Source organism: Pseudorasbora parva, chromosome 15, assembly GCF_024679245.1.
Source record: "Pseudorasbora parva isolate DD20220531a chromosome 15, ASM2467924v1, whole genome shotgun sequence".
In the NCBI taxonomy this organism is placed as follows: domain Eukaryota; kingdom Metazoa; phylum Chordata; class Actinopteri; order Cypriniformes; family Gobionidae; genus Pseudorasbora; species Pseudorasbora parva.
Window position 1 is genome coordinate 8,041,557 of NC_090186.1, and position 144,179 is coordinate 8,185,735.

The 144,179-nt window shown below is 36.6% G+C and overlaps 2 protein-coding genes across 7 annotated transcripts; both read right to left on the minus strand.

Annotated features, from left to right (window-relative positions):
- Positions 1–5,659: 5,659 nt before the first annotated feature.
- clocka (clock circadian regulator a) lies at positions 5,660–98,420 on the minus strand. 4 transcript variants are annotated; one of them, XM_067416994.1, is made up of 24 exons: positions 98,263–98,420; positions 81,027–81,123; positions 44,841–44,902; positions 43,882–44,113; positions 40,836–40,928; positions 31,439–31,498; positions 30,817–30,965; positions 28,294–28,385; positions 28,113–28,202; positions 27,623–27,743; positions 27,317–27,430; positions 25,049–25,167; positions 24,636–24,718; positions 20,345–20,451; positions 19,531–19,678; positions 19,358–19,433; positions 17,953–18,097; positions 17,744–17,844; positions 17,469–17,558; positions 14,944–15,078; positions 14,630–14,869; positions 13,173–13,357; positions 11,484–11,757; positions 5,660–9,974 (listed from the first exon to the last, which is right to left on the minus strand). In XM_067416994.1, exons 5-24 carry the CDS (start codon positions 40,853–40,855, stop codon positions 9,654–9,656), a joined length of 2,670 nt encoding a protein of 889 aa, XP_067273095.1. In that variant the 5' UTR covers positions 40,856–40,928; positions 43,882–44,113; positions 44,841–44,902; positions 81,027–81,123; positions 98,263–98,420; the 3' UTR covers positions 5,660–9,653. The 4 variants fall into 4 exon arrangements, with proteins under 4 accessions (XP_067273095.1, XP_067273094.1, XP_067273092.1 ...); XM_067416993.1 differs by having other exon boundaries at positions 13,173–13,354; positions 14,944–15,102; XM_067416991.1 differs by having other exon boundaries at positions 14,944–15,102.
- A 6,069-nt stretch (positions 98,421–104,489) lies between these two features.
- On the minus strand, positions 104,490–120,653 carry nmu (neuromedin U). Of its 3 annotated transcripts, XM_067418472.1 has the most exons (10): positions 120,444–120,653; positions 114,742–114,797; positions 114,301–114,348; positions 114,068–114,127; positions 112,266–112,295; positions 111,986–112,036; positions 108,603–108,677; positions 107,228–107,281; positions 106,571–106,630; positions 104,490–104,707 (listed from the first exon to the last, which is right to left on the minus strand). In XM_067418472.1, the coding sequence occupies exons 1-9, from the start codon at positions 120,556–120,558 to the stop codon at positions 106,595–106,597; spliced, it is 525 nt and encodes a 174-aa protein (XP_067274573.1). In that variant the 5' UTR covers positions 120,559–120,653; the 3' UTR covers positions 104,490–104,707; positions 106,571–106,594. The 3 variants fall into 3 exon arrangements, with proteins under 3 accessions (XP_067274573.1, XP_067274574.1, XP_067274575.1); XM_067418473.1 differs by lacking the exon at positions 108,603–108,677; XM_067418474.1 differs by lacking the exons at positions 108,603–108,677; positions 111,986–112,036.
- Positions 120,654–144,179: the final 23,526 nt, after the last annotated feature.

A 144,179-nucleotide genomic window follows, 5' to 3' on the forward strand; every position in this document is an offset into this window, starting at 1 on the left:
TAACTAATGGAGCCTTAAAGCAAGTGTATGTAATATTGTGGCCAAAACTGGTACTGCAAGCGGTGCATCCCCTCTCCCCCTCCCCTCTGACTCGAGGTTGCCAGAAACTAGAGCAGGGGCCTGTACCATGATGGTAGTTTAACAAACTCAGGGTTAAAGGATTAGTTTCGAGTTGACAAAACCAAACCATTGTATTAAGGCTTTGTTGGTCCCATGATGCTGATCATCAGCTTTCTTTGTCAACTCAGGCTTTGATCCTGACTTCAGGAGTTTAGCTGTGACATCAGCAGTGAACAGCCAATCACACGCTGTGGAACTGAGATTCACTTCTCGCGAGACAATCAGTGAGATTAATTTCTCTCTTCTGCAGAATATTGCATGATTGAAAAATATTAAGAATAAAAAATAAAAAAATACACAGCAAGAAGAAAAGCTGTTTATGAAAGAGGACAACTTTAAGAAAAATTTGTATACGTCAATGCAAGTAAAAGTTATGAAGTTAGTTTAGTTGATATAGAGAAAATAAAACATTTAAGCTCAGTGAGCATCTTTTTTTTATAGGCTATTTTTATTTATTGATTTTAAAACTTTGTCCATATGACTTTATGCAGGTGATGTTATTTATATGACTTATGTATTAATTTTAACAAAGTGCCTATTAATGATTGATTAACTAAAATGATAAATGTGTAATTGATTTAAGGTATAATAATTACATAAATTATAAGTAAATCATTCAAAATTAATATTATTATAAATAAGCATTGTTAAAAGCAAGACGCTTTAGTCTTTAAAACCATTTGCTATGTAATGACCTTTAATTTGGAGCAGAAACAGGGGGAGTGGCTTTACTGCATCAGAGGTGTGTCACTTTACTCACAGCTGATTGGCCCAATTTCAGTTTGAGATCTCTAATCCAGAACATAACCTGCCCTGGAGCAGGTTAGCCGTAGAGCATAAGTTACTATGGCGATGAACACAGCTAAAAGCCAAACCCCTTTAATGGTACCTAAAACCCAGGATTGGCACAAACTAAGCTTAAACAAATCAGGCTAGCCAGCTAAACCAGCTTCATGGTACAGGCCCCGGATCTGGATGCCCAAACCCTACTGACTTCATGATTGGTCGATAGGTGGAGGGCGGAGCTTCAGGCCAAAACACAACATTGCCTACATTTACGTTGGACAGCAGTAATCTAATTATTGACCTTATTCTAAATAAGACAATATTCTGATTAGGGTGTTTACATGATTTGCTTTTAGAGTACTCCGTTCATGTTCCCCTTTTACATGTTCTCTAGAACATAGATCGATTATGGCACGTCATTACGTCCCACGCTATGTTCTCCAACATCCAATCATAGCGTGACTTTGGCAGGTCTGTTAATTTTATGGGCTCAGGAAACTCGCTGTAACTTCACCTGCGGGTGTCGCTGTTGGACAGTGTTACTTTACATTAAGAAGTATAAAAATCACTTTTTAATTATAAAAAAGCAATTTTTATAATGCTTTATATACATTTACGTTAATTTATTTTTTGTAACATTATGTATTGTCTCTTTCTGTTTTTTTGAAGAGATACTGCCCCTCTTTCCTCCTTATTGACAGCCTGCATTTATAATAATAGCTTTGATTAATTATGAAAAAGGTTTAAAAATCGTGACTGTTCGGATTGTTTTTCCTGCTGTCGAGCCACAGGCGTTCACTGAATGACCCATCTGGTTCGCGATTACAGATACAAAATTATTGTATTTTACTTTTACAATGAGCATAATAATTACAACAAAAATAAAAAAAATATTGAGGACGCAGTGTTGTTCAGAATGAACAGTGAAGTAAAACACACACCGCCCATAGTACCACGTTATGGCAACGACATTTCAGACTGAAAGATACGTAAAAGATAAGCGGGACTTTTCCGCCATTTGTTACTGTTTTGTAGACGTTGTTATATTAATTATAATTCCAATTCTGTTTTATTGGCCACAATATTATCGATGATTCTTGAAAGAGGCACTTTTGATTAATTTTCAAAAAGGGCAGAGGCCGCTCGAACCCACAAAGCCTTCCCTCTGCACTTCCCTATTGTGCGTAACGTTGCGTGTCCTGTCACAAAATGCTGCGAAATCTCCGACACGACATTAATAGTTAGATTAAGGTGTGTACATGTCTGTAATGCTCTCCGATAATGCGACTAAAATAGGCATACTCCACATGTCTTAATCCGATTTATGTTTAGTTAGATTATGACTTTAACCAGATTAAGGTAATTAGAAATCGCTGTCTACATGGTAGCCTCTTAATCAGAGTATTGTCTTAATTATATTAATATCGGAGTATTGTTGTCCATGTAAATGTAGTCATTGTCAACATCAGTTGAGGGCTGCAACAACAACTTTTAAATGACAATATCCTGGCCGGACTACTGTTGTCAGTGATATAAGTATTTGAAATGAACATGATTTTTTAATGTCTAGTGACATGCAGGGCCATTTTATGATTCATTGAATTTGAAATACATTTTCTTACATAGTTCCTTTAATACAAAGTGACTAAACAATACAAAACATTACAATGCATGTTGTCGATTCAAATGTAAAAAAATTTTTTATAATAAGTTCAAAAATAGCCTATTAAGTTTATGTATTTAAGTTCGGTGCTGCAATGCACATATCAGTGAATACAAAAATCTGAATGGCTTTTAAAATACTGTTCAGAAACAGAAATTAGCACAGCTACTTTGTTTACGCCCTTATGAAAATGAACCATGGTTTATAAAACCAAAAAAACATGGTTATTGTAGTAAAACCATGGTAACCACAAACACAAATGAACCAAAGTTGAACCATGGTATTTGTGGTAAAACTGGTTATATAAATATATGGTAAGCAATTAGCCAAAAAAACCAAAACATGTTTAGGCTACTACACTTTTACTATAATACAACCACGGTTACTTTTCGTAAGGGCGGGTTTGTAATAAATAATTATTCATGGTATTATATTTAAGTGGCCACATTATATCGTACATATTACCGTAAGTTATACCGGCACATACTGCGGTGTAACAGAAACTTTCGAGAACGGTTACAATTGTGTCCACAACAGTACACATAGATTCATACCCAAAATTAAGTAACTTGTTCCAGGAACGAACGTACGAAACTCGGCTCAATTTGACCACTTATTCGGGGGTAACGTTAGGACCGAGACGAGAAGGGTATTCCTGCACAACCGGAGGCTGCAGTTTCAGGACCCCAGTTCTAAGACCGCAGTTCTAGGACCCTAGTTTTTTGTGACAGGACCACCTACCGAATTGAATCACCAAAACACTAATTTCAGATGGACTATGGACCGATCAGACTGTGAGTACTGATATTCAATCAAATTTTATTTTATAACTTTTACATGAAACAAAATGTACGTAAGTGAGCTGCTATGAATTAAGAATTAATTCACACGAATTAAGATTTTGTGTGCTAGTTTTATTAATTAGGCTAGGATGTTCTTGATCGTGGTGTGGCTGAGATTTATTAAATCCTTTTTGATTTTTAATGACTATAATGCATCTAGCCAGCTGCCAGCACATTAATTAAACTTAAAAAGATGACAAAAGCTTGTTATTAAGGGTGTGTACGATTACCTGTAGCTTACTGTATTAGAGGGCAGACTTGCTGAATACTCATTGTTTTACCATAGTTTAGAATAAAATATTCTTACATAACTGCGCTGACTGCCTGGTTGCACTACAATATTAGCCTGTCTAAATGATGCATAATGTTTGACAAGTTCAGCCATTTATACTTTGGCTACGTTCTTATAGCCTGTACTGATATATTTTTGCTGTGAAGGATTAAAAAGTTGAAAATTAATCCTTTAATTTTTTTAAAATAATTTTTCTGTATGAATCTTGCACAAATGTTTTTTTGTTATCCTTGGAGCTAGACTGAAAAGACTGGGCATAACATTGCAGTGATTAATAAATGCATATTTAGCCTCTCCAAATAAATATTATTATATTCCATTCTGCATATCATGTAAATTTCATAATGTAACCGAGATGGCAATGGCTTTTGACGTGTTACCTTTTTTTTTTTTTTGCTTTTAGGGATTGCCACGCCATCACTGTAGAAATGACTGCGGGATAAAGTCTCATCAGTGTTTTTTTGTTGTTTTTGTTTTGCCAAGCATATGCTAATATAGTATCTGTCAATGTTACACATCTTTCAGATGGACATGCCTTTCATTAGATGGTGTCTAGAAGGTGGTGTCTTCTTCTGATGGAGCGCTTCAAAATAGGATGGTTATAACAATATATATTTGTATATTCATCTCTGTAACACTTGCTGGTTTTTATAACTTGTGCAGTGTTTTATTAATTTTATCTACAGTTCATTTTGTGCCTTGGCTCATTTATCAAAATTACCATGTTCACCAGATTAGTATAAGGACTGTCAGTCATCATCCAGCTTAGTAAAATGTATAGGAAATGTTTACAGTTGTGAGTTGCCTCACATTGTATGCAGCTTCAACTGTATAGCACCAAGGTCTCAATTGGTGGATATAGCTCTTATATACTTACACATTTGGAATTAGACATGAGTAACATTATTATTCTGTTTGGCTTTCTCTCTCTACAACTCCAACAGTGCAGTGCAAAAGTGTTAACTTAACTATATATCATTCTGTCTGTGCAGCAACTGATGAAAAAGGGGTCTTTTTGGTGCTGTTGTTATTGCAAAAATGACAAATATATATTCTTCAATCATTCTTAAGTCTTGCCTTGCCTCTCTACAAACTTTAAAATATCTGACTGTAATTTAGTGACTGCATATACTGATTCCATCTTTATTTTCCCTGATAATGAACTAATTAGTTAAACTTAAGGAGGTTAATCAATACAGAGTATAATTCAAGAAATTAAGATTTAAGGTACTCAACTTTTTTTTAAAGATTGATATACATTTTTTATTTATATTTTGTGTTAATTAATTTGTTTAAATTTAAAATTGTGCATCAAAGCAGGTATTACACACTTTGTAATTAACCTCTGATGCATTTTGAATTTAAAAAATAACATGAAATATACACCTGAGATTAAATATCTTGATACTATGTAGGCTACTAACTAAACCACCTGGGTCGTAGAACTGAGGTCCTGAAACTGCAGCACACCGCTATATCATCCAGTTCTGTAGGTGGCGATGTCACAAAAAACGAGGGTCCTAGAATTGCGGTCCTGAAACTGTTGTGCAGGTTGTGCAGGAATATACTACTGACTGCAAGTAGGCTTTATCACAATTGAGGATATGATTTTTGCTTTTATAAAAGTTCAATAAAAAAATAAGTTAATATTGAGTGACTTACATTTTAAATACGGTGTTACCTACTTCTGTTTTCCCAAAACCAAGCCAAAGCAGAATCAACCGTCCGTCGTCGTCTCCGATTAACACGACGGATGCGCTGTGAAGTAATTTCGTAATGAATCAACTTTTTTTTTTTACGAATCGGTTGAGTTGATTCATTAACAAGTGAATCACTCGTCGCCACCTTCTGGTGTTACGATGTGACCTGCAAAAAAAAGTCACTGGAAAAATTGGACACTTATTTAATAACAGACCGCAAAAAAAGAATAAAAACAGTTGACAATGCATATTTTTTTAAATAGTTTTATTTTCAAAATTGAATAAGGGGAGTAAACGGCACTGTTCGTTTAAAAAGGTTCCATTATTTCTTTGTTAAATGTAAGAATGGCCTGGCTCACAAAATGAACCCAATACAGCACACTGTTTTCAGATATTTCTTTGTTTAAAAATTGAGTTTAGGAAAACCGAGCTATGCTCTGGTAGCCCCTGACGAAGCTCTGAAATTTGATGAAACCTAACAAATAGTGAAAGTTTAAACCTATTTATAGGTATATTTAAATAATTTCCTATATATCCTCTGTATTAACGTGTACTGACCAGATAGATTTCATGAGCCAAACACAAGTGCTCTGCAAAGAACATCACACGTACAAAGATTAAATGATAGCAAGAGAACACTGATAGACATTCAGAACTTCTAGTGCGTACATCAGAACTACAGAACATTTAACATGGTTCACCACCTCCTTTTCCCCTGGGCGCTTTATAACATTTCAAAAGCAAATTCAACAAGATGGCAAGTTTTCTCGTTTTTCCTCACAGCTCTTTGGGTTAATTACTAAACGCCAGTTGCATTGAGCACCACAGACAATCCAGAGGTACAATGAGGGCAACCATTATGACAGATCCTGTTTTTTGTGGCTCTTTATGGTAAATGCAGAATAATGTGTTGTTGAATAGGTCACTATCACAAGATCAAGTGAGAAAGAGAAAGAAGGGGCAAGAATGATGTCGGTGTTTGATTATTCTGAACCAACCTGAGGAAGCCGTAGTATTTCTGTTACCTTAGGGCTGACATAATACAAATCAGTGCAGAAAACAGAAAAACAACCCCTTGTACTCCGAACCATCATCGCCTGTGTCAACAGCTGACATCTGATGCCAGTGCGAGAGGATGCACTATGCATCAGAAGGCCATTTGTGACCCAGACTGGATGTCTTACTTTTTAAGCAAGACTTAACTTTTTTTCTTTCTTTTTTTAAAATGTATTACCTTCAAATACTCCAAAACATAAGCAGGAGTCTGTAGCATAAATCAATGACATGTCTAACTCAGACGGAGACCTTAAAATAACCACTTCCTGAATCCAACTGCATTGTGGGGAGAAAGTTCAACTGGTCCTCCAGTGTGTCACAGTTTGTTTAAATCCTTCATTTGAGGTTACAATGTGGAGTAAGCTTGATATTCTGTTCCCTTTCCTAGCAAAAGGTGTATAACAGGCGTTTTACACATCAACTATAGCCTATCTGCATAAATTCTCTTTTCTGACCTTGCTGTAGAAAAATAAGAACATCTAATTTTTTCTTCAATATATTCCTCTTTAAAAGTTACTATAAAGCTAAGTGACAGTTACATTCAATCAAATAATCTCGCCATGCTGTTCGGTCATAAAATGACTTCTACATGACCACAGAAGCCACAACCAGCACATTTATGACCGTCACTGTAGGAGAGACTCGATGGGGAAAAGAACAAAAGGATGAGTTAGATTACACACTGCATTATCATAGACCACTTGGCATATCTTACTATCGGGTGGATACTGCAACATGAACTGTGATTGGACCAGCACTCCTGGTGGGAGGCGTCAAAATCCCGCATAAACCGAACGTTCAGACTGGCACTTTCATATATGGTGAGGTCTGATGTGGAAAATATTGGAATGAACCTGTCTATTTGTACTAACCTGAAAAGGCAATATTGCTCATTAGTGCAGTAAAATGTGATGATTAATATAATAATTGAAAGTATAACATGGTCACAAGACCAATACAGCTTTCAAAACTGCTATTTTCAGCTTTTATAATATAAAATGTTCACACTTTATATCAGATGCATTTAACTGTGTGTACACATAAAAAATGTTAAAATGTACTTATTGTGTTCATGCATATTTTTTCTGCTATTGAGGTGAGATAGGGGTAAGTACGGTAGAATGGTTAGGATTAAGCGGGAAAGGAAAGATCAACAGTGTAATCACACATAATTACAGAAATTGTAATTACATGCAGGAATTTTTAAATATAAAACAAAACACGTAGTATGTACACAAAAAAGTGCATTTTTTAACATTTAAATTAAATATTAGTAAAAAGTAGAGAGTTCATTTAAAGTGGGACCAAAACATATTTTAATGTTTAAGGTATCTTAAAAAAAAAATATAAATTACTTTTTTGTGTTTGAGATCATTCAAATGTACTATAATTGATATAATTTATATAATTTTAGTAGTTTAACTACCGAAAAACATTCATGATTGCTAACTGCTAACAACGTCTGATCGACTGCAATTCTAGCAACGACTGTCTTGTCAAACAAGCGCAAGTATAAATCTCAAGATCATGAAGACCCAGTCAAACAGTTTAAACGTCAAATTAATCTACAATCTGGCATTTTTTTTATTGGAATATTATAGGGGCCAATAAACAGAATCTGATTGTCAACACTAGGCTTGTGTTCTGTGCTTTGGGCTTTTGAGCTAGACGTTGCTATAGTGACTGTGTCAGCGTTACAGAGGTAAGTGAACATATACATTCCTGCTTATCAAGACTGTCTATCAGAGTGGAAGAAGTTTGCAAAGTCAAGTCGCTATCATTTAAATGCCATCGTTTGACGATGAGCGGGAACCCGTGCAAGGGAAAGTACTCCTGGCTTAAAGCTGTGCAAATATATGATAATCTCTAAATGATAAACATGTTTGGTTGTTTATATTTCTGGTTATTCAAACCATCTTAGTGAACCATATCGAAAACACTGTATAACAGTGTAATCAACCATGTAAACCATTGTAAAACTAGAGGAAGCTATGGCATAGCTTTAAGCTAATTTACCTGTATTGGTTAAGCTCAAACACTATGTGAATATATTTGTCCTCATCATAACCCTGCTGTTTTAAGAATACCGTAACTATCATCGGTACATAATCCAGCTGTAATGATTCTGCGCTAAACAGTCTAAGCACCATTTCTATATTTTTGCCTAACTGTAAATCTGATATAGTAAATCTGTAGCCTTCTCTTTAAAGTATTTACACATGTAAAACATCTCTAAAATATTCATTATCTATAGTTTTGCGATTACTAAGGTGTCACTGCATAAAAGATTGACTGTTCCTTTAACAGTTTTACTAAAATACGAAGGGCGTTTTTAAACCAACTGTGACACAGTCTGTGGATCCAGCATTGCCTGCTTGGCAGACACACATACATACGAACACGTGCGCAAGCACACACACACACACACACAAACACACTCACCCCCATCCCACTGGAAAAAGGAAGTCTGTGAAGAGATCAGCCATTATGTGTATTAAGTTTAGCTTTTTTCCTTTGAATATTAGAAAAAAAAGTATATTCAAAGCTACAAATAACAGACTACGCTTTTCATCTCATGCATCATATAAAATATTAGTTTCTCTTTCCTTTTGTCCATATATTTACACATTATTTTACAGGTGCACTGTACAATAAAAGTGGAATCCACGCGACATTCTTAAAAATATTTTCTGACCCATAATTACTTCGACGAGTAAAATGAGGAGGAAAGACGAAGAGAGGCAGAGAGAAAGAGAGAGGCGCTTGTTGTCTTGCGGGACTTCTTTGAAGTCTTGAAGCACTCTTTCTGCATAAATTAAACCTGTGAAAGAGGGATGACGGCACACACTGGGCATACGAGACAAAGGGGATGTGATGGTGACAGTTTTGCGGAAAATCGGCGCCGCTGCTCCCTCGCCAGCCAGCAGAAAGTTCGGCGTTCGTAGTCGGACGTCTCCCAGAATTCAGTGCAAGCAGCCGTCGATCAACTACCTATAGGTCGAAGAGGGCATGGGGTGAAAAACGACACCCGCTTAGGTCTGGCCCTTCACCTATAAGCAGTGGAAGGGTCTCTGAGAGGGTAGAGTACAAATACTGATCTTCTTTTTTTTTAGCTCCGAACATCCCCCTCAGAAGCCCCCCAGCCTGCAAGACTGCTCAGTGGAGATTTGGTTGTGTCCCTGACGTGGCGTCGGCTACTGAGGCGGCGCATTGGAGCGGTCCGTCATGCTGTCTGAACGATGAGCTGCCAGTTGCTGCTGTAGCTGTTGCTGCTGCTGCTGTTGCTGCTGAAGCTGCTGCTGCTGTTGTTGCTGCAGCTGCTGCTGCTGCTGTTGATGTTGCTGCTGCAGCTGTTGCTGTTGTTGTTGATGCTGTTGCTGCAGCTGCTGCTGCTGCTGTTGCAGTTGCTGCTGTTGCTGTTGGGTCGCAGCTGCAAAAGTGCCTTGCTGCTGCAGAGGAAACGCTGCCTGAAGGATCAGCTGGGTAGACTGGTTTCCGTGTAAAAGCCGAGGGGCCTGCAGGAGGAAATGCGCAACATAAATATGCATGTGGTTAGGATGTAGCAATATTGAAATCCTGCTGATAACACAAAAATTATTTTCATATTATGCTGATAATCTATATGTCTTACATCTAATCTACTACTACTAAGAAAAAAACTATTGAATTGAGGCATCACCATATGTATTATGTAAAGTACCATATGAATTATGAATAAATATTCAGTTTGAAAATAATAGAGGAAGAACCTCTGGGATGCTAATTATATTTGGGTTGAACATGGGCGGCCAAGGCTCATTGATGCACATGGGGAGCGAAGGCTTGCCCGTGTGGTCTGATCAAACAGATGAGCAACTGTAGCTCAAATTGCTCAAGGTAATGCTGGTTCTCATAGAAAGGTGTCAGAATACACAGTGTTTTGCGTATGGGGCTGCATACCCGCAGACCAGTCAGGGTGCCCATGCTGACCCCTGTCTACCGCCGAAAGCACCAAGAGTGGGCGCGTGAGCATCAGAACTGGACTACTGAGCAATGGAAGAAGGTGACCTGGTCTGATGAATCACGTTTTCTTTTACATCATGTGGATAGCCGGGTGTGTGTGCGTTTACCTGGGGAACACATGGCACAGGATGCACTATGGGAAGAAGGCAAGCTGGCCGAGGCAGTGTGATGCTTTGGGCAACGTTCTGCTGGGAAACTTTGGATCCTGCCATTCATGCGGATGTTACTTTGACATGTGCCACCTACCTAATCAATTTTACAGAACATATACACCCTTTCATGGAAACGGTATTGCCTGGTGGCTGTGGCCTCTATTAGCAGGATAATGGGCCCAGCCATGAAGCAAAAATGGTTCAGGAATGATTTGAGGAGCACAACAATGAATTTGAGGAGTTGCATTGGCCTCCAAATTCCCCAGATCTCAATCCAATCAAGCATCTATGGGATGTGTGGAACAGAAAAATCTGATCCATGGAGGCCCCACCTCGCAACTTACAGGACTTAAAGGATCTGCTGCTAACATCTTGGTGCCAGATACCACAGCACGCCTTCAGGGGTCCAGTGGAGTCTGTTTTGTCAGCAAAAGGGGGACCGACAGAGTATATGGTCATAATATTATGCCTGATTGGTGTATACTACAGGAGAAACTGGCTTGTTCTTAAAAGCTGAATAATTCCAAATTAACTCTGTTAATGTGACAGGAAAATACAACACAGGATATTTACTCGCATTGAAGAGGGTTAGATCATGTGACATTGCACACTGGAGTAGTGATTGTTTTTAAGATGCTTTTTCATCCATTTCGAAGCATGAAAGCTTCAGTCCTCATTCATCACAACTGTCTGGAAAAAACAACCAGCACATTCTTCCAGATTTCACTTTTTGTAAAGTGAGGGTGAGTAACTGATGACAATAAATTATTTACATGTATTAACTATATCCCTTTATTTAGTAAACTGGCAAAAAATGCTAAAGTCAAGAAGCCATAAATGCTAAGATGTTGACAGTTCTCTGTGTGGTACCTGTAGGAATTGTGTTTGCTGCTGGGCGAGCTGAGCCTGGGCCTGTCCTTGCTGTTGGGCTGTTCCTGTAGCTGTCTGTGACTGCGTCTGAGCCTGCTGCTCTGGCGTCTGTGCCGACGGCTGCTGGGTAATGCTGATGGTTTGAGCCTGGCCCTGCTGCGGGGCAAACGCAGTCACCACCTGCCCCATGAACATAGTGGTAGGCACCATAACTGCACCACACGCCATTGGGCCGGTTACTAGCTTAGTGAGGAGCTGTGGGGCAGCAGGGAACCTGTGTGAGGCAGGAGGACAGGTTATTAGTTAGTTATGAGTTTGTTCAAATGCTGAGATTGGTTGTACTGTGAGTGTTTGAAGAATGTTTTATTGTTTATTAGAAATGACCCAATAGGCTTCCATAGCCTTTAAATGAGCAAAATATACAGTGGTGTTTGAACATTTGTAAGCCCCTTGCAGAATCTCTTAAAATGGGAATAATTTGATCAAAATAAGAAGGATTATACAAACGGCATGTTGTTTTTTATTTAGCAATGTCCTAAATAAGATATTTTACAAAAAAGATGTTTACAGTCCACAAGACAAAAAAATGAATTTCAAACAATGACCCTGTTCAAAAGTTGATGTACCCTTGATTCTTAATACTGTGTCGTTCCCTGGATGATCCACGACTTTTTTGTTTTTGTTTTGTTTTGTTTTGTGATGGTTGTTCTTGAGTCCCTTGTTTGTCCTGAACAGTTAAACTGTACAATATGTCCCAAAAATTCTTCAGTTTTTAGGCATATTTGAACCCTCTCCAGCACTTACTGTATAATATTAAGATCCATCTTTTCACACTGAGGACCATTGATAAAGCTCAAACACAACTATTAAAAAAAAGGTTAAAACATTCACTGATGCTCCAGAAGGAAACACAATGAGCGCAGATGATGTGAGCCGGGGGGTGAAAACTTTTGAACAGGATGAAAATGTCAAAAATGTTCTTATGTTGTTTAAATGCCAATTTTCTCATTTAGTACTGCCCTTCGGAAGCAAAAGAAGATACATGTTTCCCGAAATTCAAATTAAGTACAATTTACCTTGATCTTCAAATTCGGCTTTGAATGCATCGTGTTTCCTTCAGGAGAATCATTGAATGTTTGAACCTTTTATAACAGTTGTGTTTGAGTTCCTCAATTGTCCTCAGTGTGAAAAGACGGATCTCAAAACCATACGGTCGCTGCTGGAGAGGGTTCAAATATGCTGGACAACTGAAGAATTTTCGGGACCTGGAAGTTTTTTCTTAAGAAAATTGGGCAGTTTAACTGCTCAGAACAAACAAGGGACTCATGATCAACCATCACAAAACCAAAAAACAACCGTGGATCCTCCAGGTAACGACACAGGATTAAGAATCAATGGTTCATAAACGTTTGAACTGGGTCATTTTTTTATAAATTCAGCAATTTTGTGTGTGGAGCTTATGTAAACTTTTTTTTTAATGTAAAACATGTGATTCAGGACAGTGCTAAATAAAAAATAACATGCATTTAGTATGATTCGTCTTATTTTTGTTTAAATTATTCATATTTTCACAGATTCTGCAAGGGGTTCACAAACTTTCAAGCACCACTGTTTAGTCTAGTGTATTCTAATGTGCGCTTCATGTTTATGATGTGTCTCAGTGTGTGTTTGTAATAGTGCTACATCTACCGTATCTGCCGGTCTTGTGAGAAGGTGGCAACTGCGGCGCCGCTCGAGCTGCTGTTCTGGGCCAGGCTTGTGGCAATCTGTACAACATTGGCCTGTGCCGGCTGAGAGATCATCATGGTATTATACAAAGATGCAGGCAGTGCTCCCTGGGGAGACTGCAATGTGTGAGACGACCTCTGAGACTGCTAAGAAACAGAGATAGAAAAACTTGATATTAGATTATACTAGGATAATTACACACAATCTAATATTATATATGCATTTACTTTGATAGAAGGATGCTTTATCCGAAGATACCACAGACTTTGTTTACAGATCAGTCTTTGATATTTTTGGATTTTTAACGTTAATTTAGCAAAAATGCACATTTTCACTTCTTTGAACATAGTAATGCAGCAGTGTTATTTTAGTATTCTTTATATACTATTATAGTTTTTATTAATATGTTGAATTAGCTTTTATTTCTAAACTTCCAGTTTTTATTTTAACACTGGTGCTGTAATAATTTTTTACTTTTTTTTGTTGTTGGAATTTTTTACATCAGAATGGTACGAAACTTGGTGTGTGAAGTGTGAACTGCGAACACTCACACAGAAACAAATCAAGGACATTATTCAAAAAGGTTATATGGTCCTGAAAAAAATAGTCACTTGTTTATTTTTTATTTTGTATATTTTTTAGGGTTTAAAATGATAGCATTTGAAATGAATGGTAGACTAATTTCATCTAGGGGAAACTTTCGGAACTGTACTCAAACAAAATTGTACTGAAAGCTCATTTTTTGAGACATCAAGCTCAAATTTGTAACAACTTGTGTGATTTTCTCACAATTTTGGAGTACATCTTTTGAAAATTATGTATTCCATATAAAAAACTGAAAATACAATTTTTGTGCATTTTTTATAACAATAAACGTAAAATTGTATAACTTTTTTGTAAAAAGTTCCCTTACCAAGTGTCTTTAAAAAGAGACCAAATTTCAGTTAACATCAGCTCATAGTGCTCATAGGCATGAATACTCAAAAAGTTAATACATAGATAATAACTACTGCATAAATATTATTTTGTACATATTTTTGACTGACGTACGACGAACAGTACCAGAGGGTTAACTTTAGTTTAATTTGTAATAAATTGGTTATGTGCTTTTCTTTTCTTTTTTATTAAGTTTAAAAGTTATCTATTGAAACTTCATATGTGCATTTAAATATGCTGAATATAGAATTTACCAAACTTGTACATATAAAAATGTGTGTTACCCAAAGGATTTCAATTATGGTAAAATTAAAACTTACATCTTATGTTGAAAATCATATTGTTTTCATAAATTAATGTGCATGATCTTAAGTTTAACAACAAAATATGAATGTCTAGTACACTTTTTTTACTATGTCTCTGTCCATGTTTCATAGAAAAGTGAAGCAGTCAAAGCATGCAGCCCTAGTTTTCTCAGTCACCTGAGTTAGGGTGGAGCTCTGATCTCTGAGAAGGTTCTGTTGCTGTGGCGGAGCTTGCTGAGGATGCTGTGTGACAGTGTGTTGTGTCCCTGTATGTGTGGATTGCAGGGCGCTTTGCAGACTCCCCGCCTGCACCACCGCCCCCTGCATGGACAGAGCGCCCCCTTGCTGCACGGACGATCCCTGCGTCAGCTGTACTGAGCCGAGGTTGAGAGCACCGCCTCCTGGCTGCAGGAACATCTACATACCCGAACACAAGAGTGTCAATTTGAGGCAGAGTGTACATTTAATCAAAAGCTAGGGGACACTCTCACCTGCAACCCTTGCCCTTGAACCCTCTGCAGCTCATCCTGGATTTGCCGCAGTTCCTCTTGCTGTCTCTGGATGTTGGCCTCAATCATGCGTGTTCGCTGTTCCAGCTGCTCCTTAAGATGCTGCATTGCATCCATCTGTGTAGAAAACTGGATCACTGGCTACAAAACAATGGACAGCACCAGGTATAAATTTTCAGTATATAAAATATATACATATTACAATTTTTAAAAAAAATCTTCTTTCAGATTCTCTGTTTTGATAGCAATATAGTATGGTAAAAAATGTTTTTACATGTTGTACCATGAACAAAAATGTCCACTGCACTGACATATGTGTATAAACAATATATTTTTATACTGTTAGTCTTCTGTGATTATTTATCATTGTTTATTGTAAAATGTGGTTGAAAAGTGGTTTGAGTAGCCATTTCATTCATTCAAATGACAACAGTTTAGCAGTCCCTTTTTCTCTGGTAGCCTAGAAATCTAGACACACCCTAGCGGCAGAAAATCTAATTTGCAGCCAGGGTAGTCTAGCTACTCTCCTTTGGATTGTGAGTTGGAAAAATCTAACTCTGGTCAGGCCAATCACATGATGTATAGAGTTGGTGGGCAGGCTTAACATAATGACGGCAGAGTTGTGACGGTTCTGCGTGCTTCTTGAAAACAAAGAAGCTGGAAAACATTGGTCTTTTAAATCGGCTTTGGCCGCGACTCTGGAAAAATTGATAATATTTTCTTTGAGAAAAGGACAAAGACTGAAATCATTCTTAAGAAAGGAAGAAGTGTTTGGAGTTTTGCCGACCGCATACTGCAAAAGTTAAATCTATCAACTAGCGCCGCTTCACCTTCGTTGCTCTGGTTGATTGAAGCGCTATCCTATTGCGTGCAGAGGGAGTTTGAAAGACAACCGTTTATCCCGTCCCTCAGATTGAGCCCTGCCAATGGTGAGTTCCTAGACCTAACATCTTGATGTGGGTTTGGCTTGTCAGGCTATTTCTCTGGGTCAGTTGACAAGCAAAGAATAACGTACAAACCCGATTCCAAAAAAGTTGGGACACTGAACAAATTGTGAATAAAAAAGGAATGCAATAATTTACAAATCTCATCAATGTATATTTTATTCACAATAGAATATAAATAACATATCAAATGTTGAAAGTGAGACATTTTGAAATGTCATGCCAAATATTGTCTCATTTTGGATTTCATGAGAGCTACACATTCCAAAAAAGTTGGGACAAGTAGCAATAAGAGACCAGAAAAGTTAAATGTACATATAAGGAACAGATGGAGGACCCATTTGCAACTTATTAGGTCAAGAGCCTCTCAGAGTGGCAGTGTCTCTCAGAAGTCAAGATAGGCAGAGGATCACCAATTCCCCCAATACTGCTGCGAAAAATAGTGGAGCAGTATCAAAAAGAAGTTTCTCAGAGAAAAATTGCAAAGAGTTTAAAGTTTCTTCGGGCCCTTAGATGGCACTGCATCACATACAGGAATGCTACTGTAACACAAATCACAATATGGGCTCAGAAATACTTCCAGAAAACATTTTCGGTTAACACAATCCACTGTGCCATTCGACGTTGCCGGCTAAAGCTCTATAGGTCAAAAAAGAAACCATATCTAAACATGATCCAGAAGCGCAGGTGTTTTCTCTGGGCCAAGGCACCTTTAAAATAAACTGTGGCAAAGTGGAAAACTGTTTTGTGGTCAGAAGAATCAAAAAGTGAAGTTCTTTTTGGAAAACTGGTGCGCCTTGTCATCCGGACTATAGATGACAAGGACAACCCAAGTTGTTATTAGCACTCAGTTCAGAAGCCTGCATTTCTGATGGTATGGGGTTGCATGAGCATGTGTGGCATGGGCAGCTTACACACCTGGAAAGGCACCATCAATGCTGAAAGGTATATCCAAGTTCTAGAACAACATATGCTCCTATCCAGACGTCGTCTCTTTCACAGAAGACCTTGCATTTTCCAGCATGACAATGCCATACCACATACTGCATCAATTACAGCATTATGGCTGCGTAGAAGAAGGATATGGCTACTGAAATGGCCATCCTGCAGTCTAGATCTTTCACCCATAGAAAACATTTGCACCTCATAAAGAGGAAGATGCGACAAAGAAGACCTAAGACAGTTGAGCAACTAGAAGCCAGTATTAGCCAAGAATGGGACAACATTCCTATTCCTAAACTTGAGCAACTTGTCTTCTCAGTCCCCAGACGTTTGCAGACTGTTATAAAAAGAAGAGGCGATGACACACAGTGGTAAACATGGCCTTGTCCCAACTTTTTTAAGATGTGTTGATGCCATGAAATTTAACATCAACTTATTTTGCCCTTAAAATGATACATTTTCTCAGTTTAAACATTTGATATGTCATCTATGATGTATTTTGAATAAAATATTAAAATTTGAAACTTCCACACAGTGTTCATACTAGTGGCATCCATATCAGTCGAACATTAATTTGCAAGAGGGCTACTAGTGAATGCAGTAATATAGATGTTGAATTACCTGCACAGTGGGCTGAAGTGGTTGAGGCTGCTGAGGCTGAGACACAAGAGATGTTGCCATTGTCTGTCCTGTGTTCTGTGAACTCATCGACTGAAGAGGGACGAGACACAAGGTCAAAACCCACACATATACAAGAATGGACAATTTTATGTCATGCTTTGCTTTTTGCTTTTTTATCCTAAATTTGAGCTTATTTCAATGTTAAAATGGGATTTGTGTGTTGACTCCAGTGCTTTTAATTCAGTTAACTGATGATGATGACTACATGTACCAACCTGACTGCTAATGGAGGACCGCCGCTGTGACGTCATCTCAATGGCTGACACTGATTGGCGTGGTGGTGTGCTATGGTCTGTCTGCAGCTTTGTCTGTGTGGCTACAGACACAAACATACATGGGTCAGTTTAAAATATGTGAAAACATTTTAACATGCAGTGGCTGTGTTGCTAACCACCACTGACTGTCTTTGGTATGGAATACGTACATGTGGGGTCCGAGACGGCGGTGTGTGAGGAGGACTTGCGGGAGCTCCGTGATGAGGCAGAGGGTGTGCGGCTGCGATCGAATCGCTCTAGTGCCTCCTTCAGGCTGGAGGTGTTCAATTGGGACTCGGAGCCGGAGTCTTGAGACTGAGCGGAGTGAAATAGAGTGAGGTTAAAGGATTGTTCTGGGTTCAACACAAGTTAATAGGTTAGTTTACCTAAAAATTTGAATTCTGTCATTAATTAATTATTCACCCTCATGTCATTCAAAGTATTCGGAACAAAAATAAAGATATTTTTTTAAAGTCTGAGAGCTTTCTGACACCTCTATAGACAAAAATTGAATTACCACTTTCAAGGTCCAGATAATAGTTCATGTGACTCCAGTGGTTCAACCTTAATTTTATGAAGCGATAAGTATACTTTTTGTACGCAAAAAAACAACAAGAAAAAAACAACTTCATATTAAAAAAAAAATCTTGTGTGTCAGACTCTGACACTGTTGACGTTGTAACCACAGTGCAGCACTTCCTGGTTCAGAACGGCAGCTCTGTATTGGCTGCGTGTAACACAGGAGCTGGCCAATATGTGGCTTAAATTGTTGTCTATGGCGGAGTCAGAAAACTCTTGGATTTCATCCAAAATATCGTAATTTTTGTTCCGAAGATGAACGAAGGTCTGACGGGTTTGGAATGACATGAGGGCGAGTAATTAATTACATAATTTACATTGTTAGGTGACCTATGCCTTTAAGTTCAATCAGCAACATGAATTATAGGAAATAAACTTGCTATTTTACCTATAATATATATTTATATATAAAGGTAAAATAGCAAGTTTATTTACAGTATATAGAAAACAACTAAAGAAAGTAACTATGGGGAAAACATAATCCTCAATTAAAAGGGCAATGGAAATGTTTATTAATCTAATATATATGCACACACATACTGTATGTGTAAATAAACTTGCTATTTTAATTAAAAACAAATTGTATTTATACATCTTAAATGATGTCAGTGACATTATTTTGTCTCAAGATGCACAACAGTAATGTTTTTTTCTAAGGCGTGTTTATAAAAGCGACTTAAATGTTGTAACTGAGCTAAGGCCTAATCTTGGCTTAATCCCTGTCTGTGAAACCAGGCCTAAATTAAATATATAAATGTAAATTTGTATAAATATATTGAATTCATATTATTTTACATATTTGTCTGCTATATTTGGTGGATGAATGGGAATTTACATTTGAATATATAATTAACAAAAGAGGAGCAAAATAAATGTATTACATCAATTCAAATGAAATTAAAATTACATTAAATATTTTTTTTATATTTTACATATTTGCCTGTTATATATGATGGCTGAATGGGGATTCAGAACTGAATTCAGTAAATGCCTCACCTTGTCTGCTGAGATCTCAGGAGGCGATTCCTCAATGCCCAGCTCCCTGCGCTGTTCAGCCCTCACTTCAGCATAACTGAGACAAAAAAACAATTGTGTTGAGTCTGGGTTAGGATTCAGTGCAAAACTACTACATTGATCCAATCAAACTTTACATGTTCTGACAGCCTCACCTGACCACAGTGTGTGTGCAGACGATGAACTCTGGCCGTGAGTTCCACTGGTGGTAGGTGATATAGTAGTGAGTCTGAAGCCAGATCCACTGCTGGCCTTTAGTCAGAAAACGGTAGTAGCAAGACTTGCCCTTACCATACTGCATCACTAGAGAGAGAGAGGGAGAGAGAGAGAGAGAGAGAGAGAGAGAGAGAGAGAGAGAGAGAGAGAGAGAGAGAGAGAGAGAGGGAGAGAGGGAGAGAGAGAGAGAGAGATTTATTAGCCCCTTTCAAAGCTGCAATACCGGTAATTTACCGTAAAATTACCAGAATGACTTTACAGGACTTTAAGCCTGAGTCTCGAGTGCGACACATTAAAAAAGCTGCGAGACATGGCGCAGCAGTCACAGATGATCATTTAGCACATATTTAAACACTATTAAAAACCTTACTGTAAACAGCAAATTTAGGTCAGTAGTAATTATTTTCTTTATGAGTCTTTATGATTGGCCCAAAGCAGATCTCTTACATCAGCATGTTCTGATTTCATATGTGAATATACCGTTAACCTTCATTCCATGTTCACACAGCGAACATTAACAGTAATTTACTGCTAATGTTACAATATCCCTTACTTGGAAATTGCAAGAACCAATTTACCGTTTTTTTTTTTTTTTTTAAAGGTCCAGTACATGATCTGTTACTGGTAATTTACAGGTAATTTACCAGTGAAGACTGCATGTGTGAAAGAGGCTATAGATAATAAATACATTTTAAAATTTAGAAGTGGGGAGACAGCCAGGTACACGCAAATACAAATAGTAGTTCCACTCACAGTGTTCATGGCACTTGGCCAGAGTCTCCAGGTCATCCACGTGATAGTAGTCGTACCCTGAAGTACCCAGAACCTCAAAGGGTAGGTAACCTATGATGGGGGGAGCCCTGCAAAACATAACACATGCAACTTCACATCATCTGCGTGCATGCATTCAGTAAGGTCATTCTCAAAATATGACAACAAATAGTCAAGAAACTCTGTATTAAAGACAGTAAACTCTATTACCTAACAGCTTGGGAAATAATTTTGCACATTTCAGCAACACAGAAAAATCATTCAAAATTATTTGATTTTGTCAAGGACCTAAAACACCCTTGTGTGCTTCATCTGGTATACAGCACCACTTCAAATGACATTTAATTATTTATTAACTTTCAGGTTAAACATTAGTGGAAAGTCTAACAAGACTAACAAAGTTGAATTAATACCCTTGCTAATTAAACCCTTGACGCTTTGTCCATTGATATCTTGTCACTGGTGATATCTGTTAAAAACATGTTGAATTAAATATAAAATTATTATTGTAAAATTGTTTTCAAGGTCAAAGATCATACCTCAAAGGAGCACATGGTGCACATGGTGATTTTCCCAATTTTCCCTTAAGTTATTAATTAATTTACATTGAAATGTATTTGTGTTCGTATAGTTCATGTAAATGTGTCATTGTGAAAGATTTACATTTGAAATATCCATACATTATAAATATTATACTTTATTATAATTTATGCAGCGATATGTTTTGTGATGATACTGACACCCTATCTTTAAAAAAAACTTAAATCTTAAAACCCCATCTCATCTTTTATGAATTAAAGGGGAACAATAAAAAAGCACTAATGCCAAGTTGTGCTTTTTGAGTAGAAATGTCAAGATGTTTTATAGAAGAAAAACTAAACTGAACTAAAATCAGAAAACTTGGAACAGTCATATGCAAATGTTTTAGTATAAAAAGTTCAGAAGCGCCACTAGCTTCTGCTAAACAACTGATAATGTGGAAAATCTTATTCAACCGCTTTAATATCTAGCATCTGTGCCGATTACACTGAATCCTGGATTTGAACTATATATAGAGTATAAGCAGCGCCACCAGCTATTTTTCCAAAACAACTTGTCTAGGTTCAGTATAAACCTTTCCAAGCACAACAGTATTGGATTTTATAGAGAAAATGATATTCATGATATTCCAGATGTACAAGCCTTTAAGCCTGTGGGATGAATGTGAGCTACTGATAACTCTGAGACATACTGTACGCAACAACAAATTGCAACCATGTACAATAAACACACCCTCAAAAACTGAGAAGAATCTCAAGGGGAGCATCAAGGCCCGGGTATACTTGATCCTCAGTGTTTCTCTCCGCCTCAACTGTGTGTGAGCCTTTCAAAGTATACTCACTTGGCCGTGAGCATGGAAAGATACACTCGGCTAGCGGACTTTGTTTACAAGCGCTCAAGTCACTCGCATTTGCACTGTCCGCGAGGACACAAAAATTGGGCTGCATGCGGACAGTGATTTATTCATAAAGATTTATTCATAAAAAATATTGTGTACTCACTATTTCTATTATTTTAGAGTGTGGCATTACTAGAAAAAATTATATTCATTATAAAAATGTCAATGGAGTTTTATGATTTTGTTAATTTATGTGATGTTTCCAGGTTTAAAAATCTAAATTAGGCAACATAAAATGGCCTACCTCATATTCAAAGGTTTTCCAAAATGGAGTGAAACCTGGTTCTTCAAAGGTAACAAACAGTTGCCGAGAGGATAAATTAAAAATATAATATATGGTCTGCCTGAACACTTGATTTTAATTGGCTGGTAGGTGTGCAATGCACGGGTGGTTCTATGTCAGTTTAATAACATTCTATATTAACGTATGTCACTCATGCTGTTTTCATTGAAGCACATACACTTGCAAACATCACTTTGAGATCACTCTGCGTACATACACAAACACACACACACACACACACACACACACACACACACACACACACACACACACACACACACACACACACACACACACACACACACACACACACACACACACACACACATTGTGTTTTTGTGAATTGTGGGGACATTCCATGAACGTAATGGATTTTATACTGTACAAACTGTACATTCTATCCCCCTACACTGCCCCTGCCCCTAAACCTACTCATCACAGGAATCCAACCACTGCTGGCTGGTCTCCAAAATGTAGGTGATCTCAGGTTTATATTACATTGTGGGGACACAATGTAATATAAACCCGTACACACACACACACACAAACTTCTTATCAGCACATCCCCATGACTTTTATCAATAAAATAGCTTTGCTGGTTTTGAAGTAAATAAACTCACAGCTTCATTGTTACCAAGCAAACAAATTTGCGTTTGAAAGACGTCTGATACCAGTCAAAACACAACCCTGACATCTAAGTTAAAACAAGGCAAAAATCTGATTTAGTTATAGATCAGTCTAATTATAGCCCAAGAATAGGCAAGTCATCTAGAACATGAAACCAGACATCTTGTAATCACTGTTGACTTTGCTTACATGATGGAATATACACAAGATATTTTGGCAAAAAACGACATGTAACCAAAGTCATGGTTATTTTGGCTAGAAGTGGGTTACTCAAGACTATACCGGGTCTATAGTTAACCGAGACGGTGAAATGACCCTATTGCTTAGTAATTCGCACAAACATCCCTCATCTCGCTCTCTCCTTCTCTCATATAATTAAAATAAATGCTATAATTTATTCATTCAAATAAATGTAATCTTACGCACTACATTATCTGTGCAAATTCAAAATGCAGTATAAAAAAAAAGACATATAACATGGTGTTGTTTGGTAATCGCTGGTGTTTCTGACATCACAAACTGTAACCATTCACGTCAGCATATCATCATTACTATGCTGTGAAGCAGGGGAGTCTCAAGAGAAGCAGGTTATCCTGGTATATTTTTCTGTTGATATGAAAAAGCGGGTACATTTAGCAATATAGCGGGTGAATTATGTATATGATGTATATTAAGATGTTATTATGAATGTATATATGCCTTTCTCCATTGACTTTCTATGATGTTCAAAGCGTTTCTAAAAAGCTGATTTTTAGAAGGCAGACTGAGATGGCAAATGGGAACATGGTTTGTGTAACATTAGCAACACATTATTATTATGTGTCCGACATTGTAAAGTGCAATACCTTTGTGCAGCGTTTACTACAGTAACTTGAGTAAAAGTTTACCAGACTGAGTGAGTCTCTGAGCTAGTGTGAGAGCGGGCTAATTTGCATATTAAAGGTTCCACGTATACTAAATGAAGCAAGGGTGTAGAGTTACATTCAAGCTATTTTAAGAAATAAAGATGTTTTTTTAAAAATATATATATATATTTTAATCAAAGATTAGTTTAAGGGAGAAAATTACTGACTACAGGGGGACTTTAAAGAGTTAGTTCACCCAAAAAAGGAAAATTCAGTCATTGATGACTTACTTTGATTGAAGACCTCCGTTCATCTTCGGAACACAAAGCTCAGAAAGGCCTTCATTGACACCAATGTCATTTCCTCTCTCCAGACCCATAAAGGCACTAAAGACGTCGTTACAAAGCCCATCTCACTACAGTGGCTCTACAATCATTTTATGAAGCGACGAGAATAGTTTTTGTGCGCAAAAAAATAAATAACGGTTTATATAGTGATGGGCCAATTTTTAAAAGAAAGTTAAGAACGGTTATGAATCAGCGGATTGATTCATGATTCGGATCGCATGTCAAACTGCTGAAATCATGTGACTTTGGCGATCCGAATCATGAATCGATACACTAATTCATAACGTTCAAAACTTTGTTTTGAAATCGTCCCATCACTATATAAGTTGCTATTTAGTTTTTAGTTGCTTCATAAAATTATTGTAGAGCCGCTGTAGTGAGATGGGCTTTGTAACGACGTCTTTAGAGCCTTTATGGGTCTTGAGAGAGGAAATGACATTGTATCAATGAAGGCCTTTCTGAGCCATCGGATTTCAACAAAAATATCTTGATTTGTGTTCTGAAGGTGAACGGAGGTCTTACGGGTGTCGAGCGACATTATGGTAAGTAATTATTGATAGAATTTTCATTTTTGGGTGAACTTACCCTATAACATCCGGAGTAAACAAGTCCTAAGTGGAACAAAGTAGCAGAGGTACTCTTTAGTTTTACAGGAGAGGGAAGGTGATGCATGCTCTTGACAATGAGCTCATAGCAACACAAACCCAGTCGTGAGAACAGATGAGGTTTGTACCTGTGGTCCAAGAAGAGGAATTTCCACTCTAAACTGTGTCTGGAGGTGAATTCCTCATTGGGCTCCTCTACAGTACACATTTCCTGAGAACAGAGATTACAAACAGGACCATTCAAACTTATGAGCATGTCTAGCAGACACACACACACACACAAAAACAAGAACAGAAACCAAGTGACCTACTTCTCACTGAAAGTTTTGTATGCTGGTCATTTATCAGTGTCTTCAAAAACAAAGCTAATTCTTGCACAAACATGTACAGTCTCTATCAACACACCCACACACACATTCATCCTTTGTCATGATGAACATGTACACAGCAGATCTCACTGAGGTTGTCACTGTCTGTCAGGCAAACATTATATGTCACAGGACCAATGAGAAGGTGCCAAGATGGCTTTGGCTCAACCTACCTTGATAAACTGAGGTTTGGCTAACCTCACAGTTGCTATGAAACACACTCTGTCTTCAAAAGCAGGCCTCAGCGATCGCTGGATCACTCCCTCAAAGCCATTACGTGTTGAGTTAGGAACTAAAGACAAAAAGACAAGCCAATCTTCATAAATAGAAGGATTTTTTTTTTTTAAATGAGCAATTATGAACAATCAGTTTATTTTCTACTACCACTAGGGGGCAGCCCCTGCGAGGAAACATCTAAAACAATTTTGTGTTTAAAACTGCAAGGTCCTGCAGTGTTTATTTTAACAGGTCGTTTCTGGGGGTTTTGGTTAAAAAATTCTGTTCAATCTCTATTTCATTCTCATATTCATTCATTTAACACTCACTAAATTGAAATTGACTAAATGTATCTTAGAGAAGTTACCATTCAAATGTTTGGGGCAGTACGATATTGTTAAGACATTTTGAAGCAATTAATACTTTAACAATTACTTTCTTTCAGCAAGACATTCATAATGTTATAAAAATGTTAATTTAAATAAAAGTTAAATAAAAAAGTATCAGACTTTTTCAACATTGATAATAAATGTGTCTTGAACAGCAAATCAGAAAATTATAACCATTTCTGAAGGATCATAATTCACAAAAATTATATTTTAGAAAAAAATCTGACACACTGAAAAATCTGAAACTTTTAAATTTTTCTTAAACATTTATTAATTAGTCAAACAATAAGCATATAAAGTTTTTTATTTTTATTTTTTTACATAAAATATTATATGAAAATCTTCTTTATGAAAACCTGACCTGAAATTATTTATTTATTTATTATATGTATTAGCATTTATTAGTATCCTTATATACACTATATTGGCAAAAGTTTTGGGACGTCTGCCTTTACATGCACATGAACAATTTAATGACATCTCATTCTTAATCTGTAGGGTTTAATATGGAGTTGGCCCACCCTTTGCAGCTTTAACAGCTTCAACTCTTCTGAGATGGCTTTCCGCAAGGTTTAGGAGTGTGTTTATGGGAATTTTTGACCATTCTTCTAGAAGCGCATTTGTGAAGTCAGGCACTGATGTTGGACGAGAAGGCCTGGCATCAGTCTCCGCTCTAATTCATCCCAAAGGTCAGGACATCCATGTCTTTATGCACCTTGCTTTGCGCACTGGTGCACAGTCATGTTGGAACAGGACGGGGCCGACCCTAAACTGTTCCCACAAAGTTGGGAGCAAGAACTTTGTCCAAAATGTCCCATTTGTCCCCAATGCAGTCAGGCCAGTACCGTTCTCCTGCCAGAGAACGGAAAGAGAAACCCAGACTTGTCCATTGGATTTCCAGACAGAGAAGCGTGATTCATCACTCCAGAGAACCCGTCTCCACTGCTCTAGAGTCCAGTGGCGGCGTGCTTGACTCCACATCTGACACTCTGCATTGCACTTGGTGATGTAATGCAGCTGCTCGCCCATGATAACCTATTCCATGAAGCTCTTCCCAATTTCTTCCACTTTGCTATAACACCACTAACAGCTGACCGTGGAATATTTAGTAGTCAGGAAATGTTTTATTATTATTTATACATTTATTTTGAACCTATTGCACAGGTGGCAACCTATTACGGCACCATGCTTTTATACACCTGTGGCCATGGAAGTGATTGCAACACCTGAATTGTCCCAATACTTGTGTCAATATTGTGTGGGTAAGATATACTTTTAAAATGTAATTAAAATGTTTTAATTGTTATTGTGAATTATATTGTTGCTGAAAAAAAAAATGTCATCAATAAACACATTATTTATCAGTAATTTAATCTACAAAATTGCTTAATTGTTTATAAAGTACATCCTAAAGGTGATGCAATTTTAAAATATTTAAATACCTCTAAAAACTATAATTAAGTCTATGTGAACCCATGTTTGATCACCCCAATCAATATTGGCTCCGCGAATGTTGAGCGTTTGGGGCAAGGCTATCTGTTTTCAAGAACAACAACAACAACAATAACATGAATTATTTTTGTAATTATGTTTGCTGACACCAGTCACATTACACACACTTCACCTCTAGTCACAAACGGTCAACTATATGTCTTAAAATCGGGGTCAGAAGCCTGTTTCTCTGGCAAAAAAGCTTCATAACACTTCCTATTGAAATAATGATCTTTGCTCCGTCTACTTTCATAAGAAGTAATCAAGCACTTGGCTGGGTAATTCAATAAATGGATCGATATGAAAGACTCGGCTGATGCCGCGGGTGCTCGTTCTGACACTCACCAGTATTGAGGGACTTAAAGTTTCCGATGAATTTGACATACTCATAAACGGGTGGCTCTTTTGGGTCGATCGTGCCCCGGAGCATGTGGCAACAGAACTCTAACTGGTTCTTTGCTGCAGGGAAGCAAACAAAACAGCACAAAACAAAAACAAGAAAACAGCATTAATGAGCTTTAGTCTAGTGATCCGTTTTCACAGAAATCAGACAATAACAGAGAGCGAGAGACACCAGAGGAAACAGAATGAGAATGAAACAAATGATTTGGTCATGAGGAGATGGATAATATGTATGAGAGGGATTCTTACTCTTTAGGTAGTCTGGGGTGAGGGTCTCTCCTTCCAGCATGTGTGTGGACAGGGCTTTATACACCTCTGAATGTTCACCAAGTGGAAGGAAATTCAACAGATTCTGATCCACAAGATCAGACTGAAAACACAACAACAGACTGTGTCAGTATCTCTCATATTAACACAGTAAAGCTGCGTTCACACAGACAGTGTGACAGTGAGTTATTTTTTGTAGTAAACATTCTGTATCAACCATTGTATTCATAACTGTATCAAGGTGATGGACAGTCATTGCATTGTGCCACTGCTAAATTTCCATTTACATGTTGATAAATAAATAACCAAATGACAATAAATGTCCTCATATAAAAGACACTGAAGACTGGGTAATGATGCTGAAAATTCAGCTTTGACATCACAGGAATAAATTACATTTGATATAGTTAATAAGATAACAGTTAAATTATAATAACATTTTTACAGTGTTTTTGATCAAATAAATACTCACAGGTAGATGTTCTAATAAAGACGTAACACTTTCTGAGACATAGATTATGTTGCCGTCCGTCATGATGGCCAGAAAGAAGCCATCTAGTGCCTAAAAGAATAAAGCATAATTCTCTAGTATTAGCATTTACTGAATGAATACACATGAATATGTTCCAGTGCCAGTGAGAGTTTGTCCTCACCTCCAGCATTAGCTGTGTGAACTCCTCATTGCTAAGGAAGGGCGGCTTCCAGTCCTGACGGATTTCACTTGACTCCGACTGCGCAGCAATTTCTGATGGTAAGACAATATAAAAACAATTAGGGTTCGAGGATGAACTGCACAATATAAACTTTTTTTCATCAGTTTAATGAACTAAATGTCTGATTAATTATCAAATGCTAACTTTATATAACAGAATAAACTCACAGATCGTAATAATTATGTACTTATATCAATATTAGCGCCCTTTGAAAATTGATTAGTTATTTTAATGTTGATTTTGCTTCATATTTAAAAATATGAGTTCAGTCAGTTTTAAGGGTGCACACAGTGTCCTCCACTAACATTGGCACTCTTGGTGAATATGAGCAAAGGCAGCTGTGAAAATAAATCTGCACTGTTTATCCTTTTGAGCTTTTATTTAAAAAAAAAATCACAAGATTACCTTTCATACAAGTAAAACAATTGAAAGTGTGGGGGAAATCTCATTATGAAGTCAGTGTTTTTTTATACACTGTAAAAAATATTAAAAAAATAAGTTAGCTGGTTGCCTTAAAATTTTAAGTTCACTGAAATTAAAACTTTGAGTTAATACAATGCAAATTTTTGAGAATTGGCATCATCATTTATTTAAATAGTATTGCAATATTTAGTAAGCATATTGCATAAAAATGTGTTTTATTTGTAGCAGTTTTGCAGTGAAACATGCCAAATTGTGCTATTTTCATGATTTATCACCAAAAAAAAAAAATATATTATTTACGTGGTATTTTACGAGTTTCTATTTATTAAACCAATTTCCTTCATTGTATTAACTCAATTTTTTATTTCAATTAACTCAACATTTTAGGGTAACCAGGTAACTTACTTTTTTAAAAAGTTAAACCAACAATATTTGTTTACAGTGTAGTTCACATTGGCACCCAACTATTGCAGCATCCTTTTCCCAAGATAACAGCTCTGAGTCTTCTTCTGTAATGTCTGATGAGTTTGGAGATCAGACATCATTCCTTCATCCAGAATATCACCAGATCCTTCAGATCCAGCTCTTCTCTTCAGCTCATCACTCTGGGACGGCCATGGCAGAAGCTTCATTTTGTGCTCAGGGACACGTTTTTAGTGTTGATTTTGGATCATTGTTCTGATGGAGGATCCAACCACGGACCATTATATAAGATTTCTAGCAGAAGCCGACAGGTTTTGAATTTTTATCTGTTGGTATTTACTAGAATAAGATGTCCAGGACCTTCAACAAAAAAATATGCCTACAACATTAAAGATCCAGTGGTATATTTAGCCAGTATATTTTTTGTTGTAGTTTGATCTGACCACAGAACCAGGTCCCTTATGAAGATCCAGTTGTGTCTGACAGCTGAATATGCTGGAGTTTATTTTTGGATGAGCGAGGATGATTTTTCTTGAAACCCTCCCAAAACAACATGTGGTGATATAGATGCTGTTTGATATATTTTTGACTTTCTGACCCCAAGACTCATGTTGTTTATACTCCTGAAACAGGAAGTTATGGCTGGACAATTTCATGCTCCTAGTCACCCAAATGCTAAAATAGGTAAATATGAATGGGAATATACTTGAATTTCTAGGGTTGCCAATAATTGTGGGCAACATGCATTGAAGAAAAACATTTATTTCATAATGAGTTTTCCCCCACTTTCAATTGTTTTACTCCAATGAAAGGTTACAATTGTGATTTTTTTTTATTTTTTTTTATTTTTTTATGAAAGCGCAAAGTGATAAAGAATGGAGATTTATTTTCATAGACGCCTTTGCTCATATTTACCATAGGCGCCAATATTAGTAGTGGAGGGCACTGTATCATTTTCATTTGTATCTTATTAATCACTTTGATATTTTTAAATATATTTGATAATTCATATTAGAATAATTGTATTGATTTATTTAGTATTAGGTTTAGTTTTCTAAAAGATTTTAAAATTGCACCGAACTATTCAATCTCTGACACACACACCTCTTTCAAAAATGGCATCATCCCCAAAATAATACCAAAAGCAATCCTTTCATATGAGGAAGGACTGGAATAGCTAAAAGATGTCCTAATTTCTTTGGTGGCGTCTCTTCAACCTTTTGCTTTTACTGCTGCACTAATATTTCAATTTGTCATATGCAGACTATTGTCTATCAATAAAACTATATCAGAAATATCTACTCCTACATGTTGAGTGAGAAAAGCAAACTGTGGTGGAGGTTTTACATCTCATCAGACGGCTCCTTCCTGTCTAAGTGGGCGCTTCTTAGCCAGAATACATGGATAGTAACTAGTCTGGCTTGTGAGGTCAACTTAAATCAACTAAACAATTACAGAGAAAAAGTTGGATGTTAAAAATCTTGGATACATTATTGATTGAAAATAGTAAATTAAGTTGACTTTCATTTTTTAAAATGATAACTGGTTTAAAACACATGATTAATTGAGATCTAAAAATATCTGGTTACTAATAATTGATTATGGCGCTACACTAACCTTTGTGCTTGCGCAGGAAGTCGATGCTCTTTTGTAGGATGGTAGACTTGTCCATCTTGCGGGTGTTGCCCGGCAACATAGTGCCCAGTTCCTTGATGAGCACATTGAACTGGTCTCGCCTCTTCTTCTCCGACTTGTTCCTAGATACTCTGTTGTTGGAAAAACAAGAGGTGGGAAATTCCACAGTGGAAACCATTCGTTGACTTTAAGATTATGAGATGATAATTTCATTGGTATTTCAGAAGTGTTCAAAGTCACAGTTGAGCTCTAAACTACATGTCACGTAACTATTAATTGTCTTAAATTCTAAAAGTGATAATGGGACACTCTCTGATCTGAGAAAAATCTTGCATTGCTGGGTTTTACGGTTCTGTGACTATATACAGAAGGTGAGGGTGAATCTGTGCACTCAGGTTTATAACTAGGTCACACTTCAGTTTCTAGATATTACCATTAAAAAGGACTTGTCTATACAATACTCCAGTGCAATGAATCATGTTTAAGCCACTCTTGCATGAGATAATGGAATGAAGGGTTGACTCATTATAGAAGTTTTTCTTGGGTAAGAGAAAGAAATTTCCGTTGAGCAATCATGATCATAATGTTTTGTTTGTCTAATCACCTTTTTGCTTTGTCCTTCTCATCTTCTTCCATCAACCCATCAAAGATACTGCTGTCATCCCTGAAAAAAAGACCAATAGTCAAAACGGTTAGATCAACGTGTGCTCTACCTTGCTGTGTGCCCGGTCAATCAAAGACAGGTTCCTTCCCCACCCATCCTAGTGTTTGAGGGATTGATACCCAAATATTAATAACGAGGAACTGAATCTTTCAAGCTTTCAAACAGCGCACAGTAAGTCTTCTGAAGTCATACGATAGCTTTGTGTGAGGAACAGAAAATCTTGAAAATCTTTAAAAAGTTGAAATCATTATTCAGTTGAGTGTTCAACCAAAAATGTATATTCTGTCATCAATTGCTCATGTTTTCTTGATATAAAACATTGTAAAATGAATCCATATGAAATGAGTGGTTTAATCAAAGTCTTCTGAAGAGACATGGGGCCAATACCACAAAGCCAGTTTGAGTTTAGTTTGAGCCAACCCTGGCTTTTAGGCACCATGAAAGTGGTTTGGCTTTTATCTGTGTTCATCACCATAGTAACTTACGCTCTACGGCTAACCTCTAGAGCTCAAACCTAAATTTTACCAATCAACTCACTGACATGTCTGATGACATTGAAGACACACCCCCTGTTTCTGTTTCAAAGTAAAGGTCACTATTTAGCAATTTTAATTTATCAATTATTATTAAGCACTAAGTTTAAATGCATATACATATATAAAGGTAATAAATATGCTTTAGAATCAATAAAGCTATAAAACAAATACAAATGTGAGCTTAAATGTAAAAAAAAATATATACATATCAACTATTTAAAGCTGTCCTCTTTTATAGACTGCTCTTTTTTTCTTGCTGCGTAAATATCGATAGGGCAATATCTCATATTCCTTCTCCGTGCAATGCGAGAAACGATATGCTGGCACCAAATATCGATATTTTAATAAATAAAATGAGGCGCTCTAAATAGATTCCCCTGCTCCCAGCGTTGCTTATTCATGGCTCTTCACGCTCAACACATGAATGAGGGAAACGTGCACATAAGTTAACTAACCTAAGAAAAATATGTTTTTGACAGGATGGCAGACAGAAGTGTGAGTAAAATAATGATGCCCCAGCCACGTTTAAGTACTAAGTCTGGAAAACCTGCACTTAACCTTTTCACAGGCATTTTGTTTTCATAGTTAGACAGATATCGTGATGTATAAAGGATTGTCTAGCAATATCGATCATTCAGGAATTGCTGTATTATGCGATATTATCAGTATCGTGAGCCATGTATCGTGTAACGTATCGTATCATATCGTGAGGTACCCTGTGATTCCCCCCCTGCCCTATGAGAGAAGTGAATATCAGTTTGTGATTGGCTGTATGGACCCTACCATACACCCGGCGCGGCACAAGTGTTTTTGCTAGTTTCAGCCCAACGCAGTTATCATTTTAACGCCACGTTGTTTAAATAGCAAATGCATTTATGCCCATTTGTTTGCTCATGGGCTGGTCTGAAAACAAGGTGTTTTCAGACACATTATTGGCACGTTGCTATTTTGAGGAAAATTAAACCGACTGTGCCTGACCAACTGAAACCTAGTCTAAAGTCAAAAGAGCAGTATGCACATTAGAAATATGTGGCTACAGACAGGTGCACAATGCTTGTACACTCTGCTTAACACACACACACACACACACACACACACACACACACACACACACACACACACACACACACACACACACACACATCAGAACACAAAATTATTATTTTGATTTTCAAATCAAAAACTCAGTGTCATGGTACCAACAAAGCCTGAATGAACTGGTTTGGTTTTGTCAACTCGAACCTAATCCTAATACCCTGAGTTTGTTCAACTACCATCATGGCCCATGATCGCTTTATATGATGAACAGATTTAATTTAGGTTTTTATTCACATAAACACTGATCAACGCTAATTCACAGGGCACATCAGATGTGGTATCAGAAGCTCAAACATGTCTGGATTCGTTTTACAAATCTATCATATTTTATTAAAACACATCTTCATTTGTGTTTCCAAGATCAACGAAAGTCTTATGGGTTTGGAACGACATAAGGGAAAGTAAATGATTGAGCGAGTTAATGAGGAAATGTAAAAAGACTAAACCAAGAAAATGTTTAAGCCATTTCATCTGATGTCCCACAATATTTCATCATAATCAGATCAGGCAATAAATCATTAATTAAACAGGCAGTAGGTCAGCAGTGGAGGTGGCATTGAGAGGCGGATAGAAAGGTCTGTAGGGGCGCTGTCTGTGTGTGTGTGTGTGTGTTAGGATATATTTAGATACCCAGTGTTCTCTGACTCAGCTGCTTTGTGAGCACTGGACAGAAAGCAAGACCAGCTGGTCATGGCAGAGGATCTGAGAACAGTTTGTAATGGTTGTGATTTCATGACTGATGTCATGGCAGCTTCTCTGGTCCAAAGAAAGTAGTATGGCTTTGGGAAGATGTAAATGAGAGTTTCTGAATGATCATTTTAAGGTCATCTTGACATCTTAGCCTTGAGATAATTGGTCTTTTGCACAGGGTGTTCAAATGTGTCTGTCTCTGGAACCGCAGAGATCACAATGACCTTCCATTTATTGTGTGTAGTTAGAGTGATGCGCGTACATAAGTGATTTATTGTTTTTTTTTTGTCTGCGAGATGATATGCAAGTCAACCATGCGAGTGTGTATTTGCAAAGTTACGAGATTAATGAGTGCAAACAACAGGCTGGGTAAATGTGCATTTTGCTTTGCCACTGGGTGTCCATTACCAACATTTTTACATAAACAATCCAGCGTTTGCCCCAGTCCATTTGCATCAATGGATGTGGGTGTGTGACTGTGTGTTTGAGTAAGGAAGCACCCACTACTCTAATAATGCCACATTATATGTTCGATATTATTGCTGCATGTGAAAACTGGATTTTTTAATTTAGAACAGATACAATACACAGTTTTGCAGGAAACAGAAAAAGAAAATAAAGGGAAAATAAAAATAATGTCTGACATCTACTAGAGTCTAAAAATACACTGACGTCAACTGATTTGGCTGCAAAACAAAGATATTTATTTTTGTTCTGTGAATAAAAATCAGCTCAAAATGGTGGCCGCATACAATATGAAGAGATTTGACTAAGAACATTTAAACAGGACAATTAGGGAGAAAAGAGTCAGAAATAGCAAATATTTTCACCTAATTTCAGTTTATATTGTGACCAAAAAAAAAAAAAACACTAAACACATAATTACTGTAAAAAAAGACTATAAAATAGACAATTTCCTGTGTTGATTTATTTCCTAATTTGTCATTTAAAAAAGGCGTGTCCTTTATTTAAAAAAAATCCACTATATGTCGTGCAGTCTAAGGTCGGTAAGATTATTTTTACATGTTTTTGAAAAAAGCTCACTAAAGCAGCATTTATGTTATAAAAAATATATAGTAATTATATCAATTGAAAATAAATGCTTTCTATTTAAATATATTTAAAAATGTAATTTATTCCTGTGATGGCAAAGCTTTCAGCATCATCATTTCATTTCAGTATCACATTTCAGGATCACATGACCCTTGAGAAATCATTCTAACATTAGGATTTGCTCAAGGAAAATGTAATGCCAGACCCTATTATCTAATTTTAAACCCTAACCCTAATCCTAACCCTATTATTAATGTTAAAAACAGTTGTATTTTTAGGATTCTTTAATAGATCTGTAGAAATAATAAGCTTTATAAAATTGTCACTTTCGATCAATTTGTGTCCATGCTGAATGAAAGTCTAAAAAAATTCCCCAAAAAAACAAAACAAAACATCCTTACTGACCCCAAACTATTGAATACTAGAGCACATCTTAGTGAACAACCATAACTGGCTACTTTCTACAGCTGATTGGAAATAGATGGTTTTATGAGGTGCAAACATTCATTGTGTGAGCTTTATATTGGGGGGAAAAACGAGACATGCCCATGAGAGCAAGATGAGTACATCTTTTAGAAGTACACATCTATCTATCTATCTACCCATCCATGCATGCATCCATCCATCCACCGATGATTACATTATAACTTCTGACAGGTGAAATGAATAACAATGATTATCTCTTCATCACAGCAGCTGTTAGTGGGTGGGATATATTAGGCAGCAAGTCAACATTTTGTCCTCAAAGTTGATGTGTTATGGAGGCCCCACCTAGCAACTTACAGGACTTAAAAAATCTGCCTCGACGGGTCAGGGCTGTTTTGGCAGCGAAAGCGGGACCAACAAAATATTAGGAAGGTGGTCATAATGTTATGCCTGATCGGTATTGCGACCGTTCCGTGAGTTTGGATATCCCTGAGTTACATGTGATTGGCTGATGGAGGGCGTGTGATCAGGTCACTTTAAGAGGGACTGGATTAACTGAGATGGGAATGAGTGAGTGAAGAGCGAGTTTGGGCCTGGCAGCGAATGCTAGCGTGTGGGTTATTGTTTGCCGTTCGCTCATGAGAGTGCCTGAGATCTGACGTTATGTGGGAGCTGGAGGGAGACCGCAGACGCATCAGAGTTCACGTTGATTCATCTTCCTTGTGTTGTTCCAGACTTTCTGTTGGTTATGTTTGGTTGGACTGATTACATTTGCATTTCCCACTTACATTCACACGCTTACACGCTGACTAACATGTACACTGAATACTTGGCATTTCATGTTTTATTACCCAAGTTAAATAAATCGCATTATTTATGCAGTGATTGTGTGGCGTCTCCTTTTGTTTGTTGCGATTTAAGAACGGAAATCATAACAGTATGCATTCATTTATTCATCACAAACAGAAAAGAGAACACGTATTCGTTGAACATAACATGCATTTAGTACATTTTCCAGCCTTGGAGCCGTAAGACCATCACATTATGTATGAATTGCAATTGAATGCTTCGTTGTATTTTAAGCCACACACTCAACTTTCATCATTCACTTCCAAATGCGTCACTGTGTCTGCCACTACACAGCTCGTGCGTGACACATTAGAGATTGTGTATCAGCTCACGACTGAATGACCCCATTCCACACCTGTCTTTAGGCTTAAAGTTGCTGCATCTAAAAGACCCTCCACACAGCGACAGGACACACACTCACACACATTACAGTGAGAGGAGAGCTGTAATTGTTTTGAAGGCACAATTAGTCACTGCACGCTCATAGTGTGGCATTTTCTCTCTCACACTGCTTTATGATCCAGTTGTTTTGAAAATGCGCCTCATTTAAGTATACTAAAATTGAGCTAATTTGAAGCAATAGAAGTAGAAAAATGCGATGACCTACATTTGTACTACAAAAACAATGCAGGGTTTGTGTATGAACATTTCACCGTTCTCTCTCGGACACACGCACATAGAGGATGTGGATGGCTGATCATTAACTTTAATAGTGTTTGTGTCGTGAGAGAGACAGAGTCTGCTATCTTCTTGACTTCTGTAAAGGAAACACACCAACAGTTGACCACAACAATGCAATAAAGATGGCAACTAATGCCAGAGATCTAGTTTCAAAGCACACTATTGATCACAATGCATACACTGAGGCGAATAAACCCTTCGCTCAGGAGTTTGACTGATAGGCGATTGGACCAATCATTAAGCTGAATCCGCCATTTTGTCCAACAAACAAATCAGAGTTAATAGATTATTAATATCAGTGGACTTGGAACTTGAAAAATGGTGTATATGAACGTCTTTCTGCAGGTGAAACAACATACCTTCTGATGTTCATTCATTTTTATTTTGTGCTATAACCAGTAAGAAGGGATGATCATTTCACGTGCCACTTTAACTGAGGCGCTGATGTGTTACGACCGAAAAAAAGAGCCACAAAACGGCATTCATTTTTTACTTTCTTTAAAAAAATGACAACATTTGAAAGTTGAGACTTTGTTTCATATCAAATGTAACTTTTGTTTTGTCTGTCGGTGCATTGCCTTAAACACCACACATGATGTTCTCACACAGTAAATAATGGCTTGTCGGACGTAGCAACAGTAACTAAGGGAGGAGGGATCATTTAAAGTTGATTAGTACATTTTACAAAGGATTGGGAAAAGAGGAGTATACTATGTTATAGTAACATGTTTACCAAAAAGGCAACAATTACTGGCTCTGGCAAATATTAAGCCAATATTTGAGCTAGAAACTAAAAGGACACCATAATTTAACATTGTTGGCCACATAAATTAGACTTCCTCACTGGCCATTGTTTTTCAAATAAGATCCAAATGGCAATGGCAATGCCCCATGCTCATTTAATATCAATTCTGTCAGTATATACACTACTGTTTATAAGTTTGGGGTTCAAATAAATAAATTGAGTAAAATTACACAAGCCAAAACGGTTTAACACACATTTGACCTAGATTTACTCAATGAAATGTTTATCAGAATTTAAATATCATCAGAGATGTGGACTTGAGACTCCTGAGTCCTGACATGAACTCAAATCGCAATGTTGAAGTCTTATTGCTTGACCTGGCAAACATTACAATACTTAAACATTTGCCAGTTTTGACAATCGCAAGAAGTTGCTGAATTTCAACCAAGTTTGTGTCAGATGGTGTTTGGAAAGTGTCAAATATGTGTATGGGAGAAAAAAATCAGGAATGACATTTCAAAACATCATTAACTACATCAGACATCCCAAAGAATAATGTCTGAACAAATTTGGTTGTATCAACAACAAAAAAAGACGTGTGATAACTTCATAATGATGGAATGTACAGCAAATCAAGCCTGCTGGAGGTTTAACAAGTAATGCTGTTAGAAAAGTAAGTTTACATGTGGTGCTTTTCTGATATAGTTTTACTGGCCCCACTTAAGTACATATTCATATTTTAAAATTTAAGCTTAAAATAAACTCTATAACATAAGATGGCTTGAGAAGTAATGAGAACTAAAAACCAGAGAACCTTGACTAACAAACTGTGGCGTGTCCTAAAGTCATAGAGGTTCAAATGTGTAGATATTAACAAAGGTAATCATGATAGAAGTCATTGCGTGGTGAAGTCTAAATGTATCCGTTTGCACTTCAAGGGCCAGGTGGTTTCACTTTAGCTGTAACTGTAAAGCAGGAAAGACCAGTCCCATCACTTCAGGAAGGGCGAACGTGAGTGCATAACAGCTAAGCACATTATAAAAGGTTAATTACAAACTCAGATAGAATTTTAACAAAAAGCGCTATTATGAAAATTAATGATTTACCATAATTAAAAAAAAAACTGTTCCAGTTGGGTATTTTTTTTAATGAAATAATATGAATGTTAAATGCTGTAGTGCATATTAAATAGCATCATGCAATAATGCAATAATTCAACTTTTTTGATGGTGCAGATTCTTATATTAAATATACAATACCACAATATTAGACATCTGGATTTGAAAATGCATAACATCTGATATAAAAGTCCATTTCTCACGTTTTTCTAACTATCTACAACTTTTGTCTCAATAATCTCCTTATTACTGCATATTAATAATTAGTAAGGTAGTTTTTAAGTTTAGGAATTGGGTAGGATTATGGGATGTAGAATATGGTCATGCAGAATAAAGCATTAATATGATCTTATTAATAAACAGCCAATATCCTAGCATGCTAATAAACAACTAGTTAATAGGGAGAATTTGACCCAAAACTAAAGTGTTAACATTTTTTTTTTCACCAGCGTTACAAAATAAAAAGCAAAGGGCATTAGATAAAATATTAGCTAATTAATAATGTGTATAATACATTTGTAATTATTTCTACATTATGATAAACTAAAGCTACTGCATAAATATTTAATATGTAATTATTTCCTTAAGCAACTTATACATTGTTATTAATACACACAAAACATGTAATATAGACTGCTAATATAAAATGCAACTGGGCATCCTGAACATCGAATATTCAAGATTGTTAAATTACAAGAATAACAAATATAGCTGGAAGCACAAAAAAAGGCACGATAAGTCATGACTGCGTGGCTGGGATCATCAGACCAACTGCAACAATGAGCGATTAAACGCACATTAAGATTAAGATGATTTTAGGCAAAATGTCTGAACAAAAAATCTTTAATAAAGTCACTAGTAATGCGATTTAATGGTTTATCACTTTCGACCAATAGGTGGCATTGTTACGAAACTGATGTGGTGTGGAATGTTTGATGGACAGGCGACCTGACCAATCATAATGCTGACTCTGCTATGGTTCATAAGGTTTGGGTCCATATTTGTTCTTTTTTTTGTGCTTATATTCAGAATATCTGAGATTTGGACAGTTGGTGGCGCTAGAAAGGTTAAGTTAGACTCCAAATTTGCTGTGGTGACAGTTCAGTGTCCTTGATTTGTGTGCCAACTTTCATAACTTTCCCGCAAAAGGGCTGCCATAGACTTCCAGAGCGGAAGAAGAAGAAACGGAAGAATAATAAGAACGGCAACGAATACAATAGGAGCTAAAAAAATAAAAAATACACATAAAATAGAAAACAAAGTATTTCTCATTCCATGTCAGAGGTGTGGAGCTTCATTCTCACATCATTCTGACTTTTTTCACTCAAATAAATCGACACAAACCATGAGTAAAATTTGTACAAGTTAAAATGGCTGTGTAAAATGCAGCTGAAACCCTCCTGTATTCTGTCTAGATGTGTTTAAAGTCAAAAACATGTACTGTGTGAAGGGCCACTTAGAGCTCCCGAGGGTCTGAGGGATGAGAGGATTTACGACGCCTCAAAAGAATACGGTAAGAAAATACAGATTGTGCAAGCACCATATGGTGATGGTTTTAAGTCCCTGTTTTCGAACATAGGTGCCATCTCCAGTTACTTTACCTGGAAACCTTTGAGAGAGGAAAATGGAGCTGCCGCTTCATTCAGCATGACGGTAATCCAGAGATTAGCCTGAAAAATCACACACCGCTGCCACACAATGGCCCAGCTCACTGTCACTCAACAGGCCCAACCAGTTAGAAAAAAGCCGGGCGCATCGAGGCTGGCCAGAGTGGGCATGTTTAATGTCATTCCATTCACTGTTGTCACTATAGCAACCGCCTATGGGTGTGTTACATTTGCATGTTAGAGGAATGGAAAGCTGTTTATGAACATAGATATTAAGATTGTTTAATAGGAGCGCTTCATCTCTGCTGCACCGTTAATGTAAGCATGGTTATGGTGTTGGGAACATGATGCTGTTATAAGGGTGCTGGACAGGAACTGACATGGTTTCAAATTAGCTCTGACTATCATTTAACAAACAAGCTAACTGAAAATAATAAATGAAGATGTTTATCACTGGGCTAATACATGAGATTTAGGTTATTGTTAAGAGTCTCAATTCTTCAAAGGATGGTTTGGGGTCGACCAAGGACTTACCGGTCTATGCTGGAGGTCATTTTTGTAGTGTGTTCAGGGTCGCAGTTGTAGAGAGAGGATCTTTAAGCGTGAGGTAGACATTTGTACATTAACCTGGGTAACAAAATGACAAGAACAACAACAAAAAAACAGCAACATTTATTTAATGCAATTTAAATGTGTTTATTTAACAGGCACTGATTAAAATACATGTAAAAAATATTCTCTACTTTTACACTTCTACTGTTGTATTAAGGCTGTCATGATACCAAACATTCAGCAGTCAATACAAATACCAGTTAAACAAAAATGTAGATGAAGTAGTACAGTTGTGGTCAGAATTATTGGCACCCCTGGTAAATATGATCAAATATGGCTGTAAAAATAAATCTGCAACGATTATCCTTTTGATTTTTTTTATAAAAAAGCTGATTGTATGAAATAAATGTTTTTCTCTAAAATACGTTGGCCACAATTATTGGCATCCCTAGAATTTTATTTATCAGTAAAATATCTCTGAAGTATATTAACAATCATATTAAAAAAAAAAATTGTAAGCACACCAGGGTGATAGGAGCATGACATTGTTCAGCCATAACTTCCTGTTCCACAGAAGTATAAATATGAGGAATCGCAAAGGCCAAATTCTCTTAATCATTCATCACAATGAGTAAAAACAAAGAATATAGTTGTGATGTGCAGCAAAAGATTGTTGAGCTTTAGTTTGGGTCAGAAAGCCTAAAAAAATGTTTCAAACAGCATCTATATCACCACATGTTGTTTGGGAGGGTTTCAAGAAAAATCCCCCTCTCTCATCCAAAAACAAACTCCAGCATATTCAGCTGTCAGACACGACTGGATCTTCACAAGGGACCTGGTTCTGTGCTCAGATCAAACAAAAAAAAAAGAGCTTTTTGGCAGCAAACACAACAGATGGATTTGGTGCAAATAGGGATAAAAGTACCCCATGCCCATGGTTAAAAATACCACTGGATCTTTCATGTTGTAGCCATATTTTTTGGCTGGATGTTTTGGACATCTTGTTCAGATTCATGGTATAATTGAGTCTAGCAAAAACCAACAGATACAAATTCAAACCCTGACGCTTCTGTTAGAAATCTGATAATGGGCTGTGGTTGGATCTTCCATCAGGACAACGATCCAAAACGAACATCAAAATCAACATAAAAATGTGTGACTGAACACAAAATGAAGCTTCTGCCATTGCCATCCCAGTTCCTGACCTGAACCCTACAGAAAATGAGTGATGAGCTGAAGAGAAGAGCTGGATCTGAAGGATCTGGAGAGATTCTGGATGAAGGAATGGGCTCTGATCTCTTGTCAGTTAAGTCAGAGGTAAATATTATTTCTAAAGCACATTTAAAAGCAACATAGTTGCACCATATTGCTATATAATATGACAATGAGCATATAAAAAGAAATAATGAAAAGAAACAAGGCAGGATACAAAATATAAACACATTAGACCCAATACAACAACAACAACAACAGCAAGTCAGTCAGGTGTTGTCCAACCTCATCAGTCATTATGGAAGAAGACTCAGAGCTGTTATCTTGGGAAAAGGATGTTGCAAAAAGTATTTAATAGTGGAATTTAATAATTGCTATGTGTTTTGGAGAAAAACATTTATTTCATAATGCCCCCCCCCCCACACACACACACACACTCTCAAGTGTTTTACTTTGATGAAAGGTCAGATTTTAGCAAATTTTTTGAATGAAAGATCAAAAAGATTATCAATGCAGTTTTGTTTTTACCGCAATCTTTGATCATAGTACCAGGGCTGCCAATAATTCCGACCACATATTGTAAATGCTTCCAAAATAGAATAAAGACATAAATAAAGTAGATAATACTTGACATTTTTTCAGGTATCTAACAGCATAATCTTCAGAATTAATTAGAAAAAGAAAAAAAAAGAAAAAAAACATAAGATTTGTTTAGTTGCATTTAGACAGCAAAGTCTAAACGTAAAGATCTGTTCCATCTGTTTACATTGAAGTCACTGTGAAGTCATCAGTATAACTTCCCCTCCCTCTTGCTGTGACATCCCTTCTCTGATTACATGTTTACTGGTGCGAGGACGGGACGACCCGTCACTCACATGACATCACAGTAACAGCAAATCACAACCACCCAATGATCCAATCAATTCCCAAAGGACAAAATCAAGTCCCAACATTTTTCCTCGTTCAAGATGCCATTTCTCTTGAATATATACATCACAATAGCGAAGCAAAGATGATGACAGCTTCCTTTCTATGCTGACTTCATCATAAGACAAAAATAGGCCCTATTTTAACGATCTGACCACATGGTCTGATGCGCATGGCTAAAGAGCCCTTAGGGTGTGTCTGGCATGTACACAATAATAATCTTTTACATTTTAATCCTTTAATTTTTCATATTTAAAAATGTTTGTGTCCGCTGCGCATCCCTGTGTGTGTAATAAGCAGAGTGTACGTGCGTTGTGGACCCGCCTAAAGGCGCATATTACAAGCCTGCCCTTTAAATAACACAAAAAACACTGCGGCCCAGGGTCTCGTTGGTCAGGTGCAGTCATTTTCAGTTGCCTCAAAATTGCAACGCACCAACAATGCACCTGAACACACCTCGTTTTCAGACCAGCACACCCATGGGAAAACAGAGGGGTGCGAGTAAATTTGCTATTTAAACAACGTGACGCTAGATGTTTAAATAATAACTGCGTCAGGCTGAGCAAAAACACTTGCGTCGTGCCAAGTGTCAGATTGCGCTGGGTATATAATAGGGCCCTTTGACTGTTAATATACTGTTTACAGCAGAAAGAATGACAGTATTTTGCTTTACAATGCCATACTTTTTAACTAATACACTACCTCGTAGAGAAGTATTTTGCACTACTGTGGTTAGAATATTGCCATCTCTTGTAAGATGAATTGCATTTTTCCTCATTTGTAAGTCTTTTTAAATAAAAGCACAGACTAAATTATTCAATTCAAATGCAACAATGACCCATGTGAAATAAACACAACAATTCAATAATTCATTCAAAAGCAAACTTACCTCCAGGCCTGCTTGCTCTGAGGAAGGAAGAGAAGCTTGCCACAGGATGTAGGATGAGGACAGTCGGTGGGCAAGACAGAAGGTGCGTGTGAATATGAATGTTTTGGTGTGCAGGGTCAATCAGAGGATTCAGAGGTCAAGATAGAAAAGCCTGCTGTGGGTCCCTGTGGGGTTTATGAGCTTTCAGTCGGGTGTGAGACAGGAGGCACCACATGTTAGCACTAGCCCCCTCCTAAGAAAAAACAGAAAGCATTTGCATTATATTATGATTACACATTGTATATGTAAGTGAAATTAGCATGTTCAAATGTACAATCAAATCAAAATTATTCCTACACCAGATATTATTTTTTACTAGTCAGTGCAGGAAACTATAGTTCATTTATGTAAGTAAAATAAAGTAAACCGTGACATATTCTTCAATACAAATTTGTCTCACCATGTTTTGCTCAAGTGTTTTTCTTTTTTTTTTTTTTTATTGCTAATGTGACCTTTTACACCACAGACTGAACAAAAGGAAGCATTGCTTGGTCATTGGCTGACCTAAATTTGGTATCTTGTGTAAATGTAACAGCTGATTTGTTGATTGTAATTCAATACCTACCTATCTTTCAAAGTTATCTGACATAATCAAGATGATTTTGTTTAACCCTGGAGTTCTTGTCATATTTTAAAACCATTTTCTAAAGCGAATAATCTGTGATAAAGTGAGAAAATGTTGAAGGTGTCTGAATTTAAGTTTGACTGTATATTCATTAAATAATTTTAGCTTTAGAAGAAGTAATGCTTAATTTAAGAAAATGTATATCATGAAAGAACTGTCAAGACTTGAAATAAAAATGTAATTGTAAATCGTTATTGTAAAAAATATAGTTTTTTGAAAAAGTATAGCTGGCAAGGAATAAATGATTACAACTGAATTGTAATTTATTAAATAATTTGTGAAGAAATAAACTCACTCATGTCATTATTTCTGTAACAGTAGCAACGCTCCTGAACCACTGTAAATCTGCTCTTGAATCTGAAACACAAACACAAACTCAAATTAGTCAAAAAACATTTGAATTCATAAAACTTGACCTTCAGGTTGTTCTAAGATAAAAGCATCACTTTGACCCAGTAAGCCTGGGAAGAATCATGACCTTAAAGTTAACCTATCATCATGATAAACATTCTGCAATGCAAAGAAGAAGAAGAAAAAAAGCATAATTACTGCCATACACAAAATGATGGCTTAACTGACATTTAACATTTCACATCACAAACCCAACTGTTCATCCTAATACTGCAGGATATTGTACAAGGCCACAGATGTAGTGATGTACTGCCAAGCCTACTAGACGACTTGGCAAGACTTTCTCACCAAAGATAAACATTTGATACTGTAAAACCAGGGCCAAAGTTCACACATTAGAACATAGAGAATTCACTGTCATTACCAGTCCACTGAAGGGGAGGAATATCTTATTTTTGTAATGTTGTTTTCTTTTAAATTTGTTTATCCATTTTGGCATTTACATGAAAATAAAATAATAAAAACAACAAATAAAAAATAAAATAAGATAAAATACAAAAAATATATATAAAAAGAAGATAAAAATAAAACTACATATAAATATGAAAGCATATAAAAATGAATTTAAAACAAAACAAAATTAAATAAATCCAATGTATGAGTGCATATCTCCATGTGCACATAACTCGTTGTACTCCTACATACAACTCTGGTAAAATGAGAACAGGCATTGGTTCTCTATGGAAATCACCCAGCAGGACAGAAGCCGTGAGAGACATGATGAAGCTGTCGTACCCTGACAAGCTTTGCGAGACGTGTCCAGGGAAGTGCATGTGTCATTAAGGTACACACCCCTGAGGGCAGTCTATATATAGCAGCGATGGTGCGGTATTGCCTTCACATCATTCATATTAGGTTACCATGTGTTGAACAGGCAGACTACAATGATCAACTTCTGAATAGAGGCAACAGCATCCTGATCCTTTCATTTATATCATTTTCACCAAGCTAAAAAAAAAAAAAAAAAAAACATGCAATAGTCATATAAGAATTTACACAACTTCACAAACCAAAGTACCCACTCTGACCCAGTTCAGTCCTTTAATTTGGATCTAGATAAAAGTTGGATCTATTCAAAGTTTAATTTGGATCTAGATCTAAAAATCTAGTAATCTATTGGCTAGCGCTCTAATACTTAACATTTAAGTTTGATTCCATCCCATTTCCCATGCAAGTCTCTCTTCACACTGAATTATTCGGGTCCAAATTATCATATGTCTATAAATAAGTTGTTATTATTATAAATAAGTCATAGTTAATATAGTTATTATTATAAATAAGTCATATGTTTGTCTCATCACAAAGGACAACTGCAACAGCTGATAACCACTATAACAACTCTGCATAATTATCATTATTATTAGCTTTTAAAATATGTTTTTTATAAGAATGTCCTGGTGAAGATGGTTACTGTAGATAAAACGAAATAAAAATACAACTAAAAATACAACTAATTAGAATACAAATAAAATGTAATATAAAGCATAATAACAAACTAATAAAATAAAGTAAAACAATAAAAGTAAAATAAATAAATAAAATAATAACAAAGTAGGCCAACACTTGTACAATAAACAAAATAAGTTAAATAAATCAAGTAAAAATACAATAAAATAAAATGAATAATTAAATAAAATGCAATAAATTAATTCAGTTAAATAAATACATTTCCCAAGCCAGTTTGCTCATCTAACTTGAGAAAACCACTTTCACACGATCCAAATGAAGCAAGCTCTGACGTCAAACAGACACCGGGTCCTCTCTAGTGTGAAAGTAACCCTAGTACTAAAAATCCCATAAAGATATTTGTTTTTTGCACACTGCAGAGAAAAGCCTTCTGTTAGTCACACAACACCTCATCTCATTAGCACTCATAAAATACAGCCTAATGATAGAACACATTGCTCTCTTTGTCCTCCAGCCAGAAACAGTCAGTTGTTCTTGTTTACAAGCTTGTACTTTACGGGCATTTCAATGGTCTATAAAAAGGATAAAGCAAAGAGATTGGCGTAATGCTAGAAGTTAGCGTGACTTATCAGCTGCCACGTGGTCTGAGCAACAGTTCTGGCGCTGGTTCATTTTCGTATGACATTCACACATGGAGCAGAACGGACACGCATGCTTAAACACACCCACAGATTCGTATGAGCTCAATGAAAGAAAAAATATATCACATGCAACTGGGTCATTCTTCAATTTGAACGAGTCGTGTCAAATTGGAAAGGAAAATTACTGTCCAAGATGTTCAACATGTATGAAAATTAAACAATGAAAGTAGTTCAAATAGAAATCCCTCTTTTCTTAAAAGGAACAACATCCATTGTTTTAATTTGATTTCTTGATATAAAATGATTTCTTAAAATATGATCAAATTAAATGGTACATGGTAAATAAAATCTCATAATATTCATAATAGAACTTTTTGATGTACTGTAAACCTTAACGCTCAAAATAATGAACTGGTTTGAGCCAACTCAAATTAAACTAATCTTTTTCTTTTGAGTTCACAAAACTGACATTTTTTAAGTCATCTGAATTGTTTCATTGTTTTGAGGTTTTTTAACTTGTTTCTTTTAATTTAGACTAACACAAATTACATTGAAACACGGCTGGGATTTCTATTTCCCAGCTTGCTTTGCCATGCCACTCAAAAGGGAGAGTAAGGTCCTGTCCCAAATGGCACCCTAAAACCTCACTTTCCCGACATAATGCCGCTTTGACTGCCGGGAAAAAGTCTGCAACCATCACCAGTGCAGGCTCAGCTGAAGTGTCCATCGAGGGCGCTCGCGAGCACCCTTCTGAGACCTAAAATTAAAAATAAAACACGTGCAACGGCCATTGTAAGTCCACACGATCGAAAGTGCGCACGAAGTGTGCCATTTAGGATCTCAATGCTACATTGTGTCTTCAATTAGCAAGGTAACATTTTTTGAATTAGCTAGCCAAGTTTCCACTGCTAAAAATATTTAAGTTGAGTTTACGTTTACGTTTAATTTTAAGTTAAATGTATGAACTAGCTTATTCAAATATTTCAAGTTAAGAGCAATTGAAATGTGAGGGAGTACAAACTGCTTTTTTGAGTTTTGCCAACTTATTCGGGGGGAACAGGCCGTTTTTATTACATGTGGAATCTCTCCACCTTAAAAAAAATCATCTTTTAAAGGGTGCACAAATTGTTTTAACTCTAGAGAACACAAATATGCAAACATTTGATAATTTATTGGTATTTAAAGTTTATTTCTGTCGCAAAGTAGAGGGACACCACTTGCCACCAAATACAAAGAACGTCCCAAATGACAAAAACAGGATCAATGGAAATATCAATAAATAAATAAAAAAGCCAAACACATTTTCACCAGAAATGTAAATGAAGATATCTAGATATAAATGAACTAATTGAATTTGAATGGTTTGTATATACGCCTCATCAAATTCTATAAAGCTGAAATAACAAAAAGAAACATCTGGGAAGGAAGTTTATTTAGTTTACTTGATGAGTTTAATTAGCTGCTAACGTAGCCACATTGCTTTAGCTGTAATGCACAGATGCAGAGCAGACACACTGACTCATGGTCCATGGTCTTCGGAGGTGTGGTGAACAGATGAAAACAAATGTGCTAATGATGGTTACAGTGGTTATAATGGAAATCTCTCAGTTCTACTAGTGTCACATGCAGGTCTGGAGCTCTGGTCACGCCACGCTGCACTCCAGCTATGTCCCCCTACTGATCACTACATGTGACTACTGACCCAGACAACACACAAAAAGAAAATAAACCCCATACCGACTCAGTTCACACCCAATTCAGCCACTATACTGCACCATTTAGGACAAAGAAAGAAAAAGCCGACATGAACAACCGCAAACCAGAAACATAACAGATACAAACTAACCTGATCCTAAATTACAGTAACTGAAAATGAATACAAAAACGTTTAAAAAAAAGCAGAGACACAAAACAATGGATTAGGAATTTCTATTAGAAATAATCGTAACTTTAGGGTCAGTAAAAACAAAAACAAATTAAAGCTGCGAGCAGCGATGACGGGCCCAAGCCGGAGGCACCGCCACCCCGGTGGCATCAGCTTAACTGTGCACAGCAGGCCAATAGGCATTTAATATGGGAAAAAATAAATAAAGGGACTATGTCAAAGTCATTTGAATTCACCTCATTAACTGCAGCAACTGGTGCTGCTATGACCAGGAACCACAACACTCACATCTGAGATCAATTACATTTTACTCTTTAATTTTATCTCTGATGATGTCAATTGTCAATTTCAAAATGAGTGCAGAATACTGTCCAAATGCTGAAGTTGTATTATCCTTACACTTCTCTTTATGTGTTTTTGACCTACCGTAAATTGTGATTGTTCACCAGTCTTATGCTACAAAAAGCATGCTTGTTTTTATTTCAATATGTGTGGCATTCAATATTTTTTTTTAAATATAAATAAATTAATTAATTAATTAAGCCAAATCACAGAGATCGCAACAATGATTTTAATATCAGTGTCAGGTAAGAGTAATATGCGTGCATATAATTTAAGGAAGTTTATTATAAACAGCCACTTTTATAAATTCATGTGAAATTTAATTTTTTTATCCATTTGAATTCTATCAATAAATAATTAATTTAAAGAGGTGTCATACGTGATCTTTGCAAACACAGCACATGACCTTCTTTAAAGCCTATGTCATAGAAAACAATTAAAAGTATTAGGATATCACTTTCAATTATGTGCAAATGTATTTTTTGCAGCTCAAAATATTGTAAGTTCAGAAGACCAGTATTTTATATATATATAATAACATTTTTTTTACTTATTCTTCACAATAAAGTGATAGATATTGCTGATAGCAATTATGATATGAAAGGGTTAAATTATGAAAAAAAACAAGAGACAAGGCGACACACAGAGTGAGAGAGACCCCCTCCACACACACACACACACACACACACACACACACACACACACACACACACACACACACACACACACACAGAGTGAGAGAGACCCCCTCCACACACACACACACACATAGAGTGATCCTGAGAGAGGGAGAGGGAGGGGGAGGGGGAATGACAGACACAAAATCTAAACAGTGAGAGAACATTGTTTTTATTTCACTGTCTGAAAAACACTGTTTTAATATATCAACAATATAGTTTTATCTTCAAAACAGTGTTCTCTAGGACATATCCAACCTGGTTACTAAATAAGGCTACACTGCACCTTCTGGTTATTCTATATTTAGTTATTCTATATTTATATTTAAACAAAAGGCATTAATCTTCTCATTTTTTAAGTTACACACACTACTTTTTTTCTTTTTTTTTAAAGACAATTAAATGTGTTTTTTTTCTTTTGTTAGTAGTGTTTTTTTATATTTATATTTTTTTATTAATAATTATTTGTATTAACACAATTATTTAACTAATTATATAAAACAATATTGTCAATGCCCTACAAATAAACTGGTTTTATACATTATTTTTTTTATTCAAACCCAGAATAAAATGTTTTATGCTTTAATGCGGGCCAAAGCACAGCATTGAGAGGTAATCTTTTTAGACAGAAGAGTGGCTCACACACACACACACACACACACACACACACACACACACACACACACACACACACACACACACACACTGTAGAAATCAGTGACACGTGTCCCCATGAGTCTGTGTGCATTCAGGTTGAAGTCCCCACCAGGCTAGAAAAAAGAACACACACACACACGCACACACACACACACACACACACACACACAGTAGTAATGCTGAAGTATGCTGCAGGCAACTCTTATCAGTTAAGCCCATCCACCATCCCCCATCCACAACACACACACCCACCCACAAACACACATACATACACACACACTCATGTCTGGTTCACTATCTTTCTGGGGACTCATAGACGTAATGGTTTTTATGCTGTACATACCATATATTCTGTAATCCTACACTGCTCCTGCCCCTAAACCTACCCATCACACAAAACTTTCCTCAAAAGAACTCATTCTGTTTGATTTATAAGCTTTTGTACCCATTGGGAAGTCCCCATGAGTCTGTGTGCATTCAGGTTTAAGTCCCCACCAGGCTAGAAAACCATTCACACACACACACACAGAGGCAAGGTTTTTTGCTTGAAAACTTATACAATATTGCCCTCTACTGGTCATTTAAGTGAGAGCATAAGTGTTGAAAAAAACCCAGAAAAACAGCCAGTGTGATATATAGAATAACCAGCAGGTGGGAGTATAGCCTTATTTATGAACCAGGCACGTGTGTGCTTATTTTGTCTTTTTTAGGCTTTTGCTACGGGAACACCGTTTGAGATATCCAATAACCGTTCGCATTTTAGCATCTTCTGTATATTTACTTCATGTTGTCCGTGTTTGGAGAAGATTGAATGAATCGCTTTTGAGGAGAAGGTAAAAACTAAGAGCTCGCTTTCCACTTCTTGTTATCTTCCAACCAAATTATCTGACTTCCTGTTGGTCAGAGCTAATGACTGTAAATTAGAAAGTTATCCGGCTCGAAATGTACAATATATATACCGAGTTTGGTGACTGCAGATAAAACTAACCCTCCTCTTTGGACAAAAGTGACACTTCCTGCTGCCAGTTGGTGGCGCTATAACTTTGACTCACAAAAGTCATATCCATGTGATCGTCCTCTTACAACGAACACACAGCTGAAGTTTCATCAAAATGAATTAATGAATGCAGAAGTTATAACACACTTCCTGTTTCCCTTTTCTCGCCATAAATTCGTCTCTTTGCCACGGCCAAACCGTTTGAGATATCAAAAATTTGCTTGCAATTTAGCATCCTCAGTGTCCTGACTTCATGCTGACCGAGTTTGGTGCTGATCGGGTGAATCGTCTAGGAGGAGTATCGCAAATTCCACAGCGTGCGTTTTCCGAACAACCCATAATAGCTCACTTCCTGTTGGGCTGACGCATAACTTAGAGCACGAAAGTTGTTCGGCCCGATGAGCTCTATATGTGTACCGAGTTTCATATATGTACGTGCAAGTGTGTTTGATTTATAGACCACGTTTTCAGACCCCACTTTAGGGGGCGCTGTCGAGCCCCCCTGCCACGCCCGGGTCCCAGCCTCAGCCCGGCCCTGATGGCCGCGCATTCTGACGCGTGTGCAAAGTTTCAAGAGTTTTCGAGCATGGGAAGGGCCCCAAAAATGCCCAAATAGTCGCGTAAAAAAATAATAATAATAAATAATAATAATAATTAAAGCTGCGAGCAGCGATGACGGGCCCAAGCCGGGGGCACCGCCACCCCGGTGGCATCAGCTTTACTGTGCACAGCAGGCCAATAGGCATTTAATATGGGAAAAAATAAATAAAGGGACTATGTCAAAGTCATTTGAATTCACCTCATTAACTGCAGCAACTGGTGCTACTATGAACAGAAACCACAACACTCACATCTATGAGATCAATTACATTTTATTCATTAATTTTATGTCAGATGATGTCAAATGTCAATTTCAAAATGAGTGCAGAATACTTTCCAAATGCTGATGTTGTATTATCCTTACACTTCTCTTTATGTGTTTTTGACCTACCATAGCTTGTGATTGTTCACCAATTTTATGCAGCAAAAATCATTTTTAAGTTATGCGTCAGCCCAACAGGAAGTGAGCTATTATGGGTTGTTCGGAAAACGCATGCTCTGAAATTTGCGATACTCCTCCTAGACGATTCACCCGATCAGCACCAAACTCGGTCAGCATGAAGTCAACACACTGAGGATGCTAAATTGCGAATTTTTTATTTCAATATGTGTGGCATTCAATATTTTTTTTAAATAAAAAATAATAAAAAATAAAGCAAAACAAATCACAGAAATCGCAAAAATTATTTTAATATCAGTGTCAGGTAAGAGGAATATTGCTGCATACATTTTATGGAAGTGTATTATAAACAGCCACTTTTAAATGTTTAAATGTAATTAAATTTAAAATAACAATATCAAAGTCATCTGAATATGCCATATTTACTGGTCAAAGTCGACCTCTCTAAAACATGCAGCATGTTTTTATACCGCTGAGAATGTGCACGACCGGCAATATGCATTTAAACAGGAGAATATTTGAAAATTGCTCTAATATGCCACATGTATCACAGCAGCTGGTACCCCTATGACCACAAGCCACACCTATTATGAAATTTAAATATAGATTTTTTTTTTATGTATTAGGATATAATGGGTCACTTTCAATTATGTGCAAATGTATATTTTGCAGCTCAAAATGTTGTAAGTTCAGAAGGCCAGTATTTAATTAAAGATATAGTATATATATATATATATATATATATATATATATATATATATATATATATATATATATATATATATATATATATATATATATATATATATATATATTTAACTTATTTTTCACACTAAAGTGATAGTTATTTGTGATATGAAGGTTTAAATTATGACAATCAAGAGACAAGGTGATACACACAAAGAGTGAGACCCCCTCCACACACACACACACACACACACACACAAACAACCCAAACAGAGTGAAACTCAGAGAGGGAGAGGGAGGGGGGAGGGGAACGACAGACAGAGAGGCAGAGTCTAATTCCGAAAGAAACAAGATTTGAAACAAACAAAACAATAATAATCTAAACAGTGGGAGAAAGTTTTTTTTTTTTCTTCACTGTCTGGAAACACACACACACACACACACACACACACACACACACACACACACACACACACACACACACACACATACTGAGAGAGAGAGAGAGAGAGAGAGAGAGAGAGAGAGAGAGAGAGAGAGAGAGAGAGAGAGAGAGAGAGAGAGAGAGAGAGAGAGAGAGAGAGAGAGAGGCAAAGTGAGATTTAGATTAAACATGATTTTCAGCAAAACAATAATAGTAAAGTCTAAACGGTGGGGAAAAGTTTCAAGCCACACCTATGATGTAATTTAATTATAGATGAATTCTAATGTAATAGGATATAATAGGTCATTTTCAAATATGTGCAAAGTTATCTTTTGCAGGGCAATATTTTGTAAGTCCAGGAAACCTGTATTTAATTCAAAAGTATTTTTTTATTTTTTTAACTTATTTTTTACATTTGTATTAGCCTATGTTATGTAACGGTTCAATTATTACCATCGAGAGAAAGTGACTGACACACACACACACACACACACACACACACACACACACACACACACACACACACACACACACACACACACACACACAGTAAGCTGCAGGTATAAGCTGCAGCCCATCCCCCCTCCACACACACACACACACACACACACACACACACACACACACACTCATGTCTGGTTCGCTATCTTTTTGGGGACTCATAGACGTAATGGTTTTTATGCTGTACAAACCATATATTCTGTCCTCCTACACTGCTCCTACCCCAAAACCTACCCATCACACAACTTTCTGCATTTTCACCTTTTCAAAAGAACTCATTCTGTATGATTTATAAGCTTTTGTACCCATTGGGAAGTCCCCATGAGTCTGTGTGCATTCAGGTTTAAGTCCCCACCAGGCTAGAAAATCATTCTCACACACACACAGAGGCAAGTTTTTTTGCTTGAAAACTTATACAATATTGCCCTCTACTGGTCATTTAAGTGAGAGCATAAGTGTTGAAAAAAAACAAAAAACAAAAAACTGTGTGATATAAAGAATAACCAGCAGGTGGGAGTATAGCCTTATTTATGAACCAGGTACTTGTGTCCATATTTTGTATTTTTTAGGCTTTTGCTACGGGAACACCGTTTGAGATATCCAATAACCGTTCGCATTTTAGCATCTTCTGTATATTTACTTCATGTTGTCCGAGTTTGGAGGAGATTGAATGAATCGCTTTTGAGGAGGAGGTAAAAACTCAGAGCTCGCTTTCGACTTCTTGTTATCTTCCAACCAAATTATCTGACTTCCTGTTGGTCAGAGCTAATGACTGTAAATTAGAAAGTTGTCCGGCTCGAAATGTACAATATATATACCGAGTTTGGTGAATGTAGATAAAACTAACCCCCCACTTTGGACAAAAGTGACACTTCCTGCTGCCAGTTGGTGGCGCTATAACTTTGTCTCACAAAAGTCGTATCCATGTGATCGGCTTCTTACAACGAACACACAGCTGAAGTTTCATCAAAATGAATTAATGTATGCAAAAGTTATAACACACTTCCTGTTTCCCTTTTCTCGCCATAAATTCGTCTCTTCGCCACGGCCAAACCGTTTGAGGTTTCAAAAAGTTGCTCGCAATTTAGCATCCTCAGTGTGTTGACTTCATGCTGACCGAGTTTGGTGCTGATCGGGTGAATCGTCTAGGAGGAGTATCGCAAATTCCAGAGCATGCGTTTTCCGAACAACCCATAATAGCTCACTTCCTGTTGTGCAAAGCTTATGACTATGAGTGCGGAAGTTGTTTGGCCCGATGAGATCTATAAGTGTACCGAGTTTCATACATGTACGTGCAAGTGTGTTTAATATATAGACCCAGTTTTTCAAGGGGGCGCTGTTGAGCCCCCCTGCCACGCCCAGGTCAAAGGCCTCTGCCAGACCCTGTTGGCCGCGCATTCCGATGCGTGTGCAAAATTTCAAGAGTTTTCGAGCATGGGAAGGGCCCCAAAAATGCCCAAAAGGCGAAAAGATAATAATAATAATTAAAGCTGCGAGCAGCGATGACGGGCCCAAGCCGGGGGCACCGCCACACCGGTGGCATCAGCTTAACTGTGCACAGCAGGCAATAGGCATTTAATATGGGAAAAAATAAATAAAGGGACTATGTCAAAGTCATTTGAATTCACCTCATTAACTGCAGCAACTGGTGCTGCTATGACCAGGAACCACAACACTCACATCTATGAGATCAATTACATTTTATTCATTAATTTTATGTCAGGTGATGTCAAATGTCAATTTCAAAATGAGTGCTGAACACTGTCCAAATGCTGAAGTTGTATTATCCTTTACTTCTCTTAAAAATAAATTAAGCCAAATCACAGAGACCGCAACAATGATTTTAATATCAGTGTCAGGGAAGAGTAATATGCGTGCATATAATTTATGGAAGTTTATTATAAACAGCCACTTTTATAAAATCATGTGAATTCTTTTTTTTTTTTATCCATTTGAATTCTATTAATAAATAATTCGTTTAAAGAGGTGTCATACGTGATCTTTGCAAACACAGCACATGACCTTCTTTAAAGCCCATGTTATATAAAACAATTAAAAGTATTAGGATATCACTTTCAATTATGAGCAAATGTATTAAAATTTTGTAAGCTCTGAAGACCAGTATTTAATTAAAGATATAATATATGTTTTTGTTTTACTTATTTTTCACAATAAAGTCATAGATATTTGTGATAGCCCATGATATGAAAGGGTTAAATTATGAAAAAACAAGAGACAAGGTGACACACACAGAGTGAGAGAGACTACCTCCACACACACACACACACACACACAGAGTGAGAGAGACCCCCTACACACACACACAGAGTGAGAGAGACCCCCTACACACACACACAGAGTGAGAGAGACCCCCTACACACACACACAGAGTGAGAGAGACCCCCTACACACACACACACACACACACACACACACACACACACACACACACACACACACACACACACACACACACACACACACACACACACACACACACACACACACACACACGCACACACACAGAGTGATCCTGAGAGAGGGAGAGGGGGGGGTAATTTTTTTATTTTTTTATTTTTTTAATTATAATTATTTGTATTACCACAATTATTTAACTAATTATATAAAACAATATTGTCAATGCCCTACAAATAAACTGGTTTTATACATTTATTTTTTTATTCAAACCCAGAATAATATGTTTAATCCTTTAATGCAGGCCAAAGCACAGCATTGAGAGGTAATCTTTTTAGACAGAAAAGTGTCTCTCTCTCTCTCTCTCTCTCTCTCTCTCTCTCTCTCTCTCTCTCTCTCTCTCTCTCTCTCTCTCTCTCTCTCTCTCTCTCTCTCTCTCTCTCTCTCTCTCTCTCTCTCTCACACACACACACACACACACACTAACACACACACACAGAGTGATCCTGGGGGGGGGGGGGGTAACTAATTATATAAAACAATATTCTCAATGCCCTACAAATAAACTGGTTTTATACATTTATTTTTTTATTCAAACCCAGAATAATATGTTTAATCCTTTAATGCAGGCCAAAGCACAACATTGAGAGGTAATCGTTTTAGACAGAAGAGTGGCTCACACACACACACACACACACACACACACACACTGTAGAAATCAGTGACACGTGTCCCCATGAGTCTGTGTGCATTCAGGTTGAAGTCCCCACCAGGCTAGAAAAAATAACACACACACACACACACACACACACACACACACACACACACACACACACACACACACACACACACACACACACACACACACACACACACACACACACACACACACACACACACACACACACAGTAGTAATGCTGAAGTATGCTGCAGGCAACCCTTATAAGCTCAGCCCATCCCCCCCCCTCCTCCCAACACACACACACACACACACACACACACACACACACACACACACACACACACACACACACACACACACACACACACACTCACACTCACACTCATGTCTGGTTCACTATCTTTTTGGGGACTCAGCATAGACGTAATGGTTTTTATGCTGTACAAACCATATATTCTGTCCTCCTACACTGCCCCTGCCCATCACAGGAAACTTTCTGCATTTTCAAAAGAACTCATTCTGTCTGATTTATAAGCTTTTCTACCCATTGGGAAGTCCCCATGAGTCTGTGTGCATTCAGGTTTAAGTCCCCACCAGGCTAGAAAATCATTCACACACACACACACACACACACACACACAGAGGCAAGGTTTTTTGCTTGAAAACTTATACAATATTGCCCTCTACTGGTCATTTAAGGGAGAGCATAAGTGTTGAAAAAACAAAAAAACAAAAAACAGTGAGATATATAGAATAACCAGCAGGTGGGAGTATAGCCTTATTTATGAACCAGGCACGTGTGTCCCTATTTTGTCTTTTTTAGGCTTTTGCTAAGGGAAAACCGTTTGAGATATCCAATAACCGTTCGCATTTTAGCATCTTCTGTATATTTACTTCATGTTGTCCGAGTTTGGAGGAGATTGAATGAATCGCTTTTGAGGAGAGGGTAAAAACCCAGAGCTCGCTTTGCCACTTCTTGTTATCTTCCAACCAAATTATCTGACTTCCTGTTGGTCAGAGCTAATGACTGTAAATTAGAAAGTTGTCCGGCTCGAAATGTACAATATATATACCGAGTTTGGTGACTGCAGATAAAACTAACCCCCCCACTTTGGACAAAAGTGACACACTTCCTGCTGCCAGTTGGTGGCGCTATAACTTTGACTCACAAAAGTCATATCCATGTGATCGGCCTCTTACAACGAACACACAGCTGAAGTTTCATCAAAATGAATTAATGTATGCAAAAGTTATAACACACTTCCTGTTTCCCTTTTCTCGCCATAAATTCATCTCTTCGCCACGGCCAAACCGCTTGAGATATCAAAAAGTTGCTCGCAATTTAGCATCCTCAGTGTCTTTACTTCATGCTGACCGAGTTTGGTGCTGATCGGGTGAATCGTCTAGGAGGAGTATCGCAAATTCCAGAGCATGCGTTTTCCGAACAACCCATAATAGCTCACTTCCTGTTGGGCGAAGCTTATGACTATGAGTGCGGAAGTTGTTTGGCCCGATGAGCTCTATATGTGTACCGAGTTTCATACATGTACATGCATGTGTGTTTAATATATAGACCCAGTTTTTCAAGGGGGCGCTGTTGAGCCCCCCTGCCACGCCCGGGTCAAAGGCCTCTGCCAGACCCTGTTGGCCGCGCATTCCGATGCGTGTGCAAAGTTTCAAGAGTTTTCGAGCATGGGAAAGGCCCCAAAAATGCCAAAAAGGCGAAAAGATAATAATAATAATTAAAGCTGCGAGCAGCGATGACGGGCCCAAGCCGGTGGCACCGCCACCCCGGTGGCATCAGCTTTACTGTGCACAGCAGGCCAATAGGCATTTAATATGGGAAAAAATAAATAAAGGGACTATGTCAAAGTCATTTGAATTCACCTCATTAACTGCAGCAACTGGTGCTGCTATGACCAGGAACCACAACACTCACATCTATGAGATCAGTTAAATTTTATTCTTTAATTTTATGTCAGGTGATGTCAAATGTCAATTTCAAAATGAGTGCAGAATACTGTCCAAATGCTGAAGTTGTATTATCCTTACACTTCTCTTAAAAATAAATTAAGCCAAATCACAGAGACCGCAACAATGATTTTAATATCAGTGTCAGGTAAGAGTAATATGCGTGCATATAATTTATGGAAGTTTATTATAAACCGCCACTTTTATAAAATCATGTGAAAAAATTTTTTTTTATCCATTTGAATTCTATCAATAAATAATTAGTTTAAAGAGGTGTCATACGTGATCTTTGCAAACACAGCGCATGACCTTCTTTAAAGCCCATGTTATAGAAAACAATTAAAAGTATTAGGATATCACTTTCAATTATGTGCAAATGTATTTTTTGCAGCTCAAAATTTTGTAAGTTCAGAAGACCAGTATTTAATTAAAGATATAATATATGTTTTTGTTTTACTTATTTTTCACAATAAAGTGAGAGATATTTGTGATAGCCTATGAAATGAAAGGGTTAAATTATGAAAAAACAAGAGACAAGGTGCCACACACAGAGTGAGAGAGACCCCCTACACACACACACACACACACACACACACACACACACACACACACACACACACGCACACACACAGAGTGATCCTGAGAGAGGGAGAGGGGGGGTAATTTTTTTATATTTATATTTTTTTAATTATAATTATTTGTATTACCACAATTATTTAACTAATTATATAAAACAATATTGTCAATGCCCTACAAATAAACTTGTTTTATACATTTATTTTTTTATTCAAACCCAGAATATGTTTAATCCTTTAATGCAGGCCAAAGCATTGAGAGGTAATCTTTTTAGACAGAAAAGTGTCTCTCTCTCTCTCTCTCTCTCTCTCTCTCTCACACACACACACACACACACACACACACACACACACACACACACACACACACACACACACACACACACACACACACACACACACACACACACACACACACACACACACACATTCATATCTGGTTCACTATCTTTCTGGGGACTCACCATAGACGTAATGGTTTTTATGCTGTACAAAACATTAATTCTGTCCTCCTACACTGCCCCTGCCCCTAAATCTACCCATCACACAACTTTCTGCATTTTCACCTTTTCAAAGTAACTCATTCTGTATGATTTATAAGCTTTTGTACCCATTGGGAAGTCCCCATGAGTCTTTGTGCATTCAGGTTGAAGTCCCCACCAGGCTAGAAAACCATTCACACACACACACACACACAGAGGCAAGTTTTTTTTGCTTGAAAACTTATACAATATTGCCCTCTACTGGACATTTAAGGGAGAGCATGTGTTGAAAAAAAAAAAAAAAAAAAAACCACAGTGTGCTATATAGAATAACCAGCAGGTGGGAGTATAGCCTTATTTATGAATCAGGCACTTGTGTTCTTATTTTGTGTTTTTTAGGCTTTTGCTACGGGAACACCGTTTGAGATATCCAATAACCGTTCGCATTTTAGCATCTTCTGTATATTTACTTCATGTTGTCCGAGTTTGGAGGAGATTGAATGAATCACTTTTGAGGAGAAGGTAAAAACTCAGAGCTCGCTTTAACACTTCTTATTATCTTCCAACCAAATTATCTGACTTCCTGTTGGTCAGAGCTAATGACTGTAAATTAGAAAGTTGTCCGGCTCGAAAAGTACAATATATATACCGAGTTTGGTGAATGTAGATAAAACTAACCCCCCCACTTTGGACAAAAGCCACACTTCCTGCTGCCAGTTGGTGGCGCTATAACTTTGACTCACAAAAGTCATATCCATGTGATCAGCCTCTTACAACGAACACACAGCTGAAGTTTCATCTAAATGACTTAATGTATGCAAAAGTTATAACACACTTCCTGTTTCCCTTTTCTCGCCATAAATTTGTCTCTTCGCCACGGCAAAACCGTTTGAGATATCAAAAAGTTGCTCACAATTTGGCATCCTCAATGTCTTGACTTCAGGCTGACCGAGTTTGGTGCTGATCGGGTGAATCGTCTAGGAGGAGTACCGCAAATTCCAGAGCATGCGTTTTCCGAACAACCCATAATAGCTCACTTCCTGTTGGGCGAAGCTTATGACTATGAGTGCGGAAGTTGTTCGGCCTGATGAGATCTATTAGTGTACCGAGTTTCATACATGTACGTGCAAGTGTGTTTAATATATAGACCCTGTTTTTCAAGGGGGCGCTGTTGAGCCCCCCTGCCACGCCCGGGGCAAAGGCCTCTGCCCGACCCTGTTGGCCGCGCATTCCGATGCGTGTGCAAAATTTCAAGAGTTTTCGAGCACGTTAAGTGCCCCAAAAATGCCCAAAAGGCGAAAAGATAATAATAATAATAATAATAATAATAATAATAATCCTTAGAAGAACAATAGGGCTCTGCGCCCTTTCAGGGCTTGGGCCCTAATAATAATCCTTAGAAGAACAATAGGGCTCTTCGCCCTTTCAGGGCTTGGGCCCTAATAATAACAAATAATCCTTAGAAGAACAATAGGGCTCTGCGCCCTTTCAGGGCTTGGGCCCTAATGAATACTTTTGTTAGGGCTCTATAGATTTCTGTGATGTGGAAAACAGATGGAATCGCGGAATACATTCATAAAAACTGAATTTACTGTAAAACTGAATTTACTGTATAACTGAATTTACTGTATAATACTGTATAATTAAGTACACACTAGTAAAGATGTTTACTGTATCAGCACACTTTATGAGTATTTTACCATTTTATTTATCGTCTTATCATAAGCACACAGAAACTTCTTCATGGCAAACCGTCAAAAAAAGATGTTTAGGATGTTGCTAAATTCTACTGTACAACAGTAATATATTTCTGTCTTGTTTTAAATAGAAATTGTGACAGAAATATATTACTGTAGAATTTAGCAACATCCCAATGCAATAGTCATAATAACAAAAAAAAGTTTGTTGAATTTCATATGATTAAAAGATAAATGTAATTAATGTTTTATGCCTTCATATGTTTGCCGGAAAATTATACAACAGGATTTCTGAATTTTTTTCTTTCTTATTTAATTAAATTGTGTTTTCTTAGAAATAACTAGTTTTTATGAATTCAGTGAATTAGATTTTTTTTTATTACTGTTATTAAAATTAAACAATAAAAATGGAATCCAGAACACCATTAAATCAGAAATAAGTCCAGAAATAAAACAGATCTATAGGGGCCTATTTTGTTCATCACGGATGCATTAAACTGTCAAAAGTGACAGAAAATAAATACATTAATAATGTTATATTGTTTCTATTGCTAAATAAAAGCAGTTTTATTTAAATTTTACATTCACCAAAGAATCCTACTGAAAAATAACAGGGTTACCCCAACAATATTAAGCAGCACAACTGCTTCAACATTGATCATGTTTCTTTGAATCATCCTATTAGAATGATTTCTGAAGGATCATGTGACACTGAAGACTGGAGTGATGATGAGTAATGATGCTGAAAATTCTGCTTTGCCATCACAGGAATAAAAAAAAGAAAACTTGTTTTTTTATATACTATTTTTAGAAAACAGTTGTTTTAATTTGCAATAATATTTCTCAGTATGACTATTTTACTCTATTTATGACCAAATAAGAAGCCTTGGTGAACATATTTGAATGCTGGTTAATAGGATTCCAACAAAACCCAAAATAAAGCTAGATCTTTCTAGCATATTCCCAACAGGACTATTATGAAACCAATAGCATAAAAGATCCCTACAGAACATCAAAAGGGATTTAAAATAAATCCGTCAGAATTTTAAAACACCCACAGTCCCTCTTGAGATTCCCTTTAACTGTCCAGAAGCGAAACATTATTCCAATACATTGCACATGGAGTTCTAATAAAGATTACACATACTGAAAGGATTAAAAGATTTAAAAATAATAAATAGAAACACTAACAACCTGGTTAAGATTTTGAACAAATGGGAATTTACAACATAAAAATATATATCATATTTTCTAGTACATTTTATTACTATACTATTATAATCCACAATATAATAAAATAAACATAATTTCCCCTTCAAATGTCCTGGAGTACGACAAAATAAAAAAGTACACTGTAAACCCTAACGTTTTTAATTATGAATTGGTTTGCGTCGTACCAACTCAAATTAAACAAATTAGTTCAAACCAATTCACTTTTATGAGTATTTAGAACTTTTTCTTTTGCGTTCACAAAACACTTTTTATGTAATCTGAATTGTTGTTTTGAACTTTCTTTTAATTTCGACTGACTTAAATTTTATCGAAACTAACTGGGATTTCAATTTCCCAGCATGCTTTGCCATGACACTCAAGAGAGATTAAATGCTAAAATGAGAGTTATAATGTTTTTTTGTACAAGATTAACATTAAGTGTGAAATTAATGTTTTTTTAATGCTAGTTTAGAAGATTTTCTGTTATTTTTTTGTTTTTTTTGTTAAGTTACCATCATGGTGACGAGTGGAGCGTGAGCTTAGTTTGAGAACATACTGATGTATGAATCCAACAGCTGTTAACTTACTAAGACTTTTTAGTAAACTTTACTTAATGTCCAATAATTTGTTGAACTTACTTAAAACAATTTAGTAATCTGAACTATTTGTTTAGAAAACCCAAGTTAACATTACTTGACTAGTTTGAGTAACATTTTGCAAAAGAAAAAAAAAACGGGGTGGGCAAAAGGTTGAGGCGGGGCAATTCTTAATAGTCTTTTCACTCATTTCCTTCACGCTACTTGAAAATTTTAAGGCTATCGGTTTTTTTCACTTTTTCTAAGTAAAGTCAACTTATTACATTTTACAGTGTATGTAATGTTTTATATTGCTTATTCAACAAGTGCTATGCTATGCTAATGCTACCAAATCATTTTGTAACCAATTAGCAAGGTTGGCCTTTATTGAATTAGTTAAAGCAAATCAAGTTTCTACAACTAAAATTGTGAGATTACAAGATATTTTAAGTTAAATGTATGAATTAGCTCACTCAAATATTTCAAGTTCAGAGCAATTAAAATATGCATATAACTTAAAAAAATTATTAACTAAATTACAACTGATCGCCTCAAAAAAGAAAATTGTACAAAGACTACTTGTTATACATATCTAGGAATATAAAATAATTTTAAAAATCCTATGGGAATTTCAGTTTATCCAAGAGGATCATTTTGAATTCCATAAGGACCGGTTCCAAATTATGACAGAAATGCTCATAATTGGGTTCAGGATTGTTTGACAAGGCACACAAAAATCCTGACAGATTTTATTAAATTCCTTTTATGTTCTACAGCGTGTCTGTGTGCTGTGAAATTAAGAAATCTGGAGTAAGATGCTTTCCAGATATGAGTCACAATAACTTAAAATTACGGTGGGGTTTCAGCTCAAAGAGAAAACGGAATTGCTTCAAGAGGAATCCTCAGACTCTGTGCCGCAGATATTTCCTTAACACATAAATCATGCCATTTGCACATACAAAAATAGAGGTCCAAAGGAGTTCTTTGAATGGGGAGGCGACACAGAAAGGGAGAGGTGACACGCAGGATTCTAGGAAAAACATTAAAAGGGTACATGTGGAGAGGAGACGGAGAACTGGAAAAGGATTGGAAAGAATCAAATATTTTCTGTTCACCAAGATATGGAATCAATTTCACAATACATTTGACAAAAAGCAAGGCATGTAAAGCCGTGGGGCAAAAAAGGGGCAAGGCGGCATGCAAGAAGAAAAAACGAGGCGGTACGCTTATGAAAAAAAAAGGATAAAACAAGACATAAAAGCAAAAGAAAGAGGAAGTAAGGCAGTCCCCAGCATTTCCTGCAGAGCGGTTGAGGCGTTAACAGTAGGCTGAGCAATGGTTTTGTAACAGTGATGTCAGTAGATGCTTCACTGACCTGCTGACCTAGTGACCTACTTTTGCTTCTCTCGCTCACTGTTCCTCTCTTCCACTGCGACTTAATCACAGCTCAACAGGCAGCTGCAGCCAATCGTGCGGTAGAATGAGTCACCACACGCTCGCTATCTGCAAATCAGGAAATCAGGAGTAGCTCACCACTAACAAACAGCAGCCAATAGTATGTTGAGGAAGAAAGAAAAAAGGGATTGCCAGCCAATCAAACGCAGTCCACAAACTCTCAGCTAACCAGCTTCAAGCAGGATAAACAGCGAACAAGATCTAAAAAGGAAGGAAAATGTAGCAGAAGGAAAAAAAACTCTTCCAGGCTTCTCCTGCTAAGAGTGACATTTACCTATTCGACCAAAGTCAAACCAGATCCGGCTGAAGCACTAGGTTAACACCAGATAACAAACATGACAAACAAACAAATTCTTCCTCCGCGCTTCCACGGCACTCAAACAAATGAGCTTTCTTTCTATCTCACACACCCAAAAACTATCCTTAGGTGCTTTGTATGCTATAAACTGCCCTACTTCTCAAATATTTTCACACAATTGCATATCTTGAATTGTACCTGAACACAAACAGTCACAGATGGATGATAGGCATGTTTCAACTGTGTAATTGCATGTAACGATTCCACTGCGCTGTCACTTGCTTTTTGTTTTTAGCTCTTAAAGGAACAGTTCACTCAACGACAAAAAAATATTCTGTCATTATTTACTCATCCTCGTGTTGTTCCAACCCTGTATTAATTACTGTTTCTTGTGTAAAGCATAAAAAGAGATATTTATAAGTATGTCCAAGCTGCTCTCATTCTATTCTGTGGTCGACAATCATTTTCACTGTATGATCATAATTTATTTGTATGTGGAAAAAAATACTTGGAAAACTGGGATCAATCACTTTAAATACACTTTAAACAAAATATAGTTGTAGTTGGTGTACATGCTGTGCAACAATGGTCTGTGTCCTGGTTAAAATTGATTCTTTCTCTGGATTTAAACATTCTTGGAAACATTTGGGAGAATGTACACAAGTCAACAAACTATATAACATTGTTCTAGTGGTTTTTAAATATTTTAAAATCCACGCATCTTAAATATTGAGCCTTTAAACAGCAATGCTATTTGATACAGTAATACTTAGTGTTTCTTTTTCCAAAACATTGATGTATTTTTCTTGTTATTTTCCCTCTCAGAATTATTTTCACCAACAATATGGTTTCATTCAAATCATTTAATTAGGCTATTGTTTATGCGGAGGCTATTCCAATTTATTTATGGAACATGCATTTTGATTCTTTATATAATGTTGACCAATGACTCGATTGCATTATTTAGGCATTATTTGTAAAGCAATAGCTTTTTTTTTTTTTTTTTTTGGGACAAAGTTGGCCATAGAAGTGTAAAATTATTTAAAAACTTACACTGGTTCAAACTAGGCTACTGTACTGTATATGTTTGATTTATTTTAAAGTGCTTAAAGGGATAGTTCACTTTAAAATGAAAATTCTGTCATCCTTTACTCACCCTCAAGTTGTTTCAAACCTGTATGAATGTCCTTCTTCAGCTGAACACAAGGGAAGATATTTTGAAGAATGTCAGCAACCATGGGGAATAAAATACTATTGAAGTCAATGGCTCCAGTTAACTGTTTGGTTACTGACATTCTTCAAAATATCTTCCCTTGTGTTCAGCTGAAGAAAGACATTCATACAGGTTTGAAACAACTTGAGGGTGAGTAAAGGATGACAGAATTTTGATTTTAAAGTGAACTATTCCTTTAAGACAAGCATTTTAATGGTGAGCTTTTTGTTTTTGTAATAAAGCTCTCAAAATGTATATCAAAATATGGGGTTAGATTTATCAGCCAAAAATCGGTTTCAAACATAAAGATTATCGGTTTCGGCCAACATTTTCATATCGGTGCATCCCTAAATTTTTGTATAATTTATATTCTATTATAGTTTTATTCATATTTTTAACTAGTTATTATTTTTATATCTTCACTTTCATTTTCTTTAAGTTTAATATTATTATGTGCTTTTTGACATTTTTAAATACTACATTTAGTTATTTTAGTACTGAAAGATGCTTCTAATAGTTTTAGTTTAACTCAACAGAGAATTGGTGCAAGTAACGTAACGCTCATGGATTCGATTTCTACTAGGAAATGCATGAACCGATCAAATGTATATGTGAATGCAATCCAAGTCTCTTTGGATAAAAGCGTCTCTCCAAATGCACAAAACAAAATGGTGATGCATAATGACGTGTATCTCAATGTGTATAGTAAGATAGAAAAAAATTATTTTGTGTTTCACACAAGACATTTTTTGTAAATTAGTAACTACTTTTTCTTTAAACTCTCTGAAAAAAAAAGTCTCATTTATATGAACGTAATCACCCACATTACTGTATCCACACAGTTGGGATAACCAAACATGGCTTTTTCTGTTCCGTTCTGTTCCTGTCCACAATCATTTTTTTTCCACCGCACAGTCTGCTTTCCATTTTTTATAAATTCATGCAAGGTGCCTACACATTCTCACTCTCTCACTCTTTCCCTCCTCTCAGTCAGATCGAGTCTCTACAGGCTCGCTGCGTGTGTGTGTGTGTGTTCTCTCAGATGTAGGTCAGTAAAGCTCTGAGGATGTGAGTCACTCCTGCATGGATCTTCGGTGCAGCTCTGCACGCACAGAGACGCCGGCATGACAACAGTGCCCATCGGCAATGCCATAGCAACCACTCTCACCAAGCAGGGTAAAAATAGATGTGCTGAATTCCTCCACTGCAGAGTTTCCCTCTCATATTCTCTCTCTCTCAGCATTTTCTCATGCGGCAATCTACACAATCATCTATAAACGCTCTTCAAGAGAGGTTCTTCGCATTTTGTGAAATAATGACCTTTGTGAAGTAAAAAACTAAATATGACCACAGCTAAAAAAAATGATTAATGTGCACTAAAAATCACGAGGAAACCCTTATGCCCGAAGATTCCCATGCTTAGGTATGAAGGCTGGGTTTCCATTTATAGCACTGCTCTCATCTTCTCTTTATACTCTCCACGTCAACACCATTTTTCCTGGAAACATGTCATTGTTCTTTTCTAGTGAACCTGTGTTATCTTTAGGTGTAGTTACCGTATAGATAACACTGGTTAAATTGTCAACACAGTGCAGTAAGCCATATTTCTCCTTATCAACCTGAAATGACTTCCCTCCCATGTAAGTCTGAAAACGCAAGGGCTTACCCACTCACTCAGCGCAAACCCCGTTCACATGTCACACCTCTCTCTGGACATCTTTTAGAAAACGGCAAGGGAGTATGCACTCTTCTCTGGACACAAAGTGTTTAATACAGCCAACTCACAAAAAGTAGCAAGACTGTAAAACATATTTTGGCTATATTTGACCCAAATTTGATTGAATTGACTGATTGACTGACTGATTGATTGACTGATTGATTGATTGTTTGACTGACTGATTAATTGATTGATTGACTGACTGATTGATTGACTGATTGATTGACGGACTGATTAATTGATTGATTGACTGACTGATTGATTGATTTTGACTGATTGATTGACGGACTGATTGATTGACTGCTTGATTGATTGATTGATTGACTGACTGACTGACTGACTGACTGACTGACTGATTGACTGACTGACTGACTGATTGACTGACTGACTGACTGACTGACTGATTGACTGACTGACTGACTGACTGACTGATTGATTGACTGACTGACTGACTGACTGACTGACTGATTGACTGACTGATTGATTGATTGGTTGATTGATTGATTGACTGATTGATTGATTGACTGATTGATTGACTGATTGATTGACTGACTGACTGACTGATTGATTGACTGACTGACTGCTTGATTGATTGACTGATTGATTGAAATGAGAGTCTAAATAAGAAACTAAACCCAGATTTACTTAACAAGGGCATATTAGCACAAGAGCGCAGTTCCCAAAAAAAAACGCTAATGAGGGTGGAAAGTTCTGTGCGTGATCAACTGACGACACACAGATTAACGAACATGGACGCAGCCGGATCATTTCCATAATGACCGACACAATCTACCAAGAGCAGAGCAAATTAGCGTCTGGTTTAAGATGTGCTTTTTTTGGCTGTTAAATATTGCCGCAAATACCAGTGAATTGATGAAACATCTTGCATTATTCTTTTAAATACTTTCCTCCCATACATTTAAGGTCTGAAAAGGTAAACTCGTACAAATGCATATGCAATAAGGTCAGCCACAAAAATAACCCTGTCCACGTCTTTTCAAGGCTAATAATTCACTTCATGTTCTAACGGCAAAAGATGGTTTGCGCTTGATTCATTCGATTTGTTCAAAATATGGCTGATTAATTTAGGATTGAAGTAAATCAGAGGCTGAATCCGAAATCGCCTTAGGACATTACTTGAGGGATCAGCCATTTGTAGTGGCGTCCGAAACCATCATGGACACATAAACATGTGCACGTAATTCTATCCCACATTTCACCGCTATAATGAGTGTACAGCCGATGTACACACAACGGTTGACTGACTTCACTCGCTTATTTTCATTCACTCCCCAAGTGAACTGTATTAGTGGTCTAACATAGGGAATAGTTATTTAGGGTTTAGGGGGTGATTTTGGATTCAGTAAATGGCTCTCTTCACTCTCAGAAAAATGGTACAGTGGAAGTACAATATTGCTCCTTGGGGAACAAAATGTATAACGGTACCTTTAAAAGGTACACAGTTGGTCCTTAGGGTACAATTAAACTACTGTTTCCTCTACTTAGAGGTACAAACATTTACACTTAAGAGTACCACCACAGTGACAGCCACTTGTACCTTAAAAGGTAAAATTTTGATGTACAAAGTGTGTTTATATTGAATCATTGGTTCACTCGATTGATTTGTTTAAAACGTGGATTCATTCAGAAATTAAACGAAGCTGTGTGTTGCTCAGTGAAGCACAACAGTTCTGCTCTGGCTTTAAGGTAACATTTTTTGTTGGTAAAATTGAGCAAAAACAGACATTATGCCTAAAATAACACAATATTAACTTATCTATTGAACTGTTGTTTCAAATCAGTATCATTTGCACACACAAAAAACAGTACTTGTGTGATATTGCTTAACTGCTGTATCTCAGGAGCACATATTATACAGGGGCGTTTTTGCCCTATGTTAAATTTTTTAAGGGACATTATAATGGAATTGTATAGAATCATATAATATTTATATGAATTATGCTTCATGTTGGTCACCAATCAACTTTATGAAATGTAAGATGAACTACGTAGGATTAGCGTTTAATTATTTTAACATGGGTATTTTTCTAGCTAATTAAATCGACAGCCCTCATAAATATGCAAATAATAATAATAATAATAATAATAATTATAGTAACAATAATAAAATGCATTAATGGCATATATATATATATATATATATATATATATATATATATATATATATATATATATATATATATATATATATATATATATATATATATATATTATAATGATTTCAAAAATAAGTTACCTGGTTGCCTTAAAGTTGAGTTCATTGAAGTTAAAAAAAATACAATGAACATTTTTGAGAATCGAACACCTTTATTCAAATATTATTAAAAGATTTGAATTGTGTGTGTTTTATTTATGAAATAAATGTAGCTATTTTCATGGTTTATCAATTTTTTTATGTGGTTCAGATACAATACTAGTTTGAGTTTCTACTTTTAAAACCAATTTCCTTCATTGTATCAACTCAAATTTTTTATTTCAATAAACTCAACATTTTTAAGGCAACCAGGTTACTTACTCTTTTAAGTTAAAACAACAATAATTTTTATGCAGCACAAAACATTACAAATAATTGTGCAGCGCTGCAAAAAGGGCACGGAAAGCACATCTGCTGCACATATACTAGGAAAAGGGGCACTCACACTGCAAACAAACATATGCAGAAGCCTTAAGATTTCAAGGTTCAACAGTCAAGGACAAAAAGGTTGAATGAAGCTACAACACCTCAAAGAAAACAACTGATAATGAGAATAACAAGATAATGAGAGGAGTCAGAAAAAAAAGTGTGACAGATGGACATACTGGGTTATTATTACTCCTTTGGTTTTTTATCTAAAGTGGCTAGTCAGAGCAAACTAAATTTAATGTAAAAGTCAAAATTTAGCAAACATATGTATCCCTAAACTGTTGCTGAAACCTTGAGATGCATCAAGCTTTGGCATCAAAATTTAATGGAAATGACAATGAAGGAGCGGTGCCTTAAGATTCTCTCCCGAAAGCTTTCGTATCGAGAGTTTTCACAAACATGTTGGGGTGTGGTTGGTAGTTGAAATGGTGATGATAGTGACAAAGCAAAAGTGGCACTTCAGAGACAGGCTGGGATTGCCGTCTGTGTCAAATGCTCTCACAGGGCGGGAGCGGGGATGACTGCAACACTGTTACCATGACGATCAGTCCATAAGCAACCACGGTCGACATTTAAAACCAGCCACGGCTTAGACGCGCACACTGGGAAACAATTATAGTCTATACAGTCGAAATAATGCTCATCTTTCACACACACTGAAGAATGCTACTAATACACACGCTCTCTTAAAAGAGAGGTGATGCACAGTTAAAGCCAAAACAAACAGTACATTTTATAGTGGGAAATAATGCTTGCTTTTCGTCCTCGGCCATAAACATACACGTGTCACGGTGACAGTGAAGTTATGAGATGGTTCAGTAGATGCAAGCAGTAAGCACATCTATTTGATGAGGTGTTTATATAAACAGTGCCAACACTTCAGCCATAAAACAATGCACCGTCATTCCAAGAAACCGATGCACAAATTTTCCACTGACCGATCAGTAATGTATTAAATATATTTTGATCGCTCTATAAGACAGCATCTATCAACATCTATACAGGAGTAGTAGGCTTGAATTTGGTGTTACCTGCTTTTGATTAGAATTTTATGAACCGACAAGGACAATGGGTTCGGCTAATATCATAGTCTACTGAAGACTATCTAACAGCTAATTTAAATTTTGGGGTGAACTACTCCTTTAGTCAGGACCAGTGGCTGTCGTGGTCTAATGTTGAAGGAACATTCCACCGTTTTTAGAAATACGGCTTATTCAACTTCTTTCCTACATTTAGATATGTGGGCAAATGCATTTTTGTCTCAGTGCATGTATTGTTTTAGTTTGGCAGGGTCGCCGCTAGCTTAGCTTAGCATAATGAATGTAAACCTAGTATACATTAAAAATACCAAAATAGTATTATAATTGCAGTCATATATTGGTTTTTAGCCGTAAAATGAAAATAATTATTGGTTTATTGGTGTTATTTATATTTTAATGCAGTCAGTGCATAAATATAGGTTCACCAACTTTATAAAAGCAATAAATAAAAAAAGACAAGAAAAGAAAATGTATAGTATATCTAAAAGACTTGCATCAAGTCAGACACAAATCGCCACTCCCCTCTCTAAAAAAAAGAGCTCAAATTACTGTCTACGACTTTCAAATACAATAAAATAAATGAGGCTCCATCTGACTGTGTAAAGATTTTGCTGAAACGTTTTCAAGCTTAACAAAAATAAGTTCTGTTGTTTTTTTCATAATCAATTATTGTTGTTTTTCCACGTACTGATGGCCATCTCTAATCTCTGTGCTGATTATCTGTCCCGCACGTGATAATCACCAAGAAAAGGTCACTTTTGTTTCCTCGAGGACACTTTATTCCACCACACCCTGATTTCCCAGGGTTAGAGTCCCTTCTGTGGGCTTGCAGTCAACATCAAGCCCCTGTGCCTGGATCTCACAAAAGCTCCCTTTGTTAGTGTGAATGTCCAGCAGTCTGCAGACAGGAAAATGTCTGAGCAATACCGCTTTCCACTGGCAGGGCCTCGCGACGCCACTGGCAGGGCCCCATGGCGCAGCTGGCAGGAGGCCCCACGGTGAAGTTGCTGCGGCTGTTGGTCTGCTCTTTCAGAGGAACGGCGAGAAGCCAAACGCTGGCACTTACTCCAAGTGGGTCAGCCATGATCACAGCCAGAGGGAGGCAGAGGCACAGGGGAATGGAAGGAGGCAAAATAAGGATGTCAACATTGTCCATTAAAACAGATTTGCTGGAACTAACCCAGAAGATCTGGGATTTGTTTATGCAGGTGATCGATTGATTTACCTCTGTGAGCAAATGGACAAGCATACTAAGATAAGCTAATGCCTCCAAAACCGAATTGGATAGCAGGTTTCTTGAACATTCTGCCCGAGTCCGTCGGATTTCCATCGGCTGTGAGGTGAAGAGTCAAGACTATCACCCCATGATTCCACGTTCGTCATCAAGCTACGCCTTTGTTTTGAATAAGCGACCTCTAGTTGCAAAATTCATACTGTGCCTTTAATAAAATATTTTTGATCATGTTATTTCATAGTGCATTAACTAATGTCAACATACAACATTGGATCTTAAGAATATATTAGTAAATGCTGATATCAACATTAACTAAAATGAATAAATGCTGTAGAAGTATTGTTCATTGTTAGTTTACGTTAACTAAACGGATGTTAACAAAAAAAATTAAATCTTTTTGTTAAGTGTTACCAATAATTTTAATTCATCCCTCGGTTTCTTTAAAAACAAAGAAAATATTAAGGTTAAGGGGAAACACCTACAATTGAAGTGAATTTAAGAGGAGAAATGTCAGGCTTGTTATTTACATATTAAGTAAATAATTATGCTCAAATGGATGTATGAAAAAGCACCAAAACTTGATATGTTAAAGGTGCCCTATAATAAAAAATTGAATTAACCATGCCATAGTTAAATAACAAGAGTTCAGTACATGGACATCACATACTGTGAGTCTCAAACACCATTGCCTACTCCTTCATGTGTAAATCTTGTTTGTGAAAAACACCACGGAAAACAGGCTATTTTCAACATAATGCCAACTGTGACGCAATCGCTGAGATCCTTAATATGTACGCCCCCAACATTTGCATGTATCCCAATGTTCATTTTCAGGCAGAACTGCGCAGTGCGCAGCCGTCAGGAGTTCAGCAGATAAACAAGCGACACTCGAGGACAGCAAAAACAGCAGCTCTCATGGACACAAATGTCATGTTCAAGGCTGTGCAGGAGACGTGAGGACTTTTCATAGCCTTCCCACAGATAAACAATGTCAACAGTCATGGCTGATGTTTATTTACAATTGGATACTTCAACAAAGTAATTCAAAGTTGTTTGTTTGCTCAGCCCATTTTATCACGGAGTGTCTTCCTAACCTGGGACAATATAGCAGGATTCGCTCGTAAACATGACACTGACTATTGTGGCTTCTACATTACTTTGTTTGGCTAAATAAATCGAGTTATAAATCAGTATTCTACTGTCAAACTGTAACGTTACTGTAAAAAAACATTTTTACATGCTACCCAGTTCAGTTCGTGATTTCAAAGTTGAGAAGCTATCATTGTAAAATCATTGCCATGACGGATGGTAGATGTGTTAGCTGTCATTGAACAGCAGTGCAGTCAATCAGAGCAGAGCTCAACATTAATATTCATGACCCTTCCAAATAAGGCAAAAACACAGCATTACATCCTAGGGACAATTAATAGGGTTGTAAATGGACCTGTAAAACTGTATCTGGACCATTTTTGCCCTTAAATAAGCCACATACCCTCTCTTTAGATATTAGAGAACAATTTAACATAGTTTCAAATCATTCTAGGGCACCTTTAAAGCCCCACTTGGCTACTTTTGCTCTCGGGGTCCCCCTACAGTTTGGAAAAAATTATGTCCTCAACTACTGTCGTAAGCTGTCATCCTACAACAGGGGATGCCATCGCGCGTGCATTTGTTGACATGACAACCCTGATAGCCCTGAACTAGTCTCGTCTCATAACCCGCGGACCCCGTATGTCTATTTAATGGTCGCGGGTGCGCGGCGTGTTGTAAAAATATATACAGTGGTGCGGTGCGGGCCAAATAACTTCAAGCGTCCCGCGGGTCGGTGCGGTCGGTGCAGCACTAACAGTTCCCCTGAAAACTGCAAGAGGAGTTCTTCTGGCGTCGCGTGTGAAATGTCTTCATCCCAGGTAACGTTACAGTCAGTGGCAGATGCTTCAGCATGTCATATGAATATAATTTCATGGGTTTTGTTTTTTTTAAACGCCAAATAATCACGATGCTCACGTTTACAAGCCAGCGTCATTATAGTAGTCTATTGGTTACCATTTTACAGAATCTATATGATACTTCAGTAAGTTCAATGTTTGAGTGGTAGCTCACCGTAACAAGCAGGACAGCATCGGTCGGGCACGCCTCCTTCAGCTCACGCCAACGAGCAAACCCTGGTCACATTTTGATCCTCGTCCTGCCTTTAATCCCATCATTTTTTCATTTCCTCTTATTGCTTTCCTCCAACAAAACCTTTTCTTTCTTATTTGTCTCTGCTGCTTCGGACATGACTATATTATCCGACGAACAAAGTTGGGCTCGCACGTCCGAATGTAAGGAAGTGTGTGTGTTGGTGGAAGTGACGTATATGCCGTAAAGCAGTTGAATTTTGTAGTTCTTTTCTTTTTCTCGGGTTACTACCCGAAACCCGCAGTTTAAAAGTACGATTAAAAACGATACAGACCCCATCAGGCAATGGCAGACGTGTCATTCAACCTATTGTAAGTCGATTTATCATCACAAGAGTCTTAAAAAATATATTATGAAGGTTGAAAAGTTACCTAGTGCTGCTTTAATATACAAATAAAAGGTATAAGAATTATTACTCTAATAGTAAAAAAATACTAAACTAACATTGTGTGTTATTCAGGTTAAAGGCCTCACGTGTGTGTGTACCGGTTTGCTTCTGTATATTGTTATAGCCAAGCTCACGTGAGCCTCTCCCAGTCTAAAGACGGCTGATTGTGTCCACAGGTCAAATGCAGACAAACATCCTATTTCCTTTCCCTTGCTCACCTGTTACGCCTGGATGACTCAGAAAACACACAACAACTGCACAATCACACAAAGACAAACAATAGGCATCAAAAGGAGCCGAATAATCCACTAATCATTTATAACTACCATACTTAACACATCAAAAACCAAGCAAAATTATGAATGATACACATATCTACTACCGCAACTTGTAGGCACAAACACTTAAAAACAAGCACGATAAAGATTTACCGGCACCAGATTCATAATTTGTAATCCGTTATGTTCTTCTCCCACTTTTCTCAGAAGTAACTATAATATAACTATGGTAGACACGGACCACATAACATCCTGTATAAACACACACAAGAATTGAAATGGAAAGAAAACTGCTTGATTCAGCTACTGTTTTTTTATGTTATTAATAATTTAGAATAAAACAACCACTAGCTGAATCAAGCCGTTTATCTCCATTCAAATCTCCAGAATATTTCCTCAAAAATGTGACCTAGTTTCAGAACTGAAAAGGCTCAAAAGGAACAAAACTTCAGAATTTCCGATAAAATATGTAAGCAAAAACACAGGCAAAACATGCACTAAATTAATCAAACGTTAAGTACTTCAATTAAAATTAGTTATTAAAAGATTAATAATTAAATTATGCAAACATCAAAAGAATGTTAAATGCAAGTGTATAACTTTCGTTTTTTTAACTCAAAAGTAGTAAAACTTGGTGGGTCTAAGACTACGGAGCTTGACTAAAATGTTGTTTATCCAAAATCAAAAAGTTACTTCCAACTGGAAGAGGACAAACTATACGGCACTTGTTACTCAGCATTTCATCTAAAATGTCAAACCACAGGATGTTCTATGTCGCAATGGTACTTTTCTGAATACAGCACAACCCTACACTTTAACCAGGTGCAGTGTTGTTGTATTAACATAATTTTTCATATTTTAAAAGCTGGAAAAGGTGGATAATGGACATAATTTACACATTTAGGGGTATATGTTTTTTCTTTTAAATAAAAAATAATAATTAAAAAGCATTATAGTAGAACACAAAAACAGGTTGTGTGAACAGGCTCAATAGATTTTATTTATTTTTTCTTCTTTTAGCTATTAAAGGCACAATATGTAAGATTCCCCCCCCCAAAAAAAAACTGTTATATAGTTTGTTGAATTGTGTACTTCCTTTATGAATTATTTCCAAATGTTTCTAAGAATGTTTAAATCCAGAGAAATATGTTGTTACATATGTTGTAAAAAAAAATGTTTTACCATGCCTACACTGTAAAAAAATATTAGATAAGTTACCTGGTTGCCTTAAAATTTTGAGTTCATTAAAATAAAAATTTTAATTAATACAATGAAATTTTTTGATAATCGACAATCTTTATTCAAATATTATTAAAGATTTTCTAAGCATATTGGGTAATTGTGTGCGTTTTATTTGTGATGACACAGTGAAACATGCCAAATTGTGCTATTTTCATGATTTATCACATTTTATAAGTGGTTCAGATACAATAAAATGTAGAGTTTCTATTTATTGAACTGATTTCCTTCATTGTATCAACTCAATTTTTTTATTTCAATAAACTCAAAATAAAGGCAACCAGGTTACTTACTTTTTAAATTAACCCAACAAAACATTTTTACAGTTGTAATATTAATCTAGCTTGCTGCAGTGTAAACAAGTATCTTATAGCGAATGCACAGAGCATCATTATAACATCTTTCAACACACTCAAATGTATCTAATGTGAAAAATCAGCGTTGAGTTCCACCACAAACGCATGATTGAGAAAAGAGGAAGTGCTCGTCTGCGGCATAATAAAAGCTCCCGGCGTCATCAAGTTATGCCTTTGTTTTGAATAATCGACCTCTAGCAGCAAAACATGTACATATAGTGGCTTTAATTCAATTGTTTGGTAAAAAGAAATATATTTTGTGCTTTTTATATTACCAAATGTTTTTAGAATATTTGCCAAATTTTCAAAACTTTCCCAGTAAAAATGAAGGCAACTGTAGTAAAAAGCATTTGTTTTCCCCCACAGTGGTCAGACCCGTGGAGAGAAGCATTAGCATACTGTACACCCAGGCCACACATACATGATGTGTAAATATCCTGCAGGTCTTTAGTGGCCAGAATATAAAATTAGCATACAGCTGACAGGCTTGCCACAGACACGAAGGCCTGTCGTCAGCAAAGCCATATGCCATCCTCAGAGCAAAATACAGTTTTGTGGCTTCAAAAACGACACGCTGCATTTTTATGGAGGGCGGGCGATTTCTGCCGAGTCATACAGCCTCACCAAATCCTCACTTTTCCCTAGCGCACAATCACCCCTTTTCCTCCTAGTGAGAGAAAAACACCGAAACGAGTGTGACGTGAGGCGGGCTGAAGCCTAGACACTGAGATCACGGGAAACTGTGTGTGTATGTGGGATCTCCAGGGAAGAAAAAAGAAGAAAAAGGAAAAAAAAAAAAAAGTTTTTTTCCCTCAGTTCCCGAATCCCAAATCAGCACTGTAGCCTGCAGCTACATCCATCCACATGGAAATACAGAAGCAGTGCTCAGTGCAATACACATCATTTACAAATGCAAGCCTGGCATCTTCATGCAAATTACACTGCAGGTCTAAAAAAAACACAGTCTGCACAAACCAGCTGTGCGAAATCTGAATAATAATGAGAAAAGCATTCCCAATGCAGCAGCCCTGGAATGTAAATGTTTCCTTGTAAAGCAGTTTGCTTAATTAAGTCTGCTAACCACAATGATTTCAGTTCTTTCAAGAAGTTTCTAATGTAGGCAAGACATGGGTCTTTTTGACTGTTACACTCCAAAATATTTAACTTGTTAAAATGGACGAATGCAATAATTCTTCCTTTCATTTTGTCACCGTTTTTTTTTTTTTTTAATTCAAACAATTCAATCAATTAAAACAATGTCCCAATTATACAATGGATACAAATGGATACTCATTGCATTTGTATAATTTTCCATTGGCCATAACCACTTTTAAAATCTATATATGGACTGCAGTTTACTTAACTGAGTACACTGAATACAAAATTATTAATATTATATTATTATGTATTACTTTTAGTTATTAGTATTTATTTTCATGGAATGTTGGGTACTGTTAAATGTTTGAGGTAAATTCATTATTTAATATATATTAAAATAATACTTTTATACAACAAGAATGCATTTAATTGGGACAGTGAAGATTTTAACACTGTTAAAAAATATTTCAATTTCAAATAAATGCTTTTCTTTTGAACTTTCTATGAACTGTTCTTTAAAGAATCCTTAAAAAAAAGAACACTTTTTCACAAAAATATTAACTGTTTTCAACATTGATAATATAAACAAATGTTTCTTGAACAGCAAATCAGCATATTAAAATGATTTCTGAAAGATCACGTGACAATGTATTTTAAATTAAAATAATATATTTCACAATATCACTATTATATTGGGGTGCACATAAGTTTTTCAGTCTGGTTCTCTTGAGAGCACCTGGAGATTTGGTTTGGTGCTCACACAGTGTGACCCATTAAATATAGGTAAGGTGTTTTATATATAAAATGATAAATAAAGTGTGATAGCCTACTATTAGATAAAAAAAAAATACAAATGTAATTATTTATAGTACACTTAAAGGAAGTGTATGTAAGATTGTGGCCAAAACTGGTACTGCAGGTGTCTCCCCAATCCCTCTCCCCCTGACTCAAGGTTGCCAGATAGGCTGCAGGATCAGCAGGAACGTTTGCAGCTGCGGTAACTAGAGCAGATCTGGCAACCCGGATGCCGAAACATGACTGACTTCGTGATTGGTCGATAGGTGGAGGGCGGAGCTTCAGGCCAAAACACAACATGTCAACATCAACATCAGTTGAGGGCTGCAACAACTTTTAAATGACAATATCCTGGCCGGACTACTGTTGTCAGTGATATTTGATATACAGAGTATTTGATGTCTGGTGACATATCAGGGCCATTTTATGATTAATTGAAATACATTTCCTTTAAAAATACAATGGTAATATTTACATTTAATATGAATTTTCAACATTTTCAAACCTAAAATCAGCAAGCTTTTATTTTGGCGGGTTGCCAGGACGTTTTTTTTAGCTGGTTTTAGCACTGCTGAGTGAAGCGCGTCAGTGAATGGCACAGCTTTGCGTTTAGCTCTGAAACTGGCAGATTTATTATGCATTCAGTTCAGATGGAAATCTTACACAGTATTACAGTTATTCAATCTAAAACACTGATTGTGCATTAACAGCGGTCAACCATGTCGGTACGCAAATGAGCGTTCTGAACCCAGCACATTTTTTATTTTAGTCACATGTGTGCACCCTTATTTAAATGTGTACAGTAGTTATTAATTAATACTAGTATTTTAATGCTTAAAAAAAAAGAATAATAATGTATTAATTAGTTAATAATAAACATTTTAATCTTTTGGCTCATCACTTTAGTTACAGACTGGTTCCCATTCGCTTTCAAAACCAAACAGTGTATATTTAACTGAATAAATACATCCTCCTTGTAAACCAGCGCTGTGCTCCATCTCTGTCCAGTTCAGCCATTTGTAGTTTCATGTCCGGGGCTATTAAGCTATTAAGTGAGTCAGACCCTCAGCAAAACTGGAGTGCAGTCAACATGAAAAATCACAACACTGTCATAAGCACACAGCCCGTCATATCATAATAACAAGATAAAGGAAGCACAAAATGACTAAGAAGCCATTCACACAGGACACGTGAACTCTTTCCAACATGTCATGGACGTGACACAATGGCCAACAACAACAATACACTGTCTATTCAAGAAGTAACGTCTTCAAATGATCTTTATTTGGGGACTGTCAAACCTTACCTTCTTTAGGTTGGAAAAGTTGCAGAAGGGCTCTTGTAGATTGTCATTGAGCGTTAAGTCCAATCTAAATAACTCAAATCCAATGGCAATGGAAAGGCTGCAAAGGCAAAAAAGAAATAGTTAAGCACTCTTTTCTAAAGGTGAGCATACATCAGGTGTATTCTGACATTTAGAAATAAATGACAATATCAACAACCTGTTTGAATGCATGTAACTTTAATGACAATACAATTGAAATGTGTTTTGTCACAATTTGCTGACTATTATTTTGCAGCAAAATGTGCCAGCAAACCGGGTCACGGTTTACATGTGCGGTGTGCTGCTGTGGAAGTGTACAGACCTTGTGTCTAGTTCTAAGAAAAGTTCTGCGTCCACCCACTAGCTTCTCCATTTGTCCCAGAGGTTCTGATTAGAGATGAAATCACAACTAAAACATCTGGGTCATTTGGAGTCTTCACACATACACACCCAAATCATGGGGCTCCCGTTGAACCGCGACAAAATACTGTCCTCCCATGCAAACATCTCACTGTTACTCCTTTTGCCTCTAAACGGAAGTCCAACTCAACAGGGAAATCTCAGCGCTAAAGACCACGAGCTGACAACTGGCTGGTAACAGAAGGATTAGGTTCAATCCCAAATACATTTATTCATTTTTCCGTTTTATCTGAATACTACAATAAAATTGATTTGTCCTAGGGAGACAGTAACAAGGACAGAAAAGCCTCCCAGTCTAGTCCAGTGGGTTATCGCACGGCAATTATAGTACTGTTAGTGGCACTGGATTAAAGTGTCAGGTGACTAAACGCATCAGCAAACTGCCATGGTCAAAATACAGCTTTCCTTTTTAATTTAAGGGGTGACCCGCTGTAATGGTTTGTCATTTAAAAATATGGAGAAAAATAGCTTTGTCTTGGGAAGAGTGTGTTAAGGGCTCTCAACAGCCTATAGGAAAGTCAGTTCATTATCGAGGATGCAAAGAAAAACATCACTGTCTGTTATTACTGAATATGATTGATTGACTTTATACAATTGTTTACACAATCTGCACATTTGGGGATGAAATAACCAATACATTTGCCAGATTACCAAATTAGAGGCAGAGTTTTGTTTGAAGCACTTACTAACTAAGTTAAACTTATGTATCGGTTTTATCTAGTTTCACAAACTTGTTAACCAATGTCCAATTGTTCAATGTCACGAACTATCTGATATTCTGGCTCTCAAATAGTGAATGAAGTGTGAAGATAAGTGTAAGTGAATGTGTTAGTTGATCTATAATGTTGAATCTATAATCTTTAAGTCGCTTTTATAAAAGTGTCTTATAGTGTGCATACTGAGACAAATCAATAGCACTGACATATTTTAAGATATGTCAGTGCCGGTTGCTTCAGTTCAAACAGCTCAAACAGGTATTTTAGCATAGAGCCTTAAAGCTAGCGTTGAAAAAGCACCAGACAAATCAACTTGATTTGACTGAAAATGCAAACATCGAGTCAAACTTTTTAATTACAAAGACTTTAGCAACACTGCCATTCTATGGTCTCTAGGTTCAACTTCTGTTTACACTCGCTTCATGTCAACAGGGAAGTGAGTCCTTTAATGCTCACAATTCATTTTCTGCTAAAAGCTTCCAATATTCCTATCATCATTTATTATTTTTATCTTCAAAAGACAAAAAACAAAACCCTAGCTGGAAAACCAGCAATGACCTAAATTGATAAAAAAACACATGACTCACAGTCCTCTACAATATGCCATTTTTGATTGATAAGCACTTGGGCTTTATATGTAATGGATCCTTGCCAACTAGTTTACAACATTCAACCAACCATGCATCTGATAATTCAAACTGCTTATAGGGAACCAAAAACAACAGTCATGCATCAAATTTAGAATGGCAAAGATAAAACCGCTTTATTCAGCCATGATGGTAATTCAAATGTAACCAGGAAATCAAATTAAGGAAGATTTTGTAAACTGTCACCGTCCCACAGGTGGGACGCTTGGCACTCTTTTTTTGATGGCCTTTTTTTTTTATCGCATGTTTTAGTAATCATCATAAATTAAGTATCATTCGAAAGCTTGTAAACTGTGCTCAAATTTCTTCTAGCAGGCTCTGCTATAGTGGACATTGTCATGTTTCATATTACAAAATTTATTTTAACTACTTTATAATCAAAATCTTTTCTAATCTTGACATATCGCCGGAAAGGTCAGAGTCTCAAGGTTTCATATTTGGTGAATGTTTTGTGATGGAAGTGATATTTGGACAGAAATTTAAAGGAAAATGCATTAAAAAAACAATCAATGGAATGTGGATTACACCTGGTGGCTATTTTTGGTACTGCGCCCAAACAAAATCTCATGGGAACTTCCAATTTTTGTGATATCAACTTCAAATTTGAAACACAACTTGGTTAGACACGCGGCTTTGATTTTATAGTAAATTTAGAGTAAAACATTTTTTGTAAAATATATATTCTATATAAAATACAAATATTAAATACAGTATTTTTCATTTACAGTTAACGTAAACTTCTATAACTTTTTTATACTTTAATATTTGAGAATTGCTTTCACTTCAACAATAATCAGCTGAGTGATGTCTTTAAAACTGAGGTTTATATTCCAATGCATTTTGGAATTACAACCATTTAAGTTTGGATAGTGCATTTTTATGTCAATTTTCAAAAAGGGGGGTGACAGTTAAGGGGTTTAAGGCACAATATGTAATATATTTTGATTGAAATACCTAAAAACCACTAGAACAATGTTATATATTTTGTTGACGTGTGTACTTACATCATCCCAAACGTTTCCAAGAATGTTTAACTCCAAAAAAAATCTGCCATTTTAACCAGTGTTTCGGACCGTGTCCTTACGTTGCCTGTCAATGACGCCATATTCGCACTACCCCTTTGATTTCCGTAGAAACCACGGAAACACCAAGAAAGTGTTAATATAGTGTGTATTTTATTAGACACACAAGCAACTGGATATGCATTTATCAACAGAAAACGAATTGTTATGCAGCAAAACACGGAAGGTCTTGATTTATAATCTTGATTTACCATGTTTTTACCACACCTCAGCAAAAACATTCTTTATACCAGTTTTAAACCACCAAACTTAAATGTTTGTGTATTGCTTAGGAATTTCCAATATTTTCGATATCAGGGTTGATGTTTTTTTTTTACTTTTTAATGCCAAGGATCCCTAAACAATCCCCTTGTTAACTATTACTACTATTACTATTGTTTACTTGTTAGCTATAGTAACTAAATGGATCTAATAGCTAAGTATGTTTAAGTGAACTCTTTTATAGTCATCTAAACATCTATGGAACTCAAACCACACACACATCTATTTAAACTAATGTGTTACTGACATTTTGAGTTTGCATGCTACACTTGTGGTGTGTGTTACTGTAAATTTTATTTTGTTAACGTGCTGTGCCAATCATTATTATTTGTTTATTCATTTATATCGTTATTTCCACCACTTAATCTAGCCACTCTTCTTTAAAACACAATGATGTTTTATTTTGTGTGTCTTTGTGTTTCACGTTGCCTCTCATATTGGGTTATTTGAACCGCAAACATGACTCGCTGCCCCTCAAACCTGTAAACCCCATTCACCGGTTCTAACACTATAGCGATACTAACTCTATAGCGGTTGAACAGAGCATTGCAATTATTTCTCATTTAAAGTACAATCAAATGGACTTCTCATTTTTGATACAGATTTTGCGGGGGGGGGGGGGGGGGATAAGGATGAAAATTATAAATCATATATAATAAATACTGCAATATTCCTTACAAATTGCGATCTCATGGTGTCTTTAAGCGTAACAGGCTTCTGATCTCACACACGAAACAGTCTTTTGAAGCAGAGCCCAATGCGAAATACAGAGCGGGAGATTGTAGAGAGAGCAGATGGAGGCATGCATACGTGCGGGTTCGGTGGAGTGGGTGGATGTTGAGAGCTCTGGGCATCCAAAAGGACTCCAACCCACTCTCCCACAATGCAGTCACATGTCCCTCTGGACACAAGGCTGGTGCCCAGCATCGGGTCCTAGCGTCCCACTGAGACTGCCAAAACGAACTGATATCTGCTTCAGTTTCATCCCTTAAAGCACAGGGAGGAAATGTAGGACAATTGTGGAAAAACTGAAATGCCAGGGAATTCCAGCCTGCCTCGGACCACCCAATAAAATTAGTGAGTGGAAATTTGACTTTTCTGAACAGATCGGAAATTAGACACATCGACTTCAAGGGAATGGGAAGCAGTACAGAAAACTAGCTTCCTGCATTTACCATCACATGTCATCAAAACACAAAAGCTGAAAGGAATATCATCATTCCCACCGCTCTCTGATTGACATAAGTTGCTCGGATATGGGCACTAGACATTTGAAGATGATTTGTAAATGGAAAGTTAATTTCCTATGTAGGCTGAACCAAAATGTAATTTGTTTGGCAGGAAAGACAATCTCAGAGAGTCTTATGAAATGGCGGCATTGAGAACAAGAGCTCAGGTGGCCTCTTGACCTGAAATCATTCTCAAAAAGAAAAGCAAACATCAAAGAACTGCCGGTTAATGACCTCACAAGCACATGGTTTTAAAAATGTGCGCAAATATAACAATTAACAATGTTAACAAGTGGCCAAAGTACACAAACAAATGCGTCTGTAAATAAACTGAAGGCACAACGAGAAAAAAGCTTCAAGGTAAGTTTGGGAACAAAGACTAAAGACATTATCATAAGATGTAATGTTATTATTTCCATTGGTTGCCCCATTTAACAGACAGGAGCAAACAGGAAGTGGTATAGCATGAGACTTTTCCTTGGCACTTGTCAACCTCCGTATCTCTGCTCCTCTATAACTTTACAAATTGAGGAAAAAAGCACCACCACATTGCTCAATTTAAAAAGTCTTAGTTTAAAATTGCTTCTCAAAACCATGGCACCTTTTCTTTAAAATCTACACGCAAACAAGAAAAACGTCACATCTCTTGCAAAAGTTTGATTCTTCTAAAAATGTTGTTTTTTATAGTAACTCTACACACAAAACCATTAAATGATCAGCCACATACACGCCAAACTACATAGAGAAGTGAAAAATGTATCTTGTTCAGTGTGCAGAGGTTTGAAATTAACTTTATACAACTGATGAATTTTACAGTTATTGAACTGAGCTGAATGACGACACTATTGGCTTTTTAGAGCTGCTTTTTTTTACAGCAGAATTTAAAATTGCTACAATACCGTGAAGCATCTTTGAAACAATCTGTAATGCATAAGGCGCTATAGAAATAAAGGTGACGACTTGTATGTATATTCAGTATGTATTCACAAAATAAACAAAATTCAAGGGTGAAATTTTTATTTGTTTCTCAGAATATTTCAACATGATCAAAATAGCTTTATTTACACTTTAAACAGAAATGCAAGAGGGTAACAATTATGGATTTATTTCTGAAAACATTGAGTTTTGATTTCAAAGTGATTTGTTTCCCAAATGAAATACAACAGCTGCTAGTTTTGAATGATGTGTCTACACTGTAAAAAAAATATGTTCAATAAGTTATGACAACATATGTTTTTACATTGCTTTAACTTTTTATTTGTTATACAAGATGTAACTCATTTTTTAAAGTCAGTTTAACATCATTTAAGTTGAAATAACTTAAACATCCAAGTCGATTGTACTGCAAAAGTTTCCTCTTTTTTTTTTACAGTGTACTGTAAAGAAGTTTGTTTAATAATTGCAAACTGAGTGTAAAGCATATAATGTGCTTGCTGTTTTGCAGACTTGATCTGAAGATTCGAAACATGAGTGAATGGAGTCGGCCTCAAGTACTTTAAGAAAAACAGTGTAAAAAAAAAACGAATCTAAGTCCAGACATTTGGGCAACACTACATTTTAAGGTCAAATTTGTTAACATTAGTTAATGCATGTCTCAAACTAATATTGAACAATACTTTATAGAATTTATTAATGTAGTGTGATATAAATGTACGATATTAATACATTAATGAGTGTATTATGAACAAACATGAATTAAAAATAGACATTAATATTATAAATAATATCAAAAATGAACACCAAATTCATCTTTGATCACCCAAAAAATTTCTTCATGCCTTAAAATGCGCTTGAATGTAACTCTACACACCTTTGCTTCATTTAGTATACAATAATCCAAAAATATGTAAATTAGCCCCGCCTCCACTCACTCGCACCAGCTCAGAGACTTACTCGCTCAAGTTACTGTAGTAAGCGCTGCAAGATATCGAAATCGAGATAATGATTTTGTATAGCTTTACAACGTCGACACATGACAGTAATTATTATGATTAGCCTTTTGCTTGACTATGGGCGCGTCTCAATCATCTCACTAGTTCAGTAGTCAGAGCACTGATCAAGGAGTCAGCCCATTGACTTATGTCCTAATCAGTGCCCTAGTGAGATGATTGAGACGCGCCCTATGTTATCAAACAGCTAATAATGTGTTGCTAATGTTACACAAACCAAGTTCCCATTTTGCCATCTTTGTCTGCCTTCTAAAAATCAGCATTTTAGAAACGCGTTGAACAACTTATCACATCAGTGAAGAAAGGCATCATATAACATGCATCATATACATAATTCACTCACTATATTGCTAAAAGTACCTGATTTTTACCCAGATCAACTGAAAAATATCCCGGGATAACCTGCTTCTCTTGAGACTCCCCTGCTAGTTCGCTGTTAATTATGCAACCCAGGCTCATTGGAAATACGTGACTCTGCCTACATTTTTGCAACACTCGAATTATGTACCTCCAGGTATGTTTACCTGCACTTTTGGGGTAAAACGTCCACCGGAGGTGCTAATTGGTAATATTTTTTCTCCATGACATCATGACTGATCTCACAGAATGAATATTTATAGCCTAATTTTATATTTTGGAGTAAATCACTCCACTCCTACCCTAAACTTACCAACTCTCAACAATATAAAACACGTAACAGGCAAATAAATGTACAGTCACATGTATTTATTGCAAAAACTGACCAAAAAACTGTATAAAAGTATTAACTCATGTTGCATTCCAAGTCTTCTGAAGCCATTCGATATCTTCATGTTTTAGTCGTTGAAATGATGATCGCGCTCCTTTGCGAACAGAACACACACGCAAGCGTTCATTCATATTTCCGATTCAAATGATACACACAAGTTGAATGACGCGATCGGTCACGAGACACACGAGAGCCAATGGCATTTTACAACCAAAGCTGACGTAATGAAGCAATTGGTCACGAGACACACGACAGCCAATGCTGTCAAAGCTGACCTGACGTTTCTTCCGGCGGCAATATTTGAAATTTATTAATAATCTTTGGCTGATGGATTCGACGTTACTGATCGCTTTTGGGGATTTTCTTCACACAAATCAATCGTTTGGCCTCGGAACACTTGGAATATTTGTACTTTCTGAATAAATTATGCATGCAGTCGTATCTGCCTGTTATATTCTGTTTTTTATAATACACAAATGGGTAGGTTTAGGGAAGGGATTGAGTTACGCTTTCAAAATGTGTCTGAATATGTGTGTGTGTCCACAAGGTAAATGGATTTAAAAACATATTAAATAGTTTTTTTTTTTGAAAATGTAAAAATGCAGAATGTTTCTTGTGATGGGTAGGTTTAGGGGCTGTGTGTGTGTGTGATGGGTAGGTTTAGGGGCTGTGTGTGTGTGCGTGTGTGTGTGTTGGGTAGGTTTAGGGGTAGGGGCAGTGTAGGGGGATAGAATGAAACGCCGTTGATAAACATGCTAAAAAGCGATTATGCGTCTTGATAGAACGCCAAAATGGCATACGAATTGGCGTGTCATATATACGTCATTTCATGAGATCAGTCTGGGAATGGAGAAAAAATATTACCACTTAGTGCCTCCGGTGGACGTTTCACCCAAAAAGTGCAGGTAAACGTACCTTGAGGTACATAATTAGGGTGTTGCAAAAATGTAGGCAGAGTCATGTAGTTGATGTGATTGGTCAGTTTGTGACGTCAGAAACACAGGAGATTTCAAAACGTGTTTTTGTCTTTAGTGTCTTTGGTTCACAGCAGTTTTAAGGAGAAAATACTCAGCAATAATAATATGACTTATGAATTTGCAAATGGTTTGTCTATGAAAGCATATTAAAAACACCACATAGACATAAAAACAACATTTTTTAAAAATATGTTACCACAGAGGTCTTTAAAACAACATGTTCTGCTACATTCCCCTTTTCTTCTTTTATTACTGAACACAGTGGTGTCCAGATGTAAACAGCTCAATAAACATACTTTAATCAAATGACTGAATCAAATGTTTGAATTGAGCTGACAATTTCAGAACGGCATTGTGTCAGCAGCTGTGTATTCTGTGAATCATTCCAACAATAAGGTATCTTTGCAGAGCAAATAGGTTAATCAAGATCTGCTGTTGTGCTCGTTGAGAATTGCTGGTGGCCAGAAGTTTATATGTTTAAGGAACTAATGTTTAAAGTTTGAACGAGAAATCAAACCACAGAATCTCACTAGATAAATTGCCATTCAAAAGTTAGGAGTCAGATTTGTTTTTGAAAGAAGCCTCTCGTTGCATTTACTTGATCAGAAAAACAATACTCTAAATCATTATTACAACTTAAAATGTTCTATTTTAATGTATTTAAAAATGTAATCTATTCCTGTGATCAAAGCTGAATTTTCAGCATCATTACTCCAGTCTTCACTCTTCAGGGTCACATGATCCTTGCAAATATTTTGATTTTTTAAGAAACATTTCTTATCACCATCAATGTTGAAAGTAGCGTAATATTTTTTTGGAAACAGTGTTTAACTTGTTTTTTGTTTTTGTTTTTTTATTATTATTAAAGGTTAGGAAAAAAAAGCATTTATTTGAAATAATCTTGAGCGACATTACCACCGGAGGAACTTTCCCCAGGAACTAGGGACTTTGGTTTGGTACTCTTTGCGTTTCGACCGCAAGAACCAGGGTCTAAATGAAGTGCCGTGTAAAAATGTCCCCCTCAGAAAGTCCCTGTTTGCAAGGTAGGACTTTTTCAAAGTTCAGGAACTTCTGGGGGTGGGGCTTGGGCTGTGAACATGCTGATTGGTCGAGTTCAAGCATCATTTTGATTGGTTCCAATAAGAGTTGTTTGCTATTCGAATCCACAATAGAGTTTAAAAAAATACGACAGATGGACCGACAATGAATCACGCTTTATTAAGTTTATATGTGGACGATGAAATCCAGCAGGAACTGGAAAGTCATGCACAATCCTATGTCACCAGACTAATTTGCCTTCGACTAAAATCTTCATGTTAATTTAGACCACGATTGGAAACGTATATATAGCAACAGGTCCTGCATTTTTTTAAGAAACCTTTCTTATTACCATCAATGTTGAAAGCAGTGAAATATTTTTGTGGAAACCGTGATATTATTTGAAATAATATTGAGCAACACTGGGGCCCAGCCCTGGGGCAGTTTCCTAGGAAAAAAGTTCCTTTTATAAATGTCTTTTATAGATGTCTTTACTGCCACTTTTGATCAATTTAATTAATATTTGCTGAATAAAGGCATACATTTCTTTTAAAAAAAAGAAGGAAAAAAGATAAATACTGACCCGAACAGCTGGCATAAAGTAATCCTGACTATCCATTTAAAACAGTAAACACATTACATCACAAGAGTGTTTGTCACTATGAATTATTTCACATTTATTTTGAACAATTTAGACAACAGCTTCTAGATTATCCTTTACTTGTGAACATTTAACCAACGAGATGCTCCTCAGACGTCAGAAAGCGTGACCCTGGCCGGAAGATCAACTAACCAGAACAACAAGTCTTTAAGACACACTGTCCACTCCGTATGGATGGGTTTGGTTGGCTTCTGCTACTACAATGGTTGCTTTTATGCCCAAGCTCCACATCCAAAACCACAGAGCTCATCATCCATAACACTTTTCCCAGTATTATAAAGACTTACTCACAAAAGTGAAACATTAACTATGATTTTGGGGGCATTAAACAATAATGCAACAGGATAACTTTGATCAGCATTGTGCAGGAATACCTAATGAGATTTCAAAGTCTCGTTCCTTTGATAACATATTCTTCATAATGAGTAACGTCAAATGACTCTGATGAAAACTTCCACTTAGGGATGTCAAATGCCAAAATTCCAGTAATCGGTACCAAAATTATACTAATTAAATCTCTTAATCTCTATCCTTTCTGTTATGAATAAATCATTTTGCCAGTCTGTTGTTTTGTTCTAGTTTAATTTAAATGAACTAGACTGCTATTTTTAGCTAATAAAACCAAATGTTCACTCGATAAGAACTGGATAACTGTCAGTTCTTTTATTAAAGTGAGATGACAAACACTACAACATTAACACAATCAGTTAAAGTGATAGTTCACAGGCAAAAAAATGTATTCTATCATTAGTATTCTATCAGCAAAAAAAATGGAACATTTGCCTGTTCCAAACATGTATGACTTTCTTATGTGGAATATAAAAGGCAATATTTTGAAGAATGTTGTTAACCGAACAGTTTTGATCACTATTGCCTTCCATATTACAGATATGCGATTTCTAAAAATATATTTTATGTTTCACGGAAGAAAGAAATTCAGATAGCCATTAGGTGTACATGACAGCTATCTTTCAGATAAACACAATCAGAGGTATATTAAAAAAATAGTATTGCTCTTCCAAGCTTTATAATGGATTTTGAAGTCCAAAAAAGTGCATCTATCAATCCATCCATCCATCATAAAACTGCTCCACACAGCTCCAGGGGGTTAAATAAAGGACTTCTGAAGCTATGCGTTTGTGTAAGAAAAATATCCATATATAAGACTTAATAGTCTAAAATTACTAGTTTTCGGGCAGATGGCTTAGGCAAGTCGACTTACGCAGAAAGAGTTCCCCGACGTGATAATGTTGGATGTAGGAGTACATTTTGACACCTCTCGCAGTTCAAACTAATAGGGCTGAGCAACAAACTCAAACTTTTGTGACCGTTTTGTTTTGCTCTATCCTCTGTGCTTCCGTATTCATCAATACGTCATGCGTCAGGTCAGGGGTCACTCTTTCACCGTAAATCGATGCGTAAGGCCGTCTGTCGGAAGCTACTCACTTTAGTTTATATGTTATTTAATAAATATATTGTTCTTATTCAAACGCATCGATTTACCTCAGATGGTTTTTATTAACCCCCCGGAGCTGTGTGGAGCACTTTTATGATGGATGGATACACTTTTTTGGTAAAATCTCATCCTCCATTCACTGCCATTATGAAGCTTGGAAGCCAGGATATTGTTTAATATATCTCTGAATGTATTCCCTTGAAAGTAGGATGGCTTGAGGCTGAGTAATTTTTATTTTTGGGTGAACTATCCCTTAACCTCAAGTTTTTGTTACAAGTTGATCAACTCTATTATGATGGTTATTGGGTCTTTTTTTTTTTGTTAGCCAATCAACTCAAAGACCTCTTGGAATCCTTGAAAACCACAGTTCTACACGAACATCAGCAAATAGTGTCAAATGAACTCAAGTGGGTACAGTGGCAAACCATTGAAAGGTCTGGTAACACTTATATTAAGGTGATGTGGTTTACACATTATGATTATTGCTTTCTATAGCACTGTAAAAAAATGTTGGTTTAACTTAAAAAAGAAAGAAAGAATTAAAGTTGAGTTTATTGAAATTAAAAATTTGAGTTACAATGAAGGAAATTGGTTTAATAAATAGAAACTCAAAATATTATTTATCTGAACCAAATAAAAAATTTGATAAATCATGAAAATAGCACAAGTTTCACTGCGTCATCACAAATAAAAAAACACAATTACCCAATGCTTACAAAATCTTTTAAAAATATTTGAATAAAGGTTGTCGATTCACAAAAATGTTCATTGTATTAACTCAAATGTTTTATTTCAAATAACTCAAAATTTCAAGGCAACCAGGTAACTTTTTTTTAAATAATTTTTTACAGTGCATTAAATTACAAGTAACCCTAAACCAAACCCTAACTGTAATTTTATAGTAAGTAAGTGCATGTAGTTAATTAATATTACTATTTGAGTAGGTAACTACATCACCTTAAAATAAAGTGTAACCAAAGGTCTTAATATGAATTATGCACTCAGTGACCTGCACTGACTCCTGTGCCCTCTATACAGCCTTTCCTTCCTAAATTACAGTTTATATACTAAACAGACCACACACCTCACTTATTTCTTATTCATTTCCTTGACCTTACACTTTGAGTGGCATGCCTTTAATACACAAAAACAACACTCAGAGATTGGTTTGGTTTTGTAACCTAGCAATCCAGCCAAAGCAACACACTTGCAGATGTGATAAAGTAGGGTGCAAGGTTGTTATAGATTTGCACATCAAAAGCGTAATCATGCCAAACCTGTTAAGTCAGATGGGCATGACTTTGCTGGGGTGACATTTGCAGGTGACTTGTCCCTGAATGCCCTCATTGACACCAACTTCAATTACTGACTAAACTTTCAAACAATGTAAAGGATCTTACAATGGGGATATACAGTACAACCAAATCAAATAAACCACAAAGTCACTGAAAAGGTCACAGAAAGCAAGTTTTTGATTTCCTCAATAGCATAAAAACAAATGAGTTTCACTCAAAGCTTTGATATTAGCCACCAATGGCATAACAATTCCATTTCTTACACAGATCTGATATCGATTTCTCATGACAGTCAAAACTATACTATGCTTGTACAGTGCATTTTAGTAAGGGGAATAACGTGACGACAAATAACTGCTTTTACCAAAGAACAACATCTCCATTCTCCACCTCAGTTTTAAAGTGAAGGACTGGTGTTGATCAACACTGTGAAGGTGAAAAACAACCTGTTTTCTAGGATTCCTTTTATTGGGATCATGCGGCCGACGTTGCATTTATTTACAGAGTGTTATTCATAACTCACGTGTGCACACAGGCTTTTAAGATAAGAAATGCTGGGTGATAAACTAACTAACACACCTTATCCAGAGCTATAACCTAAAAACAAAAGCACAATTATAACAGTGCCAGGTTGGAAATATATCATATATTAAAATCCGGAAGCAATATTTTTAACATTGCTTTTGGATGCTCATGATATACAAGCACTGACATATACTGTGGCACTTTTGATTTATTCAAATAAAAAGGTTATAAGGAAGTATTAGAACAGCAAACCTCTTGAACTCAAAGTGAAAATGTTACCATTGCTCAATAAATCATATTTTGTCTTTGAATGCTGAGCCATGGATGTATCCACTCGCTGATCTACAAAATCCCAGGACCAACCCGGGGAAATATGGGAATTAAGTTATCAAATTGTTCAGTGAAAATGTTATAAATCTAGTGATGAGATAGCAAGAACGGTTTTACACTGGGGAAAAAACAGCAACTAAATAAAAAAATGCATTTCTGGCACAATATGTTTAACCTCTTAACCCTCGCCCTGTGCTGAGAAATAAATAAAAAAATGACATACCCCAAATAAAAATGTCTGCAGCTCTTAAACCCTATGGTCTATATCCATAAATGTGGTCTTATTTTAAACTAGACACTTTAAATTATGTTACCCAAAAGTCATAATAACTCAAATAGTATAGGGACAGATTAAAACAAGGGGAAATATGCATGTAAGTGACTCACGTTTTTATTTTTTTATTATTCCCTTATGGAAAAAAATATTAGATTTTAATTTTTATGCCCTGAAAATAACCTAAATATAAAACTGAATGTCTGATCATGCTTTGATTAAAATTTGAGGACGATTCTCTCAAAAATGTAGCTTCTGTAAGCTTTTATGTCAAAAAAGACTGGGCGTCCTTTCAATAAAGTCCAATTATATTAGAACATTTGTGTAATAGTAAAGAGTAGTTTTTATTCAAATAAATCTGCAATAAACTGCTAATTATAATGCATTTGCAGTCCCTGATAACTAAAACAACTATTTACAGAATTTACAAGTGTAAAAAAACTCATTTAGTTGATAAAAACAGTCTCTTATTTAGTCTGCGCGTTGTGTGTAAGTATGTGTGCTTACACTGGCAGGCGCTGGATACGATGAATGAAAACTGTGGAGACGACGCTAATTAACAGCTAAGTAAGCATGAGGTATTCACCAATGCTTCTTACGACATCTCTTACAGAAACTACGCAAAATATTGTCTTTTGATTCGTTACTACATCCATCAATCAAATCTATGCTGGCTATGCATTGGCTAGGCATTGACTGGCTTATCCAACAAAGGACCGGCGAGTTTGACTGACAGATGTATCACCCAGTGACGCGCTCCCTTTCTATTTATGTGTCCTAGTCAGCTTTTGATTGAAGGAGAGAGACCTGGGAGGGTTTAATATAACCGGAACAGTCCACAGTACAGGGGAGATTGTCAAAATAAGGCTTACAATCGCTATTTCATTGAAAATGGACATGATTGATTACTCTTAACACAAAACGCTTATGCAAACAACGGAGGATTTTTAGTTTTTTCCCCTTATTTTTTCGTTGTTTTGGATTAAAAGTGGGATGCATTTTGAAGAGTGGACTCTTACACAGACATGTATGCTGTTGTTTCGTGGATTCGTCCGATCTGATCTGAACGTCAGGAGATGAAAGATGAGTACCGCGTTCATTATGCTAATGTTTAAATAGCCACTGCTTTAGCATTTAATTTAACCCTTTCCTCTCTGGTGTATTTATTGCAAAAACGAGTTCAGAACATGAATCTTGAGTGTTTTAGCTTTCAAATGATGCATAGTTTGTGATAGTTGATTGAACAGTTTGTATAAAACAAAAGTAATTATAAGTAGAGACACGCCCACTTGCGTCAGACGCCCCGCCCACGATCCGGTGCGGATTAAGAAGTTAAGGCACAATATGTAATTTTTAAAAAGGTGTAGCTTGATGATGCCGGGATTTCGCTTTTATTCTGCTGCAGACGAGCACTTCCACTTTTTCCGCTCATGTATCTGTGGGGGAACGTGTGACGTTTTTTTCATATTAGATACATTTAAGTGTGTTGAACATTACGTTATAATGCTACTCTGTGCGTTCACTCGATGGCTACTATGAGACACTTGTTCACACTGCAGTACGCTAGCTCAATATTAGGCATGGTAAAACATGGTACTTGCAGTAAATCAAGAAAACCAGATTTAAACAATAAGACTAACTGTGTTCAGCTGTATAACAATGATTTGTTTTTGTCGATGAATGTATCCAGACAGTTGCTGCAATTGCTTCACAAATAATAAAAAAGATATATTAAAACGGCTTTGGTGTTTCCATGGTTTATACAACATAAATAATTATTATTACTTTTTATTGAAAAAAATTGAGGGTAACCGCAAGTTTAGTCATTGAGGCGACTCACAGACATGGTCCGTGTCCTGGTGAAAATTGATTACGGTATTTATCTGGATTTAAACATTCTTGTGGACATTTGGGATTGGGATAATGTTAGTACACAAATCAACAAAATATATAACATTGTTATAGTGTTTTATATATATATATATATATATATATATATATATATATATATATATATATATATATTTATAATCCGAAAATCTTACATACTTTGCCTTTAAAATGGTGATGAGATAAGAATTATTTTACATTGGAAAAAAATAGCAATTAAATAAAATAAAAAAATGCATTTCTAGGAATTTGCACTATAGTCTATAGCATGATTTTACATTGTAAACTAAATGATTTCTGTGTATTTGCATAACCGTCATCAACAGGGGTTATGCTTACTGTAATATCTCATTTAATTTGCAATGAGCAAATATTCTGCTATTCTGACGCGGAAAAATAACACTATTTATTTATATATCATAATAGTGTTTTTTTATATATATATTGCGTTAAAATGGCATAGCCTAATACATTTTGTGCATAACCTAATTATATTAAAGAACTAAGACATAATCAACGTGTATGACAGACATCACAACTGATGGTGAAAACGCTTAATTCAATTTAAAAATCATGAATGAGTTCATTAGTGGCAGTTGTGTGCGGAAATAGACAAAAGAGAGACAGCTGCCAACAAAACAACATTTTAGGCACTTATGGGCACGCGCCGTTATAAAACACAGCAAGGCGCTTTTATGTTACAACAATCATATTCGCGACTATGTGACACAAATATAAAACGAAACGGGGGCGATCAGTTCCAGTACCGTCCATAAGAGATAATAACCTATATCTTTAACGTCAAATAACCCTAATTCACCTTCACAGAGAAACCGAAACACCTCTTGCTTGCGGTCTTGCTGTCAGTGAATGTATACATTTTTACCGTTCTATTCTCGTAAAACTCAGAGCCCTAACAGAAAAAATGCATGCAAAATGTGCACTGCGACCTGTTTTAATAAAAGCGATTAATTACCGGCACTATCTTCTTTTTTGTCGCTTCCCTCCCCGGTCGCGTGATAATTAAACAGTCGGGCGATATGCAAAAGCTGCAATAAATAGCGAAACCTCCGAGATGTTAACTAATCCTGTGTGTGGCTGGTTACTCCACGCTGTGGTTACTAAAAGGATATAAATTCAGCCGAGCTCGCTACAGGTTGCTCTGCTAGAGCCGCGGTAAAATGGTCAGGTTAAATTGGATTTAATTCCCATCCTCAGAGTCGCAATCCCAGCGAAAGCGTCCGGCTGGTTGGTCAAATAAACAGCAGATTCACGGTCTGTCAGATATTTATACACCCGTTCAGAACGATTTATTTTATCGATATGCTCACTGAAACACCTATTAAAATATGACCTGAAGAAGCGCGCGTCATCGGTATAAACAGGGGTTATGCGTGCATGACTGATAAATATAGTAGCAAAGTTTAAAATGCGAAACCACAGAGATATAGCATCTGCAAGGACTAAATCATGCGATGCATAAGAGGTGTCGGGCTTTAAATCGCTTGGCAGCGCAACATCGTACACTCCCCTTGTCTCACTAGGGTAGAACAAATGTGGGTCACCGGGCCTTCGGATTCTTCCCAGGCAAGCATTAAAAACACACCACCGTATTTTCACCGCAAGTACGCTTGGAACAAACCCGACACGAATGCGATACTACAGCTCAACTGCTCATTCTCAAAATAAAGCTATGTCATAAACCCGCTTGTTCCCTTACCTCGGTTATTTGCCGTCCAGGAGGGGGATATTCTTGCGCCTTGTTTTGGTTGAGACGGCAGTGTAGGATTGAACTAGAGTTAGAAAAACAGCAGGGCCTACCCTAGGCTTCCCGCGCGCATGCGCAGTGTGACCGCAGCAGAATCCCACACAATCTGGCAACACACAGCGAGAGCTCTGGCTGCTAGTTTGCATACGAGCATCTATGATCTTGTCATTGTGTAGAATACAATTCATTAAAAATAAAAATGTGGAAAGGCAAGTAGGCTAACATGTAATATAGAAATACAGCAGATCATGGAGAGTTCCCAAAACGAATCATGTATAGGCTACCAGAGAAAATCATAAGCATATATTAAATAAAACAACTAAATAATACATTTTAAAAATAGGCACAACTTCTAGAGAAAGAAAGAAGAAACTCTACATTGAAATTCAGAAAAATACATACTTTTAAAAATACTTAGTATAGGCTACATTCATAAAACAAATATTTATATATAAAAAAATGTGAACATACAGAACACCGAAATTTCTATACACAGAAAGATTATTAAATCAAAGGGAATTAAATAATAAAATATATAGCTTACGCTAGGCCTAGTTATAACAGATAAAGAAAGAATACCACTGTGCAACATTATAGAAATAATAAAAATGAAACATTAAAAAATGTAATTGTTTAAAAATAAACAAAAATAGACACAACTGAAAATCTTAAAAATATAAACACTATAATTTTGCATAGCCTGACACAGCTTTAATAGGCCCATGGTAAATCGAAACGTCCACATTTTAACATTAAAAAAATCAAACGATAGGCCTAGCCTAAATAAAATTGAATAAGAAAAGTAAAGATCTCTAACACAATAAATCGCTTTTTTTTAATGAAAATGTGTGTGGGGGGGGTGGGGGGGTCTTTGGAGGAATTAACTGTGTCCTACACAAAATGTATCACTAAAATGCTTGATCTGAAATCATTTTTAACCTAGCCTATTGCTTGGTCCTTCATGCATCTATTGATTTTAAAGCCTTTTGATGTTATTACATTTCACTGCTTCCGTGACGGTTTTAAAGTGTCAGTTAGACTACTACAAAAAAGACAATACCTTGCTATTTTTTAATGATTGTGTGTCAGTGTGAATTTTATGTTATACAAATGTTCTTAATCTTTAGCCCACATGCGTCGCGCTTTCTCTTGGCCGAACGCCAATTAGGTCAAATACGCACGTCAACCAATCTTGACTGTACCACAGAGCGCGCGAAGATTTTAGTACATGACGTATTAAATGACAGCTGTCTGGTCCAATAGAAAGATGATGCGAGTGCGCGACATGCTGAGGGGGTAAAAGATAAAATTTATATATTTATTTACATTTATATTATATTATAATATATTAAAAAAAAAAAATCCCTTTTCCATTGTTGCACTTTGAGATTCTTCGGAATGAAAAGTGCGTTATAAATAAATGTTCCATAACAAAGAAAATGTTAAATGGTAGTTTTTTAAAGGTTATTTTAAAATCCTTTACTCGATTTGCATAAAGTCCATAGTGCTAATTTCCTTAGTGAAAACATGTAAATGCTTCAGTGACATACAAATCAGTGGGGTAGAGAGAGCACGCACAGACGTGTGGAAATGGGTGTCTGACCATGTTTAAATCTAACACAACATGATGTAAACTATACAGTTCTATTATTATGGTAAAAGAAAAAAAAATATTGGCCTTATCGAACACGCCATTCAGCTGATTTGCACATTTTACACATTTTTCTTTTTTTTTTGGGGGGGGGGGGGTATTAAAATAATTAATTACATTAAAATAAGTTAAAATAATTCCTATAAATAAATAACAATGTTAATAAAAATCGGGGGGGGGGGGGGTCATTAAAATAATTATTTTAATGTAATTAATGTTTAATTACATTAAAATAAGTTAAAATAATTAATATAAATAAATAACAATGTTATTAAAATTAAATTAACAAAAAAAAACATTTAAGTTAACAGTAAATTGCTATAGTGAATAGAAAATATATAAAATTACGTAGGCCTATTTTTTTAATGTAAACAAATGTTTGATTTTCCCGGTCTGCTGTGGTCAAAACTTGTCCAAGGAAAGAACAGTGGTGAACCGGCGACGGGGTCAAGGGCGGCCAAGGCTCATTGGTGCACGTGGGGAACAAAGGCTGGCCAGTGTGGTCTGATCAAACAGATGAGCTACTGTAGCTCAAATTGCTCAAAAAGTTAATGCTGGTTCTGATAGAAAGGTGTCAGAACACACAGTGCATCACAGTGTGTTGCGCATGGGGCTGCATAGCCCAAGACCAGTCAGGGTGCTCATGCTGACCCTGGTCCACTGCCAAAAGCACCAAAAGTAGGCACGTGAGCATCAGAACTGGACCACAGAGCAATGGAAGAAGGTGACCTGGTCTTATGAATCACGTTTTCTTACATTACGTGGATGACCGGGCATGTCACCAGGATGCACTATGGGAAGAAGGCAAGCCGGCAGAGGCAGTGTGATGCTTTGGGCAACGTTCTGCTGGGAAACCTTGGGTCCTGCCATCCATGTGGACGTTAATTGACACGTAACACATACACAACACCATTGTTGCAGACCATGTACACCCTTTCATTGAAATGATATTCCCTGGTGGCTGTGGCCTCTTTTAGCAGGATAATGGGCCCTGCCACAAAGCAAACATGGTTCAGGAATGGTTTGAGGAGCGCGACAAGTTTAAGGGTGTTGACTTGGCCTCCAAGTTCCCCAGATCTCAATCCAATCGAGCATCTGTGGGATGTGCTGAACAAACAAGTCTGATCCATGGATGCCCCACCTCGCAACTTACAGGACTTAAAGGATATGCTACTAACATCTTGGTGGCAGATACCACAGCACACCTCCAGGGGTCTAGTGGAGTGCAGTTGTGGCTAATTAGTATGCCTACAACTATTGTTGTAAATAGTAGGGCTAATGATAGACTAGAACTTGCTTAGCCCACTACTTTTTCATGACGAAAAATATAGTAAAATATAATATTTCTATCATACAAAACGATCTGTTTGTTTCTATTATGAGTGCGTGGAGATCTCGTGACACCCAGTGGCGCAAAGCTTCAGACGTTGTGCCAATAATGCAGTGGAAAAATAACCACACGGTGGTGCTGTTGTCATATTAAATTCATGATTTTGGCTCTATCGTGGGGTTGGCTGGCTTGATTTTTCAGTTATAAATTTACTCTCGCCACAAAAACTTCACCACACTATTAGAGGAAAGCGGGGTCAGTTAGTCTAATAATAAGCATCGTCCTTCTGAGGTTTGCTTGCAGAGCTGGTTCTGCAAATAATAAGCACCTGAAGAATTCAGACTGAATAGAACGTATCGTTTTATGATGTTTTTATTTGCTTGTGAGAAAAGTACACTTTAGCACACACAGAAAAAATGTCTCTAGTCTAAACAATAGCAGATTACGGTTCTTTGGCTTGTAACAATAGCAGAACCACTGTCGATGCGAAACAGAACCGTTTTAAGGTTCCGGCCCGTCCTTTGAAAGTGTTATATAGGACCTTATGGTGTTAGAAATAACACTTTTAATAATAGTTTATTTTCATTAATATTAGTATATCAGTATTTTTATACTATCAATGTTAATATTAATATTGTTTTTTACTCCTCTATCTGCCTGGTCTTATAGGCTAATATATTATTGCCTCTTTTAGGGTTTTACCTAAACAGTATTTTGTGTCCATTAGGTTCTTTTATTTTTTTATTGACATGACAAATTGTAGAAAAAATTACAGTCCTCTAAAAACAGTTGTTAGTGGAATACATTAATAATTAACAATTGACATTGAACGTGATAAAGATAGTTTGTCTGTACATCTGATTATCTAAAAACAATTATGATTATGAAGGCCAAAACTAGCACAAAAAGAACAGTATGTGAGCCCTTTACTGTGTTAAAGGGGTGATGAATTGAGAAACCAACTTTCGCTTGAGCTTTTGATATATAAAATGTCATGGTAATATAAGAATATAAATTTCAGAGCTGAAAACTTCCTTGTTAGTCAAAGAAAAGCTTTAATAGACACCAGGCCCAGAAAACGATTGTGTGCTTCATCCTGATGTCATCTAGTGGTGAAACACCACCTCTACAGAATAATAAGCATAGATATACATAATAAAGGTGCTTTTATTATGTATATCTATGATAATAAGCATGTGTAATTCAGTAGCCCGCCCACCGACTCATCGGATTAAGCTAGCAGCAGCAATAAACAAATCGAAGAAGATAGCAAGATACTGTGGAAGAACGGTCGCTGCATGAGCTTCCTTTGGATCCTAATATAGGAATGTGTGATACTTCATTTAATTTCAATGAAGCTCCTGCTCACGTGGGGAAGAACGTTTGTGTGTTCGCTTCATTTCACTGCGGAATCATTTGTAAACAAGTCTCAGGTGGCTTTGCAGACACAATGTTGTGCCTACTATATTGGATCCGACAGCAATGGTGCAACACACTTATGTGAGCAAAACGTCTTTTTTATATGTAATAGTAGTCCTGGCTGGGGCTGTGTGTTTTCCAGATGGGCTACCAAAACGTGCGCCTGTCGGCAGAAATAATACTTTCTTAATCTGGGCACATGTGTCTGTGTGTGTGTGAGTGTTTTCGCTTATATCAACAGAACGGGCCATGTAATACAGAAATAATATTCCAATCAATCGGGGGTCAATGAGAAATAAATTATTGTGTTTGTTAAAGACATTTCCAAGCCCTGTGTTTACTTCCAAGTCCTTCTGCTGGGAAACCTTGGATCCTGCCATCCATGTGGATGTTACTTTGACACCTACCTAAGCATTGTTCCAGACCATGTACACCCTTTCAGGGAAACGTATTCCCTGGTGGCTGTGGCCTCTATTAGCAGGATAAATGGCCCTGCCACAAAGCAAAAATGGATCAGGAATAGTTTGAGGAGTGCGACATGTTTGAGATGTTGACTTGGCCTCCAAATTCCCCAGATCTCAATCCAATCGAGCATCTGTGGGATGTGCTGAACAAACAAATCCGATCCATGGATGCCCCACCTCACAACTTACAGGACTTAAAGGATCTGCTGCTAACATCTTGATGCCAGATACCACATCATACCTTCAGGGGTCTAGTGGAGTCCATGCCTCGATGGGTTTAGGGTCATAATGTTGTTATACCTGATTGGTGTAAATATGTTCGTACTTACACATTTGTAATAATGAAATGGCAATTTAATACATTTAAAATAAATTAACTTTAAATGTAATATTGAATAACACATTACAGTTAAAATTATAATCAAGTACTTTCCATGTTAGTCATGACATTCAATTAATTGTACTTGTTTAAAGATTAAATTGTAGGTTGGAGAAAATGGTTCTTAATAAAAGTTTCTAATATAAAAATGTATCTTCCTCAAAAACTTAAAAATATCAGAGGGGGGAAATGATTTCAGTCACTGGGTCATTAGTCACCAATACACTAGAAATGTTTGTGTTTGTAAACTATAAAATTGATCTTCAAAAGGGTCTGTTTCATTTGTGTACTTTCCTCATACCCTCAGATTAATTGCGTTCGACGTCTTTTTACCACCCCGAAGGTTCCTTTTTCACACCCAGCCCCCTACAAAACACCCACTACAGAACTAATGTGTTTCGTACCCTCTAGGTCTATCTGTCTAGAACCGGTCAAGAGATCTTCCACATCTACCCACTCATGTTTTCTTCACAAGTTTCTTAAAGGAAATGCAGTCACGATCCATGACGTAACCTATTCCGTTATTTCAGGCCCCCGGTCATCTTAATAATGACATCATGTGTATTTATCATGTGAACAATCGACCATAAGCAAGTTTCTGCTAAACCTGATAAAGGACCGAAAAGAGACGTTTATCAAAAAGGATGTAGTTCTTGAAACATGCTGTTTAGATGTTCAAATCTAATTAAAATGATCGGAAGTGAAGGTTGATTAATGCTTTTTGACTAATCGTTGTAGATAGCACGATAACAAAAACACACACATTCATCAAGAGAAAGAGAGAATGAATAACCCAGAGTCTCACTTGTGCTTTTAAGAAATAACTGGAGGGAAAAAAAATTGTAGGATTTTATTTCTTTGTTCTTTGGTGGCACTCCAATAACATTAAAAACACATACAGTCAGATTGGTCAAAATCACACTGGCACAATGAGGAAACATTTTATAATGCTTTTAATTCAAAAGGCATAGCACAGTTACACAAACAGGACGTTTGGACAGATAAAATTCTTTATTTGGATTCTGTCTGTACATTCAACATCACAATTCAGTAGGGGAGGTGTGTGGGGGGGGGGGGTGTTTGGAACAAGTATCGTGACGTTTCAGGTTGACTGGCTCTGGATCAGCACATCTGTGGTACGGGGTCTGGCACTACTGAAATAGTTAAAGAATTTGAAGAAGAGACATTAGAATAGATCAAATATGTTTTTGTTGATTTAAGTTCACACTCTAATGCCATTAAATGGCCTTTTGCATATCAGTAGGCTACAGTGCCCTCCACTAATATTGGCAGCCTCGGCAACCCAACACTTAAAAAATAAAAATAAAAAAATGTTTCCAAATGAACATTTTCTAGTGACTGATGACATCTACATTGTTCAGTTGGCTGAATTGAATTTCTGTGAATTGATGCAATTTAATTGACAGAAATTCAATTTGGCCAACTGAAAAATTTAGATGTGATCAGTCACTAGAAAGTTTTCAATTGGAGACATTTTTTTTTTTTTTTTTTTTTTTTTTTACAGTGAAAGCTGTTAAAATAAATCTGCATTGGTTATCCTTTTGATCTTTCATTAAAAAAAATCACAAAATTCTAAACTTTCATTGAAGAAAAACAATTGAAAGTGGGGGGAAAATCTCATTATGAAATAAATGTTTTTCTGTAGTTCACATTGGCCACAATTATTGCAACAATTATTTTCCAAGATAACAGCTCTGAGTCTTCTTCTGTAAGGCCTGATGAGTTTGGAGATCAGAGCCCATTCCTTCATCCAGAATCTCTCCAGATCCTTCAGATTCCAGCTCTTCTCTTCAGCTCATCACTCATTTTCTCTAGGGTTCAGGTCAGGAACTGGGACGGCCATGGCAGAAGCTTCAGTTTGTGTTCAGTCACACATTTTTATGTTGATTTTGATGTTCGTTTTGGATTGTTGTCCTGATGGAAGATTTCTAGCAGAAGTGTCAGGTTTAGATTTTTTTTATTTGTTGGTATTTGCTAGAATCTATGATACCATGAATCTGAACAAGATGTCCAGGACCTTCAGCAAAAAAATAAATAAATGAAAGATCCAGTGGTATATTTAACTGTGGGCATGGGGTACTTTTATCCCTGTTTGCACCAAATCCATCTGGTGTGTTTGCTGCCAAAAAGCTCTTTTTTTTGTTTGATCTGACCAAAGCACCAGGTCCTTTTTAAAGATGTAGTCGTGTCTGACAACTGAATATTCTGGACTTTGTATTTGGATGAGCGAGGAGGAATTTTCTGTAGGTGCTGTTTTATCATTCTTTAGGCTTTCTGACCCGAGACTCATCTGATCTCTGCAGTTCTCCGTCTGTGATCTCGGAGAGTCTTTGTCCACTCAAACTCTCCTCCTCTCGTGCATTAGGACGATATAGACACACGTCCTCTTCCAGGCGGATTCAGAACATCTTTAGTTTGATTAAACTTCTTAATTATTGCCCTGATGGTGGAGATGTGGGTTTTCAATGCTTTAGCTATATTTCATTACAGACACTTTCTATTTTGTGATCTCAACAATCTTTTGCTGCACATCAGAATTATATTCTTTGTTTTTACTCATTGTGATGAATGATTAAGAGAATTTGGCCTTTGTGTTTCCTCATATTTATACTCCTGTGGAAGTTATGGCTGGTCAATTTCATGCTCCTAGTCACCGGTGTGCAAAAAAAGGTAAATATGAATGGAAATATACTTCACAGATATTTACTCATAAGAATTTCTAGGGGTGCCAATAATTGTGGCCAACATTAATTGGCGAAAAACATTTATTTCATAATGAGTTTCCCCCCACATTCAGTTGTTTTACTTCAATGTCAGAATTTTGTGAATGCAGATATATTTTACAGCCATCTATGCTCATATTTAACAAGGATGCCAATATTATTGGAGGGCACTGTATAGTTTCTGTATCACTGTTTATAGTATTTTTGTCCTGTGACTTGTCTAGACCCATGCAGTGCTCTTGTAGAAAATGTTCTCCGTTCATCATGAAATACCTGATTTTTCAGTTCTTTGTTGTTTTACACATACTCAGCCGATCTTCTTCCATTTCGTGGCTGCAAGAATGCAAAAAAAACAAACAAAAAAAACATTTACTTTAGCAAGCAATAAAATAAAAGTGTATATGTGTGAGTGTGTCGCAGCATTTTTATTGTGGAGTTTACATTAAAAGAAACGTACTGTACTAAACATTCTTTACTTTATACAAAAAAACCCTCTAAAATTGGTATAAAATGAAACCCATATGTCAAAATTTGTGTTCCAAATTTGAAGTTGATATCACAAAAATGTAAGTTCCTTTGAGGTTTTGTACAAAAAAATTATTTTTTTCGCTCTCCTGTCACAAATGAATACGTCACAGTATCACTTCTATCACAAGAAGAGTTTTAAACCCATTTGATGATACACGTTGTTAATATTATACATTTTTTTTGTATTTTAAAAAATCGTTGCTAAAAGCTTTTAAAGTACCCTTTCCAAGGAAATGCAATGTTGGATGAATTTTGAATTTTTGGAAATTCGAATGATACCTAATTTATGATGAATAAGAAAAGAGTGCCAGTTAAGGGGATCAACTCGAAACTTAAAGCAAAAAGATAACTCTTTTTCCTTGTGTTGACCAATAAACAGATGTCATATATACGGTTCCCTACCCGATAAAGGAAGTACCCTCTGCTCTGAATCCGTCCAGGCCCTTGAAGATCATCCTGCACACAGAAGGAATTGTTATAGTTCAGACCACACTTTCTGATGCTGCTACTGAACGCTGTGTAGTTGTAACTAACTAAATCAAAGGTCTTATGACGCTAGTGTTGTTAAAGGGGAAAAACACATTATCTACCCAACAAAATCCATCAGGACCATTTCCTGTGTGCGAGTGAGGCGGTCATCATTTATTCTTGTTCAGTTTTGTGTTTTACTCTTATAGCACAATAACACTTTTAGCGTACAATTACCTCTCAAATGGACAGAAGCAGTTAATCAAACTAAGGTTGAGCCATTTCACATCTGTACATGGACTCAAACGCATGCATGCACATGTCAGCCTCGTGCAACCATCTATGTGCAATGGGTTACATCATGTAGGGAAAAAATATTTAACCTTACACTGGAAATATTACATTTAATTTAACTATAATATATATATATATATATATATATATATATATATATATATATATATATATATATATATATATCAAATAGAAAATAATTATTTTAAAATGAAAAAAAAGACAATGTTTTTGATCAAATAAATAAAGCCTTGGTGCGCATAAGAGACTTCTTTCAAAAACATTTTAATCTTATTGTCCCTAAACCTTTAATTGTGAGTGTATATGTAATTTTTGTAATATAAGACATGCATAAATAATATACTTACAAGTATATTTACATAATATATGGATTGAATAAGGTAGTTTGACTTTTATGTCAACCTCAATGTTTCCAACATCAACCAGAGAACACATATACGCACACTGTCCGTTTTAATATTAATTAGCACTTTACACTTTGATAATTAACACTTAACAACAATTACTTATGGTCAGAAAAGAAGCCCTAGAGCTAAGTTGTGAGGAGATATTGTCAAACAGCATATGGCATTTCATCAAGCAGCACCGAGGATCGAGAGGAACAGACGCTTCAGTCAGTCTCCATGAACATCCATCCAAAGTTATGCTGTTTTTATCCACTATTTATGCAATGACCACAGATTTTGATATTTAATAAATGGTCATGAATCCTATTTGTGTTTCCAGACAAAGAAAGAAATCTTGAGCATAATTTTCCTCAGTAATACATATATAAATAAAAATAATATATAAATAATGCACTATTCAGTTAGATAGTTATTTCAATGTCCTTAACTGATCTTGTTTGAATATATATATATATATTTGGTGTCTTGGCACTTACCCAAACTAAATATTGATGGGACAGAAAAAAAGCCTTGCATGTTGTTATTTTAGTGATCATACTCACAGTGCTAATGTAGTCTGAATGAAGGTAAGCATGCAGGATACATACATTTAATTTCATTCTCCTGCTTCTTCTTCTGGCAAGCTGGGGTATGAGCTCCAGAAGAGGGTGCAACACAGTAGACTGACACATACACATATATAGAGAGATATCATGAAGACAGACATGGAGAGATATGAAAACCATGAACAGCTACTCCTGGGACTGGCCAGGGGTCGCAGAGAGGACTCTTGTGCATTCTCTCGCACACGTATCTGTCCTCAGTGCGGCTCAGTGTTCATTTGGCACACTTGGTGCACTGATGTTCAGTAAAATCACAGTCGCATGCAGGCCATGCCAGAGCACATGGGGGAATGTGAACTTATGACGTCATCATCAGAGGGTAATGCTTTTGTGTGTGTTCGTGAGTGGTATATAACAATTATGTTATGGATATGTAGTACACCTGGCTGCATGTTTGAATCATATCACAAAACGGGCATAATAAACAGGGGTGCACAAAACTTTTTTTGCGAAAACCTGGAGATGTGGTACTCACACTTTACACGGCACATTTATTCTACAAGCTGTCGTCTTCACATTCCTTAAAGGGATACTTCACCACTTTTTCATATTAAACTATGTTATTCCCTTAACTAAGACAAGTTGATACATACCTCTCTTATCTCAGTGCGTGCACTTAATCGCTCTGATTAAGTGGTGATGACGATCTGATAGCATTTAGCTTAGCTCCCTAAGCCCAGTTCATTCACTATAGTACCAAACAGATATCAAGTTAGAAGCGACCAAACACCTCCACGGTTTCCCTATTTAAATACAGTTACACGAATAGTTAAACGACCAAATATGGTGAAAAAAAAAAAAAGTGCCGCTTTTCTAAGCGGGTTAAAAAGGAGAACTATAATGTATGGCGGAATAGCCCTTTTGAGAGTACTTCGACGCGGCGCAGTAAAAAGTCACGCCTGAAAAATCCTCTCCCCCTATTGACGGAAATGAGAGGGTGAGAGGGAGATTTGAGGGAGGATATTTTCTAGTTCTAGTTAATAAGTTCTAACAGTAGTATTCTGCTACAGAAATGATTAGTTATGCCTAAATGTAAAATAGCACTATTTGTTCAATGTCAGAAATTTAAATATAGGTTAATCTTTGTTAAAGCTGTATTTGTTTTTATTGTACAAACATTAATGACACAGACAGCAGCAGGAATATTAGGCTGCTGTCACTTTAAGAGTGAATGCACGGACCGAATATACTGACACACATCCGGTTTCTTTCTTAAATGTTCACTTATGACATTACCGAGAAAATACTTGCCGAAACGGGTATTTGGATATAATTTTGTGCGGATTTTTTTATTTAAGTAAACCCAAAAGAGGAATCAATACGGTGTTCAAGGACTGTCTGAAACGCACCTCTCTCTCTGTGTGCATGCCCTTTGGATGTTTGTGCAGCTGTCGCGTGAGTTATTCAGCGAATCACATGCGTGCCAAACCTTCCAATATCATCCAACTGCGGCCACAAATCGTTATCGTGCTGGTGTGCTGACTAGAACTGGTTTTTGCAGACTAGAACGCCCCCTTCTTTATCTTCGCCTCTTCTGCTGAACTGCTAGCTGTCAACATCCGGATTAATATGTTCAACATTCACTAGTTAGTTTTTCTCAAACAGAAGCTTCAAAATAAGATCTAGCATCTTGCAACATGACATCATGACTTTCCGTAAACATACATGCAGCTTTCTAAAGCCAAGTGGCGTGTTATCTGTGGGCATTTTGAGCTATCCGCGTGTATGTCTACGCTTTGTGATTCTGCGTGAATCTCTACACCTAAACGATCCATCATCCCCGCATGTGATTCCATGTGTATGTCTACGCCAAAACTAACCATTATCTGTGTGTGTGTGTGTGTGTGTGTGTGTCCACAATGTAAATGGATTTATAAATGTACTAAATTGTTTTTTTGAAAATGTAAAAACGCAGAATGTGTCTTGTGATGGGTAGGTTTAGAGATCAGGGTTGTTGGGTGTAGGCAATCGCTATTGTGTTATTGTGATTCGCATGGCAAAATGAAATGTTTAGAATCAGTTGCAGGGCATTTCCGCTGAACTGGTTTGGGGGGGGGGGGGGGAAATAACGCATATGACATCATACCCATGTGCCTTGAGAAACTCATCATGATTGGTCGATGAGACGCTACCAGGAACGCCCAATAGGCGTTCTTGTTTCATGACGAGAATGCCCAAGCCGCAGCTGGACCCTTCTCGAACCTTGGGGCCTGGTCTGAACAGATCACAGATCGACTGCAATCCGTTGCACCCCTAATAGTTCAACTGCAAAACTTATTTTCTTACTTAGTACTTTTTGTCTTGTTTCTAGTCAACATTTCACTAAATTCTTACATTAAGAAACATTTATTAGACAAGGAAAAAATTATTGTCTTGTTTTGGGAAAAAATAACTCAAAATTAAGAGAGTTTTGGCTTAAAATAAAGAAAATAATCTGCCAGTGGGGTAAATAAAATAATCTTGTTTTAAGATTATTTTGCTTACCCCACTGGTAGATTATTTTGCTTATTCCCTCCACGTTTTCTGCTGCACATCATTTATTTTTACCACATGCGCACCAGTTATGTGCACCCCTGCACATAAATATGAATGAATTCATAGAAACCTGAAGAAGACGACGCTTCTTTTATGTGACACGCAACGAATGGACAGAATAAACTGAACCGTTCCTCTGATGGCATCAACACAAAATGGTGTGTAAATTAAATTCATAAAATGTAATCTAATGTAAGGATGAAATTAGGTTCTCTTCTGGTTTGAGTCTGTGCCAAAAGTCAAATATTAATTCAGAAAAAAGGTGATATCTCAAACGAAAATCTAGTGCAAAAAAATAGGAGACTACGAATAATATTCTTTTCATACGTGTGGATGCTATCAAGGAGGAATCTTAGGATATCAGAGGTTACATGCAATGGGAACTAAATAGTAGATATGTATAGTAAGTATAGTATTATATGTATAGTAAGAGTAAATAAAAGACTTATTGGAAGCATTATAAAGATAATAACAAGCTCAAATAATTTCATATCCACGCATTTATGTATTGTGTAATAACTTCTGATCATCCTGTCAAGGTTTGTTTGCAAGTAATATTTTATTTTACTTAATTTCTCGCAATGACAGCACATTATCCTTGATATCCAGTTTTATTGGAATGTAGCTAAGATTTTGCTTTTGCATAACCATGGCCCAAAAGTGAACTGTGCAATGGCCTAAAATACAGTTTATTTAATTTAAGCTTTATTTAATGCCAGAGTATTCGATCAAAGATTGAAATTTGCCATCGAGTGTTTTTGAAGACAGTGCAGCGTAGAAACAGTGGCTAAATGCTGAAAGCAACAAACTTAACAACTCTTGAGGAAACCTACCGTCCCATCTGAAATTCCTGCACCAATCGGTTTAGTGTAATGAAATAAGAACTATACATACATGTACAGACACACAAATACAGAACCATACACACAAACACAGAAGTTAAAGGCAAACACAAAAACACCAAAATCAATACAGACAAAAACTTGAAACACATTCATACAATGAAAAATAACATCTTAATCCGTGAAAAAAGTGATGTAATTGAATTATTATTGCATTTAATGTGTTTGAAAAAGCGACCTCAAATTAGACTGAAAAACGTCACATGCTCACCCTTTTGCTCATGTCTCGAGCTGTGATCTCCTGCATATACAAAAAGCAAAAGCATTAATCTATTAATTACAGCCTTCATAAATAACTTTATAATTGTTTCAGTGTATTAGAAAACATTAAAAATGGTTCAGTAGCTGGTAACTAGACCAAGATTGAATCTTTTTTTATTTATGCAGTGATTTTGGGGGGAAATATAGTTCACCCTAGTCTGACACGCCAGACGCACATCAAGATGTTTGGTCTGGAAACTCACCATTGACAGCTCAATCCGAGGGGCGGGATAAACGCATGTCTGCCAAACTCCCTTTGCACGCAATTGGATAGCGCTTCACCAACCAGAGCAACGAAGGTGAAACAGAGCTAGTTGACAGATTAAACATTCGCCGTATCCGGTCGGCTAAACTCCGAGCACATCTTCCCTTCTCAAGAATGACTTCAGTGCTGTTCTTTGTTCTTTTCTCAGAGAAAAGCTTAACTCCAAGTCTTCCAGAGTCGCGGTCAAAGCTGATTCGAAAGACCGCCGTTTGCCAGCTTCTGTGTTTACTAGAAACCCCGCCCACCGACTCTATACACGATGTGATTGGCCCGACCAGAGTTTGGCGTTTACAGCTCAGAAGTGTATTGAGAGTTGCTAGACGACACTCGCGGCAGATTAGATTTGCTGCCGCTAGGGTCCGTCTAGATTTCTAGGCTAAGTTCACCCTTCATTAAAAATGAAAATTCTGTCATCATTTACTCGCCCTCAAGTTGTTCCAAAGCTCTTCGAATTTTTTTTTTTTTCTGCTGAACACATAAGACAATTAAGAATGTCAGAAACCAAAGAGTTTATGGACCCCATTGACTTCCATAGTATTTTTTATTCATGGAAGTCAGTGGGGTCAATGAATGGTCTGGTTACCCATATTCTTCATAATATCTTCTTTAGTGTTCAGCAGAAGAAAAAGAAACTCATAAAGGTTTGAAACAACTTCAAGGTGAATAAAAGATGACAATTTTCATTTTTGGGTGAACTATCCCTTTAAATGGAGTTGAGAGTGCTACACGCTTAGCTGAGAGCACAAACGGGTATACTATCAGCATAGATCAACCAGTCGGTGTTTCTTGAAACCATAGTTCCAACGAACATTCGCAAACAGCAACGCAAAGTTGTGTGGTTGGAACAAAGTCTCTCGAACTGTTTCTTGTTTGCATGACATGTGGATTTAATAAATCCATATATTGAGCAAATTAAGCATGACATTAAAGGTGTAGTTCACCCTAAAAATGAAAATTATGATTTACTCATCCTCAAGCCATCGTAGTATAATACGACGATATAATCGGAGATATATTAATAATGTCCTGGCTCTTTCAAGCATTATAATGGCAATGAATGGCAGCCCAAAATTTGAAGACCAAAAAAGTGCATCCATACTTTATAAAAGTGCTAAACCTTTCACCATTGGTTGTGCATTTCCGCCATGTTTTGTAGTTTTTAACACTTTACTCATTTTTGTTGTTCTAATTGAATCCTCCTCCAACGCACAAATGTTTGTGGACAATATTAGCTACACATCGAAAATATAACAGAAATAGTAGACCATCTGGGGACTTTTGATATTCTCTTTTCAACGTAAAATGTCATCAATTTTTAACATAAGATGTCTACAATGATGCATCATACTAGCAACAAATTACGCAGTTAGTGGAAACGCACCCCTGAATAGCACAACTATTTCATAAAAAGGTTGGCAGCGAGGTATAGAATATCTTTTTCAGAGATCTACGAATGCTAAATCCCTGTAGGCATGAATAAGATTCACCTTAGGTTTTTGCAGTGATCCCAGCATTAGGAAACACAGGTCCTCCAGGATATCAGACGTCTGGCAAAGGTTAAAAGCAGGGGGGAAAGATTCTAGACAGTTTAAATGTGTTTGTTTAAAAATGAATGTTAAGAACACATTTAATTGGGTTTACATTCCATAATTCACTTAGTTTGCTTTAAAAACACACACATTGCTGTATTGCAAAAAGGCAAGTGCACTCCATTACTCACTCTAAAGGACTGGTCTGCGGAGAGGTAGAACGAGCACAGCTCAGTTATCTAAGAAAAAGACAAAAATGCAGCTTGTATACTGAACTATTGAACTTGAGATTGAACTAATGAAAAGTTTAAACTCAAAATGAATCGGGTCATTCTGTTTATCATTTCCCCAAATGCCCATAAACATGTATTATTCTGTGCTTTCATATCCCAGCCTCTATATCCCCAGGTTTACTCATGTAATTGCTCATGTACACACAGTTAGCACATGTCAACAAAGCAGATGTTATCATCACCTCAGGGAGCAAAGTTAACGTGAACTGAAATTGAACAAATATGGGATAAGTCGTTTATGAGGAACTTTTGTCGCTGAGGAAATGTGTATATGACTATAGGGGCATTATAAATGATTTGTTGGGAGACTTAATGAAAGGACGAGCAAATCATACACACCTGAGTTAGTAACTGCTCATGCTCTATTGAAGATGGATTCAAGAGCACTGGAGCACCTGCAATTCACGCAGAAATCATTATTACATATATTTCACAAATATTGTTTAGTAGTGTTGAAATTTAATATATATATTTATATACATATAAAGCGCCAACCGTTCTCCACACGCGGTTCGCCACGCACTACCGCGGTTCATCACATATCTGACGAGGCATTCGCATCTCTAATATGTTTTTGAAAATAAATAAACCAGACTTACAGAGTAAGAGTATGTTTCTGTCGATGGATGGAAAACTTTTTTGCCACATGAATTATAATTTATGTCTCATCACCCGGTTGTTGTATAGCGCGCAAGCGCAGGGGAGACCTGAAACGCACACGTTGCTATCTGTCTTTAAACTAATTTAATAAAAAAGGGTTAGTTCACCCAAAAAAGAAAATTCTGTTGTTAATTACATTCTCACCGTCATCTCGTTCCAACCCGTTAAGATTCGTTCCTCTTTGTAACAAAAATTAAGATATTTTTGATGAAATCCGAGAGCTCATGACCCCTCCATAGACAGCAATTTAAATAGTTAGTTCACCCAAAAATTAACATCTGTCATTAATTCCTCACCCTCATGTCGTTGGACGGGTGTAAGACCTCCGTTCATCTTCGGAACACAAATGAAGATATTTTTATTGAAATCCGATGGGTCAGAAGGGCCCATAAAAGGCGCTAAAGATGTTGTTAAAAGCACATCTCACTACAGTGGCTCTACAATAATTTTATGAAGTATGCGCAAAAAATATATAAATAAAAATAACGATTCAGAGCTTAATGAATCAGCCTATTGACTCACTCCCCATAGACTGTGGTCAAACCATAGATATACATAATAAAGGCTAGATGTCTTACGGCGGAGTCACCATCGTCATCACCGGCGGCCATCTTGTCACAGGCAAGCTTTCTGTCGGGCTCTGTGGAACCTGATGTAAGGTGAGTGATATGTACTAAAAAAAAAATACTCTTATCTCACTTAAATCTTGTCAGATTTACAAATGGTTTGGTTTCTTACAAACGTTATTAACATGGCTACAAATCTGGATGCTTTAACACGTTGAAATTGCAGCTTTTCGATAAACGACTTAATTGTGCAGCTTGTGTATCACGGCTAACTTACGTGCATGTTATCAAGGCTGAGACCACAATCGAGCTGTTCAATTATATAGGTTTTAATTACATAATTATTCATACGTATGTCGTGTTATAACTACATCTCTGACGTTCATAACAAACAAAACAGTTTGAAAATCGGTTGAAAATTTAGCAAGTTATGGCTATTTAAAAGTACATGCACCTAAACTAAACAATAAAATTACACCTCAAATATTTTTTCCCCAAAGTTAGTTTATGTCATTGAAGGCAGTTATCATCACGATGATTTTATTTCAAGAGTTCATTTTTAAAATAAGTTTAGTTTTACTTAGTTATCTGATGCTATAAAACGGGGGGTGTGACGTCATGATTGACAGCTGAGATCGACGTCTTCTCTGAGTGAAGTTGTCACTGAGGCACTAACGGACTTTTTGGGGGATTTTTGGGAGCAGATTGGCGCTTTAGCTTTAATTTCTACATTTCCATAACTATTTATTTCACACCAACATAATTAATTGTTCTGCATCTGCGAGAGTGTGGGCCTGCTTTTGATATCGCGACTGTACTTCCTGCTCTACTTCCTGCGCTCTACTGCGCAGACTCGGTCCCAAGATGTCAGCGCCGTGCAGGCCGCCTGAAAGCTTCAACTCTGGCAAGCAGAAAACAGATGATGTCGAGTCGTCCATATTTTTTTACGGTCTATGGGTCAAACCGCCAAACTGCTGAAGTCACGTGACATTGGCGATACGAATCATGAATCGCCTCACTGATTCATAACGGTTCAAAGCTTTGTTTTGAAATCGGCCCATCACTATATAAGTTGTTATTTCATTTTTATTTATTTATTTGCGCACAAAAACTATTCTTGTATCTTAATTTGTGTTCCGAAGATGAACGGAAGTCTTACGGGTGTCGAACGACATGAGAGTGAGTCATTAATTACAGAATTTTTATTTTTGGATGAACTAACCCTTTAATGAACAATTTTTAAGGTCCAGAAAGGTAGTAAAACATCGTTAAAATAGTCCATGTGTCGTTCTTTCCAGAACTAAATTGTTGAATAAAGTCTTGATTTTTGTTTGTTTTTGCATACAAAAAGCATTTGGTCGCTTCATAAAACCAAGGCTGAACCACTGGAGTCACATGGACCTTTTTTTTTTTTTTTTTAAATGTCTTTCCTACATTTCTGGACCTTGAAAGTGTTCATTAAATTGCTGTGGAGGGATCAGAGAGCTCTTGCTATCTATAGAGCATCAAAGATATCTTAAGTTGTGTTCTGAAGATAAAATATGGGTTTGGAATGACATGAGGGTGAGAAATTAATGACAGAATTTTCATTTTTGGGTGAACTAACCCCTTTAAAGGAAGTGTATGTAAGATTGTGGCCAAAACTGGTACTTCAGGTGAATCCCTCTCCCCCTCCCCCCAATTTGAGGTTGCCAGATTGGCTGCAGGATCAGCAGGAACGTTTGTAGATGTTTTGCAGCTGTGGTAACTAGAGCAGATCTGGCAACCCGGATGCAGAAACACGACTGACTTCGTGATTGGTCGATAGGTGGAGGGCGGAGCTTCAGGCCAAAACACAACATGTCATCATCAACATCAGTTGAGGGCTGCAACAACTTTTAAATGACAATATCCTGGCCGGACTACTGTTGTCAGTGATATAAGTATTTGAAATGAACATGATTTCTTAATGTCTAGTGACATATCAGGGCCTATGATTAATCATATGATTAATGGAAATTCATTTATTACATACAGTTCCTTTAAGCCTTGCTAATTTAAACATATGAGCGAAAGACGTAAAAGAGAATGCCGCTGTTAGATTTTCGAACTCATCCGAAGCACATTTTGAGTTTTCTTTCAAGTCTTGCAAGCTAATTCACACAGAATTGATGTCAATATACCCATCTTGTTGAGTACCCTAGCAAACATGTTATGTTGTCTTAAGTGAAGAACGCATGTGTTCAGTATGTAAAGAACCCATGCATTCGTAAAGTGACAGCAGCCTATTTTAATGTTAACCAAACAACAAAAGACAAGAACATCACTCACTGCTCAACTTAACTAATTTCATTGACCCTGGACCACAAAACCAGTCATAAGTCGCATGGGTATATTTGTGGCAATAGCCAACAATATGGGTCAAAATGATCAATTTTTCTTTTAGGCCAAAAATCATTAGGATATATTAAGTAAAGATCATGTTCCATATTTAGTAAATAAAAAATTAAAATAAAAATGTATTATTAGTGGTAATATGCATTGCTAAGGACTTCACTTGGACAACTTTAAAGGCGATTTTCTCAATATTTCGATTTTTTTTGCACCCTCAGATTCCAGATTTTCAAACAGTTGTATCTCGGAGAAATATTTTCCTTTCCTAACAAACCATACATCAACGGAAAGCTTATTTCCATTAATAATGATGCACTGTCATTTCATTTATACAGTGGAGATTTTATGTAATGTTGTTTTACATCTGATTATTCATTCTAACTCTGCACCTGAAAACTACTGTTCCATACCTGAAAACCCCAAAAAGCACTGTTTATTTTATTTGTATCTTTGCTCTAGTCTACTGTATGTATTTACACTGTTGCTTGTAGTTTGATTATTTGTTCTTATTTTCATTTGACAGTAGTAATTTTTCTCCTAAACAAATTTCTCAGTGAAAAAAAAACTAACTGTTGCACCCGTTTAGTGTTACAAACACAGTGAAGTTATCATGCTATACATGTCTAAATTCTAAAGCAATCTTCACTGTCAAGAGGTTTCTTGACGCTGTGTCACAAAATTGGCAGTGAAATCTATCTGTAATCCTTGTGAGGTTTGGTTCTAAAGGTCTGAAATTAATTAGTCCTGCTTGTTGATTTTCTTGTTTTGGTAATTTTGCCCTCTTCCCTCAATGGAATAAGCTCTGATTTAACAGAGTTTTTAGTTTCTTGATCTGTTGTATGGGTCTTTCTGGGATCTTTATTTATTTATTTATTTTTTACCATTTCTGACAAAAGGTGTTTTTCATGACAGATTTATGGCACTCGTTTAAGACTTAAAATTGGTGAGATCATTAGGCTGATACTAGTAGGCAAAAACAGAAAGAAATTAATAGTAAAGACAGTACTAAAAAAAGGAAAGACTTATGTTGTTAAAACTTGCATCTGTCTTGATGGCCTTCTTGATCTCTTATAACATTTAAAAATCAGTTTATAAATAAATAAATCACACAGTTGTCTAATCTGACAACATCTCTCCTGGCATTTCTTATACTGTCATTATTTGTTATTCAAATTCTTGTGCCATTACTGCTGTCAAAATCATCAAGCTCTCTGCCGTATAACACTTTTTTCCCTCTGTGACATCATAATTACATGAATGAATCCAATTTGACAATAAATAGCTCTTGGTATGAAGAGTGAATGCTTTATTGCTATACCAGAGATTATCATATTTATTCTTGTGGTGTAATGATTATAAATCACAAAAAATGATTTTGGCAGATAACACTGTTTACCCCAACATTATTGGAAAACAACTATCATCTATTTTTATTGTTCTAATTAGCCTCTCTCGACCTAACAAGGCACTTTAGTAGAATCCACTGCCCTATACGCATTTAAGATACACGCGTGTAGATAATGCATCACAATGACACATTCCTGCTTATTATCTACTGACACACTAATGCAGCACTTTTTCAACCATTTTGATAATTAACTTAGCTTTCAATATAGATCAAAATCATATACATGCATTAAATCAGTCAATCCAAAGACAAGGCAAAGACAGAAGTTTTAGTTGAGCAGCAAAATAGTAAACACAAACTTTATTACATAATATAGTAATTATGTTTATTACATACATATGATGTAACAATATATCATGTCACAATATATCGCAATACAAAAATGCAACAATATGTATTATGGATATTGCCAATCTGTTTTGTATACCGGTAGTTCACCCAAAATAAAACTACATTTTTACAGCACTACATTAAACTATTATGTTGAATATAATGTATAATAATACAATGGGGGAATAGTTGTAGGTCCTGATATTGCCAAATGTCTTGTTACCAGTAAAAAGTGGCCTACATTATTTTAAATATATCTTGTCAGCGACAGAGTGCAAGCATATTTGTCTAAAATAATTCTATATTTTCATATTTTATCTTTATTCATTTGTTTTTCCAGCAAGTCTAAGCCTATTCATTTCCATCCTCAATGTAACAGATTTAGCATTTTAATCAACATAAAAAAATAAAAACAATTTATACCCCAAATATATATATATATATAATTTTTTACATGATACAAAAAAATCATTTTTGCAGATAAACTTATACATTTAAAAATTAAGTAAGTTAATTTATATTATATTATTATTTAAACGATCATCATCATTATTATTTTGTTTTGGAGGGAGACAATTGCTCAAATGGAAAACCAGCTTTCTCATTGGAGAGAAAAGTACCCTACTAGGCCAACAAACTTCTTCAACTAAGTTCTTCTAACATCACAAAAGAAGTAAAAGGAGAGCTGCATGTTGAAGACTTACTTGTGGCGATGGGTATGAAGGAGATGAAGAGGACAGCGATCATCAGGGTGGAGTTGAGTGCCGGGCTCATCGCGCTCTGAGCTGCTTCGCGTTCACACTGACTGCTGCTCCTCATGCTCTCGTGCGCGCGCGTCGGTCCGTCCGTCCGTCGGTTGGTGCCGGTTGTTGTGCTGCTTTCTCCGTCTGACTTACCAGCCAAACATTATGAACTCTCGGGAGTTACACACCCTCTTCGTAAATCGACCTGCAAAGTACGTCACGATGAATGAGCCCCGGCACGTGATTAATTTACACGAACGATGATGTGATACGAGTGGTCAACGCTATGAGTAATAGGCTACAATTAAAGCATCTTCGTGTACTGAATAGCCTATACACACGATCACTTGCGTTAACGTTAAATACATTTGGCTTTCAATTCACACTAATCCTTACTATATGTAAATGATGACCCTGGAGCACAAAACCATGAAGGTAAACATTTTTAAAGTTAGATACATCATCATTAATAAGCTTTCTATTGATGTGTGATTTGTTAGGATATTAAAATATTGGTAACACTTTACAATACGGGTGCACTAATATGCATTGCATGCTTAATACACAGATAATTATGAGTTTATGTATTACTAATGGTGAACTAACCCATGTATTAATGATTGCATCAGCAACGAATGAAGTGACTATTAATATGTAATTGTGGTTATGGGTTTTGAATTAATTTTGAATTAGTTAATAGTCATGTGCCCCAACAAGTAAAGTCATAGCATAATGACACTTTTATAAATAATTAGTGAAATTATTCATTAAAGCAGACAACTGGAAGTTGAAATGCATGGCTGTGACCCGTTGTGGCAATTAACACATTCATATAGTTAATATAATATGTTATTAAGGAATTAATACACTATGACATATTTAACTAATAAAAATTTAATGATTACTTAATCTATTAATCATGTAGAATCTTTATTAGTTGAAGATGCAGTAATCATTAATAAATGGGTTATAGTTCACCATTAGTAATACATTAACTCATGATTATCTGTGCATTAATTAAGCATAAATTAATGTATATTTGCCCCCCCCCCCCATTGTAAAGTGGTACCATGAGACAAATATTTGAAAATCTGGAATCTGAGGTTGCAAAAAACAAAAACAAAAAACAAACAAACAACAACAACAACAAAAACGAAATATTGAGAAAATCGCCTTTAAAGTTGTCCAAATGCAGTCCTTCAATGCATATTACTACACTCTAAAAAATGCTGGGTTAAAAACAACCCAAGTTGGGTTGAAAATGCACTAACCCAACAATTGAGTTGTTTTAACCCAATGGTTGAGTTGTTTTAACCCAGTGGTTGGGTTAAATGTTGCTTAAGACAACCCAATTGCTAGGTAAGAACAACTCAACCATTGGGTAAAAACAACCCAATTGTTGGGTTGGTGCATTTTCAACCCAACTTGGGTTGTTTTTAACCCAGCATTTTTTAGAGTGTACTAATAATAATTTTTGGATATATTTAAAGTAGGACATTTATAAAATATCTTCATGGAACATGTCTTTATTTAATATGCGAATGATTTTTGGCATAAAAGAGAAATCGATCATTTTGACCCACACAATGTTTTGTTGGCTATTGCCACAAATATACCCGTGAGACGTATGACTGGTTTTGTGGTCCAGGTTCACATATGGATCGCACAGGAGACAAAACAAAGAAACGTAGAATAAAATATTGTTCCACATACCATTGCTATTAAAGATTCATTAAATATGAATATGGTAATCACTCTGGTTGACAACAGTCATTACATACTAGACAAACACATTATATCAAAGTAAAGAGACACTAGTCTCTTTAATGTGTGTGGGCAAACAAAAGTAAAAAATAAGTAATGCAAAAAAAAGTAGCACAGATATCTCTGTATCAGTCGTCTATCTCCGGTGTGTGTCAGAACACAAGGGAAATAAAAGACGGCAGGCAGAGATGAGGATCCAAATGCTGGGAAATTTAATGAACGTCAACAATCAAAACATGAATCAGGAACAAAATAACAAAAACACAGGGAACAGGGAACAGAATACTCCTGCAAGACATCAAACAACGACCGACAGGGAACCAGAGAAAACAAGCACAGGGAAGACTAGGGCTCAATCCCAAATCGCCCCCATACCCTCAAGTTTGAGGGGACAGCCATTTGTGGTGGTGTCCGAAACCATAGTGGACAATATTGAGTGCACTCATTCTATCCCACCATGCATCTCATTAACGAGTATACAGCTGATGCACTCAACGGCTGTCTGAATTCACTGACACATTTTTATTCACTCCTTCAAGTGAACTATAACAGTGTATAACGTAGGGAATAGTGAATGAGGGTTTAGGGGGCGATTTCGGATTCAGCCCTAACTTAATGACATAACACAGGGTGTCGCAAATGGGAAACACCTGGGGAGACTAATCAACATTAAAAACTACAAAGAACTGCAGAAAAAACACAAAGACAGGACACAGAACACAAAGACAGTGCACAGAGAATTACAACATAAAAGTCCCAGTGAGCGCTAGACACAGAAACAGATATGACACAGTGTTTGTTTCAGCACCACATGACGGGGACAGCTCCAGGATAAAGTTCCTCGAGTCCAATTACCAAAACAAAATACTCTCTCTAAGGTTCCCTACATGAGGAAAGGTGGAAATGTGTGACTTTAGGAAGCCTAATCATTCTTAAACATGAAAAAAAGTCCTGTAAATGATTCAGAATATGTTCATTTATGCTTAAACCCTAACGTGTGAAATAATGAATTGGTTTAAGTAGAGCCAACTCAAATTAAACAAATGAGTTCAAATTGAAATAATTAACTTTTATTAGTATTTAGAACTTTCTTTTACTTTTCAATTCTCAAAACTGACACATTTTAAGTCATCTGAATTGTTTAATTGTTTTGAGTTTTATGAACTTGTTTCTTTTCATTTAGACAGACTTAAATTTAACCGTATTAAAGTAGTTTTTTATTTTCAGCATGCTTTACCATGACACTCAAAGGGGAGATTAAATGCCAAAATGACTATATATTATTTGTGTGTGTGTGTGTGTGTGTGTGGGCATGATTTTGTGACATATGAGGACACAAATGTGTATAATGACATGGGTATGACAGGTATTACAAGGAGAGGGTGAAATATGAGGACATGTCCCCACTTGGCCTCATAATGCACAAAATGCTTATAAATCAAACAGGATGAATTAAAAAAAAAAAATGCAGAATGTTTCCTGTGATGGGTAGCCTAGGGGTAGTAGGGGGATAGAAAATACGTTTTGTACAGTATAAAAACCAGTACATCTATGGAATGTCCCCATATGTCACAAAAACAAACGTGTGTGTGTATATGTGTGTGTGTGTGTTTGTGTGTGTGTGTGTGTGTGTGTGTGTGTGTGTGTGTGTGTGTGTGTGTGTGTGTGTGTGTGTGTGTGTGTGTGTGCAAAATGAACGTTAAGCAGGAGATTTAGTAGTGTTTCATGTTTTGCTCTGCTAGTTAAGTTTCTCTATTATGTTGGGTTTACCATCATGGAGCGGAGCATGCCTTGCCTTGCCTTCCCAATGTTTCTAATTAGCAAGTTGGCATTTATTGAATTAGCTTGATAAAGCTAGTCAGATATTTTTAAGTTAAATGCATGAATTAGTTTATTAAAATATTTCAAGTTCAGAGTACAATTCTGCTTACTTAAACTTTACAATTTATACGAATATGAATAATCCTATTGTTAAAGTACACAAAGGCTCATTAATTCGCAATATGCCAGGAAATGTGAGGCCATATCCCAATGCTGAGAATCTTACTCTAGAGCCTGACACTAATGTTTGACATTTTCTGTATTCCGTATTTATATAACATTTAAGATTTTTTTTTTTTTTGTCAACTTATATATTCTGGTTTACAGCGTAGTTATCTCATACAAACAAATTAAACTTCCTGGAAAGAATTGGACATTAATCTACACTTTCAATCCATTTTGCTCTGCAGTTTAGATATCTTTGAAATATCTAACAATGACTAAACCACAAAGGTCATAAATTAGATTTAGAGCACATTATGGCATAGTTTTCAGAAAATGAAATCTTTCTTTTGGGAATCCACTATCCTCCATAGTCACTCCCTGGTGTTCAAACAAGCAATCTTATGAATCAGAGCTGGTATGGTAAGAAAGAAAGGTACAGTGCTGTCACTGGGGCAGTACCCTAAGGCACAAAAGTGAAAAAGTACATCTTTGTACATTACTAACCTCTGAATGGCACATAAAGATATGTATTAGAAAGCCTTTCACTTTTGTACAGTGACAGCACTGTACCTTTTGTTCTGAAAGTTTACAATAAAATTGGTCAAATGTACCATGTGAGAGAATTAATGTCCCTCTGTCATGTGAATAAATATAAAGCAAACTAGTCTAATTTAATATTTAAAAAAAACACACAAATGCATTTCAACAATTGCCTTGTTTTAGCAAACGGCAGCTTACCTTGGGATGCTGATACTGTTGCCTGAGAAGTGTTTATGCAAAGCATCACAACACAAAGCACCATCAGGATCTAATGGATCTGAACTGGCTTTACAGTCATCTACAGGCTTGAAACCATGAAATTGGTCTACTACACATTTAAACACTGAAAATAATTAAATTATGCATTGATTTAAAAGGGACATGGCCTTATATGCAAGTATTATGTCACCTCTGGTATAAACAGAAATATTTAGGGAGCCAAGAAATCTAGACGCACCCTAGCGGCAGCAAATCTAATCTGCCACGAGTGTCGTCTAGCAACTCTCAATACCCTTCTGAGCTGTAAAAACCAAACTCTGGTCGGGCCAATCACATCGTGTATAGAGTCGATGAGCGGGGCTTAACATAATGACGGCCGAGTTGCGTTTGCGTGCTTCTAGTAAACAGAAACTGGCGAACGGCGGTCTTTTGAATCAGCTTTGACCGCGACTCCGGAAGACTTTAAGTTAAGCTTTTCTGTGAGAAAAGAACAAAGAATGGCACTGAAAAAAAGGGAAGATGTGTTCGGAGTTTTGCCGACCGGATACGGCGAATGTTTAATCTGTCAGCGAGCTCTGCTTCGTTGCTCTGGTTGGTTGTAGCGCTATCCTAACGCCTGCAGAGGGAGTTTGAAAGACAACCATTTATCCCGCCCCTCAGATTGAGCTGTCAATGAGGAGTTTCCAGACCAAACATCTTGATGTGGGCTAATATTTAGGCTGTTTAATTAAAGAAAAAGAAATTACCTTAAAGTCCCCCTGTAGTCAATCAGTTTAAAACTCATCTTTGATTACCAAAATTACATATTTCCATGTATTAAAATAGCTTGAATGTAACTTTACACCCTTGCTTCATTTAGTATATGCGGTTCTATTATTATGCAAATTACCCTGGTGTGGCGGGGGAGGCGTGGTTTTGCGGGGTCTGCAGAGGGAGAGGGAGTGCGGAGCCGAGTGTAAGTGGGTCAAGTGCAAATGAATAACACCTGTGTCTCATTGCAGTAATTGGCGTGGAGAGACGGCTTAAAAGCCACGGCAGAGAGAGACGAAGGAGAGAGAGTTTGGACTGGGACTCGGAGTGCAGCCTGCCTGAGGAGAGACTGAGATCCGGAGAGTTTAAAACTGTGTTTAGAGTGTTGATGATTTGATGCGGCGTGTGTTTTGTTTATATCTGAGAATACCAAGTAATAAAAGTTACGAGTCCCAGTCACGCCGACCCCGCCTTCTTCCTTTCCCACGTACACCCAATATCTGAACTTAACCACACCTGGCTTCCACTCACTCACACCAGCTCAAAGAGCCACTCGTTGACCATCGCCTTTGAACGTGATTGGTCGCAGAAACACCAGCGATGTCAAACTTTTGAAGTTTGAAATTGCAGTTTTAGGGAGAAAATACTCAGCCATGGTGTTGACATGAATTTAAATGGTTTGTCTGAAAGGGTTAGTTAACCCAAAAATGAAATTCTGTCATTAATGACTGGGAACGCCGATGTCACGTGATTTCAGCACGTGTGACCATTTGAATCTTTATTTGAGGTTTGAACACAAACAGGGAAGAGAACACAATGCTGAATAAAGTCATAGTTTTTGTTATTTTTGGACCAAAATGTATTTTCGATGCTTCAAGAGATTCTAATGAACTAACTGATGTCACATATGGACTACTTTGATTATGTTTTTATTCCCTTTCTGGACATGGACAGTATAGTGTGCAGACACTTGCATACGCTTTCGGACTAAATATAAAATATCTTAAACTGTGTTCTGAAGATGAACGGAGGTCTAACGGGTGTGGAACAACATTAGGGGGAGTCATTAATGACATCAATTTCATTTTTGGGTGAACTAACCCTTTAAGCCTTTTATTCAGTGAGGGAATTCAACACCCAATGCTATTAAGTACATCTTATTGTGTAAGTTGTGGAAGGATATGAGGATGAAATCAAGTGAAATAAGCTACTTTATGTATAGTCGTTCTTGTCACTTTTTTGCATACAACTTCGCTTCTGATTTTGACTGCATTGATGTCAACAATATACTGTTTATATCACATTATTTAAATAAATAGAAGGTTTGCATTAGCGTTCATCAAATTTCCAATTAACTGGGAAGAAGAAGGCACTGGAGTGTCATGGAAGAACAAAAATCCCAAATTCAGCCTTTTATAATCAGCTTTGTTCAATGAGGGTGTGCCTGTATCTCTCTTGAGTGGGATGTAGATACAGATAATACGATTGCACCAATGTCTGTTTAATATCTCCTCATTATGAAAATGTGAAAATGTCAAGCATTGGTGTCATGGGCTCTAGAGTAAGATTCACAGCATCGGGATATGGCCTCACATTTCCTGGCATATTTTCAATTAATGCGCCTATGTGTGTACTTGAACAATGGGATTATCTATATTTGTGTGTTTGAGCTAAAACATCTCAAGAAAACAAGTATCTCAATGTGTCCACCTGTGGTAAAATGAAGCCTGTGTTTGTGCGTGCGTAGGGGGGAGGTGTGCTGAGTGTGTGTTTACCGGCACACATCATGACGCACAGGAGAGTGAGATTTGATTCACAGTTAAGCATAACGCCACTGGGAAATATCGGCTAAATATCAAAGTAAATAAATAATCAGTGAATATGCTTTTACGAGAGGGTTATTGCTGGAGTTTTGGAGGATTGGGACTGGATGACTGAGCAGCTTTAGCTCTACTGAAATAAATACGACGAGAGCTTTTGCACAGGTTAAAGAGATAATTTATTTGGCAAGAGGGACAGAAAAGGAATGAGGTAGGAATGAAATGAAGAGGATTAATCAAAAAACAACATATAGGTGAGATGGAAACACATATAATTCACATTATCAGAATGAATATGTGGTTTAGAAGTAGAAAGTGAGAATTGAGCCACCACATACAGTGCCCTTAGTAAATATGAGCAAATACGGCTATGAAAATAAATCTGCATCGTTTATCTTTTTGATCTTTTATTTAAAAAAAAAAAACATTTTTTATTCAATCACTTTATGAATTTATGAAATAAATGTTTTTCTCCAGTGCATGTTGATGTTAATCACAATTAGTGGTACCCCTAGAAATTCTTATGAGTAAAATATCTCTGAAGTATATTCCCATTCATATTTTTTTAGGGTGACTAGGAGCATGACATAGTCCAGCCATGACTTCCTGTTCCATACGAGGAAACACAAAGGCCAAATTCTCTTAATCATTCATCACAATGAGTAAAACCAAAGAACATAGTTCTGATGTGCAGCTAAAGATTGTTGAGATTCACAAGAAAGTGTCTTTAATAAAATAGCTAAAGCATTGAAAATCCTAATTTCCACCATCAGGGCAATAATTAAGAAGTTCCAATAAACTAAAGATGTTACAAATCTTTCTGGAAGAGGATATGCGTTGTTATCGTGACACCATGAGAACCAGGATTAACTTCTTGAGCAGTTTGAGCTATAGTGTCTCGTCTGTTTGATTGGACCACACGGGCCAGCCTTCGCTCCCCATGCTCAACTTGGAGCACTTTTGATAGATACTGACCACTGCAGACCGGGAACACCCCACAAGAGCTGCAGTTCTGGAGATGCTCATTATAATTTTGCCTTTGACAAACTCACTCAAATCCTTACGCTTGCCCATTTTTCCTGCTTCTAACACATTAACTTTGAGGACAAAAAGTTAATTTGCTGCCTAATATACCCACCCACTAACAGGTGTTGTGATGAAGAGATAACCATTGTTATTCACTTAACCTGTCAGTATATGCTTGATTGGTGTATATTGTGATTGCCCTTGTAGTTTTTACACCACATTTTTACATTCATTTGATCGTCAATCTTTTTTCCTTAATTCAAGCAGATGCTTTTCTCCAAAACCTCTTAAAATGAGGAAACCACAAGCAATGTAATAGGATAGGACCACAAAAAAGAAACTTCAAAACTTTCAAGCACCACATGTCTGGAAGAACAATGCCTTATGAAGCAATATTTTGACACTATTGTGTCAGGAAAGTGTATGGACAGGGGAGGGGGATTTGCTGGCTTATCTACCATCTCACTTATTTGTCAGTTGGGTAACTTAGGGTCAAAGTGACCCAGGAGCATCATGGAAAAAATATGACTCAGATTCAAGCTGACCTATAGGTGACTAAAGCATGACTAACACAACAAGTTTAATAGCAATAATAATCTCTGACATCCAACATCCACTCATTCCTTATCAACATACACTATTTTCCCAACAGTTTTTAGTTTGCACACAAAGTTATGCCTGTCGGTTCATTATAGCGGGGACACATGATTTTGAACATGTAGCATCAGAGTAATTTGCCATCTGGAGAGTAGATGTTGTTCCTGACTCTTAACATACAGTACATAAAGAGCCTCTTATGTGCAGTTATTATAGAACACATTTTTTGGATTCTTTATTATCACTCTCTAAAATTGCTCTGACCTCCTGGGTCTGGTGGTTGTTGTTTTCCGGACAGCTTAAAATGTTTCTAAAATGTTCGATGTTCAATCTATTTATAAAGCACAATTACAAACCTTGGTTGACCAAAGTGCTGTACAAAGTGCCATAGACCTAAACATAACATTAAAATGAACACATGTTAAAAAGGACACAGTCACAGAACTTTAAAAGCACAAGAAAAAGATGGGGTTTTAACAGACTTTTAAACTCCGAAGCTGTTTTAATAGATAATGGCAAATTGTTCAAAAACTTGGGGCCAACAACTGCAAAAGCTCGGTCACCCCTGCATTTTATTCTGGATCTGGGAACCCGTAGTAGATGCCTAGTCTGTGATCTGAGCGATCTGACTGAGTTGTGTACAATAATCAACTCTGAGAGGAATAGAAGTTGCTTGTTTAAAGCTTTGCACACAAACAGCATAATTCTGAATGCAATGTGATAATGGATCAGTAACCAGTGCAATGAGAAAGATAAGCATAATGTGATCCCATTTGTGACTGCCCGTGAACAAACAGGCAGCCGCATCAGTTGAAGTCGATGAATAGATGAGACACAGGCAGCGCATTATATAGCGAGCTGCAATAGTAAAGCCGCGAAGAAATTAAAGCGTGAATTACAGTCTCAAAACTCTTCCTTAGGAAGGTTTTAAATTTCTCTAGTCTTCAGAGGTAGTAAAAGCTGGAACTCACAGTGGAATTAATTAGTTTATCCAGCATAAAGCACAGATCCTTGGCCTCAGAAGAGTAATATGGGGTGACAGAGCCCAGATCAACAGTGCTCAGATCAGTTTTATGGTTCGACAGAATAATTTGTGTCTTATTTAGATGCAGAAAGTTATTGGTTAGCTATGTTTTCAATTCTTGGAGGCTGTTAGTTGGTTTATAGCACACTTGTCATTGCGTTTAAATGGCATGTAGAGCTGGGTATCATCGGCAGCAATGATACGACACTCAAAATCTCCTAAAGATTGAGCCAACGGAGCGAGAACAATAGCGGCGCTAATGTTGATCCCTGTGGAACACCAAATGTAGAATGCACTACAGCAGAGGAATGCTTTCCAATACTGACACAAAATCTTCTATTAGACAAAAAGGACCGAAACCAGTGGAGTACAGTGCCTCTAATACTAATGCAGCGCTTCAAACAAGTCCCATGTTAAACAAAATCAAACGCTGAACTGAGATCTAAAAGTCATAATATTACCACAATCAGTAGTTTTTTAAATATTATTGAAAACCTTCAGAAGGGAAGACTCTGTGCTCCAGCCTGAAAGACTATGTTGCCCCTCCATCTTGAAAGTACATTAGCCAAAGAGGGACATACCCGTAAATTCAAGCTTCGCCTTTCGCGTTTTAACACTCGATGGCATCGTGTTGAATGTGAAGAGGGGGATTGCCATGTTCATCTTGGACTAAATCGGCCACTGTAGGAGTTAAAACGAAAGCGGAATTGAGAGGAACAGAAACTATTATTCACTGGATGGTCATATACCTTTACACCGCTAGATGGGGGAAAATATCACACAGTGTAGCTTTAATATTTAATTATTGGAGGTTTGTATTCAGATGTTGTATTTGACTGATTTCATCTATGCTGCGGACGCGTTTACCTCAGCTCTCATCACAAGCTCATCCATGACTGTCAATGTGACTCCAGCAGCGTTTTGGGCTGTGACACTCCCTCAGCGGCTAAATCACATTATATTGAACAGACACATTCAGTTTTTAATTGTAGTGTCTGTTCTCTAACTGAACTGATTTAATGAAAATGAACGTGGTCGCGGTGGGAAAGTGAAGTGATTCAGTAATCTAGTAGCGGTGGCTTTGCGAGTGGCCTTGTAGGGCAGCATTCTGGGAATGTTGTCTTTCATCCCCATGAGACAAAAATACCTTTTCTGTCTTTTCTCAGTCTAGAAAGCACCAAATTAAAAAATAATTTCACATTTCTACTACATTAACGACCCAGTTTAAATACAGATTCATCTTCCCAGCGCTGAAGTACTCCATTAACAAAATGTGACAGAATAACATTGTATTGAAAAAAGGTGGATTTCTATGCATGTTTGTAAAAAAAAAAATTTAATTCCCTCCACTGAGTAGTGGATAAAATGGGATCTAAAACAGAATTCATCAGAGTCAAGCATTTGCATTATATGGCAAATGCTCTTTATGCTAAAAAAGTCTTTCAAAATGAGTCAGAAGACCTTAATAAACAGCAAAAATCATTTTTTAATAACCTACATGTTTTTGGAACTAACTCTATATGTGGAACATACTCATACCTATAAACATCAATTTATAAATGTCAACAGTCACTTACTTTAATGTGAAAATTGTGGTATTTTTTCCACTTCTCTGCCCTTGTTTACAGTGAAAAGAAGCTGGAAAATTAACCCTATTAATATGGCAAGATACTGACCTTATGTCACTGACTTCACAGCAATCTTGGAAAATCAATGGGTAGCGAGCAGCTGCACACAATGTAGCCGCATCTGATAAGCCACTATGTAATTAATGCTTCCGCTGAGTATGGCCGCGAGCATTAGAGAGGGGACTCCAGGCTGAGGGAATAAACACTGATATTTCAGAGTACTAATTAGAGGCCTGTTGTCTTTCAGAGGGATGAAGAGTTTATCAGGCTCTACAGTGTGCTCTAAAGAAAAGACATGCGATGGACACAGATTCAAAGCAACAAACAATTAACGTCTAACGTTTTTTAAATGTTACCACTTGTTTCAGAATGTCCAAAGAACATTCAAAAGTAACGTTCGCAAGTTGTCTGCAAAATGATCAAATGGAATGTTCCCTTAATGTTTGCATCACACATTTTTTTAAACATTTAAAAAATGTACAAATAATGCTTTCATTACCTAATGGAATATTCTTAACATATTTTCATTAGCTGGAAAATTATACAAAATACACTCTCAGAAAAAAAGTACAATGCTGTCACTGGGGCAGTACCCTAAGGTACAAAAGTAAAAAGGTACATTTATGTACTTTATTCAGTGGTGAAGTACTCAATGGTACATATAAGTACCTTAAAAGGTACATATCAGTATTTTAAGAGTGTGTATTAGTACCTTAAATGTACATATTAGTACGTATTATCTGGTTTTGTACCTTAGGGGATCGGCCCAGTGACAGCAATGCACCTTTTTTTCTGACAGTGTATCTAATTAATTTCACTCAAACTGTAAAGTGTACCTCCACATTGCACGATTTAGGGGCACAGCAGTCCTTGAACATGATGAATGTTACGATACGCTTAGCCGCCAATGTCGGTCCTGGAGAGAGCCACAGTCCTGCAGAGTTGAGCTCCCACCCTGATAAAAACTCACATGTCTGTAGCTGTTACGGACCGTACACTCAGGACACAAAGAGGAATGTTAACAGTGTTTATTTTGACAGCACTAGGGAAGATGCAGCAACAGGTGAGTAAACACTCAATGGAGACTTTGAATCCAGTGGATGAAAGTGTAATGAAATGTCTTTATCTTACAGGTGCAGGGACTCGTAAGATACTGAGAAGAAGAACCACGTTGGATGCACACACCTCGTCTTCAGACAGATGATCATGGAGAATGAAGGTAACTCTTGGAGGTCAACAAAGGAGAATTAGCCTGATGACGTCAGGCTGGTAGTCTGAGAGCCTACTGCTCCATTGGGCTGTAATTTTTAACTGACCCCGGAAAGACTTCAATTGGATAGACCTACAACCAATCAGAGCAACAGAGCGACGCATAACGTAACATTAGTGGTCAAATAGGCTTGTTTGAGATGCGCCTTGCCTCACCTGAAATATAGGCGAGACTAGGCGGCTGCAGTGAGGGGAGGAGTGAAAAAAGTGCAGGCAAGCTGGACAGTTCTCTCTTCTTGTAGAGAATCACACTAGCCTAGAAATCTAGACGCACCCTAGCGGCAGCAAATCTAATTTGCCGCGAGTGTCGTCTAGCAACTCTCAATACACTTCAAAGCTGCAAACACCAAACTCTGGTCGGGCCAATCACATCGTGTATAAAGCCGGTGGACAGGGCTTAACTTAATGACGGCCGAGTTGCGCTTGCGTTCTTCTAGTAAACACAGAAACTGGCGAACGGCGATCTTTCGAATCAGCTTTGACCGCGACTCTGGAAGACTTGGAGTTAAGCTTTTCTCTGAGAAAAGAACAAAGAACGGCACTGAAGTCATTCTTAAGGAAGGGAAGATGTGTTCTGAGTTTAGCCGACCGGATACGGAGAATGTTTAATCTGTCAACTAGCTCCGCTTCACCTTCCTTGCTCTGGTTGGTTTTAGCGCTATCCTATCGCGTGCAGAGGGAGTTTGAAAGACAACCGTTTATCTGCCCCTCGGATTGAGCTGTCAATGGTGAGTTTCCAGACCAAACATCTTGATGTGGGTCTGGCTTGTCAGGCTAGGATCACACACCTACGAGATCAGTTGCAGATATCACTGGATTCGCACTCGTGCGCTGTGTTGCTGATGAACTGGATGTACCTTCTGCTGCTTTTATATGAAAATAAATATTATGAACAGTTTTTCAACCATGGTTCTTCAATAATATCATGAAGCGACGAGAACAGTTTTGCGAAAAAACAAAAACGAAATAACCACTTATACAGTGATGGGCCGATTTCAAAACAAAGCTTCGAACTGTTATGAATCAGCGTATCGATTCATGATTCGGATCGCGGACTGCAGAAATGAAGTGACTTTGGCGATCCGAATCATGAATCGATACACTGATTCATAACCGTTCGAAGCTTTGTTTTGAAATCGGCCCATCACTATATGTCGTTATTTGGGGGGGGGGGGGGGGTTGCGCACAAAAACTATTCTCGTCGCGTCATAAAGTTATTATAGAGAGCCACTGTGGTGAGATGAACTTTGTAACTACGTCTTTAGAGCCTTTTTACGGGTCTTGAGAGAGGAAATGACAACGGTGTCAATGAAGGCCTTTCTGAGCCATCTGGCACTGAGTCTTGTGCACTTACTTCCTGTTTAACACACACTCTCATGTGGCCCAAACTGCACTTGTGAGTATTAGGAAACGCCCATATAGGCTAAGAAATGGACTGAGAGTAAAGGTCATTGCTAAAGGTGCATTTGATTCCATTTTTTTCTAAATCACTAGGCACCAAAGATCTTGCTGATGACTTTCAGTTTTGTTCAAGTCAATTAAATCTAAGGTTAACCGAAGAATATGTAAAAGTATGGTATTTGGTATATGATACAAAAGATGTTTCTCCATCAATGCTCAATAATTTTTTTTATTTTATTTTTGCAATTATATTTGGAAGTAATGAAAAGTAGATTGTGGTGAGCCTTTAGCTCTGTTGTACCTACTTCACAAACATTTTAGGAAGGGCCAAATAGGAAATATCCATGAGGAATATAGGCTCTCCATTCCAAATAAACACATTTTAGAGATAAACTATATGTTCCATAAATCATTGAAACAACATCTCATTACAGCTGATTTCTAGATCATTTAAATCAGGCAATATTTTGCCTGAAGCAGAGAAATTGTTAAATTGATCAAAAGTCATTTTTCATCTGCAGTGCTTGTTCCCTATATTATTATAAGGCATAAAGAATCCTCTCTAATCATCCTGTGGCCACAAATGCGCACACTAATTACACTAGTGCCTTTTTTTGTTGTTGCTGTGTGCATTTTTGATCAGATTTTAGTGTTTGCTTTTCTTTTACCTCATTTTTTTCTTTTTACAACTCACCTCAAATTCTAGTTTACATGTTAGCTTGGCTTATGATAATGAGTAAAAGTGACAAAGTAGGAAAAGATTACACTGTCATTAAACTTATTATCCAGCCAGTATGCGGCTATGATCCTCTCAGTGTCTCTTTCAACATTTCATTAGTCACACTGAGCCCATGGGCCTTCTTTGAAATTGCATAACTTACTCAATGTGACAAGTGTCACCGTGTTAGTTATTAAAAAGAACGTTGTCACTTATTTCCCGAGTGGCTACTTCACATATTTCACCATGAGGTTTTTGTAGGAAAAACCCCACAACTGTGATCTTTATGCTTGAAAGTGTTTTCAGTTGAGTCTAAAAAATATATTCATAAGCTGCAGTGTAGGTTTCATCGATATAGTATTTACAATAATGTGTAAATAAACATACTAGAATAATAAATTCCACCAAAAAATATTTAGCCTCAAAGGGTTAGTCCACCCAAAAAAATGAAAATTAGCCCATGATTTACTCACCCTCAAGCCATCCTATCACCTGTGTAGGCCTATATGATATTCAGCCCAACACAATCAGAGTTATAACAATGTCCTGGCTCTTCCAATCTTCATAATGACAGTGACCATATTTTTGAAGTCCATAAAAGTGTATCTACGTACATCGTAAAACTGTTCCACGTGGCTCCGGGGGGTTGATAAAGGCCTTCATATTCAATTTACGGAAAAGGTGTAGTGCGCGCGTCTCTCGCAATACGAACGAGACGGTTTGCAAAGTTTTCAGACGTAGCGTAAGCATTTTGAACTGCGAGAGATACGGGCGCTACACTTTTTCCGTAAGTTGAATACGGAAGGCGATTTGCCGAAAGCTAGATAATTTACTTCATAAAGTTTTCAATATGGATATTTTTCTTACACAAACACATCCCTTCAGAAGGCCTTTATTAACCCCCGGAGCCGCGTGGAACAGTTTTATTATGGACAGATGCACTTTTATGGACTTCAGAAACAGAGCAACAGTCACTATAATGCTTGGAAAAACAGATTTTATTCATCTGAAAGAAGAACGTCACATACACCTAGGAGGACTTTAGGGTGAGTAAATCATGGGATAATTGTCATTTTTTTTGGTTAACTTTTACCTTTAATCTTAAAGTGTAATAATGTTTTTGTGTAGCCTAGTAATGTTTTTTACCGAATCTGTTAACTTCTAAGAAACCGGTTTCCTCCTTTAAAAAGAAATATTAGTCCTATATTTAGGAGTCATGACTGATAAAACTAAATCATTATTCTTTTCATTATAATATATTGTCCATCTCATAATGTGCTTCACATTTACTGACTCATCTCATGCCAGTTTGTCCAGTGTCAATATTTAGTTGCCTCTGTCATCAAGGGTACAAATGTCAGCATTCATTATGAAGACACCTTCAACCCTCTATGATGCACATATTAGTGTGAAATGAATGTTGTATATGGTCTGACACCTTTCATATTCGGCCTGTAGACTCCCCACCAGATCAGATTTTGAGTGTTAATTTTACTGTTTTGATTTTTTCTTCTTCACACAATATCCCAACTACTAAAAGCAAGTCAAGGTTAATAGGACACTGAAATGACAAATTAGCGATATGTTTACATACCTAAGGGCAGTTGATGCTGTGTATTGATTGCAGTAATGGGTGTTTGCGCCTGGATTTTTTGTCACTTTTTTAACTCCATTGACATGGCGTTTGTAGCTATTACATGAAAAGCTATATTTTGTCTATAGAAGTGAGAAGTTCCAGTTAATAAATAGTAACAATGTGGTCATAATTCATACATTACAAAAAATTGCTAAACACCTATGTAAACACCAACATCATATACAATATGATTGTTGTCATCTGATCATCAACAAGCTGTTAGGACTTGAGGGATCACACTAAAATTTGAAGATTCAGGCTGTACAACCACAAATGTGTGATGCCTTCTTTTCCTCAACTGTGCTTGTAACATTTGCTCATTTATTCATTAGAAGAGATGGTCTGCTTTGTCATACAAGCCTTTTCAATGGTTATAACATTATCTAACTGACCACAGACACAGTACAACCTCATTACATCCTTATGTTGGTTAAATAACTCTTAATTTCCCTACGCAAATAACCTGGATATTGTAACTATTGTATCCATCTGCATAATAAGATAAATGTTTTCATGAGCTGTGACAAAAACAGCTATTAAATGATGATCTATCTACAAATGTGGACATAGTACAAAGCATGAAAATGAGCTAAGTAAAATGAAAATGGAAGGAAGCATTAGAGTGTGGTCAAAAAACCATAAACACTTGTAAATGCTAAAATATATCATATTTTATGCAACATTTTACATAACTACACTGTGTTCCAAATGATTACGCAAGTGACATAGTAGGATTTCAATAAACAGATCTTTCTGGAGATGAAAAGCGTGAAATGGTGCAGTGTTATGCAAAAGTCATGAAAACAACTAAACTCTTTTTAATAATAATAAAAAAATTGTTGACAGACATTTATCTTAATAAGCCTTTTGTGTGTTCTCTTATAACACATACATTATCTTGTGCTGTAAATTACTTACAATTCTTATGATAGTTTGATAATCTCCATTCAGTTTTCACAGAATATTAGTTGTTTTCATGCATTTTGCATAACATCTTCTGGCTAATCCAAGCTTTAACCGTAAATTTGAAGCCCAAAAAAGTGCATCCATTATAAAACTGCTCCACAGGGGGTTAACAAAAGGACTGTCGAAGCAAAGCAATTTGTTTGTGTAAGAAAAAGATCCATATTAAAGCTACTGTGTAATATTTTCCCCCATCTAGCGGTGTAAAGGTATATGACCATCCAGTGATTATTAGTTTCGGTTACTCTCAATTCTGATTTCGTTTTAACTCCTACGGTGGCCGATTTAGTCCAAGATTAACATGGCTTCCAGTTCCACCTCGTTCATGACTGCCATCGAGTGTTAAAACGCGAAAGGCGAAGCTTGAATTTACGGGTATGTCCCTCTTTGGCTAATGTACTTTCAAGATGGAGGGGCAACATGGTGACCGGCATTCAAACCCCTCACCCGTATGTATTTTCAATCGCATAAACAAGTAGAAAATACTTAATTACTTGAAAGAAAAATATACATTAATGAGCACATATATTTTTGAAAGAACTAAGTGTTTTTAGCTAAAAATTAACAAAAAAAATTACACAGTGTAGCTTTAAAAACTTTATAAAGTAAAATATCTAGCTCCTACTAGACCGCCATCCATATTCAATTTACGCAGAAAGTGTAATGCCTCTCGCAGACAGTTCAATACGCGTATGCTTACATTCGACGTCAAATTTTGGCCTCCCATTCACTTCCATTATAAAGCCTGGATTAGCCAGGACATTATTAAATCTGTAATTGTATTAATCTAAAATAAGAATTTCATATACACCTAGAATGTACTCTATAGCTGTAAATATCATGACCATAACTTAGTTTGTAGATAATAGACACACAAAAAATTCACACACTTAATTATCTTGTCCTTTCATAAATAATAATCAAACTAATAACAGTCTTTCTCTCTCTTGAAAGAAAATGTCCCTAATAAGACTTAAACATGAGTAATGAGATGAGTAGGCCTAATCAATGACATCATTTTCATTTTTGGTGAACTAACCGTTTGATCTGCTCTACCTCAGACGTCTTGCGTCGTGTCAGTTATGCTTTTTTGGGAGGGCTTCACATTGTGGCCTCCCTCACTGCCAATATAAAGCTTGGATTAGCCAGGACATTTTTTAATATACCTCAGACTGTATTGGTCGGAGAGAAGACATACTATGGTGAGTAAATCATGGGGTAATTTTCATTTTTGGATTAACTTTCCGTTTAAGACAAAACAATGGCACTAACATTTTTTTTAAATATGTTAGTGAAAGTTGCTTTCAGGTAAAACAGCTCAAACACTTTTTAGTCTGGGACTAGGTTTAAGCCAATTGTCTGTGAAACCATACAGGCACAAAAGTGTACACGTGATTGAATTACAACAAGCTGCTAAATGGCGCCTCTTAGTGGTTGAAGAAAGGTACAGCAAGAGTTTCTTTAACCCTTGTGCATCCTTCCTATTCACTACCCTATCGTTACCCTCGTGGATAAAAACATCCACCAAATTAAACTGCTGTAAAATTGTATCAGATAATTTCTTCTTTTTTTTTTTGCAAAAATCTCTTAATCAACCTAAGTCCTGATCAAAACTACTAAATGATTTTAACTCTTTAATAGCCAATTTCATAAATTATGTCATTGATTTGAGGAGGGAAAAGCACAAAATGACTGATTTTCAATATAAAATGTAATTGTGGACTGGATTTTTTTTTACCTTTTATCTTTATTTTGTCTTGGATATGTCAAAGATTAGAAAAAACATTGGCTTTGATACATTGTTAGTTTTTGTGCAGCATCAGATTTACATTTTTTCTCCCTCGTTTACTCCTTCCTCGTGGCTGTTTTTGCTCGATTGACTTCCATTATAACCACATTTTTTTGATTGCAAAGCCATGACACCATATACTCTTGCATTTTTAATTGTTGATGGTTTTCCCTGTCGCGAAGAGGTAAAATGTGTAATTATTAAATTTGATAAGCAGGTGGCAAAATGTAACTTTTTAGATAGGACTGTGCAAAAAAAAAAAAAAAAAAAGAAAAAGAAGAAGAAAAAAAGCTTAGTTTCTGTCTTTTCTATGGAGTTTTCTATAATGATATATGATCTAATACCATCTAACAGTTTGCTCCTGCTAAATAAATCCATACTCACTTAAAGGGATAGTTTACCAAAATATGTAAATTCTCGCCCTCAAGTTGTTCCAAACCTTTATGAATTTCTTTCTTCTGAACACAAAAGAAATGCTTCCATTGTTAGAAAAAAAAGTTATTTTCTAAGAACTGTTAGAAAAAATATGTTCTTCAAAATATCTTATGTTCAGCAGAAAAATAAACTCATAGAGGTTTTTAATAACTTGAGGGCGAGTAAATGATGACATAATTTGTATTTTGGGGGGACCTGTCCCTTTAACACATGCTACTGTGACAGACATTCCAGGTCATGCATTGCCCAATATGACCACAAGAGCGCAATAAAGCATCATTCATTACAGCTCTATAGGTAAAGTAGGTTGCAACAGAATTGACTTAGGGTTCACGAGCAAGGACCACGCCACAACCATGAATGTTGGAGAATTATGCATTAAATCTACACTCTGTGATATTTTCCCTCATCTAGCGGTGTAAAGGTATATGACCATCCAGGGAATAATAGTTTCTGTTCCTCTCAATTCTGATTTCGTCTTAACTCCTACAGTGGCCGATTTAGTCCAAGATTAACATGGAAATCCCCCTCTTCACATTCAACACGATGCCATCGAGTGTTAACACGCGAAAGGCGAAGCTTGAATTTACGGGTATGTCCCTCTTTGGCTAATTTACTTTCAAGATGGAGGGGCAACATGGCGACCGGCATTCGAACCCCTCACCCGTATGTATTTTCAATGGCATATTATAAACTTACGAGAATACTTTATTACTTGAAAGAAGTAAATATACATTAATGAGCACAATATATTTTTGAAAGAACTAAGTGTTTTTAGCTAAGAATAAACTAAAAAAGTTACACCGTGTGGCTTTAAAGAAGTTAGGGATGAATGGAGAGGATGAAGGGGATGGAGATGGTAGTCAGGCTGATCTGGGCTGGTATTGGCGGCCAGGAGACACAGAGTCACAGGAGAACACAGATTTCTTTTTAAAGAAGTCTCTTTCTGCTCACCAAGGCTGCATTTATGTTATTAAAATACAAAAAAGCTATAATATTGAAATTTGATTTAAATGTAAAATAACTGTTCTCTATATGTGAATATATAGTAAACAGTGTAATTTATTTCTGTGATCAAAGCTAAATTTATCCTCATTACTCCAGTCTTCAATGTCATATGATCCTTCACTAATCATTCCCATATGAGGATCTGATCAACAACACACATTTATGATTATTATCAATGCTGAAAGCATTTTTTTTTTGATGAATAGAATTTTTGTATTATTCTTTTTGAGAAAGAACTTAAAGTAATACATAATTTATTCAGCAAGGATGCATTAAATTGATCAAGTGACAGTATAGACATTTATAATGTTGCAAAAGCTTTAGATTTCAGACAAAAGCTGTTCTTTTGAACCATCTATTCATTAAATGATCCTGAGAAAACTGTTTTCAACTCTGACAATAATCATAAATGTTTGATGATCATTAAATCCTCATATTAGAATGATTTCTGAAGGATTATGTGACTCTTGAGACTGGAGTAATGATGATAAATCCTTTGATCACAGGAATAAAATATATTTTAAAAGGTATGCTATTCAAACAATTACATTGTAAAAATATTACACAATAATAATATTTTGGCTGTATTTTGGATCAAATAAATGCAGCGTTGGTGAGAAAAGATACTTCTTACAAAAACATTTTTTAAATTCTCAAACTTTTGACCGGTAGTGTATATCTGTGTTAAACAGCACAATAGCTTCTTCTCATCTCCATCACCTTCTCCTTCTTCCTGACCTGCATATTCCTCTTCTCAAAGCTGAGCTCTGGTTGATACAGTCTTTGCAAACTGATTGTTTCCCTCTTCTATCGTAACAGCTGTTTAGTTAGCTAACTTACACATCTCATCTTGCACTTTGTGACTGTTAACTGAAGTGTTGCGTTGTAATTTGCGCTCAGCATCTGTGAACATAAAGCCTCTGGGGGCCCCAAAAGTTCATGGACCCTTAGAATCGTCCTTAGCTACGCCCCTGGGTTAAGGTGTGGGGCAACTCCTGAACCTTAACTAGTTAACTCCATTTATAAGAAATCATTTACTGGTCATGACTATTTAAACTTAACAGCATACAGGTTTGGTATGTCATGAGGTTGAATAAATGGCTGAATTTTCATTTTTGGGTGAACTTTTCCTTTAAGATATTCAGATCTACAATGGAAATGAATAGCACTATTCCGAATATGTATATTTGTCTTTCTAAAATAAGTTAAAGGGTTAGTTCACCCAAAGATGAAAATTATATCATTATTTACTCACCCTCATGTCATTCCAAACCCGTAAGACCTTCGTTCATTTTCGGAACAAAAAGTAAGATATTTTTGATGAAATCCGAGAGCGTTCTGACGCCTCCATAGACAGCAATTTAATGAACACTTTCAAGGTCTAGAAAGGTAGCAAAGACATCTGTAAAATAGTCCATGTGACTCCAGTGGTTCAACCTTAATTTAATGAACAAAAATGACAGGTTTGGAACGACACGAGGGTGAGTAATTAATGACAGAATTTTCATTTTTGGGTGAGCTAAGTGAGCTAGGATTGGACTTTCCTTGGAATGGAACGATGCAGTGTGTGCTAGAAAGTGCAAAATGTTTCTCTTCTGTTACAGGGTTTATTAAATGTCAAAGCATTCGTTCTTCTGTAATTCAGCCCTCTTCCCTATTTTGGCATGTTACATTATCTATAAATTTATTCCAATTAAATCCAGCAATTAAACATCTGTGCTCGAGAGTCAAATGAAACAACCATATGCTGGGTGTAAACATATCTGGCCGTCCGAATCGTTGAATGTCGCGCTTCAGAGCCGGAGGAGGCAGATGAATGAATTCTCCCGGGTGTGATGTCCAGCGAGGGGGTGCGGGGCAGAGCGACAGCTGCAGGAAGATGTGTGCTTCCTCATCAGCCCATGGCCATCCTTCCAGATGGTCCCCATCTTCATGAGCCTCAGAGGTTCTGGCCAAGTGGTTTCCTAAAGAGAGGGTTGAAATTGAGGAAAGAGTCAATGCAGGTGTAACAAAAATAGTATAAGAAAGATATTTTAAAGGGGGGGTGAAACACTCAGTTTCAGTCAATCTCATGTCAATCTTGAGTACCTATCAAATGGCTATCAATCAGATTCAACTAATACAGATATGATCCAGAATCAGATCGGGAGGCTGAAATAAATTGAACAGGAGAAAGAGCAACATCAGGACGTCCGTCTCTGTGGTATGTACTGTATTTAGTGACCTGTCAACATTTGTGTGTGTTTACTCGCAGTTTATGAGGACATTAGAGCTGCAACTAACGATTATTTTTTCTGTCGACTAATCTAACGATTATTTTTTCGATTAGTCGACTAATCTAACGATTAATTTTTTTAGCCTTTGAAATTTTTCAAAATTCTGTGGCACCCCCTCGCATAAGTTACGCTAGAGGTGTAACAGTACAGACTGCTCACAGTTCGCTTTGTATCACGGTTTTAGGTTCACGTTTCAGTACAGTTCGGTATTTGCTATGTTCAGGGGAAAAAGGACTACTGTCAAATGAAAATAAAGAAAATAAGAACAGATAACTTAAATAGAAGCAGCAGCACAAATAAATACTATTGAGCAAAGATGAGAACAAAATAAACAATGCTTTTCAGGATTTTCAGGTAGGTCTAACATTAGTTTTTAGGTAGAGAAATGGAATTAAGTAATCAAAAGTAAAATAACCACACATTTAACGGTTTAAAATTAAAAAATAATCCTTATTAAACTTACAAAAGCTATTCAGTCAGGAGCAGTGAGTGATGTCTTTATCTTTTGTTTGACATTAAACAGACAGCAGTGAAGCCTACTGCCCCTTTAAGACCCACGGATAGTCGTCGTATTTTCTGTATAAAGTTCACTTAAGGCATAGAGTAGGCTATGACATTTTGACATACTTCTTGTGAGTTTGTCCGTTTAAGCACAGGATTTGAAAGATAACTCAATATTTGCGCGCTTTGGGACGAGTGCAGAGACAGATCTTCTCATTCGCGTCTCCTTGCTACACGGGGGTGATGACGGTGAAAATGACTGCTCATATGCTGTACGTGTACAGCAGCACTCGCATGCGTTTTATAAAGTTTACAAAGAGAGACCGTTTTGCCCACGTTTTTCTTTT

Coding starts and splice junctions, on each gene's coding strand:
- nmu (XM_067418472.1), bottom strand. CDS start 120,558: ATGAGGAGCAGCAGTCAGTGTGAACGCGAAGCAGCTCAGAGCGCGATG. Junction 112,037..112,265: donor CTCGAGACATGAGCAAAAGG/GTGAGCATGTGA, acceptor ATGTATGTATAG/TTCTTATTTCATTACACTAA. Junction 108,678..111,985: donor CAGGAATTTCAGATGGGACG/GTAGGTTTCCTC, acceptor TGTATGTGTCAG/TCTACTGTGTTGCACCCTCT.
- clocka (XM_067416991.1), bottom strand. CDS start 40,855: ATGACCTCCAGCATAGACCG. Junction 25,168..27,316: donor CTTTAAGTCCCTCAATACTG/GTGAGTGTCAGA, acceptor TTTTGTCTTTAG/TTCCTAACTCAACACGTAAT. Junction 13,358..14,629: donor AGAGCTCCACCCTAACTCAG/GTGACTGAGAAA, acceptor TCTGTTTCTTAG/CAGTCTCAGAGGTCGTCTCA.